Here is a 141,645-nt window from a genome sequence, read left to right as displayed (position 1 = left end):
TCGGACAGGCCAGCTTCAGCCGGCTCCAGCACCGGACCCATCACCTGCACTCCCCTCTCCAGTCCTCGCCCCGCCGGTTCGGGAGTCCCCCGTGCCACCTCCAGGTCCCTATGATGGAACACTGGGGAAGTGTCAGGGCTTCCTGTTGCTATGCCAACGGGTGTTTGACCGACAGCCCCTGACTTTCGCCTCAGACAGGTCCAAGGTGTCTTACGTGGTCTGCTTACTGCGGGGAAGGGCTTTGGACTGGGCCATGTACACAGTGAGCAGCGACCAGCCTAATACTGTGGGGTATGTGGACTTTGTGACTGCTCTGATGAGAGTTTTTGACCCTCTGGGGATCTCTGAGTATATGGTCAAGCGCCTTCTCAGCCGGAGACTGAGCCATGCAAGGGTAGCGGAACACTCAGTGGCCCGGTCGACTCCGGCTCCCCGTAGTCAGACTGCATTGCAGCCGGCTCCTGTTCCTGTCACCTCTTTGCCGCAGCTAGCTCCGGTTCCTACCGCCTCTGCGGCACAGCTTTCGCCAGTCCCGGCCGCCGCCGTCTCCGTACCGCGGCGACCTCCAGTCCCGGCCGCCGCTGTCTCCATACCGTGGCGACCTCCAGTCCCGGCCGCCGCAGTCGCAGTGCAGCAGCGACCTCCAGTTCCCGCCGCTGCCGTCCCGGAGCAGCAGCAACCTCCAGGTCCCGCCGCTGCCGTCGCAGTGCAGCAGCGACCTCCAGCTCCCGCGGCTGCCGTCCCAGAGCAGCAGCGACCTCCAGTTCCCGCCGCTGCCGTCCCAGATCAGCAGCGACCTCCAGCTCCCGCCGCTGCCGTCCCAGAGCAGCGACCGCCAGTTCCCGCCGCTGCCGTCCCGGAGCAGCAGCGACCTCCAGTTCCCGCCGCTGTCATCCCGGAGCAGCAGCGAGCTCCAGTTCCTGCCGCCGCAGGGCCAGCTCCAGTTCCTGCCGCCGCAGGGCCAGCTCCAGGTCCTGCCGCCGCAGCTCCAGGTCCTGCCGCCGCAGCTCCAGTTCCTGCCGCCGCAGGGCCAGCTCCAGTTCCTGCCGCCGCAGCTCCAGTTCCTGCCGCCGCAGGGCCAGCGCCAGTTCCTGCCGCCGCAGCTCCAGTTCCTGCCGCCGCAGCTCCAGTTCCTGCCGCCGCAGGGCCAGCTCCAGTTCCTGCCGCCGCAGCTCCAGTTCCTGCCGCCGCAGTCCCAGTTCCCGCCGCAGCGCCAGCTCCAGTTCCTGCCGCGGCCGCCTCTACGCCAGTTCCTGCCGCCGCAGCGCCAGCTCCAGTTGCTGCCGCCTCTACGCCGCAGCCCGCTCCAGTGCCTGCCGCCGCAGCGCCAGCTCCAGTTCCTGCCGCTGCCACCTCTACGCCAGTTCCTGCCGCTGCCGCCTCTACGCCGCAGCCCGCTTCAGTTCCTGCCGCCTCAGCGCCACAGCCCGCTCCAGTTCCTGCCGCCTCAGCGCCGCAGTCCGCTCCAGTTCCTGTCGCCGCCTCCGTGCCGCAGCCTCTCCCACACCCGGCCGCCGTCCCAGAGGCGCAACGACCTCCAGTTGCCGTCTCTGAGCGGCAGCCACCTCCAGTGCCCGCTGCCGTCTCTGAGCAGCAGCGACCTCCAGGGCCCGCTGCCGTCTCTGAGCAGCAGCGACCTCCAGTGCCCGCTGCCGTCGCGGAGCAGCAGAGACCTCCAGTACCTGCCACTGCGGCACCAGCATCCTATTCTCCAGAGCCGTTCCGCCCGCCCGGCCGTCCGCCGGAGCACCCGTGTCCGGAGCCCTTCCGCCCGCCCGGCCGTCCGCCGGAGCACCCGTGTCCGGAGCCCTTCTGCCCTCCCGGCCGTCCGCCGGAGCACCGGTGGCCGACGCTCTTCGGCGGCCCCGTGGCGGGTCAGATCCTGTCACCCCTCCTCCGGACCCCCGCCGCCCACCCTAGTCGGCCTTGTAGCTGTGGGGACATCCCTCCTCCGGACCCCCTCCACCCGCCCTGTGTTGTGTCTTGTGTTACGTGTGGAATCCGTTCCTTAAGGGGGGGGTACTGTCAGGATCCAGGATCCCTGTCTGACCCGGTGTGTGTGTCCCCTGATCTCCTCTCCTCATGTGCTCTGTCATTCCCCTGTCTGTTATTGTGTGCCATGTGCTCTGTGTTTGTCCTCTGCCTCCAGACACCTCCCATGGCCGCACCCTTAATCGTGCACGGCTGAGGACACTCAAGCTGATCACCTCCTGCAGCCTGACACACCAGACTCAGGGCCCCTTAATGAGTATCCTGCCACTATATAAGCTCTGGCCCTGCAGTCTGGGAGTGTCAGGTCGTACCGTCTTTAACCGGCTGAAACCCCGTGGCATCCTCTGCCCTCCTTGTGTCTGTGGATTACACTCCGCCGCTCTGCCCTCCTTGTGTCTGTGGATTACACTCCGCCGCTCTGCCCTCCTTGTGTTTGTGGATGCGCTCCGCCGCTCTGCTCTCGTTGTGGTCTGCGGATTACACTCTGTCGACTCCAGTATCGAGCCACGGGACTTCACGCCGTCAACTCACCAGCCCTCCAGTGTCGAGCCACGGGACTCACACCGTCGATCTGCCACTCGGGTGTCGGACCACGGGCTCCACACCTGCACCCACCTGTCTATAAATAAAACCTGTTGAACATTCACTTCTGTCTCCTGTGGTCTTGCTTTTGGGTCCTATCTGTGAACTCCCGTGACAGTAAATGAGTTTCTATTTAAAATAAATTAAAGTGCACTGTACCTGTAATGTAAGTTTGTATTTCATACCAACCAGACAGCAGTCTTTTACTAATTTCTGTACACATCTTTGGAGAACTGAGAGTGCAGGCTGTTACTCTGACATCAGTGATAAATCAATAGGAAAGCTACTGAAGGATGGCTGTTAACTAACCACTGAAATCAAATGCAACCAACATCCAACAAATGCAATCAAATCACATTGTTTTAGCAGTGGGGAAAAAAACTGGAAATAAATATGTTATTATTTCTCACTCCTCCTGTAATTACAACGTACTTTTAGCATAATTATTGTTTGACAGCTTGTTCTTTAAAGATCACAGAATCGTCATTTATAATGTTGAGATAACTCCTGATGCCTTCTTGTGATAAGAAACAAGATTATGACAAGTTCATGGAATAGATTTCTTGTGATCATAGGCAAACATTTGTCCACTAATTTCCTCTCTGGACAGGAACACAAATTTGATCTCTCTGATCTCATTTTGCTCAAATATTTGTTTCCCTTCTCAGTGCCACTCTTCCATCCCATCTGTCAGTTGAAATATACATCTAATTTCCTCTTCTCTGTGGTCTTAATCAGTCAATGATGTGAGCTTAGTAAAAGTGTGATAACCTTATCACTGAAAATAATTTGCATCAATGATTAATAGTAATCAAGTTATGCGAGGAAGCGGTTCAGGTGCTGATGAGTTGTGGCCCAGTGGCAGTTCATTTCTGATGTGGACTGAACCGGTGACCCTTCGTCACCTCCCAAAACAAAGAAGCTTAAATTGGACAGCAGTGGAGGACAGAAAGGAGCTCCCTCAATCTTCTCGCTTCTTGTTACAAGCACTAACAGTTTCAGCACACTCAGAACTCAACCTGAGAGAAACCCTGGCATCACTGACATCAAGGGGTTTCTTCTTCAAAACTAGGATTCTATAATGATACTCAGCTGCTTGATCACCTGTCAACCTGTCAAAGCACAGGCTTGTATCTTCACACGTAATCATGTGAATCAAAAAGCGTATACTTTGTGAGCATTTTGTCATTACTTAAGATTCATTCGAAATCTCTCAAATTCTATCACATTCATACACCTGTCCCTGAGGAAACTCTGCGTCAGTTAAAACATTCCGATAAATGCCATCAAGGGAAAAACTAAACGAATGTAACGATAATCCTCGAATTACGTCTCTTGCTCTGTTGTTTTTCTTACACAGCCAAATGACCTATTTATTTGGGATCACATTATTTTAGCACAGGCCCTTAATCATCACTTGACCTCATATAAAGGCTTTTAAGTCCAGAGTTATATTTGTTGCTGGAAAATACTTCACTGAGTCACAGGAAAACAGTTAGAAGAGTAGAGTAGAAAAGTGTAGGAAGCTGAAACGTTTGATCCAAGGGGGGAAATTACATGTCGTTTACCAGATCCAGGTGCACTGAAATAGAACATTATATTCACAGTCCTTGAAACCCAAAAATGGCTACTGTCACCTGCTTTCCAAAGTTTTTCTCCCCAGAATTTGAAATAAGGTTTCCAGTTCACAGAAGCTCACATACAGTACAGTACATATTGACTGTGACAATGATTAGATTCATTCATATCTCAATTAGCTTTCAACAATTGTGTGTAAAGATTATCATGATTGTTACATTCAACCTAATGGACGTATTATGATGTTCATTTGCTACAGAGCTTATTTTCTTTATGTAAAAACCTAAAGCAGAAAATATACAAGTGAAAACTCTGAGCAGATGCCAAATTCTGTGTCACGACATGACACGGTATCACTGGACAACTCTGTCACAGCTCTGCGCCTTCTCTCCTGTCACTCTCACTCACCTCATCAGCTCATTCAGTGCACCTATAGGCACCCACCTCATCAGCTCAATCACTCTCACCTGCTCACGCTGCTGCACCTACTATTTAAACCCCACACTCACTGCAAGTTCGCTCTACGCATTATGCCAGACTTCCACGCGTTTACCCGCCGACTGGTTTCCCGGTGCCGGCCCTGTCTGTTTGGACTTCTACGCCTTGCCTCTGCAATATCAAAAACAATATCCCCATAAGAGAAACAATAAATGCTCTATTTTCATTTTTACAAATGGTTGGCATGTTAAACTAAAAGTACAGACTCTGTTGGAATTTAAAGCTGCATTACCTTAAAGCTTTAAACACAATGTATCATAAATCTATAAACGTGTTGTTGCTAACATACTAATCCAGCACACAAAGCAAAAAAGGCATTCATGTGGAGTCATGTTTCGGTCTATATCTGACTTAAATGCAGATATCTGCAGTTTGAACTGTATCTCCTGACTCAAAGCTTTTTTCCCAGTCAACACCAACATACATCGTACATTTGTTCCAAACACAGTCCTCACTAATTTTAAAAATTTGAATCGATTGTTCAGTTTCATAAGGATGAGTGGAAGCTTCCAGAAGCCCCGATGGTCCAAAGTGTGTGTCTGGTTTTGTGCTTGACCTCACACTCAGTCTTCAATATTTCCATTGAAGACACATTTTCTCATCGTGCTGTTTTGATATCCCATGAAACGTCTGGCCATTCCATTAGCAAAGCCTTGGTCCAGTCGACATCATCCTCCCAATTTAAAGTCCTGCGTTATTGTTGAGGGGAGAGTAAATATCTTCCTATTGTGAACATGGCACATAAAGGGAACAGCCATTAGGTCCATCGATTTCTCTCATGAGCTATTTCTAACTTTTTTTCAGGTCAACCACAAGCCTTTGAGATCAGACACTTATTTTATGTCAACAGTTCCATAAAAACATATTTAGGGCTCAGGAAACGTTGGCGAGTACGATTCTCAGTTTTTGAAACACATATCGTCATATCTGACTTATTTACTGATCTCATCATCTGATACTGTTTTGCAGTGTGATTGAAGGCCTACTTGTCTTCTGCTGTGTTTCGGAAGTTGAAGTTGTTTAAATTGCTTGGGTTCACTTAAAGATAGAAAATAAGATTCATTTTCAATCAACTTTCAGTATATAATGCAAGCAAGCACTTCAAATCGAATTAATGCTCAGCAGCCAAACACTATCAGCCTCACTCTGTGAATTCCTGAAGATAAGCATCGTATTAAATGTAATAAACTGGTGACTGGTGGGCAATTCTTTCTGCAACTGCTGCTTTATTGAAATGCTGCCCATTAAGCGGACCTTTGAAATACAGTGATAATATTAAAAGACACACAATTGACTTCTATATGAAACACTGACAAATCAGGAATATTCACTTAAATAATGAGGCACAAACTAAGTTGTAATTACAATTCTACACTGATTCAGAGTCAGACAAATGCATGTAGGTCAGTGTGTGGGTCCGTTAGCCTAATGGGAGAGAAAAACACTGTTCATCTCCTGCGCCAGTACACACCATCTGTACAGCTGCTGATTGCAGCAGCCTACAAAACAGGTTAATGTGGAACTGAGCCACATTTTTCCATCCAGGTCCACAAATAAACTGGCTGATGTCACTCCACTGATGTCAGTCACTGGGAGTCTTTTACTTACACTCTGTAATCTCCAAATGCTTTCTTATCATTAACCTCTGCATATGTGCTTGTGCAGAGTTTAATCTTGATACTGTGTGGAAGGATTTCCTCTGTGTTAAAGTATATTTGAGCAACAATGATCGTAAATTGTCCAGTGCGATAACATCTTGATTTAAAGGCCTCTTATTAGATGAGCATTATTCTCCTGCTGGAGCACTATCTGACTGGGCGCTCTCACAGTAATTACACTGGATTAGCCTTTGTCTACATGTTTAATCTCTTCTGTATGTGCCGTGACAAAAATTACAATTATTTGGTTGAATATTCCGTGCACTAAATGAAAATTCACTCAGTAGCCGGATTTGTACAGCCCTCTGAACACTACATAATTGATATCATTGTAAAAAGATAAATTTACACATCATTTTATCACAATGTATGAAATGACAATGTGACAATTTAAATGGAAGAACTCGTAATGAACCTACAGGAAGATCACCTCCTGAATCTGCAGCTCCTCTCAGCTTTACAGAGCTTCATAATGAGTTTTAGCTCATTGTTGAGCTGTCAGGCCTGCAACTTTACTGTTTTGCTTCACTTGCAATGCTCTCATGGTGTCCTTTTTATCCAAAGCTGTTTTCAGTGAAAAACCTCTAAAGACCCAGCGTGCACTACCTGCTCAACAGTTAGAAACAAGCTTTAACACACTGTGTGGAGGACGGCTAAAGAGACAGATGTGTCCCTCAGGAGTTGGTAGAGACCAAACTGTTTGAATAAGGAAAACTACTGGGCATTGGTAAGCTTTTAAACAACATGTTAGTGATAATTGCGAGTGAGAAATAATTGTCTTATGATTTTTAGACCCTCACCCCCCCCCCCCCCCCCCCCCCACCGAGCCCTATGAATTGGGGCTCCCAGTGTGAGTCCACATTTTTAATCGGCATAAAATATCTCTGTGTTGCAAATTATTATCAAGAGAAAAATTTAAATCCACATTTTAAGTGTAAATCTTGCGTAACCATTATTCCTTTTGATATTCCTGCAATAATACAATGTTGTTTAGGATTTAATGCGCAGGACTTTAAAACAGTGACTGACAGCTCAACAGGTATCAACAATGAGAAACTGATGATGTGAAAATGTGCCTGGAAGAGGGGGAATTACCATGAATACATGAATTATCAAGAGAATTGCAGCAGTGTGTTGTAATGCGGCAGCAACTATAAAGGAAATTCGAAAACAAGCACAGTATGCCTTTTCATTTGGACTTGGTCAACAGAGAACCATGATGACAACATATGACCTATTTTCATCTAAGACAAAAACAATTACAGAAAGTCACATGACTTGAAAACAAACTTTTTTTACCCGAGCAATTATAGTGAAGTAGTCTACTGCTCATCCTTCAGAATCTTCGGAAAAAGAAGAAAGAAAAACCCTTAAACCCAAATTCCAAGTTTGTTCGAGACATGGCACAATAAGAATGCAGATCGATAATGACCTTATAGACATTTACAGTTTCCCTGGTAGAAAGAATGACTATGAGAGCTTTACAGCCATTCTAACAGTATTTTATAGCACTAAGTCAATATAACACCACTGATATTAAGCTGCAAGGCATATACATACTGCATAGTGAGCTGCTCCAACAGATCCAATATTTTTATCTGAGTTGCTTCTCCCTGTACCGCCTTCTGCTACCCAGCAGGATGCTCCCTGCCATCTGCATTGCTTTCAAGGGTTTCCTATTACCGTATGTATAGTATCTCAAGAAGGATGACTAAGAACCATGTTGCAGTACTCTAACCTGTAACGTCAAGAGGTTGGTTCGCTTGGCTGATTTTAACAGATACGATCAACAGAACAGATCAACAGAAAATCAGTATCTTATCGTATATTGGATTACAGTATAGTAGAACAACTTAATTACAGTATTTTACTGTATATTCCAGTATGTTACCGTTTATTTACAACGGGTAATAAAATCTGCTAGCTAACATTACTACAGCTACTTGAGCTCCAGCGAGCTTGTTTTGCCAATTTTAGCAACCTGATGTAATGTAACAGAGCAAATGAAACATTGTCAGAGATGTTAACAGTTCAATAATCATTAAGGCAAAACAATACTGGACACTTTCAATTTCTGGTGGTAAACGTAACGTTACCTTAACTCAATAAAAGTTTCTATTCATATGATTTGAGTATTTTAGTGATAAGTGTCAATAAAATGGAATTTCTCAGAAAAAAATAAAGGTTCGGTACACACCGTGATTTTCTTTTTGTGTGACCAATTAACACTTTGATATATATTTTCTGAACTGCTGCTTTTTTCAGGAATACTTGAACGAAATATTACAAAATCTATTTTTTCCTGAGCTTCTGCACCTCAAATAAGGGCATACAACAATCAAATTGTGAGGAAGGGGTTGAGTTGCACTTATAAAGATCTGGGTGCCTGTCTCAGATCCCACGAGGGCACTTAAGTGCTTAAGATCTTAGTTGGTTAGTTGTATTTTTACCGCTCTGTGTAAGCTTTACACATCTTCAGAAAAATAGCAAAAGACATATTACACATAATGTGTTTGTATTGCTCAGCTGTTGTGCCAGGACCATGGACAGCGCTGTTTGTTGTAGGGGATGCCAACGTTACAGCGGCGCTATCCAGAGTACAGAAATAAAGAGAGCGGTGGAGATCGATTGACAGACAGACATGGTTCAGCCCAACACAATGCCATGGCTAGAAAAAAAAATGGAAGACTTGGATGACGGGGAGGAGCTCCTGTACATGCAATCAATAAGGTGTTTGTAACAGGATGTGAAGTTTTTGTCAGGAACCATATACCATTATTCTAATACGGCTATGGGTACAAATTAGAACTGCTGGTATAAACTTCATTGAGTAAAGAGGTCAAAGTAAAGAGGTCACTGTCCTGTTAATTCAAATGCAAGTCATTTATTTGTGAGTCATGTTATCTGTGGTAGTGTCATATCCAATTATGAAGTGGTCTTTACCAAAACAACCTTGAGTATCTATTGAGCATTAGTACTGCAGTGGCCTTTGCAGGCGGTCCCTTCTCAAATATGACCTTTCTGACAGATTAATGTAAAACAGTTTTCATTTTCCAAACACTCAATGCTGCACTGCTACATGAAGCAATTGACAAGTGGAAAAATTCATTTTGACATGAGATAAGGCGCCTCCAGAGAGATCATTACAGGCGCTGCACACCTCATCAACATTACTAGCACCTTTATGGATCTCGGCTGTAAAAACGCAATTGTATTAAATGTTGTATTGTGTTGGGCATTCAATGGTGATGGCCAAACTAAATGGCAGATTTGAAGACTTGCTGGCAGTTAATTCTGCCCCACTGGTCCCTGCACAGCTATAATGAGAAATGTCTTTTCTCTTAACCCCAGAGAAATGCTGACGCAAGCAGCTGGGATTGTGTTGCCTGTAAAATTAGTGTTCTTTAAAACCTGGCAAAACCTGCTCGAAACTTTACTGACATTGATATAACGTGTCATTGTAAACAGCCTGTTTAAGTAAGAATACAGCAGTAAAAGAGAAACAAAAGTCGTCATACTCTCTTTGCTGGAGCTCTCAAGGTGCACAATGTTGTTTTTTTAAGTACAAGAGGAAATCTTTTTTTCTGGAAGGTGTCATGAGAGTTTATTGCGGTGATGAATAATTCATGGCCTGTCTTGCTTTGTTCCAAAAGAAAGAGAAGTAATTACACATTTCTTTGCAGTGAACTGCAGAAAATAATCAAACCTAATATCAAACCTAACATCAGCTCAAGAGGAAGACAGTGTGTAATCATAAAAGTTACCTTTCCCTCAATTATAAAGACTCCAATCCAAATTGCCTCCGCTCCATCGTGCATTTTCCAACTTTTTGGACCTGATGATTTAGATAAGGGCTATTTAAGTGTTCAGACTGGGAAGTTGGTTCACTTCAAAAAATGATCTGCGGACATTACAGATGCCTCTTTCCGAATATAAGTCTATTGGGGAAAAGGGCCCAACGGCATCACATGACGGACCCGGAATTGTAATTCCACCGTTGGGCCCGTGGCTCCTTCTGGGGGCTTGATTGTATCCAGTCTGTGATTGTAAAGCATTTGCCAAGGTTGTACTGAACAATCCATATATAGTCACTCATGTGTTTTTACACATTTTATTTGGCTTCTTTTTTATTTAACAAATTTGTCATACCATTTCACTTCACAAAGAAACAAAAAATGCTACGGTCTATCCCCTGAAGTGTAGGGACTCTGATGTGGCCCTCAGTGTCATTGCAGACAGGAACCCAGAAGCCCAGTTTGTCTTTAGAGTTCTACATTTACTCTTCATACAAATGAGGACGCAGTGAGAAAAGGATGGAACTTCTTTAACAGAAATACGAAATTGAGCCTTGCTGAACCTGCTGGGTCCGATACTCCCTGAGCTTAAACTGCTTGAGGTACGCATGATTCATATTTGGCAAAGGATGACTGACAGCGAATTAGAGTTCTGCAGTTAACAATGTGGGAGAGAATGGAAAGAAGGATGTCATCCTCTGACCTTCTTCAGAAGGGAATGATGCATTAAAGTGTACAAATCCTATCGATCCCATTGGAAAAAGGGAAATAAAAGAGGAGTTCAGCTGTGATGAGATTCAGAGAGAAGAGTCTGACTAACGAAGCATCTGATTCCACCTCATAAGTCGTATAAGCCGTATAAGTCATCTTGATGAAATAATCCCCAAATAAGGCAGCAGCATTTTAACTTTGTACCTTGTGAGAATTTTTTTAAAGTCTACTTAAAATGTATTCAGCATAAAGGGCTGATTAAATAAGTGAATTCCATCCTGCATCCAACAATAATTAATGTCCATTCAGAACTGCCTCAGCAACATGCGATGTTTGTTTTTGGCTATTCTAAGAATAAATAGGACATCTGTAAATAGGCAGGAACACTACAGTAGGTTGAAGATAAAGACAGGTTGAACACAGGTCTGCCTGCCACAGGGAGTCCTGCAGCCCACTTTCTTACCCCCGTCTCCCTCTGTCTCATCAAGAGCTCTATATCAGTCCCATGGCACAGTCAGACCAGAGATGGAAGATGTTTGAAGATGGGGAAAGATTGGTTTGCAGTGCTCGGAGGCTTTGAGTTGGAAGACAGGAAAGATATCTGTTGCTGAAAGGCATGCAAAATAACAGCTGCCAGGAGTTTGGTGTTCAATCTGGATGAACAAAAAAACAAGCAATAACTTTAAGGGATTTTTGTAAAGGAAGAAATTATTCCTAAAAGGGAGATCGGGTGAAATTAAGCTTTATTCAACAATGACAGAGTATATTTACTTCAAAATAATACTTACTTTTTTATTTGCCGACAGTTGAAAGCATGAAAAGATTGATTGATACGAGTCCCTTTTAGTGGAGTGGTATCGATCTTCTCATCTAACTCGAGCCGCTAACGTTACCCTAAACGTGGATGGTCCAGTCCTAAATGGAGTTATCTCACGCACTTCAACATGTAAGTTCATAAAATAATTAGCTCCTTAATGGCTCTTTGGCTTTGGAGGTAGCATCCTTTTCCTCTTGTTTTTTTGGAAAAGCTAAAAGGGGGCACCCCCAATTACTCTTTGGATATTGAGTATCGGTCAAACAAAAAATCCAAGCTTGACAGGTCTGTCAATAGGGTTGCTAAGCTTTGATTCAGGCGGGGTTTCGTGAATGCTAAAATGAACACCGATGAGAGAGTTTGTAGAGACGTGAGACTGAGTGCTCTCCGCCACCATCTTTAAAACACTAAATGAGGGAATATCTTTCGGCAGGATCAGAGTCAGGGAACACTGAAGCTGTTCTCAAGCCGTACGTGTTTACTTTTGTGTTGTCCATTCTGTTCATTGTCTGATGTTTTCAGCCTCAACCTACAGTCATTTTCAATTGTCTTCTTCTCCAAATACGTGGAGATCAGAGCCAGGTTAGGAGAGCGCAGACCCACAAAATGACCACAAGCACGCCTGAAAGTGTATCTTTTAGCATATCTATACCATTCTGAATGGTGGTTGGAAATGAATTCATAAGGGGCCAAATCTGTCAGGTGTTACACAAAAGATCAGGATCCCCATGAATGATTTAATGGCTCTTCTGCAGTGTAAAAAAAAATATGGATTTTGTTAGTTTGACTGACAGAGCATACAGGGAGTTGTTCAGAACAAACAGGAAACAACGAATATTAAAAGACGTTCAACTACACCGGGCCGAGGGCTTACAGTGAATAGACACAAACTAGCCTCCAGCATCCCAAGGAGCTGTCACATTGATGCAGTACATTGAGACAAAATGTTCAGAGCACATAATTCCCTGGTCTCTCCAGTTTCCTTGCGCTGGAGTGAGAAAAAAATGTAAAGGGTCCCCTTATAGAGCAAGCGATAACCAGAGAGGTCTTTGTTATGTCGAAACTTGCACCAGAGGCATCATATACGGCCCTTTTCATCGTGTGTGTGTGTGTGTGTGTGTGTGTGTGTGTGTGTGTGCGTGCACGTGCGTGTGCATGAGTCTCTGGAGGATGATAAGCCAGGGATTTAGGCCATGGTTTTCTAGGTTATACCTAAAAGCCACCTGTCCGTCTAAAACACAGTCGGATGATTTAAAACATTATTACAGAAATAAGTGCTCATGTGACTGGAGAGGAAATCTCTCTCTCTCTCTCTCTCTCTCTCTGTCTCTCTCTCTCTCTCTGTCCCAAAAATTAAGCCAGAGCTTTCTGCTGACTGTTTTTCTGGAATAATTCTTTAAGTTGTTCAGAAATGCAGGATTAACACCCACCAGGCGCTTTTGGAAGAACGTGCTGACAAACTGCAACTATTAGCGTACCAAAGAATCCAGCCATTAAAATCCTCTGGGCCTGTAAAGAGACGGAGCTAAATGTGGAGGATTTGCTTCACTATAGGACCGCTGCCAGTCTCTGTGCTGGCACACAATGCAAATTTAAACTCATTAACAATGAACTCCATCTTTTCATTTTAAATAAAAGAAGTTTTACTTTTTAGACTTACGCTAATAACAGTTTTGAGTTTGGCATTGATTATATATTTATGACAAGGATCTCAATGGAAATGTACGACCGATGCAGAACAATTTGATGAAAGCAAAGCTAAACTCAGTGCTACTTTCTCTCACTCAAGCTGCCTGATTATCCCGCAACTTTGGAGAATTCACATCAGTAGTCAAAGCCTTAAAACACGACAGAGGGAACTTAAAAGGGAGGAATTCCATTGGTGTTTTTTTTTTTTTAAATGGGATGTGATTGATGAATTTTTAATGTGGTGGCCATCTTACTGAAAACAAACCAGACAATTACGTTTCAGTCGAAAAAAATCAGTTGTCGTATCTTAAAACAGTCTAAGGTTTTTCATGTCAACAAAATAACGAGATGACTCATAGTGGGAGGTTTACTTCGAACATATTCATTTCTTTGTGCTATTGGTTTATTACAGTCTCATTTTGTTTATTCATGAGTTTATGCGGGCACAATGCAGTCTGGTATATTGGCACATTAAACCTGAACAAAGGCCAGCAACATACACAATGCCCTCTGCTGCTTTACACAGGATTTACACACACATGCACACTCACACACACACACACTGTCACACAATGATCGAACAGAATCCACAATCAAACAGTGAACACAAGGGAACAATTCTCAATGTGCAAATGACTTGCTGGTGAAAGAATGGCAAAAAACAAGTCTTTCATATTCTTATTAACAACAGGAACACACACACACACACACACACACACACACACACACACACACACACACACACACACACACACACACACAGACACTGCTATTTATTAAAAGATGGACTGATGCTCGGGGCTAAATTCTTCCTGAAAATATATCTTTCTTTTTCATCATCATGCGCCTGGGTGCCCAAGAGCTGTTTTGACCCTGCACCGTAAGCATGAGATTGCACTAGACATCCAGATTTGCAATGCAGATTTTCCGCCACAGGATCCAGCGGCGCGGCTGTGAAGGACACCCACAATCAATGTAAACTGATTCAAATTGTTTTCACACTTCTCTCATTTATTTTGCCTTGGCTTGGTTTTTCACAGCACCGTGGTCAATTTCTGCCTGTCGCTTCAGCCACCCTCAGCGCTGTAACAGCCAGATGTGACATGAATTCAACTGCAGTGATAAAATTCCAATTTGTTTGCAAAATGAATAGAAACTCCAGCATACCAAGCTTCACCACTGAAAAATCCACTGACATCCTAAACCTTTCAGTGCGCAGAAATAAATCTGCTTTTCCCACCATTCAGTTGCTCGGAAATTCCACAGGATGGGAGGATTATTAATATTCCATTACAGGCCATCGCATGAATGTCAAGGTGAGTACACGGGCATTTCACATTCACACACAATGTTGGGGATTTTGAACTAGAGGGACAGGTGTGATTTGCACAGCTCAGTCTCAGCTCTGCATGAAGTGCAGCAGAGAGGATCTCTGAGAGCACAAAGAGCAAAAAGTGCATCTGAGCTGCCAAGAAGGCTGTAATTGAAGTTCTCTCTCTCACATTCTCGAAGACAACTCCTGAAAAGAGGCATCCGAAACAACAGTCAATCAAATTCTGCAGTTTTCCTCTCCAAGTTTCCTCTCCAATGTTTTTTTAATTTTAGTTCTGCTCTGTTGATGTGTGTACGGTACTTATTTTGGCAGTAGTACCGGCCCAAAGAGACATCATTAATGTTTGGCAAACATCAATGTAGCACCAGGAGTGATTGACTCTTTGGGAAACCTTTCTACACACCTTGCACTTCTGTCATTGTTGTTTCTGCATAAAGTAAAGGAACATAATTATAATGTGTGGGAACTATGTGACTATATTTGGCGTTTTAAAGAGCAGCAATTATGCACTGCAAATATTTGCCTGAACAGCAGAACAGAGACTCTCATAATTTGATCTGACTTTAACAGCTGTTTTCCTGATAGTTTACCGCAGAGAAGCCCACCGACCAGGTGTTGACTAAAGTTAAGTTCAGATAAGCAGAAGGGATTCTGAAAGAAAACAGTGTCAGCAGAAAGAATCTGATGTTCTGTGAAGTAAAGCTCATAATTCCTCAGAACTACCCGATGCCCACACACTGAAAAGATGCTGTGATTAGTGTTTGAAAAAGTTAAACTCTTAAAACTGTCTTGTAGAGACAATCATTTAAAAATGTATTGAATTACAGAGTATGGCATTGGAAATAAATACTTTTTGTTTTTTTCCAAAACGCTCATTTTACTCCGGAAATTTGTAAACCTACAATGAACTACAATAAAAAAAAAAACTGAAAAGATGAAAAATAAATGACAGAGTGAAACGACATCTGTTAAAAGGTGCAAACAGAGGAACAGATTATTTCTTAGGACATAAATGACTTGTTTGTGAGCCTCTGTGTTGCCTGGTGCCTCTGATATATTTGAATCTGATGTTCTGGAGACGTCCTCTGACTGATGTGGCACTTCCCTGACCCTCACACAGAGGGACCACCAACATCAACAGAAAATGTAAGTTCCTTGTTGTAGCTTTAAGTAATACTAGAGTGTAGAAATACTCTGTTACAAATAAAGGTCATGCATTAACTCATGTAAAAGTACGAAATGATTAGTATTAACATATACTTAAAGTAGGCTACCATAAGTAAAACTACCGGTACTCATTTTGTGCTTTTCAGAATAATATAGCCAAAATGACATTGTTAGATTATAATTCTTATAAGGCATTTCATACACTTTTGTTCTTGTGCATTTTGTTTTAGGAAGGCGGAAAAAAGTTGCCACACTCCAAACTCTGTAAATGCCAAATATCATTGTCTTTCACTTACATATGGCGTACATCTGTTTATGTACTGTATGGATGTTTTGATTTGTCTGATGTCTGTCAGCAGTTTGTGTGTTATCTTTGTAAGCAAGACAGTCATCACCCAAAGCTGGTTTGGCATGCAGCAGTTCCTGAAACCTGAGACCGTCGGGTATGATTCACTGGAAGAAGGTGAAGGAGCGCTGAGAATTTTAATACGACACCATCCCGACACATGCACTTCTATTTCTGATTACATTTTTGCTGCTGGAATATTGAGACCAGTACACTGACTGGAATTTCCAAACTACTTCGTCTCAGTTCAAAATTTAATTGTGAGATTATGTTTCTTTGTGAAACATAATCTCACACAAGTGTCAACCCTGAACTCACTCTCATTTATTACGTGCCCATCAAGTTTGCTTGGCCATTAGTCGTTTTTCTATCTGTCTCTGAATGAAAGTCATGGCCTACAAGAAAGAACAAAGTACTCATCAGTTGGATCTCTTTGAGAAGTGGATGTGTGCGTTTGTTTCTGGTGTTCTTGGAGTGGATTTGCATTTTACATTTTCCGTTGTCGCATTTACATCGTTAACATAAAATTCACTTGACAGCTTGATGGAAACACTGCACTGTGGCAAAAGTAATATCAAGCTCCACTTTCCAAAGAAATGCTCTGCTCTGCTGTGCATGCTATCTGTATAGTGGCACAGATGAGAAACATGGAGCTTATCGAAGCAGTGGAACTTTTTTTTAAATCTAATTTCCATCTTATATCTTTCAATTTTTCCGTTGCTGTTGCGTTTAACTTATTCTTCTGTTATGTTACTCTGAAGCTGATTGCGTTTCCTGCGCTTGTTGTGAGAAAAATGACAAATAGAAGAGCTCTCAGCGCCTAAAGATTTATTTAAATCTCTCTAATAATTTAAATCCCTACAATAAGTGGGTCGACTGTGGCTCAGTGAGAAAAGTGAGTAAAAATACCTCCACAACATCAAGTACATGTTACCCCAGTAAAGGGACACATTTTCTGGGTAAAGTACCTCCAGAACACCTCCCTGGACCTCCCGGCAGCAGGGTCGGCCTTCAATCAGAGGATCAGAGGATCGATCCCCGGATCCTGTAGTCCGTGTCGTTGTGTCTTTGGGACACAAGACACTTAACCCCAGATTGCTCCTGCAGGCTGTTCCTGCGGTATATGAATGGTTAGAGAGTCCTGATGGGCTATTTGGGGCCCTGTGAGTGATCTATCTTTATATAAAATATTATTAGATTGTTTAAATACTGATGTATCAAGCAGAATTTTACTGTTGTCGCTGCTTGAGGTGGAGCTAGTTTTACCTTATTTGTATACAGTTAAGTAGTTTTGTCCAGTGGTTTCCATCCTAGGGGTCCCACTCCCTTCAAAGGACACACCATGAATCTGATGATGATTAATGGGGCACGAAGGAGGGAAGTATTGCACCTCTTTGACCTTCAAACTGTTCTTCAAATCAAAACACTGTTATTTAAATCAGTTTTTCCACTGAGAAGAGTGCTGTGAAAGCGTTGCGAGTGAACCAAAACACTCAAGTTTGTTACTGATGGCAACGGCAGAGTCTGTGATAATTCTCTGCGGCTTCATGCAATTACACATTATTATTTGATCCATTTGTTGTCAAAATAATATTGACAATATCCTTGACAAATTGACAAATTCCTTTCCTCATATTTGTATGCTACTCTGACTTCTACAAATATAATAACAGTTACAATTGTATTTGAGATATCTGAAATACAATTCTAGGTATCTTTAATTACATTCTTTGGAGTTATGATTCAAAGATGACATATCAATCATTTAATTGTGACTGGTCAGAATTGAATTTAAAAAATCGAGAAGTCCCCTTCTGATATCTTTAGCTCTCGGTCTTGCTCAACCTGTCGGTGTTCATTTTTTAATAATGACCGACTCCCTGTAACTTACTTAGAGTTCCAACTAGTGACATTATGGATACGTCGAATTGGAAATAGAATATGTCAGAATTGAATTATACATTTGTGAAATCGACTTTGAATAGAAGTCAATGGTAAAGTTCAATAGTTGTAATGAAGTCACAAATATCTACAATGAACATTTCCACTAAATGAATTGTGGATATCAAGAATTAACATTTTGACTGACTAGTCAGAATTACATCAGCTTGGAATTCTAACTAGTCAAAAAGCAATTGTTGATATCTACAATTGCTTTTTCCTCTACTGATTAAATGTTAAAAGGGTTGCCATAGCACCACAGAATCAGTTACACACCGCCTCTACTCTCCGTCCGCTCCTCCACCCCCCTGCTCCTGCTTCAAATGATGACACGGTTTGAGAAAGAGGCCCCTGCTTACTTTGAGAGAGGATTCTCCAGGAATTATTCCACATTTAATTTGCTCCCTATAGCTGCAGGACCAAATTAATTATTTATATTGTAAAAATATATAGTATGCTCTTTCTACCTGGTATTTTTGCCATATTCTTGGAGGGGTCACAAGGTCTCTCATCACTTTCTCTGACATTGAGGTTGGTTGAATAAGTGCACCTTCGTCCTCCAGAGACCAGTTTATTAACTTAATAGACCAGCAGGGTATTTGTTTTTCAACGGTAGATGGTAATTAGTTTTTTATTGAATTCCCCAAAGACTACCCTCCATCAGGGAATGTTGAGCTGTTTGTCAGTAGATTAAAAAATTACTCGATCACTATGGGGACCGGGGGAGACAGGATACAATGTGATTGTCAACCTCCCGCATCTGCAAACTGCATGCTCGGTTGGGTTGGTACCCGATACAACAATGACACCTTCAAAAGTGATCCTGTAGGACTGAATCAACTGGCAGGAAATTGTCTCTGATTATAATTGCATGCATGCAGACTAATCAGCCTTTTAATTAGAAGACTTCGATCTAAACAATCAGTGCCTGAATGGAGTTTGGAGAACATGATAAAGTGAGCTTTTTGACATGATGGCTGTTCTCGCAACCTCGTTATACATCTCCGGAGGAAGAGCGTAGAAGTGTGCTTGTTGTTTTGATTCTTTCTAATTGTTCCGGAGACGCCGTAAAGCTGAGGTCCACCACAAAAACTGCTGGCTCAGTTATGAGTGCGAGACACTCTTGCAGATGCACAGAATGAGGAGAACATGTAAAGCAGCATGTATTCACCTCGTCTCAAGGGTCACGCATTGAAGCAGACAGTGTTCCTGAAGATTCCAGAGACATGCTCGCACAGATGTGTGAAAAGCAGGGTTGAAAACCATTATCCAGGAAAATAACCTGTTCTCTTTTCTAGTCTTTCCGACCACTCACAGCGCTTTCACACTACTTGTCATCATTCACCCACTGATGGCAGGGGCTAAGTGCCACATACATATCAGACTAACTCATTTATAGGAACAGCTACGGGAGCAATTTTGGGGTTAAGTGTCTTGCTCAAGTACACATCGACATGCGACGAGCGGAGCCGGGGATTGAACCACCGATCCTCTGATTGAAGGATCTCCTGCTCTCCACAGTCGCCCGTAGAACTCATACAGTATGAAAGAATAATGAGATTAATAAGATTAGTATTCAGTCTGTCCCAGTTTCTGGTATAGCCTAATAAGCCACACATGAATAATAACTCGTCTCAGTAGTGAGATGAAGTCCTATGTTGTGATAAAGAATTAGGCTATAATGCAATGTAATCATTTCCAATTTACTTGTGTTAGAAAAAAAGTACATTGACAATTTCAGGTAATCTCAAACAAAAAGTTATTTCATCAGAACAATTACGTACACGAGTTGAACTTTTCACCCGAATGTGCAACATCATCCTTCAAGTATAGGCTGTTATTTTAACTTTAATGACTGATCAGGTGAAAGGTCCCTTAAAATGTATCATTTTTCAGCAAGGAAAAGACAGAGGAAAAGACAGGTGGTCTTTGAAGGCAGTGAACAGCATCTTTGAAGGCAGTGAACAGCATAATAAGCAGGAGGACGGACTGTTATGGGAGGAAATAATTCAATTTAGCTGGATAACTTTGGTAAAGGCAGGGCTAAGCTTATTAAGAGCACCAGCGGGATTAGACTTTCTCTTGTGTCACTGAAAATATCTATGCATTGATCTGCAGAGGGGAACCTTAAAGCAGCAGCAGAATCAATAATTACAGATCCCTTTCAGTTCCCTTCAGCCGTGAAATAAAATGAGCATTGCCACAACTAAAGCTGTATGATGTCAGTGGCAAAAAAATAGAAAGCACAATAGGCGACAGAGCACAGGACTTTATTTCAGAAACCCAAACCAAACTGTCCAAACTGTCTTATCATTGGGTTGTTTGGCACAAAGCTATTTTCATGCTTTCTTGACATGTTAAACATCTGAAAGTCACTAACATGTTTGGTGAGGGTAAGATTTTTTTTATTATACAGTATTGAAAGTAAAAAAAGTGTCTATCGATTAGAACCTATAAAATTGTGTTAGATACAAGCTATTATGCGACAGTTGTTGAGACTATTGAACTGTCTGAACAACTGCTAAATGGATTGTCGTAATTTGGTGCAGACATTCATGTCCCCCTGAGGATGAATTACAGTAACTCAAGTGATCCCTTAATGCAGCGACATTGTTTGGATAATTGAGACGAATCTTCTGTTGCATTTTGTGTAAACAGATCGTAGCACGGAAGATGAGTTTGGTCGTTTCAAAGCAGCTGTAACAAAGTCTCAATCCTCTCTGCTCATAAGTCAACTCTGTCCATCATCACAGGGTGAAATTGGACCAATGAGAGACCACCACGCATACAGTTCCAGAATAATGGCGTTCATGATAATGAATACGTTTGCTTCATGGCAGTAATTGCTGTCAAATGTATTATTGTCTCATTTCAGGAAAGCACCATCATGTTTGCCTGCTGTCAACCCGAAGAGGACGACCGGACCTGGTCCAAGTCATAACCTTGGACAAGATGGCAGCTGACCTCACACCTCTTCAGGATACAGACATAGTGATAACCTTTTTGAGGGGTTTTATGTTTCTGCAGTCTCACAAACCGGCTACAACTGGAGAAGAAAATACACCAAGATGACCAATAAAAGATACATTCAGTGGGGGAAAAAAACGAGGAGACATTTAATTATGCTGTGTGGTTACTTTTCATTGACAAGAAGCATTTTTAAATGACATTGTGATATGAGGGACTGATTTAATAGATAAATAACCAGTTCAAACTAATGACAATAACTGAGTACATAATTAGCAATCAGTCTGGGTTGAGAGATCTGTTCAACCCCTAAGTGCCACAAATGTGCACATTAGCCCATCATATGAACCTTTCTGCAGAGCAAGCGATCCTTTATCACTGTATGACCGATGATAGGGAGGAAATGTCGAGGGGTGCTGAGTCATCATTCCCAGATGATTGATTTACAACCACAGGAAGTGTTAAAGTTGGTGGGCAGCAGCTCTTTGTACGACAGGTATTCAGTATTCAGGCCCTCTTTCTCTTCTATATCTCTTATTGGTCAGCGGGGAGCATTTTATACCTCATACAGTAAATGTCTTCATCCTTCCCATAAAACTATACAACTCTTGCCTCATTGCCTTCGCTCTTATATAGAGTCTGTGTGGGTCATTTTCACAGTGGTGCTCATGATGTCGCATGTCGATGTGTCCTTGAGCAAGACACTTAACCCCAAAAGTGTTCCCGTAGTTGTGCCTACGGTGTAGAACTGTGATAGACTCTGAATTGTAAGTCGTTTTAGATGAAAGCGTCTGCTAGATGACTGTAATGTAATGTAATGATGGAACAATTCGCTGACAGCATACTAAGGCCTGGCCACAGAATTTTCAGCCTTGGCTGTGTTTAATATTGTCTTTGTGAACACTTTTGTATCTGATAGAATGTAATAGAATGCCCTACAGAAGCTCATTGCATTCATCAAAGAAAAAGACAATGTTTTAGAAAAACTTTCTTGCAATTTTAACTTCAGTACATCAAGTAACGATGACTTGGTATCACATTATTTCTTGCTGAGCATCTCATGATTACGACATGGCATCTCATAATTACATAAAACCTATCCCACTACATTATCTCATATACAAAAATGATATATTGTAATTATGAGACGATGATCTGTCAGTTTTCAGTGTTATCTGAATAGTTACAACTCAAAGAGCATCTTCACACAGATCACAATATATTGACCTGAACGATCCCGATGATGAAAGATCCTTAAACGTCAATATCGACGGAAAAAGATTAGCGTGTCAAGAAACAAAAGGCAGAATTATAAGGACATGAATCCAAAAAGCGAAATGCTGTTGACTGCTGTCATGACAGGTTTTTCTATCTTTTCAGTTTTTTCCGAATAATTTGCGTATATCAATTCAATATGATTTTAATTTTAAAATTGTGTTTTTATGGACTTTATGATCATGAGATATAAAAATGTTGAGAAAACCAATCTGGATCTTTAAACTGTTTGCTTAAAGAAACATTCTATTATATTTGTTGATAATGCATTTTAGCCTGGATTACTAATTCATTCCAGCCAAATGTGCAACAATATTGCAATATTGCATTTTCACCCATAAAACTGTCCATATATATTATAATATATTTCATTATGATGAAGCTCACAGGAAAAAGAAGCAGAGTCGATGTGAGAAAAGAGGATGTAGCAAAGCAACAAATCCTCCAAACATTGTCTTTGAATATTTGCACCTCCTACATAAGCAGAACAGAGCAGAAGGTTTTATTCTGACCACATGAGAGAATGTGCATGCCACTGGCCTAACATACGGACTGGACCAGTGCCCGTCCAGTCTTCCTCTCCATTCTAGCTCACTGAAAGTAACTCACCACCACAGACTGCGTCAGGGATAGGAAGCAAGTGGGATGGCACAGAGAGGTGAAAGAAGTTTCAAAAGCAAAACGTCTGATCTTCAAAGCTGAACTGTTCTTATACAGATATACAACAATGTCTTGGTGACCTAAATGAAGTCTCTGCTTTAACGATGCAGGTCGAAGGACTGAGCCTCACTCAGACAGTTTCTTTTATCACGAGAATAAAACATGGAATCATTCAAATGAAGACAGAGTTGAAATAGTCCCTGTGTAAAGTGAAACATGGAGGTGTAGGTTGTGAGGTGGTGGCGGGACAGGTTACTTCCAGGTCTGTCATGGGCTGTCTGATAATACAGGTCAAGCCTGATTTACAGTAAGTAAGGGCTTCATTTACTCAGCATTCATGCAGCTTGTGAGCTCACAGCTGTGTCCCTCATGTTCACTCCGCTCCTTTGAAAGGCAAATGAAAGAGGAAGCTAAACTGCCTTTCTGCTTTTCCTTAGATGATGAAAACCATTTGAAGATGAAAAAAAAGAAAAGAAGGAAGCGTGCAGAGAATTGAGAAGAGATAGTTTGTTTGTGTGTGAGTGGGGGACATAAATCTGTTTACACAGTCACACAAATCAAATCATTGCATTTTAGGGTGAAGACTTGGTGAAGGTTATAGGTTAGGGCAGGGGTCAGCAAGCTTTACTGTCCAAAGAGCCATTTTGCTCTATTTTCCACCAAATAAAATGTGTCTGGAGCCGCAAAAGCTATTCGATATCACAGCTTATATACGTTTTATATATAGTTATATTACATATACAAAAACTATAGTTTGTTGTATTTATGAAATAATAGAACAAGAATAAAGACAATTACTGACATTTTATTTATTGTTCTAAGCAGCTTATAATAAGCAATTAAATGGCAAGAATATTTTCATCACTAAAAAATATAATCAAAAACAAATCTAAACTTCTTCTCATTTGAATTGTTGTTTTAATGCAAATCTCCACCATAGATGACTTAAACAAAATAAAAAGGACGATATTGAGATGAACCAAGTGAAAACTTTATCTTATTTGATGAAAAAGACGTTTGAAAAATTGCATAATATGCAGATAAAAAAGGTAATAAATAGCAGTATATCACAAAATGTTTAAAATTGCAATAAGATCGTATCACGACTTAAGTATCGTGATAATATTGTATTGTGGGGCCTCTGCTTCCCACTCTACTGGTAACGGTTAGCTAAGTCTCCAGGAAATGAGTGTGTGTGCGCAGTGATTCTGATGAATGTGTCCTGACCGATGGTGTAACCCCCCCTAAGCCTGCCTCCACTTCCTCTGCTGCTCTCCTGTCACGGCTGAATATCGAGGTCAAACCACCTTTCATATCTCTGCTAGGACCAAACGCAGAAGACAAGTCAACACCTCATCCCCTGGGAATGCTGCATTCTTTCTTACTCTCATTTAGTCAATGAATGCTCAGAAAATGCCTTGATGTGCATGATGACATATTTAAAAAATAATGATATTTCGTATCACCTCTTCGGTTTCAGTTAAATGAGGTCAGCAGCAGCCACATGCACATGTTCCGGTATTAGAAATTTATAATGCTGACCTTCGATTAAACCCTCCATATTAGGCCAACTTTTTAAAATGCAGTGTCAAAGTGGATCCATCCATCTTCAAGATTTGGTTAAAATTGCGCCAGTGTCATCTTCAGTCTTGAGTTTAATCACAGTTCAAAGAGTTGTCGCTGAGATATCACTAGATTTCAGGTCTGACTGACAACTAGATCTACAGATCCTTCCCTCCTTCTGGAGAGACTTCAATTTACTCCATACAGTATATACTGCAGTCCTGTGGCCTATTCTTGAGTATTCCCATTTGATTCTACTTCAAGCTTCACTCCACTGCATTTCAGAGGGACATAATGCTACCTCTTGCTTCACTGCATTTATTTTCATGTATGTCCCAAGTGAGTTCAATCAACTGACATCACTCCATGAAAAGCCTCCAACACAGTGCCTGTGGCATCCCAATCAAGTCATTAAAATGTGTCATTAATTCACCTTGAGCTACATCAGTAAAATGCTGATTATGCATTGATGCTTCATTGTGAAGAATCTATGAATATAATATGTAATATTCACTCACAGGGAGCATTTTCTGCAGGACAAGTATTTTTGCCTTGCTTGTAATACTTCTTCACATTGCTGTGTTGGTACTTTTACATAAAAGAATACTTCACATATTCAACAGTAACCTTTTAAAAAAAGTAAAAAAAGCGATGCCGCTTAACCAGAGATATTGTTTTTTGCATTCCATGCTGTCTTCTTCCTTGTACAAAAGTGGCATCCACATTACCCACAATGCAACTTGATCGCCGTCAATTTGATCGCCATTTGGAGTGTGTTATGCTCGTGGCAGATGCAGCCATGTGCTGTAAGTTTTGTATTTTTAATTTGCAAACGTGTAGTCCCTGACTGACTTCACTTGAGTCTCCACAGCCCAGCATAAGGTGATGTGTGGGTTAACGCAAACGCGTTGGCTCAGAGAAAGTACACACATAGTTAAAACAAATAACTTGGCGCCCACGATTGAAATAGCCAGCATCCAGAATAAAAGTACATTTCAGGCAAATGGTAGCATATAGGTTGAGATACATTTATTTAGATATTTGAATATTTTTATTCACAAAAAGCTGCATTTCATCTTTCAACCTATACTAAGACCTGACGCAGTGAAGGCATTTTCACAAGGTTGGTTTTATCTTTTGCTGGCAGAAAGACTGAACTGACTGATGCTTTTGGCAGGTCAACAACATGTTTTCATTGAAGCTATTTCACTGGGTTTCCATATGAAACTTAAAGACAACTAAGCCACTGTGCGTATAAGTGCTGGTAAATAAGGAGACTCTGAAGAACACTGCTGCTTCTTCAGGGTGTTCCATTTTTATTACACATACGAGCACAACTGTCTCTTATCAGCTGGATTCAAGCCTCTCTCCCCCTGCCAGAGGAAATATATCAGCTGTCTGAACCTGTGGAAGACAGGTCATTCTGAGGAAGTGTCCTGGAGGAGCAACAGCCTATACAACACCACATACACATAATGTCCCTATCTGAGTCCACCGGGGAAAGTTTGTCCCTTTGTGAAACCCCATTAACTCTAATGTGACCTTCAAGAAGATACCAGAGCACTCTGTTCCTGTCAGCATGATAGCATTTTATTAGACAAATGATGACACACTTCACTGTTTAAAGGACAGTCGCATACATTCAGAACAGGTCATCTGTACAGTACAAAGATAGAGAGAGGTGTTGGAGAGGTGATGTTGACCCAATAGCCTTGTGTGTGTGTGTGTGTGTGTGTGTGTGTGTGTGTGTGTGTGTGTGTGTGTGTGTGTGTGTGTGTGTGTGTGTGTGTGTGTGTGTGTGTGTGTGTGTGTGTGTGTGTGTGTGTAGGCTTTGTATAGTAACAATTCCTCCAGTTGATGAGACGCTGCAGCCTTATTATGTCGCAGTTATTGATTCACACCTTGAAATCACCTCGACAGCCTGGATTCTTTCTTTTCTGTTGCACAGTTAGGTTAGAGCTGACTGTGGTTGATAAACAACCATTCAGTAGTGTTGGCCTCAATGACAAATGAAAGGTCACAGAAAAGAATCACAGTTTTAGAAAAACCTCTGGTTCTGTTCAAAATTCTTTGATTTGTGTTCATGATTCCTGTAAACAGGTTTACTTATTCACGTTCATATACCATTACGTTTTGTACATTTTACATTAGCTACATCAAAGCCATCTGAGCCTTCATCATATATGGTGCAGAGAGGGTGCTGAGGGAGTCGTTGCGGGGGGGGGGCTGCAGTGGGTAGATGCATTTTGGCATCATATCATGTAACTTCATACAACACATTCCTTTCACGTCTCAAAACTCTTCCTTAAATAAGATAAGGCGCTGAAATGACTGCATTTGAGTAGAACTATCTTCTGTAAGGCTCCCCTCAGTTTATTAAGCAGCAAAAAGTTTCCATTTTTACAAACATTATTTTTTCCTTCCAAGTGGATGGACATGAGAAGCGGACGCTCCGACTAAAGCCTTCCGGCAAACAACAGCTTCAACGACACCGAACCTATAGACAAATGAACACAGACTTCACTTGTCATGTAAATAAACACCAACACTTCACTTTGTTTTTTTCACAACAGGACGACAACATCACATGTCATACATGACGCAATGCGGGGGCAGGGTGCCTTAGGTGGCAACAGGGACGTATGCGCCCTGCTGAAGTGTCCATGAGCAAATCACTTCATCCCTCATCAGCTGCTCGGCTCAGTGGACCCTGAGCTGGGGGCTTCTTGTGTTGAACAGCTTCCGGGACAAATGCGGTGAATGAGCGATGACTTATTATCAATACATCCAAATACGCACGGGGAGACAGAGTTGGAGTCAGCGTAATCCGTTGGGTGTGAACGGTGACATCCTGTCAAGACTGATATCTGCCTCACAGTCCTCCAAGTCACAAACCGAGTCGGTGGCGTTTTCGTTGTTGTGAGAAAACTGTGAAATCCTGTCGAAAGTCTCTTCATGCTCAATACATTCAACCACGTTGGGGATCATGTTGACATATGCATTCGCAATTTCCTGGTGGATGAGGGTGTCATGATTGTATGAGACCAGCTCGTTGCTGATGTTAACAGTTTCCACTGGTGTGTTGGAGCAGAAATTGCGACAGCCCAAGAGGCTGGCGAATGCCTTCCTGAACTCTGCGTTGAAGGCGTAAATGATGGGGTTCAGGGAGGAGTTGGTCCAGCCGAACCACACGAAGACATCGAAGGTCGTCTCGCTGACGCAGGGCAGACCCGCGTCCCGGTCAGTGGCCGGTCTGTCGCAGAACGGGACCATACAGTTTAGGATGAAGAAAGGTAACCAGCAACACACAAAGACACCCATAATCACCGACAGAGTTTTGAACACTTTGGTTTCCCGTTTAATCGACGTTTTCAAGGTGTTGTGGTGTTGGCACTCAATTCTGTTTGTCCTGCAACTTTGCGCGTGCTCTGCTGCTCTCTCCAGGGAGGCTATTCGTTTTATTTGTATTTGTGCAATCCGGTATATTCTGGTGTAAGTCACAATCATAATTGCCACGGGAATATAGAAACTTATGAAAGAGGAGGATATAGCATACTCTCTGCTCAAGCTGGAGTCACAGTTTTCCTCTATATGCGGACTCGTGGAAGAGTTGTGCGTCCCAGCCACGTCGTCACTGCTGGCTTTGTGCCAGTTTAGCTGGACCGGTATGAATGAAATGAGCACAGACAACGTCCAAGTGATGCTTATCATAACAAAGGCAACTCGCTGGGTCATTTTCCTCTCGTAGCGGAAGGGGCTGGAGATGGCCCAGTATCTATCCACGCTGATGATGCAGAGGTTGAGGATGGAGGCGGTAGAGCACATAATATCGAAAGCTACCCAGACGTTACAGAACGTGCCAAATGGCCAGTACCCCGTCACCTCTGCCACAGCTTTCCAGGGCATCACCAGGACGGCCACGAATAAATCCGATAGAGCCAGGGAGACGATGAAAATGTTGGTCACTTTGGTCCGCAGGTGTCGAAAGCGCAACACCGCGGAGCAGACCAGGATGTTCCCCAGCAGGGTCGATAGGATGAGCAGGGACAGCAGGCAGCCCGTCAGCGTACGCACCGCTATATCCTTCCCCCCGTCTTTTGTTGCCTCCGTTTCGGTGCTGTTCAACATAATCTCTCCGAGGGGTGCCGGCACGGAGTCAATCCCATGCACCGATGAGAGATACTTCGCTGGGTTCTCCATGTGAGTGGCTCTTCAAGTAAAACTGCAGTCCATTGCTCCGTGCGCGGACACGGGTGCAGTCATCAGCCATTCACCATATTCTCCCCATTGACTTGCTCGGCTGCCAGCCTGGTGTGGAGTGCAAAATAAACGGAAAGATATAATTGATCGCCTTAAAACTGTGCCGAGCGACGTGCCAGGTGCGCTGAGGGGCTGGAACGCAGCACGCAGTGGCGAGCACATGTTGCAGCCCTGCGAGTCCGGTCGTCTCACCTGGCTCTGCGAATCTCTCAGTCCACGGTATCCTGAGCGCAGCGTGGGTGCATTGGGAGTCCCTACAGCCTAACGCACACTAACCATACACGAGCTGGGCGCACACATCACGCCTCCCTTGGGGGGGGGGGGGGCTCTTAGTCTCACATGCAGCCTAGAGGAACTGCACTGACAGAGCTGTCCATGGTGCTGTCTGCCTGATTATTGATTTTAGATAGATAAATATAGATAGAGGGGAAACGACTTGACATGTTGACCAGTCTTCTTGCATAAACACGTTTCTTCGTCCTTTGACTTTCCCTCTCTTCGGAGGGAAATTTGGTGAAGTCAGTCTCTAATACAGCGTATGTTTAATCTTCAACTCATCAGTGTTTTGTCTATCTATCTATCTATCTATCTATCTATCTATCTATCTATCTATCTATCTATCTATCTATCTATCTATCTATCTATCTATCTATCTATCTATCTATCTATCTATCTATCTATCTATCTATCTATCTATCTATCTATCTATCTGTCTGTCTGTCTGTCTGTCTGTCTGTCTGTCTGTCTGTCTGTCTGTCTGTCTGTCTGTCTGTCTGTCTGTCTGTCTGTCTGTCTGTCTGTCTGTCTGTCTGTCTGTCTGTCTGTCTGTCTGTCTGTCTGTCTGTCTGTCTGTCTGTCTGTCATGGATAAATCCATATTTTTTATCACTGAATACAGGTGGTTGTTTGCCCTCTGACGACCGCCGACTGGAGGTCATAGTTCACCCACTTGTCAGAGTAACCCTCAACAGGCGAGACACATTCACACTCTAAGCGGGCACGTTGAGCCAGGAGCTCCCAGCGCTGCGCTTTGTCTGCGTAACAGCAGCAGCGCCGTTTCCGGCTTTCAAACGTCACGGATATTTTTAGATGTGTCTGCGTGCCTGTCAAATCGTTGTGACACTACTTGAAAATAATCTCCCGACTCCCGATGCCAAATTCTCTGGAGTAACCTATAATATCGGGATGCCAGCAGGAAACGTGTGCCCGGGACAGCGTTTCATTATTTACACATTACTTCAGATGTTACCACAATCAATGAATTGTTATTATCACTAGGCTGAACGATTAAACATGTGATATGGACCTGTTTGTCTGGCCAAATACGATAATGCTCTGTAGAACAATTTAAGTAGAAAAATTCAACGAACAACATAAAAAATGATTGTTTGTCACAATGTTTATGTTTCCCTCTTGCATCCATTACGATTTTTGTAAGAAGCGGGCATTAATTAAGAGGTGATTGCGCAATAATCCAAGCTGTTGTTGCCCATATCGTACATGGTCATTTGGACTGTCCCATCGAACTGCTTTAAAAAAGAAAAATATAAATACGTGGCGCCATCCTGTGGTGTAAATGTGTACTACAGCTGCCTATTCCGCTGTTCAATGACGATGTAGCGGAAGTCAGCAAAGACATCCTCAGTGTGAAGGAGAGCAGATGTGACACATCTCTTGTATGAAAAAAAGAAAAAAAGAAAAAAAATCTTTATTTCAATAAGCAAAGGACATACATCCATCACTATTGTACACATCATTTCATAAGAGCACCATTTCATTGGAATTTTACAAAATCGTGTCACAGTGTCTGAACGATGATTTTGATCAGCATGACGGTATTTACAAAGATTATATAACATTGTAGTTTGCACCTAAAAAACAAGGATTTTACCACAAGTTGGCACATCGTGAGAGCACATACGGCAGATAGCACCAGGTTGAGAACTGACTGAAATGATACATTGATTCGATACAAAATTGTACAGTACAAGTATACATCACACATCCGTATCTCAAAAAGAAACAAGTAATGTCACAGACTGGGATGGTTTTTATTGCTGATCTTTCAGGTGTAAACATACAATCTCCGGTCTGGTGTAAGTTGTCATCACAACAACATTTATTTGGTATAATAATTCTGCAACTATTTTGATACAAGATTTTTTTAACAATGTAGATGCACCTGATTTGAACACTTTTCATATTACGCAGACATTAATTCATTGTTATCAGGATATAAAAAGAACCATTTTTGAACCGTAGATTTGCTATCTCAGCATATACTTCTCAATGTAATGTGGATACAGATACCTTGTAACATCATTTTGAACATAACTTACCATTCAACTTGACAGAACAGAGAATCATCATACAAAAGGACATTGATGAACCTTAAATTACTGAGCGAGGCAGAGAACTATAGTCCAACTCAAAAATATGATTTAAAATATCGTGCTAAGATTGTCACTGTCTTTGTAGCTCGAGTGTTGCATACTGTTCCATTAGACTTCTACCACTAAGATAATTAACTGAGAACCATATCCATATACAGCATGAACATTTCACATGCAGAGAAAATATGGGTCAAGTTGTACACCAATGCACTTGTGGCTCTGTTGAATACAGTACTATTAGTTGTAAGAGACTAACAGGTGTTTCAGTGGCTTAGCTGTAGTATTTTGTTAGTCGTCTATTATACACTTTCAACTACTAATATGAAACAGTACAACATATGTGTGTCAGGTTCATCGTGTACATTTTACAATGCTAAACCAGTAAAATCTACTGAAATGTGACTACCGAACAAAAGTACAAAGGGCCCTTTTGAAATGTTTAAAACCAATGCTCCCTTTCATCACCCTTTTTAATAAGTCTCCCATTATACAAGATAACTCCTCAAGGAACGCAGGCTAATAGGTTCCGTCCTCCTCAGTGATGCCCACACTCGGGGCTCTTCGTTCCGTTTGTCTCCGCAGCTTGTCTTTAAGGCTGTTGGAGTTTGACCCAGACTGCCTCCTGAACGGCTGACCTGCGCTGTGAGACACTCTCGGGAGCCGGTGGTGACAAGTGTTCTTGTGCATGTTATCTGGCATTGTCAGTCATCTGCTTTTCTGTCAGACCCGGCGGAACACCTCAAACAGAGAGGCAACCGAGTGCATGCGGTAGAAAAGGTTCAAAGGAATGGCGAAATTGAGAACTGTGGTCCATATGCTGAAACCAAATGTCTCTTGTTCCAAGCCGTTGTCGTACTGTGGGCGGCAGCCAAAGGCAGGAAGGATCCACAGCTGAAAGAAAGACAGAAGTTAAACTAGAAAGGTGTACTCAGTGGAGTGCAGATCTCTGCCAGGTGTGTCTGCGACAACTACTGCTGTATTGTGTGATTAAATGAATACAACCCACAATTGGCCATCCCCGATATCGACACAAACGAGCTGCGAGACCTCGTCAAAAAAACACTTCATTCAAACTCAAAAACAAGCGGCAATGTATGCAGGCAATTGGCTCAAAGTCGTGGTTTTAGACACTTCATACAATCTTGCCAGAAACAAGAGTACTGGTAAGTTTATTAGCTGTTTGGCAAACAAACAGTCCATTCTGTTAGCGTTAGCCATACACATCGCAAACTGTTGTCCTCTCACTGGGGGTGCAGATTAGCAGATGGGGGGGGGGGGGGGGGGGGGGGGGTCGGAGAGGCACTCAGCCGTGTTATTAGTAGTGGCCCCAACAGGCCAGAGGCCGGTTAAGAATTGTGTGTGAGGATTCAGCAGGAAGTCAATGGCAGTATAAAACAAGCAATAAAAGGTGTTTTGAGAAAGTGTGAGTCACATTCACAACTGTTTTATCACCGTATGTAGTTGTTAGCAGTTGAATATATCTGAAGGATATAAATGCCCAAATCTGACCTTTTCAGTTCAGATACCGATACCTGGGCTTTGGGTATCGTCCCATACCGGGTGTCAATCCAATATGAGTGTTTAGTTATTAGGCTGCCTCACTGTGTGGAAGTGACTGGGATCATTCTTCTATGTGTAAGGCAGCATCAGGCTTGACAGTATATAATGTATACAGTGTTCAAACATAGAATTAATCTGCCCCATTGTTACCGATACCCAATCCAGCTGTTTAAAGTCAGAATCGGCCCAATATCGGTGTCGGTGCATCCCTGTTAGCAGACATGGAGCAACATTAGCACTCAAGTCAAGAGTTTCTGGCAACCTCTCATCTCCCTTAGCTCTGCTCTTGAAAGAAACATCTGTCTCTTTAACTGCTGGATGTATGATCACCAGTTAACATACAATAGTTTCTCTGACATGTTTGCTAAAAACAGCTGCCAGCCATGTCTGGAAACAAGGTTGATGAGAGCTACCAAGAGCTGAGGGTCTCTACGAGTGATCTCTGTCACATCACACATCGTTAAATTAGGTAATTTAGGTTCTAATTTTAAGTACAAATGTGGTTAATTTAATGATAGAATGTTTCAGATAGAACCGGTAGATTGCTATTATTTAGAGTTTTTACACAACAAAGTCCCCTTCAAATAAATTTCATCTCACCTACATTCAATTATCAAGTTGACAAGTACAAATGCCTACCGAAATGTTGCACATTATCAGGAAGACTGCGATGTTCTTCAGGATTTGCCTCTTTATATTGGTGGGCTCCTTTACTTTGTTTCCCACAGGCAGCGGCACCTCGGACGGTTTCCTCGGACATCTGTACACCTGTCCGCTTTCCTCCTGGTCGTTCTCCATGGCGACACAGGTTCTGTCTGGCGTCTGGTAGGCTCGGTTGATGATGCCGTCGTACGGTGGGGCCAAAGCGGACGTCACCGAGAAGATTTCTGGAGCAGCTGGTAACTCAGGGTCCTCCCTCTCTCCATCCTCTTGCTGGCGATACAGGGACTCTACAACAAAGAGGTTCTGGATGTACTTCTCCAGCACAATGAGCAGAGAGTAGATGAGGTTGGTCCAGCGGTAAGGAGGACTGCTGTTGGTGCCAAACACAGCCACTATGCTGCACCAGGACATGAGCCAGGAGCCAATAGAGGACCCAAACAGCAGCTCTGTGTCCAACTGTCTGGACGGGTTCTTGGAGGTGTCCAGTGGCATGTGGTCCGCGCGATATATGAGCAGACCTGAAGCACCGGCAGAGCACATGAACACCAGCATGACAATGCCGTAAATATAGAACATGGAAATGGCTGACTGACGAGTTTGGAGGGATTCTTCTACATGGGTGACGTAGACCACCAGGATCCCGATAGTGCTGGCCAGTGCAAGTAGACCCAGAATGGGGCCTACGGTGAGGCCTTGGGTTTTAGTAGCCAGCCTCTTACGGTTTGCAGAAAGGTCAATGGTCCTTCCAATGTTCTTCCACATGACGAAGAGCATGGCAGAGACAAAGATGTGGTATTCGACGTTGAAGGGATAGAGATAGAAGAGGCTGCTGGAGAACATGGAGCAAGTGCTGGTGGTGCAGTTACAGTGGGGCTCTGAGTGCACTGCAAAACAAATAAAAACAGATGCAAATTCGTGAGAAATACATTTATTTGTTGTGCTGCCCGAACATAACAAAATCACATCCATCTATCAGGACATAATACAATACTACATTTGCAGGAAACCAGACACATTCATATTTAAATAAACATGATTAAAAAGTGATTAAAAAATATTGAATAATCATGCATAGGATCTCACAAAATGAAAATAGACTAAATGTAGAACATAGTAATACTTCATTGTGTACAGTTCAGTAATATACGTCACTTTCCAAAAACACTCAATGAATGAAAACATATTATATCTGGACCGTACCTCTGTACCTCACTTCATTTTAGCGATTCAATATGATCAATTATTTCATATCGGAATGCTTTGAAAGCCTTCAGACAAAAGTATTACTGAACCTTTATTAGGTTAGATTAGGTTCGTTGACATCCTTTTGCTCCGGTGCAATCTTATTTGAACAGGAACTGCCTTAGAGACAGCATACCAGGTGTGACCACGTCAACCACAAACACTTGTTTTATTGCAGTCGTTTTTAGAGGTCTGAAAGTGTCAAATTAGCAGTAACGCACAGGAAAAAAGACCAAAGATTAGATGATAGTCTGAAAAAATAAACACTAAAACTGTGTAGCAGAAATATCGCAAGAATAGTCTTGTGACCCCTCCATTTATTTTTCAATCTATTATCTGCCACTGCCCTACATTCATGCCCCCCCCCCCCCCAATAATTTGGATCAACAATGAAGCCTGAATGCAAGATATCTCCAAGCAAAAGAGGCCCTTTAAGTAACTTATTTTAAGATTATTTATGGTATTTATGTTTTATCTCACAATCATCGGCAACCAGGACGGACACTTCTTTATTGACATTGTTTTTAATACTTTTAGATTTGTTATGAAACTTAAATTTGAAGTAACTGTAAAGGCCAGTATTTTTATTCGTTTTTACTAAAGTGTGACTATAAATTATTTTGACAGCAGCCTATAAAATCAAGTTTATTAATATAAATTTTTCCTGTTCTACTGATTTTAACTGGACATTTCACTCATTCGCTAAATGTCTGAGCATCTTAGATGGTGATGACTTTGCAGTTTTTATACTTACTCCCTGTCAAGGCCAGCACAACACGATATGGTAATGCTGATCTCAACAAAACCTTACCGTGTCCATAGGCCCCCACTATGGTACTGCAGCCTTTAATTAAAAAGGGAACAACAGTCACGGTGCAGCCAGCCTCACAGTCAGCCGGATATGAGGCGGAGCAGCCGAACCCCCCAACCCTGAGCTTAGATGTATCAGTTACTGTAATTGCAGCACCCTCGGGAGTTAGCAGCCTGGGGACAAAGCCGTCTGAGGTCAAGCGGGGGGTTGCCAAGGAGGGTGGTGGTGGCTGAAGTGTGGGGAAAGGGCTGGGGAGAGGGCCTCAGCACTAGCAACACTGTGTGTCTCCTGAAACCTAATAGTGAGACGTCCGACACAAACAAGACCCACTGGGCTGCCAAGCTAACCTCCCTTCCCCTCGCAAAACCCTCCTCTCCTTCCTTTTTCTTTCATCCATTGAAGTGAGCTCTCAAGTGGACTATTGTACTTGTCTTCTAGGTACAAGCCAGCAATCAACCCCTTGGCCCTTACCTATAGTGAGGTTTCCGTAGCCCAGGGCAGAGAGTCTTCTCTTATGGTTGTTTAAGAAGTGCTCGGCTTCTGACATCACACCGTTGCACCAGAGGAGGAGGTTGGTAAAGACTGCATGTATTACACCAAATCTGAAGAGACAAACGGTTGAAAACAACGTTGATGAGCAGTTAACTACCGTAATAGCATACGGCAGTGTTATGATACAATATGTTGGTGTCGCTGGTGAGATGTTGGTATGAAAACTTGCTTTTTGACAACAATTTAAGTTTTGTAACATCACACATACTTCACATACCTCTCAAATGTTTCAAAGCTCTTGATGACATCCTTGATGTGAAACCAGAGAAAATGCACCTGAACAAAACACCAAGACACAAAACCTTCATGTAAAAAGCCAGACAAAACATAATCCAAAATATCACTTGATAAAACATATTTCATAGACAGCAAAATCGACTTAAGAATCGTTTAAATCCATTCATCAGAAGGATTTTGTCAGTTCCACTCAAATAGCACGGACAATGACAGGATTATATTGTTGCAGTAACTCTGTGCTCGCCTCAACAACAAAGAGCACATTCTTCAAAGACCTACCTGGTTATGTGGTGCACAGAAAGAAAAGAAAAAAGCACTGAAAGATTAGCACTTTATTGAAATGAAAGTTGGGTTGTAAACGTACCTGTGCTATGGTGTGAGTTGCATGGATGACAGGATATACCCCGAGCACCGCCGAGACACAAGACTGATAGCCAACATAATACCCGATTCGGAACGCGTCCATAATCAGTGAAAGGAGTGCAAGGAGAGTCAAACCACCTAGAAAAAATAAATACAGATCAAGTTGTTACTGCCACACTTTGACTTTAGCCAACACATCTTTTCAGGTTTTCTTAATCAAACATGAACCCTTGTAAATATTGTGGTTTTCGGATGCTGAAAGAAATACCCTCTGTCATCTCCAAACGCATGGAAAAGAACATCAGTTTGCTATTTTACGCATTTACTGCTGTAATCTGGCGCGTAATCTTCCAAACTCACCTCTTATCCAGCATGTGGTGGCGTGGACGTCTTTCTCGGTCCGCGTGTCCTTCTGTCTCTCCCGAACCAGGATGTACCACATCATCCAGATCAGCTGGAGGATCATGAGGCAGGTGACAAAGGACAGCAGGTGCTCTTCCTTGACAGAGGGACCATGGTGCGCAACAGCCAGCATCAACGCCGCCCCGATCAGCAGCAGATTGGTCCCGTACTGGCCGCTGAGGATCTCTGCGTTCTTCCTCGGATAATCCCCTGACAAACTGAGTTTTAGTTTCGTGAAAATCTTCTTGTCAGGCTCGGAGCTGGACGACGAGGAAGAACTGTGACAGTAATTGTTCAGACACATAATATCCAGGCCGCTGTGTTCCACCATGGTGGGAGACATGCAGAAGAATCGCAATGCCGGGAGAGGAGTAAAGTCAAAGCCGCGCGCTATAAGAGCATTTGGGGGAGGCCAGGTGCCTAACCTGTTGCTACAAGGTGGGGATTCAGGCGAATAGGTACCGTGCCAAACATGCTAATTCAATGTTCAATGTCCGGCTCAGTGGTCACGCATAGTTTCAATGTCCAGCCCCACTGAGGACGGATTTGATAGATGCCATTGTCATCTTGTAACCATGAAACTGAAATGTCTGGTCGCGTAACAGGCTCGCTAGGAAAATGGTAGATTGCGTTTCACTCTTTGGTGATCCCAGAGCCCTGTCCTCTTGGAACTCCCATATGTTTCAGAGAAATCACTGGGCTTGCTGTGCCAACCATTCACTGCCTAAAGAAGCAAAAACACTAAGCACGGAATTATCCACAACAACAGAAAAAAACGAGCTTCCCTCAAATCCACCTCTTCTGAGCAGCTGCCAGGCAGTCTTTCCAAGTCTGCTGAAATCCTATCCGGGTGGCTATCGGGTGTTAAGCACACAGTCCTGGATGAGATAAAAGGGAGGATGACATTTCACAAACCTGTGATTTTAACAGGCGGAGGCAAGTGACCTGCCCTGACAGCGCTTCAAATCCAAGTGCCACCTCCTCAAATGCTTTTGTCCACTTGTGGAGCTAAAACTTTGCTGTCAAGGTGAAAAAGTAGGATCAGATTTCAATGTTCGAATCAACAATGGCTTTTTGTACGTGGATGTCAACAAGGAGAACACTGAGATCATCAGCACTGAGAGCTCTTATGGACATGACCCAACTCTAGTTCAATAGAGTGGGCGGATGCGCGCAATCAGCATAACAACAGAAGGACTGCTCACACAGATTGAGAGGTGATTGGTGTGAATTTAGGATAATATGGTAATCAGGGTCTTTGAATAATTACCTTATTTAAAAAAAACAAATATGGCTCCATTTTTGAAAACCAACCTACTTAAAAAAAAGTGAAACAGAATTAGTGAAATGGATACACGTAACACAGTGGCTTCTCAATCGCTCCTATTCAACTTTAGGAGTCTTCTCAGTCCCTCCGGGTAGCGAGTCAACCTAGTCCAGCAGCATGACTCAGAAAACAGAAAAAACAAGTGGTGGTTGGTGGTTGAAATAGAAGACATGGATATTTGGGGGTCAATTGGTGCAAAAAAAAATAAACGGTCACTCGTTAAAGTGTTTTGGTGAACACCAGCAATCCTGATTTATTACTATTATTTTCAAAATAAAAGTTTCTAGACTCATTTTAGTATCCATTGATTTCCATTTGTCTTAATAATTTCCATTTTATGTTTGTAAACTGTTCATTAGGTATGTACCACAAAACTTAATGTACAAGTCCAATCTAGGCGTCATAAACATAACCTGATGGGTTCATGCAGCACCACACCTGGCATTAAATACATGCTCATCAAACTGCAATTATGTTTATTTTCCGTCGGTGGCATATCGGAGATCTGCGCACGGCACGTGGAGAAACCAACGCGTGCAGCTGTTGTGTTGTTGATAGGCGTAAAAAGTGAGGAGAAATTGGCTTTGATTAAACAGTTTTGCTCATCTTTGGGACCTCATTAATATAGCGAGGGACACTCCACAGTGGCGTCACGAGGGTTGGAGAGATGATTAAACCCCTTAACAGCACATCAGCTGATGTCTGAGTATTGATTTGTTAATCACTGAGAATCAGCCCAACAAAGGAAAAGAGTAAGATCTATTCATTATCTGGGAACTTTCATGGGCGATTGACTAAATCTAAACATTTTTTGATTTAATCTGGAAGTGTTTAAATTAGCTCTCTGTCGTTTGCACTCCAACGCCCCCAAAACAACATAATTTAATCTGAGTGCAGTTTAAGGACAAATCAATCAGTGATTGAGAAAAAAATTAGTTTTTTCTCATCATCTTTAAAAACAAATGCTTATTTTTCAAAGCTGCAGAGACATTTGAGGTACTTACGTCCAATAGAGAATAGGTGACGTCATCTTTTAAAATGTGCCATATTGTAGATTTAAGAGCCCACCAAACATTTAAACATAGCTGTAAACATGTATTATAATAATAAGACACTGAAAGGAAATTTAAAATGCTGCCTGATATGTTTACGTGTATCATAACCCTTTCAAGTCAATAGCTGAACACTTCTTCCACCACCGGCATGTATGTTGACCATCAGTAATGAACACACTGGAGAAACAAGTCAAACTGAAAAAAACTAAGAAGTGATGATTACATAAAAAAAATCTTAGTGACAAACGAGCCTTTAAAATCCAGTACATGGGGTCCAAAGTTCAGATAAAAATGTTACAGGCAAAAGCTTTGCTACATCAGAATGATTTTCTAAATATTATTTTATACACATACTTTATATACATTTTGAGGCGTCATCTTGGTCCAAGTTAAGCTTTGCCAATATTTTGGATTTAGATGTTTTAGATGCACTGATGCAGTCTCAGATGGACCTGAGACTGCATCAGTGCAGCTTCTATATATGTGTGGATGTTTTTAAATTATTGATTTGTTCAAGGTTATGCTTAGTCAAGCAATAACATTTACAGCAAGTAGTGAAATTCGTTATAAACTTTATTTCAGAAAAAAACATTTTACAGAATATGAGCAGTCAACATTGTGAACCACAAACTGCTTATGAAAAAGCAGTTTGTTATTTTTTTATTAAGAGTTATGAATGGTGGAACATCTTTATTCCATTGCTTACACACATTTTACATAATTTAAATAGAAAAGGCCATTTTCACAGCACATGTTAACGGGTCACTGTAGGAAAAGCAAAGAAATAAATAGCACACTATAAACAACAACAAAAACAGCCAGTTGTTTGCTCGAGTGTCAGGGTCCTGGGGCCGTATTCATAAAGCTTTCAAAGAGTTTCTTAAGCAGAGGAGGAAATGGTGGAAAGAGAAACAGACGCTGAATGACAGTAAGTGAATGAATCACTAGATTGTATTACTGTAATGTTTGAGGTTGATCTCATCAGAGATACGCTCACATCTCCCACTCAACGCTAAAACACCAGAAATGAAAGTGATCACAACACAAAGATATTTGGCAACTGGAAAAATGCAACAATGTCTGCTGGTTTATAGACTTGCATGCCGAATAACACCGCTACTTACAGTATATAAACTGGATGAAAGCTGAGCCCTTTTCTCCTGTAAAAATCAAATAGATTTAAGTACTAAAAATTAAACACTAAAACTAAAAAAAAAGGCTAAATGGAGCCTGAATTCTATAATAGGCCTATTGATGTCACTATCCATTCTGCATGGTCACAGAGTGCATTTTTCTTTGGGATCCACCGATCACACGTCTTTAAAAGAATGTGTCGTACAGCAACAGGGTCAACCACACCTCCTCACTAAGGTAAACGTTGCCGTCCCTTCCTTGAGTTGCTCCGAGAAGTTTTCTAAATCACTCCTAGCTAAAACTCCTTGAAACGCTGAGGCTAAGTTCTCAGAACGTTTGTGAATACGGCCCCTGGTGTTGTGAACGGTGGCTCAATATCATAGCTTCCTGAAACACATTTAAAACAGAGCCGACCCATCGTTAATGTTATCAGTAACCACTGTCATTCAGGAACACCTTTTCCTACAACACAATGCATCATAGTCTATTGACACAGTCATCATTGTTTCTTTGGGGAAACACATCAGTGACAAATCATAAACGGTTAAACTCTCACCGACACCACAGTGATCCTACCATGCTATATATATATATATATATATATATATATATATATATATATATATATATATATATATATATGCAATCTTAAGTTTCAAAAGACATGTTGCTGATTAAGTTTTAAATGTTTGGTGCTTTGTTGAGTGCATGTGTTGTTTCAAAATGTGGCCGTATAACATTATGGTCAGTGTGTGTGTTTCATTTTGGTGCTGGAATGTTTTTGGCATAAATTGTCTTACAGTGCAATGCAGTATGTTGATTCAGTTGTAAACTTAACATTGCTTCAGAAACATGTGCAGGTAATGGAGGAAAACTATCGACATGACAAACTCAACATTGTGGATAACAAGATGACGTAAAGTACAGATTATTCAGCGTTGGTATTAAAATATTTCACTTTCACAATGTAAGGCCAAATAAAAGTTATTTATTCAATTACGACATTTTGTGAAACTCAAAATGACAGCTTTAAAAAAAGAAAAAAAAAGCATTATCCTCACCTGTCACATTCATCCAAGCAAAGAGATGAACATGACCACACCCATGAACTGTGTGAAGAGGATGAATGGAGTGAAGAAGGACCACACTGGCCACAGGGCCATGTTTAGGCTGCAAGGAAAGTACAACAACGCTTACAAAGATGCACAATATGAATTAGTATCAGTGTTGATGAGTCATACATTATTGATGAACTAGTTTTGCATTTGACAGCTTCTCACTGTCTTCTAATCAGTGACTCCAATCAACCATTTAAGCGACACAACTTTTTATGAAATTGTGTCTCATTTGAATCTATGCAGGTGTCTGCACACAGCTCGACAATAAGCGTGGAAAAATCAGGTTGATGCCCAATTAAAAAAGGCATGGAAAACCATCCAAATCAATAAAAGTGAGCAAACTGTGTCTCCGTGCGCAGAGTAGCGCTCGGCGATGTACTCAGCTGTGTTATCACTTGCGACCCCAACCGGCCGGGGGCCAGTTAAGAGCAGTGAGTGAGGAGTCAGCCGGCAGTCAATGTAAAACAGGCAATTAAGAGGCAAAGTCCCGCCCCTTTCAGTAGACCACCATGGGACCTTATTTGGAAAAACTATGTCCGGTAGTCGAATTCTTTGCATGTCAAGGAAGCCATTCATAGTTATTATTGCCATACTCAGCCCCTCATCAACCACAGACAATTCCATAGTGTGTTAATGAATGGGTGCTGAATGAAAATATGCAACGGTAAAGGTCCCACCTCACACTGCGTTAAGATGCATTAAAATATTCCAAGCCATGCTCACCCACACAGGTGTGTTCAATAATGTAATTTCTTGTTCCTAATTGGACGACATATATGTTCAGTAAACTGATATAATTTCACTTCTAATCATGCGCGCAGATCATTTTCAATTGCAGATTTAAATAGGAGAGGTACAGGAAGTCAAATGTTCTGTAGAAAAAAAAAATCTAATGCTGTTCTACTTTCTTTGGTCTCAAAGAGTTAGTTGTTGCCGTTTTACCTGCAAGATGCAGCGATAAAGGCTGCGGTGGTGATCGGAGGAATGGCAGGATACTCTTGTTCATAGTGCTGGATGCCTTTGAACCACTCCAGGTACACAATGCAAAACATGGCCAGAGACAGGCAGATCCCGAGGAGTATCAGACCCACATTGAACCACCAACTGAAAAAACAGGGGTTGAAAGGAGGAAGACTCATTTAAGACCTGAAGTGTTATCAGACACCAGGGGTTTCATTGATAACATGTACCATGATGATGATTTTTATCTATGATGATGTGTACAAGCAATTCACAGCAAATATATTCTTTCTCTTGACTCAATCACCTTTTGATGTCATCATTCTCCATGATGTTGTGGAGGAAATCCACATAGTAGGTCACACCTATAGATGCCACGAGCCAGAAAACGGAGTGTCTGTTAATGCGAGGGAGAGGTTTAGCATCTTTTTCCTCCCGACCTGAATGGCAATAGAAAAGAACGTGTTTCAATTCATGAGTCTACATTTAGAGATCGAACTACAGAACAAAACAACTTGATTCATAGCAAATTGCACTTAATTATTACCCACCGAAGTGTGGCTACAGTCTGAAAGAATTGTTCAACACTAACACTTTATGAGTCAGTAAAATGAAATACTAAGAGATAGTAAAAGTGTTACAGTATGGTACAGAATTTACAACTAAATATGAGTTTTTTTCTTGCTATAACAGAATGTGCCAAGTCCCCAACCTTGAAAAAGGAGCATTTGAGGTGAAACTGATAGCTATCTTTGAGATAATCTTACATCTCAGAGAGGTATTAATCTCTATAATTTACTGGTTGATTAAACGTATCAGAGCCCATTGTTGGCTGCTGAACTGCTTCAGCATGCAGGTCTACTCTGTGCAGAGTTCACAATGAACTTCATGCCCGAGACAAGTAGCTGACCTACACATACGTTATTCCTGGTGGTCCATCTTGGATACAAGATAATATTAGACCAAGTCGTCTTGCCAGAAGGATCACTGACGGTATGTAAACTGGGGGGAAAAGCAGCCATTAATAATAAAAAGGGTTAACCACTTGATACATCTTTTGCCTGTTACTTATATTACAGCTATTAATTTACACTGTCAAGGAGACAGCCCTTAGATTGAAGACAGTGTAGGAGTGATTTCCCTGTATTATGTTGCTGGCACAGCATTTGCTGCTCACAGTCAAAACAATCAAGAATTGTTGCGTTTCTGCCAGTGAAGGCCTCAGAGTTTGTCCACCATACAGCCAATAGCATAGTTGTGTGAAGGCAAAATGGCAAGCGGTCTACAGATTGTCTAGCAAGTGGTCTAACGTTACAAACTGGCCATTGAATAGATTGAACCTATAAAAGATAGCTACTTTCCTACAAATACTGTTAGCTCAAGTTAGCTGTCAGGCTATCCTTATATGACACGCAGCTAACGTTACAATGTGTCAAGTGTCTAAACAAGAGCTATATATATATATATATATTATATACCACTTAACGGTTGTTAGCTCTGACAGAAAACTAGTCAGTGTTGGCCAACACAATCATTTTGGGGCTTACTCTTTTCATCTTCGTCCCCGTTTGTCGTGGTTTGCATAAGAAACTCCGCATCTCTCTTAAATCTATTCCGCAAAGTTGCAAACTCAGTGTCGTTAAGCATTGTGTTGATGCTATCTTTAACTTGCACTAGCGCTGAAGGCTGACTAGTGATTAGAAGGCACTTCCTGTTAGACAGAGTCGCTTTTATATGACGCACATGTAAACGACAGCTGTAGTTCTTTTTGGTATAAGGAATAAAAACAGTTTAACAAATGTCAAGGCACAGCTAAAGAAAAACAACGAAAGCGTATCAGTTTAACAAACAAAAAAGTAATGTTCTTTATTAGAAATATATAAGAAGTATATATATAAGTATGCCAAGTACATAGGGAGGTCTTCAAAATGTTTTACATTTGAGTGCATTTTAGGACATTGCATATTTCCATCCTTTAAATTTGATTTTATTTAATTGATCAGTGTATTATCTATGTATTCTATTTTCTGGTCTTTGTTTGTGGAAATTAATAAACCGACATCCACAAGGTCCCTTTGTGTTATATATATATATATATATATATATATATATATATATATATATATATATATATATATATATATATATATATATATATATATATATTGTGAGTTTATAAAACAATGTTTAATTTCCCCCCATTTACATGTATAAATACAAAACTTGGCTAAGAGAAGCAGGTTATTCAATAGCAAACTCTATGGGACCAACAATATAGGACTTGTGATGCATACACTAATCTCTACATTTATAGTATGATTGCAGTGAATGTTTGTTACATCTAGCACTTGCCAAAAGGTAAATATTATTTCATTATCTGTACCCTACTACAGAACACGACGACAATCCTTTGAATAAAGAACAACCATGTGTTTGAGAACATTTTCCACGAAGACTATCTTGACACGAACCAGAACACCCTCAAAGGGGTAACTGAGGATATTTGAATGAACAGGACACACTTGTTCCCATCCGACAAAAACTTTGCAAAATGCTGGCTGTGTTTCAACGTTTATCTTGAATGTATACTTTTACATCGCACGGGCAAGAATCTGACACGACTGATACCGTTGTCCTATTTCACTCTCAATTTCAATCTGGCACAGACTGGACACCTGCAGAGAAGAAACACTGAGTGAGTAACACTTGCTGCTACCACTTATTCTATAGCAAACAGTCACAATATACATTCTGATGCCAGCTTATAAAAGGTACATCTAAAACAAATACATTTTTAGTAACAGTCCTGAATCATTTTTTGGCATCTGTAATTTGTTGTACCATTGGATAGTATTGTTATACTGAAAGAGGTGTAACTAATAATAAACCACCCGTGTTTATATTAATGTGGTAAAAGCCTTTTGGGAAAACATGTTGAGTTTTGTTCACAAACAGGTAACGGTGACACGGTCATGAGCTCCTTTGCACTCATTATTCTCGTGCAGATGCACCAGATAAGAGTGTTACCTCATACTTTGGTTTTTACACTGGGGATTAGTAAAAGGAGAAATACCTGGCCATGTTTACCACCTCCTTACGATAGTACAAGGTGTACTCACCGCTGTACAGTGCTTTATGTGAAACAAGAGAGAGAAAATGATGAATGCTAAAATGAACTGCAACTATGAGACGAGTAGAGAAGAGTCTTAGGATCATAAAGGCTTTAGTGGAAAAACTTCTGACTGTATTGAAACGAGCAGTGTTTTATTACTTAGGACATCAAGGACTTCAACATTTCATCTTGAAGAGAAAACAGTTTCTTCTTTCAGAAATGGCACTCACTTCAATACCCAAGGGAAACAAATAAAAATGGCATTGTTCAGATAGTTATGACTGCCACCAAGAGAACAAATTTTAGTGAAACTGCCCCATAAAAACACATGGCCACACAGTTAATCCTGCAATATCAAATGGCACACATAAAATGTCGATCAGATATCTGTTCTGCCACAGCAAAGACAGGCTTAGTTTCAGTTCTGGAGTATCCTGTGGGGTCTGGATTCAAACAAAAGCATTGAGCAATATTGAGTCACACTGGACAAGAAAACACTATTTTAATACCGGAAAACTTGAGTAACAGCTTGACTAATACCCAAAGTATGTAATATACAATTACAAGTAAGCAGTGTGATGAATGAGCATCAGTGTTAAACCTGCTGGGATTAGCAGAGCTTCATAAAGGTGGGCAGATTTCCTCCTCTGTCTCTGTGTGTGTGTGTGTGTGTACACAGGGTAAAGGGGCTGCTCATTCTAGCGGTGGAAAATCAGACAGCATAAAAACTTCACCCGAGGCTGACACCAAGCGTCTTGGTTCTATGGAGCTTCTGTGTACCTGGCCAAGTGAACCCCGTTCGGGGTGCCGAGGAATGTGCATTAGCTTCGTCCCGTGTGAGAGTCAAATTCACCTGAGGTGCACCTCTCCTATTTCCCTTCCCCCACTCCAACATCCAATCCCACAGATAAAGTGCCATTTCCCAGCCTTACCGTGGGCTTGAAATGTGGAACAGAGCAGCCGTCTATCACAATTATCATTTCATACATAAAACAATACGGACACGTTGTGAGGCGATGTGTAAAAAAAAAAAAAAGTCTTCCTTCTGCTGACGAGGCCACTGCAATCAGTGAAGCTACTGAACGGGAACAGGACATGTAATTCAGTTATAAAATTATTTAATCTTCGAGATCAGGTCATCTGTACAAAAACATCCAAGGGAGGACGGCAGACAACTACATGGGGCATTTAAATTTCAAAAGTCTATGAATAACATACGTTTCATGCCAGACGGGGGCGATAAACACGTCTACTTTACAAGTCTAACTCTTTCTTTCAAGACTCGAAATTTGGGATTGCTGTTGATCTTCTTGTTGAAAAGTGCAAGCACCTCCTCCTCTTTTTTGAAATTACTATCACCAGTGAAAGAGTAGTACGCTGCCACAACCTGTAAAAGAGAAGAAAAAAAAGCTTTTTAACATCTTCAGAAACAACATATGAAAATTCAGTATTTTAGAGGTACTTTTATTTTTAAACTCTGCTACCAGGTCGGCATTTATAGCCTACAGTTTATATTCAGGCCTATTCAATTTTTTGAAATGCACTGAAACCAGCGCCAAGCTGTGGCTTGGAAGCCTATTTGCACTACTGACGTTACCATTTTTAGACTATAGCCTAATTAGAATTTGTACTACATTATGCTTTATTTCAAATACTGTAAACACAATTAAACACAGTACAGTCATTTGATTTGTGCGTTTGAAACAGCTATACTACAGACAGAAGATCAGGAAGGCACCAGGCCCAGACGGTGTGTCTCCCTCCTGCCTGAAAGTCTGTGCTGACCAGCTGGCCCCCATCTTCACAAAGATCTTCAACCGATCACTGGAGCTGTGTAAAGTCCCCTCCTGCTTCAAACGCTGCACGATCATCCCGGTCCCCAAGAACTCCTCCATCACAGGATTAAATGACTACAGGCCCGTCGCCCTGACGTCTGTGGTCATGAAATCCTTTGAAAGACTGGTATTGACCCATCTGAAGAACATCACAGGACCCCTGCTGGATCCCCTGCAGTTTGCCTACCGTGCAAACAGGTCGGTGGATGATGCAGTCAACATGGGACTGCATTACATGCTGCAACACCTCGACTCCCCAGGGACATATGCAAGGGTCCTGTTCGTGGACTTCAGCTCCGCGTTCAACACCATCATCCCAGCAATACTCAAATCCAAACTCTCCCAGCTCACTGTGCCAGCCTCCACCTGTCAGTGGATCACAAACTTCCTGACTGATAGGACGCAGCAGGTGAGGCTGGGAAAAATCACATCCAGCACCCGGACCATCAGCACTGGCGCCCCCCAGGGATGTGTGCTCTCCCCACTGCTCTTCTCCCTCTACACCAACGACTGCACCTCAGAGGACCCTACGGTCAAACTCCTGAAGTTCGCAGACGACACAACGGTCATCGGCCTCATCAGGGACGGTGATGAGTCTGCGTACAGACGGGAGGCTGAACGGCTGGTCCTCTGGTGTGGTCAGAACAACCTGGAGCTGAACAAGCTCAAGACTGTGGAGATGACAGTGGACTTCAGGAGGCTCCCCCCATCACTGCCCCCCCTCACCATACTCAACAACACTGTGTCTGCTGTGGAGACCTTCAAGTTTCTGGGATCCACAATCTCCCGGGACCTGAAGTGGGCTCCCAACATCGACTCCATCAGGACAAAGGCCCAGCAGAGGTTGTACTTTCTGCGCCAGCTCAGGAAGTTCAACCTGCCTCAGGAACTGCTGATTCTTTTCTACTCAGCCATCATCCAGTCTGTTCTCTGTTCTTCCATCACTGTGTGGTTTGGATCGGCCACCAAACAGGACAGAAACAGACTGCAACGGATTGTTAGGTCTGCAGAGAGGATCATTGGTTCCAGCCTGCCCTCCATCCTGGACATGTTCACCTCCAGAGTCAGGAAACGTGCAGGAAAGATCACTGCAGACCCCTCACACCCTGGACACAAGCTGTTCCAACTCCTCCCCTCTGGTAGGCGCTACAGGGCTCTGTACGCCAAGACCACCAGACACAGGAACAGCTTCTTTCCACTGGCCGTCATGCTCATGAACAATAAATAGGTTATACTACACTATTACCACCACTTACAACTCATGCCATTGTCTGTAGGTTGATGTTCATATACATACATACATACATACATACATACATACATACATACATACATACATACATACATACACTTTTTCTTCTCTTGGATATATATTTATACTTGTATTATAGCTAAATGTTTATACCTACACCCGTTCTACTTATTTTTGCTGCCCTTTTTGATTCTTTACACATATATTTTTCTTGTTTATTGTAAATTTGTGTTTGTACATTGTGTTTGTACATTGAGAGCGGAGTGGAAACCGGAGACAAATTCCATGTATGCGTAAGCACACATGGCCAATAAAGCTGATTCTGATTCTATATTGTTAAATGGTTTCACTACTTTTTATTAGTGTAATAAACACACAAATGATAATTACATGATAATCTGCATGAGAAATAAAGAGAACGGAAAATAATGGTATAATCATTTGCCTATCGTGATCCATGTGTATAAGTACTACTGTAATACTTAGAAGAACACGATGCTGCTGGGATTAGAAGTCAATTGTATTAAAACACTCCATGACTCACCTTCTTCCTAAGTCTCTTTACTGGCAGTTCCTGGTCAGCTGCATCTCTCAGTACTGCTTTGATATTTCCTTTCCAGTTGAATTTGCCTGCAAGTTAATCAGAGATTTATTATTACTTAAATTAGCTTTGGTTCTTCCCCGTTATCAAAAGAAGCAACACTGACCCCTGGTGGCCTTTTCTATTTTACATCATTTAATTTCTGAAAGAAGTCAGTCAAAGTCATGTCGGGAACCACATTACCTTTGGGAACTTCTAGATCCTCTGAAGTGAAATCAGCCTCTTGGTCAACTGAAAGACAGAAAGAAAAAACTAAATAGTTAAATATACTTTCAAACACAAGAGCACACAGCAATAAAACAGACGTTCTAATATATCAGGATTCATTCAAATATGCTAAAAAAACGGATCATATAACACTGGAAGAATAAAAAAAAATGATTTTTATAAAACACCGTACCCGTCTTTGACTTCTTGCTGGATGTCTCTTCATCGGCACCGTTCTGCTCTTCATCGTCGTCTTCCTCAGAGCCGTGCTTCCTCTTTCTGTCCTTTTTCTTCTTCTTGCCTTCTCCTGGCTCTTGTGCAACCGCCTTATCTGCACCTTTCGCAACCTTCCCATTCTTCTGCTGACGGGCCTCTTTGCGCTGGCGTTTGTTCAGTTTCTTCTTCTTCTCACCGTCTTCATTTTCATTTCCATTAGAATCCGCTTTGACTTCAGCGACTGTGTGCTCGGCTTCTTTAGTCCCCTGGGGGGCCTCGGGAGGCTGTCGGAATATAGGTGAGTAATGAAAGTCAGTTGGGATATTGAAGGAACTTCCCATTTTCTTTCCATGACTAAATGTATTACAACCAGATAGTATAAGGAAAACCACATACATGATAACCTAAATGTTATATCATCTATGTGAGATAAAGTAAATCCCTGTAGCATGTTTCTAATGACACTTCAGGGCCACTGGAAAACTCTAACTATTGCATTTCATCACTTTGGATTTGAACTTAAAACTAAAAACTCGTTCACTTTGATGTATGCTGACAGACAGTGACAATGTGCATAAGGGAACAGCCAAACAAACAACAAAAGTAACCTTTAAGCAGCGTAGCTTACACTGTCAGCTACAGCGAAGATGTCCCACACTTCATCATGAAGGCTGGTGTTGGCTATTTTAAGACTGTTTCTCATCCAGTTCTGAGGAAGAGACCAAAAATAGATATGGATTAGTAAACGCAGGCAAGCCACAGTGTGGTTAATAAAACAACATTATTGGTAAGTATTACTAACCTGGAACTTAGCCTTCTTTCTTGGGACATTACCATATGAACTGACTTGTTGGAGCACACCCTTTAGCTTTGCACTGACTCCAGGTTTGTTCATGGCGTCTTGGACTCTCTTCAGGAGAGGATTCATCAAGTTAGAAGCAAAATAAAAAAACACCAATACAGACAGTAGACAGTGATGGTTATAGTTTCCCTCCATTTTACCTGGAGCCACTGCTGCTGTTTCACATCTCCTTTGTTTGACTTAGCCTCGTAGCCTTTGCCTCCATACTTCTGGTCTTCACTGATACATTTAACGTGGTTCTTGTAGTCATCACCCCTGTTCAACACGTACAGAGAGACACCATTTAACACACTGAGATTGGGGGAATGACGCTACGTGGGCTTTAAAAGACAACATTAGCGAGAGTAAACCGAAAATGAGACCACATTAGACGCTCGGACATTACCAGAAATCTTTTCCACAATCGATGCAGGAGAGGACCTGGCATCCCCGGCACATGCCCACGTGTTTATCAACCTGGGCTTTTTTCAGGGATTCGCCACAGCCGTTGCAAGTGAAGAACACCATTTTAACGAACACGTTTTGCTTGACTACACTGTATTGATTATTTTTTTATTTAACCGAATGTGCTAACACAGATAATGCTAACGGTACCAACGTATACGTCAAACCGAAACCGGTGCAATCCTCACGCGAAAGCGAGACCCGACTGTCCACAGCGCTGGTACGAGCTAACGTTAGCCAACGAAAGGTAGAGACGCTCTTCTAAGAACTAGAAGCTGATGTTTATCAAAGCGTACAGATGTTGTGAGCCTCGAGCTGAATGCTACAAACCGCCTGTTCTGTTCCCGTTCGTGGGAAGTTTTCAAAACACACGTGATCACACCATGAACAACATTAATAGTCTTCCGTGTAAAATACAAGGTGAGAGATGTTCCGACCAGTGTGAAATTAATATTGTCCAACGTTTATTTCTATAATTAAGAGCTACATTGCAGCTAGTTAAACACATTTGACACGTGTTAGTATATTAAATCATAGACTGAAAGTCTCAAAATAATCCTTCTATGTCATCTGCTTCATTTTTAGGCGGAACGAAATACGGGTTGCATCAGGAAGTGAGGTGACGTGTTGATGCTGGATAAAGTGACCTATCATCCACATAAAAGGTGGACTTATCAAACGTAGGTTTGGATTCATGTTTCTAGCAAACTTTACTCCGCAAACGACATTTAAGGCTTTTATTCTCGTTTGTAAATGTAATTATTTGGGGATCTGGTGCTGCACCGGCTCACACTGCTCAATGTCGTACGTGGTTAGCATAGCATTGCAGTTAGCTTGTTAGCCGTTTTCGTCCAAATTTTTGCATGGGTGGTCTCGTAGGAGAGACACGCCGGAGGCTGCGCGGTTGTTGGATTATCTATTTTTGAATGTTATCATTTCAAAAAGAAAAAGGCATCGCTTGCGTCACTTTTTATTTGGTGACATTTCAAGGACACGCTAACCAGAGAAATTATGATTTTGATGGAGAAGTTGGAGCTGGGTGATTCAGCAGCTGATTGACCATGGACACCCTGTCCAGCCACAGCTCGTACCTCCTGCAGCAGCTCCAGGAGCAGAGGATTCAGGGTCTGCTCTGTGACTGCATGCTGGTGGTCAAAGGTGTCTGCTTCAAAGCCCACAAGAATGTCCTGGCTGCTTTCAGCTCCTATTTCAGGTGCTTTTATGCAATTATTTTTTATAATGGAGTGACATGTCAGTGAATCTGTGGCATATTTCCATCCTTATCACGTAGCATACACCGCTGTTAATGCTAAAAATGCTGCTTTGATCTTTCCAGGTCATTATTCCAAAATTCCCCCAGTCAGAAGAATGAGGTGTTCAACTTGGTCATCCAGGATGTCAGTGGCATCGGCCAAATATTGGACTACATGTACACCTCCCATCTTGACATCAACCAAGATAATGTGCAAGCACTCCTGGACATTGCTCAGTGTTTGCAGGTTCCAAATGTTCAGAGCATGTGTAATGCTTTCCTCAAGCCTTGTCCTCCACCAGTGGAAATCACATCGTTTTCTCTTCCGGGCATGCTGAGTTCTGAGCATGACTGCCTCTTGGGGAGCAGTAGTCTTCCTCATGATGTTGACCTCCACTGTCCCTCTGAAACCCAGAAGCCTGGCTTCAGTAGTGATGTGGACCACACCAAAAGGTTGCCTTTTTCTGTGCCTAATAGCACCTCGAACTGTGACACAGCTAGCAGCGCTCCAGCACCTGTAGAAAAACAGCTTGTCCATGGCTACAAGCTCCGTAACTTCTATAGTAAGCAGTACTTCAAACAAAGTGCACTTGAGACCAATAGTGCAGCCTTAAATCAAGGCCCGTGCCCGTTGGTGCTGGTGGAAGAGCAGCCGTGTCAGCTCGGGGTCAGCCCCACTCCTGTATGCTCAGGAAACACAGTTCAGCCCAATCCTCCCTGCACATCTGTGGCAGTCGTAAAGAACCCCGTCTCTTCTTTAACACCCTCAGATAATTTAAACACCCCCAACGCTAACTCAGCAGACTCCATGCTCAACAAGCCAGTGCGCCCAAAGAAGGCTGTATACCTGAAGAAATACAACTACCTCCGATCGCAGAAGGAATTGGAGGAGATGTTTGCTGAATCAGTGAGTGAACCCGTCCTCAGCTGTCCCAAAGAGAGTCATCAAGCAGAGTCTGTGGTCCAGACTGAAGCTTCAGAAGCTCCCGTTGAGGGCCTTAACTCAGACAGAGAGCAGGTTACAGAGATGGTGACAGACACGCAACTTCCCAGTCCAACACCTGTGAACCAAGAAGAGCAAAATCTGAAAACTTTGCCAGAGCCACCGCAGCAGATAGGAAACAAGCAGTATTGTTGTGAGGTGTGTGGGAAGATCTTCAAACACCCGAGCAATCTGGAGCTGCACAAGCGCTCACATACCGGTATTTACTGATTCAATTGACCTTATAATCACACATGGTATACAGTGACATGTTTCCGTAATAATTGTAAAAATAGTCAGAAGCAAACCTACATATATTCTTTTCTGCAGGTGAGAAGCCCTTCCAGTGTAATATTTGTGGGAGATACTTCTCACAGGTAACGTCTGGTGTATTATTCTGATTTTCCAGAGTTATTCTTAGATGAGAATAATAAATTGAGATGTCTAACAGATTCTTTTTTTTTTTTTTTTTTACAGGCTGGAAATTTACAGACACATTTGCGGCGACATTCTGGAGAGAAACCGTACATCTGTGAGTTATGTGGTAAAAGGTATGGTACCTTCTATGTGTGCACTTTCCTCATTTACATTTTTGGTCATTCACCTCCTCCCTGTATACGTTGTTTTTGTCACTTTGTTGTGTATTGTATGTCTGTGTGTCTTCCTTTACTTATTGCAAATTACTACTTACTCATGACTAGTTTACAAAAGCTTGACTTGATTTCAGGCATACCAATAACATTTGGGCAATAATTAAGAAATTGGGGCTATACTGGACTAATTAACCAATTACAATAGATTATAGTTTAGGCCCCAGTGATATGATAGTGTCCCTGTATGACACATCCCTGTAATATAATATATAATAGTCTCTACAGTTGCCTATGATCATCTGTGTTTTCCAGCTTTACTGCATCAGGGGATGTCCATCGTCACAAAGTGGTCCACACAGGAGAGAAGCCACATCTGTGTGATATATGTGGTCGAGGTAAATTACTGCTCTCGACTGAAGCAATTATCTTCATTATTTCCTTTATCCATCTATATGTAGACCTAATGTCCTCTTTCTTAAGTTGAACCTTTATCAAGTATTGACAGTAGTGTGAGCTTCTTAGTTCACAGACTCAGTTGGAGAATTGTGACATATTTTGTGTAGACTGGTGATTTATTTATTTTGATTTTTTATTTTTTCATTGTGCTTGTCTTGTACCTCCAGGATTTAACAACTTGAGCAATCTCAAGGAACACAAGAGGACTCACACCACAGACAAGACATTCACATGTGACCAGTGCGGAAAATCCTTCAACACGCACAGGAAGCTTCTGAAGCACAAGGCCCGTCACGCTGGCGAAAAACCACACAGCTGTGCCACATGTGGTAAAGATCAGCGGCTATAGTGTTGAAAGTCTTATTCACATTGATTACACTGTAGACATAGTTGTATAAAACACTATTCTAGGAAATAATTAGTCAGTTCACTGGAAATTGATCTGCAAATATTTAGCTCTAGTCTCTAAATGTTCTGCTCCTCTTTATCTCATGTGACTGCAATCTGCATATTTTCGGGTGCTGGACTATTGGTTGGCCATAACAAGCATTTTGATGACATCACTTAGGGCTTTATTAAATTATAATGATTTTTTCCCAAAACATGAACATGCTTGAGTCATGTTGTGAACACACCCTGTAAAAGTTAATCAGTTTTAAAAAATATAGATTTCTTTTTTTAAAATTCAGTATAGACTCATGTCTGCACCGTGTTTCACACTCAATATGTGTTCTTAATTATTTTAGGGAAATGCTTCATTGGCTCAGGGGACCTGCAGCGTCACATACGGTCGCACACTGGTGAGAAACCCTACATCTGCAACGCCTGTGGAAAGAGCTTTACCCGCTCTGCCATGTTGAGGAGACACAGCAACATGCACTGCAAGGGGGCTCCAGCAGACAGCCCCGCTACAGACACCTCTGACCCACCTTGTAGCTCAGATGGAGTGGCCGCGTTCCCCAAACCCGCCAGCCACAGTAAACCTCCTGCCGCAACCAGTGAGCAGCATTACCCCGGCATGATGCCCCATGCAGGGTTAGAGAAACCCTCACTGACTACTACTTCACCACCACGTATAGAGACTCCACCTCCCAGCATGCACCTCAGCCCGGCTTCTACCCCCACCCCCCTTCCTGACGTGCGCTTGCTGGTACCCCATCACCTCCTCTCCTCCAACCACCAGGAGAGAGGTGCAGCCCCGACAGCCACAGACCACATGAAGCTTTCCAAACCCCACATGTCTCCGGAGGTTGTGTACGGTCCGTATGTGGAGAATGGGAATATGTCGATGGAGATGGGCAGAGGAGGGGTGGGGAGGCCCTACCTCCCTCCCACAGACAATCACTGCAGTTCCCTCACTTCTTCTAGCAGGCCCAACAGTGGCTCCTACAGGTCCACTGAAGGCCCGTTTATCTCCAGTGTAACTCTGTGGGGCCTTGCAATGAAATCACTGCAGAATGATAATGACATGGAGCAGTAACATGTTGCATCTTACGAGATATTAGATAAGAACAGCATAGCCAGTTCAGAGGTTGTGTACTTTTCACTGATATTGAATTTGTTTTGATTGATATCACCTGGCTCTTGATTGGTTAAACTGACCTGTAACACACAAACGGCAGCTCCTATGTGATAAAGCAAACATGAAATAGTAATGTGATTTATTCATAACTGGAAATGTTTCATTTACGTGTTCAGAGTTTTCACCATGACTCCTAATCAAAGTAAGCGCTTCCTAGTTGTTTCTTAAAATAAAGAAAGAAGCTTTGCACTGCTCTTAAAACTTCCAATGCTGTTGCTGTTCAGGCCCCAGTCAGTGACATCACAGCAGGTGTGCTCCTTCAGATGTCACCAAGTGTATCGACCTTAAATATAGAGATGCAGCGCTGCGGCAGTAGTTTGCCTTCTGGGATTCCGTGTGGATTTACCTCTTTCGGTTTCAACTGTAAACATCCCAGGATGCATCTCAGCTAATTGAGGTTATATATACTTTGTATATACTGCACTGCACTTTAACATGTAAAAAATGCATATCTATTTGCAACTAGCAGTGTCCAATGTGGCTGTATTATATTCATATGAGAATAAAAGATGTACATTATATTTAATGTTCACAGTTGCCCCTTTAATGTTTCAGACAACAGTAATACCTCAGCGAACAAACAAGTGTAATGTTTTAAATTTCTTTGAAATCAAACCAAAATCCAGCACTCATCACTGTTATGGTGACATGAGGAGAAACAATGCTCACATCCATATATCTGTTACACATGCAATGCAAAGTAGGACATATTAACTATACACCATGAATGTGGAAACTACTATTTGAAAGCTTATCACACAAAATCTTTGATACATATTATATAGTGATCAGATATCTGTGTTTAGAGGGAAACCGAGAAGGAACAATACTGTGGCTGTTAGACATGGATGTACAATAAATGTGTAGTAAGAATAATCTGAATTATTGCAATCATATTGTGATATTTAATTATAGCCTATTTCTGTAAATTTTGTAACTGTACAGTATTTGCTGTCAAGAGGGAAGTAGTTTCGTATGAAAGAAAGAAGAATAAGTTACTCCAATATTTAGGCAAGAGTCAAGACAGGCATAAGCAAATGCAAGAAGTTATGAATGCTGATGCAGATTCACACAGGTCAGAAAACACACTGTTCTAAAGAATGTGGCAAAAGATCTGCACCAAGTTGGATGTCTGAGAATAAACATGAGGATTGTGGTGGAAATAGTTTGAACTGAAATATAGAATATCATCAAACAGAAGTAAAATAAGTGCTTTATCTGTGTAACAACAGACACACACATACGTTGTATCCAGAGCATGTACATGTACAATAGGTACTTGTTATCCAACACAGAGAAGAAGAGGATATGTGTGTGCAGGCAGTCAGCTGCATGGATCACAAGTTACATGATGCAAGCTTATGATGGTTTGTTTCACAACAAGTTGTAAAACAGTTCTATCTTATAAGAATATAAAATACTCATGAGAATATATTTCCATTACCCAACAGCAAGATACATTTGAGCACGTATGTTAACACAAAGGGTGGAGGTCTACTGAGTTCAGAGCAAAAGTACAAGTAAGCATTTACACAATACACGAAATAGAAATGTAAATAGAAGTGTATTTAGTTTACATGTCAACACGTCGTTTTTACACATACTGACAAGGTAACTCATTGAGGGCCTGTTATCGAAATGTATATAATGCACGTCTGAAAACCTAAATAAAGTTTAGGCTGGTTTACCATGACATTCCTGTACAGGTTTACACGTTTACAACTATTTCATACATAAAGGACAACTGTGTCCTGCAACAAAAAAAGGGATGTAGGATGAATGTAATGTGTGAACATGGCAATGCAGTCTTTAGACTTGTGTTATACGACAGTTATACACAGTCCAGCCCAGTAGATGGCGGTATGACACCTTGTTGCATGTCGTATCTCTGGCTGAAGGCTGCTCCCCTCGAAGCACAGTGTGTACCTCGAAGCACAGTACACACCGTGCAACACATCGCTCGCAGAAAAGGGAGCTAACAGAGGCTGCACGATGGCCAACTCTACGCTTCAGTCGTTCAACGTCTTTCTCACGGAAAGATTAACCGCCGCCGCGGTAGACATCTATGGATTCGTTGAGAAGACAATAATAGACTACCAGGAGGAGGTGTACCACACGAAGCTGGAGAACCAGAGGTTGCAGCGGCTGCTGGATTTGGTCTACAAACCAGAGATACGGCTGCACAGGACAGGTACGTTTCTCTGCACCGCTCCGTCCGTCCCTGAGCTGACATTACGCTTCACGTTGGTAATTATCCAAAGCACGTCAGATAACACCGCGTGCAGTTCGTTTAAGGGCTTGGTATTCGCCACATTCAGCTACGTTGGGTTAGCAAGCCATGTTAGCTAATGTTACTGTTTCCTGGCTAATGACAGGGAGCGGACATGGTGAATGGAAGCCAACGTTACCTGTGGAGAGGACAGCAAACATTCAGAAAATAAAACCATTTAAACCATGATTTATTCATTATGCAGTTCTGTACGATGCCAATAATAATGTGTGTCGTCCTAACAACATGAAAACAAATCAATGTTTTCTTTTTAAGTGCAGTTTATTCTACACAAAGAAACGTGTTGGGTTAATATACACTCCATACTTTATTGTATGTGGAGGGAACAGACGCCAAACAATAATATGTATTTCCGAATCACAAGCACTAACTTGACCTTTTCACATTTATAAAAGTGCATGTGTGTAGATTTAGAAAAACGTACACAAAGTGTGACTCATTGAGTGCAAATAAGGGTTTATTGTATCTTTGTTCAAATGCATGCCATGCTGGAACATATGGATTTTTCAAATGACATAGGCAGGAGTAACAATGAAAGAACCTCGGGACAGGCCCAGTAATGTGGTCGTGCTTCACCAAAATGACCTTGTGTCACCAATGGCAAAACTAAAACTTCTATCTTGCAACTGAGACAACTGGTTTGACCATTTTCAATCACAGTTTGTGTTTTTCTTGACTGAATAAACCACTGCCTACTATGACTCCATTCATGTCAACATAAAGTCCAAGGTTGCATGCAAAGCAAGTGGAGGAGCTGCTTGAATTCATTTTTAAAAAGGCTTTAAAGTGGTGTGACTATTTTGTTAAACGTGAGCATTAATGAATTCGTTGTTGATGTGATGTCACATACTGCAAACTGTTTTGAATGTCTTGTGTGATATCCTGTTTGTCACTGTAACCTGTGGGCGTGTATCTTTTTGGTGTTGTTATAGTACAGCCAGACTGAATGTGGAGGTAGGCCCCTCATCGCCCAGTCATTGTTTTATGAGGAGTGGCTCGCAAAAAAAACACATTTGGGTTGTGAGCGAAAGTCATTGACCTGACAGCTGCACAAAATCAAATCTATTCACACCTGAGATCCATTGTATATTATTTAAATACAGCTTAATTTAGCCAGCCTATTTCACTACAAAAAAACGAGTAAAAAGCATGGAAGCAGCATTGGTGATTACATGAGGCTTATTCCAGGCTCATGTTGTATCCGAGTAATTTCTGACTGGTGTTCACGTCAACATCCGAGTCCTAACACTGTAACCCTTCAAGTCGCTAACATGGAGATCTTTCTCACCTCTACCGTCCAACCCATTTGACGAGTGTGAGCCGTGCTGAATTGTACTTATTTTCCTACGGTGTTATTGTGCGACGCCTTGAAGGAGAAGCAAAATTCTGCCTGACAACAAGGGGGAATGAAATTCAGCCAATAATGTGACAGCAGTATTGCATACAGACTATAGTAGGGCTCAGCAACCTTTTTTATATGAAGTGCCATTTTTAAAGTTGGTGTTGCGTGTTGGTGTTGTGTTGCATTTTGAGCCGTTTTACTCAATCACAATTAGGAGCCATTTGCTCAGGTGCCCTGCTACGTGATTACTACTTCCCTGTGAAGTACTTCCATTTCTTTCATAAAATAAATTTACATCCACCATTTGAGTCATGTTTTTTTTATCACCTTATGCTCACTATCTGTGCATATTTTGGGATATGTCTCAGATAGAAAAAGGTATATAGTGCAGCATATTGACATGATTGCACATGTATTGGCTCCCATTCTCCACACAATTATGTTTCTCACACCAGTTGTTCTGTTTATGATATTTTGAATATCTATTGTGTTTTTCTAATGTTTGGTGTGCAAGTTCATTTTAATGAAAGTTTATAGTCACTGTTTTCAAACCATAGCTTTCATTTGATTTCTCTGCTGCTGTTAGGACGAGCGCCGCTGCTGGGGACCGTTCAAGTTCCCCAACATCTCGTTCTTGTGTGATCAGAGGAGTGATTTTTCTAGCTGCTACCAAAAACATTTTCCTATCCACTGTTACAGATTCAAGGCAGATCGCTTTGCCCACGCTTTGTGCTCAGGAGCAGCAGATACAGAAGGAATGTATTCCCAGTGAGGCCGACAAGGAGCAGGTCATCCTGACCATTAAAGAGGAATTGACTGAACTTTGTACCAGGTCTGTGGAGACACCTATACATCCTGCATACAGCAACGTTACAGACACACTAACTCAGAATGTCACAGTTGGAGCGCATGAAGAAAATGAGATGCCAGACAGCCTGACTCAAGTTGTGACAGTTGGAGAGCACATGAAATATGAGATACCATCACCGCTCCCATCCTCTGGAGTATCTCCAGCATCTACAAAGAAGAAAAACTTGTTTTTTTGTAAGATTTGCTGTCAGCCTTTTTTGAGAAAAATCGAGTTACAATTGCACCTCGGCGTTCATGAAGCAAAACATTTACCGAAGCCTACCAACCAAGCGTTCACCTGCCCTGCCTGTGGTAGAAAAACAGACACCAGGAGTCAAATGATCTGCCACATGAGAACACACACCGGCGAGAAACCCTTTGCCTGTCCCGTTTGTGGCCACAGATACAGACTGAAATGTCATATCAAAGAACATTTGAGGACTCACACTGGAGAAAGACCTTACACCTGCTACATCTGTGGGAAAAGCTTCAACAGGTCTTCCACCATGGCGAACCACGCCAGGATCAAACACAGGGAGAACATGCCGTTCAAGTGCATGCAGTGCAGCCAGCGCTTTCCTCTGCTCGTCGTGTTCAAACAGCACATGAAGACGGTCCACGATGTCACCTTCTCCATATGAAATACTGTTGCTGTAGCAATGCCGATGCTTGCTGCTGTTTAAAGTTACAGTGAGTCTGAGGATTAGCACTTGTGCTCCACCGCACGGATACAACTTCTCATATTGTTCAGATGCTCCTGATGAGTTGCTGTAATTGTAATCTGCTTCACATCTAACATGTAACACGCTCGGAAGAAATGTACTGAAAACACTTCATGTTCCAAGCAAATAGTTCAACAACTGCTGGACTTTGACAAGTGCATATATCTATCTATCTGTAAAAATGCACCGTAAGGGCTATTTGTATTATGATACAAAATTAGCTTTTCGCACCGTGTTTTGAAACTTTGTTATTGACAGCTGCACTTCCTTTAATTCTGCCTTTAATTCATGTGTGGCTTTCTTCTTATTGACTTGCAAAACGTTGCTTGTGATGTATTGTTTTGTAAAGTGCAATGCCAATAAAGCTACAGTACATGTAATTCCTGCTGCAGTTTTTTTTATTGCGTGTCTGTTTCTATCAAATCATGACTTGAAAAGAGGTTAGACCCCCATATTGGCAGATGTGTGTTTGTGATTAGGGTGTGGAAGTACATTGACATCACAGTTGGGTGTGGTTACAGGTGCGACAGAGCAAACGTCTGATTACACCAAACAGGGATGTTGATTGTAATCAGATGTGCAACCGTATAGTTTCATTGTTTGAATTGCACTAACCTGTATGACAGTGCAGTACAAGTTTGGTTGATCAATTGAACCTACTTCAATATAGACGACTGACTATAGGAGGCCAATGGAAAGACGCGAGTTGTTGGAACAGATGCAAAATTTGCTCTAGATCTCCCGGATGTATTTTATAAATGTTTCAATTTGAGCAAAGCGTTTGCTCACACAAACAGTGTGTATGATGCTAGCTAACGACAGGTAATATATGTACAATCAGTGGCTGTTTGGACAGAATAAACACCCACAAAAACACTCAAGCAATCAACTTTGAGCCAGTTTGAGCCAATGACGAGTCGGTGAAAATCTGCATGCAATCTTAAGAAGTCTAATGCCTCTGAGACTCAGGAAAGATTCCCTGTATACTGTGCCTGTTAGAAGGTGGATATAGGCAACACACTTTTAAGTATTCAGATTCAACACTTCAAAGTTGATTCCTTAAAAATGCAATGGTAATATATTGGCATTGTTGTACTGTAACACTCATACACAAGAAAATAGTTACTAGCGTGAGGCTCCACTGAGTCCTCAGCTCTTGACTGGTTTGTCCCTTCATGAAGTTGGCTCTGAGGCAGCTGATCTCAAAGGTAAAACACCTGATGGCCGTAGATTGATGGGAGCAATATTTTGCCACTTACAACTCAGTTGGTGTAATGCATTTCTGTTTCCGTCTTTGCAGATGCCAAACTGTCAACTTCACCGATATCGGTGGAGGAGATTGCCCCTAAACAGCAGGAGTGGAGCCCGGCTGTGTGCCAGGACCAGCCAGGACCCTCCCGGATTGAAGAGGAGCACGCGGAGCAGAAGGAGGAACTGTGGATCAACGGGCTAGAGGAGCAACCCTCAGCAGAGGACAGCGATGACGGGGATGCCTTGACGAAGGAACTCATCAAAACAGTGCAGCAGTTAGAAGACTGCAGAGCAGCAGAGGAGAGCAGAGAGCCAACGCAAACCCCTGCAGAAGATCCGGAGCACTCTCAAGAGAAGACCAGTACCACCTTATACCGATGCCACATATGCAACTACATATTTACCAAAAAAACGGTGCTGACATGGCACCTCAAGACGCACGAAAGCAAGTCACATGACGGCAAGGGAAACTTTGACTGTCACATATGTGGCAAACACATACCCTGTCAGAGCAATCTGCAGAACCACATGAGAGTGCACACAGGAGAGAGACCCTACAGCTGCCATTTCTGTGGCAAGTGTTTCAAACTGAAAGGACACATGACGGAACATATAAGAACTCACACAGGAGAGAAGCCTTTCAGCTGTCACATCTGTGGCAAATCTTTCAACAGAGGCTCAACTCTGAGGAAACACGTTTTGGCCAAACATAAAGAGGAGAGGCCGTACAAATGTGGGGATTGTGACGAGTTATTTACCGAAAGGCTGCTGATGAAGAGGCACATGCGAAAAGTTCACGGAGTAAAATTGTCCACAAGTCAAAGTCCTGCCTAGAACTTCAGTACAGAATAAAGAATAGAGCTCGGGTATCTTTTTAAATGTTTTGATACTAGCGCCAGTGAGTTTTGGTACCAAAACCAGAACTTTTTTCAAAATGTTGCTTTGATTATTCTAATGATATTATGCTACACATTCCTTTTTTTTTCACAAGAAGACACATTTCTCAAATGTTAAATGTTGTCTGACATAAATAGCCATACTTTGCTGAAGTAAATAAATACCATCTCGAACTGGCAAATTTATAGTTCTGACATCGTGGGAGATGCACGCTCATTTGCTTTCTTGCCGAGAGTTACGCCGCAAAAACACCATGAGCAGCGGTGAAGCGCGGCCTTCTGTGAGCCGCCATGCAATGCCTATGGAAAACCGTAGGCGGCCGCTCCAAAACTGCGGCTGTTTTGATTCTGCTGCGAAGTGCGGCCAAACTAAAGTTGGGGATGGTTTCACTGTTAATGGTGAAGTGCAGCCAAAGAGTACCCGCAGCCAATCAATAAACAGAGTTCTGTGACTCCTGTGACACGTTGACCTATGTTACAAATATTTGATTCCCTCCTGAAACACAGGAACACGCCTCCCGGCGAAGGCAAATGTAATTGTTGTCCTACAGAATACTGAAGGAGCAGCTGCGTACTTGAGTACTGCCTCTCTGAAATTGTTGACTACGATCTAAACTCCAGATGTGCTGGACATTTTGGTTCCATACCATTGTTGTATACACATTGTTCATAACCTGTGTTGATCATCAATATCACCCACCAGAATTTCATTCTGCAGCATAAAAGACACGAATTTAAAAAAAAGATAAAACAGATGCCTATGGTCCCTTTTAATTCAATCTGCTTTAAACATCTTTGTAACTGTTGTTAATGTGGACCATAATAACATATACAGCTGTGGTACATCGTCTGTCAACAGTGATACCTATGTTGTACTGTAAAGGTGTTTGGTATTTATTTTTATATATTGTACATAGTTGTATTTTTTATGTTTTGCTAAAGTTCAGTCATGTTATGGACCTGTTGTAAAACAGCTATGTGAACACACAAATATAAAGTCAGGTGTGACAATTTATGGGAAAAATGCATCACTGTCAACTTTTTTTTCTGTAGCACATACAGCAGTACAGGAGTAACCACAAGGATTACAATTAGAAATGCAGAACTGATGTGGAAAATGTGGTTCAGACTTGAATTGAAGAGTGTCTCCTGTACTTACATGTGAGGAACTTTTAAGGGGGTTGGAAAAGGTCTCAATTGAATAGTGATGCCTCGATATGACCAACATAAGTAAACGAGACCATCAGCGAGAAGATTGTCTATTTCTATTTCGTTCTTCTTAATGCTTGTCATTGGTGCCAGCGAGTCAGATAACCCACAACCACACAATAGGGTGGAAATCGTTCCCAAAATTGGGGAATCAAACACATATCAAAACATCAGAGGCACAGAGAAGCTTTCGTATCAAGACAGAAAATGTGTTCTTTTTGTTTCTTCTAAAAACGGAATATTTGAATATGTCTGCATGCTGGGGTCCCTAAAGAGTCTTGGAAGTGCACAAATTGGGTATGATGGAAAGCTGAGACTCTTGTGGATTCAATGAGCCCAATTGTATTCTTTTTCTGTGGTGTTCCTTAAGGTTTTGGTTTCTGAATGAGGTATTTTGGAGTGATCTTTTGATACTGAAAAAAGAGGGGTAGAACGGTAAGAGGTTTTAAATTGGCCATTTGGGGACATTTGGGCTCCATCTGTGCCATTTATAATGTTCTCAGATAACTCTAAAACTCACTCAATTTAATTTACACAACACTATAGGTATTCACTGTGTCTAAATAGAACTGTTTTGGGCTTTACTTCCAAACAAAACCATAACCCATACGGCTATACGACTGCAGGGGGCAGCATTTCAGCTGCTATCGTCTTTGGGTGAAACCAATAACACAGAAACTGAGAAATCACAAGCACATTACATGATGTGTTTTTCCTGCAATATGCTGGCTGAATTTAGGTTTTTAGTGATGAAAACGTATTCTGTCAATGACAAAGGAAAGTATGAAATAAATCAAGTTCCACTGCTTAAGAGTTAGCTAGTGGACCTGAGAACTTGTGTTTAAAGGAATAGATTGACGATAAGGAGAAATTCTTATTTATTTTAAGGAATCAGATAACAAGATTGAATCCACCCTCACATATCTGACGGTAAAAAACAGCCATCTCTGGCAAGTTAAAAAATAGGACTGTTACACTTCTTAAAGCTCACTAAGATATTGTCTCATTTAATCCACACACAAGCAGAAAAAGTAAAATCATATTCAAAAGAGCAGCCCCAGCGCTACGTTTGACCTACACATATGAAGTTTGGCAGGCACATGTATCACATGGAAACTTAAAAATAAGTCTCTTGGCGCTATGCTCTAAACCCAACAGGAAGTCAGTCATTTTGAATTTTGTGTGAATTTTCCCTTCATTTTAGCCATTGCTGCACTCCTCCAAGGTAATTTATCACATCCACTTCAAATTTGGTCAGTACAATCCAAAGACCTTTGTGATTAAAAGTTATCAAAAGCTTTACGTTTGATGGAATGGCGTCACCGTGGCGTGGCAGCAAATTTAAGTGACTCCCCATTAAAGAACAAGCTGATGTAACTCCACTGGACTTGCTCAAATCCATCCCAAATGTGCCATGCTTGATAAAAGTCATGATCTGAGGACGTCAAGTTAATTTTCACTCATAGTCAAAGCGTCACCTACTGGTGAAAGAGAAACAGTATCTGATTTACATGGCATGTACGTAATGTGGTTTACACTTGATATAGAGCAACATAATGCATGTTTGCGCGTGTTCTCTAGCACCACACAGTGGATACAGGAACTGGTGAAGTATTTACAACACAAAATTTCAAATGTTACACACTCCACACGGGAAGAAAAGCCTAAGCCGGCGTCCCACCAGTACCCCCAACATGCGCAAAGGTGCGAGGGCCCATTCATCGCTGCTTGCAGCTTTACTTAATTGTACTTATAATAATGCAAATATATTGACATTGCTGCCCTCTAGCTGCAGCTATAGCAGCCATCGCGTAAATATAACAAATCAAATAATTGCCTTCAACCACATTTTAATTGTTATCATTTAAGCCTTAAAATCCAAACAAATATGTGAGTGTGGAAATATTACAATGTATTGCAAGTAACAGCCATTATTAACCCAAATTGAGAACAATTGAGAACAACAAATCCCTCCAATGACAGAAAATGTAGGCGTCACTCCTCTTTGGAAAGACGAATCCCAGCTTGCCCCCCCCCTTCCGCCAAAAAAAAAAGATTAAACGAAGAGGACTCGGGTTCCTCCGGTTGGAGTCGGAATCTGAGCCGAGAGCCCCGAGCCCCTTACTATTACGCGCGACAGAACAGCAATCGGGTCTTGGCTTGCGGTTTGAGATTGTTTGCATCCAATCAAACAAGTAAGAAAGAATTATCGTGCTGTTGAAATGGACACCGCCGATCAGGTGAGAATCGGCGAGATCATCTGGACTCAGAGATGTGTGATGTTTTGCTAAATTGGCCAAATGTGTCGTTAATTGGTGATAGGAAATGTGTTATCCTCTGTGTCCTTCTGCAGCTTGCATCTGTGGGGACGTTTCAAGTGCTAAAATTACCTCTGGGATTCATCCGTGTTTTGGAATGGGTGAGTTGAAACTTTGACTGTTTCTTGCATGCAATAACTTAACTATGCAGCGTAAATACATCAGCGCATTCTATAATGAACTACAGGGTGCAATGAGAGTCTGCATGTGGGGATGCTATTGCTACGGTGACTGCTTTTGACTTGATAATGCCCTGCTTCTCTCTGTTACAATTTAAACTGCATCAGATCTGTTGGGTTTTGGTGCCTGAATAGTGATGTTTGTGTTACATCCACACGGCGAGGGACCTTACCCGAAATCACCTCGGCTACGATCCGTTTCAGCGTGACTAAATGGCTCAAGTTCATGTCAGGATGTATAGCTCCGTGAGAACTACACGCCAGGGGAAACCGCTGTGTAGCTTTTCAATTAGGCTATGCGTATTTTGGATGCCTTGTGCCAACACCGTGCGTTTTGCGCCAGTCCACAAAAAAAATGCCCCATTTTACTCCAAGTGAAATGATATAACGGGAATCAACAATGAGAACGGGATCCCCTAGCGCTGACTGATTCAATGCTGGGTGCTGTTCTCTCGTGTTTATTGTACAGTGCAGAGAAGCCCAAAGGCAAAAAAAGAGATAAGTGACTGACTTTGATGTCAGTTTAGAGAAACGACTGTAGCCATGAGGGAAGTGTGTGTGTGTGTGTGTGTGTGTGTGTGTGTGTGTGTGTGTGTGTGTGTGTGTGTGTGTGTGTGTGTGTGTGTGTGTGTGTGTGTGTGTGTGTGTCCCACTTTAATTAATGACATCAACTGTGCAGAGAATCCTGAAGTAGCAGAGAATGTCCATAAAAATATATTAAAGATAGATTTTTTTTTTATTGTGAAGGGTGACTCTCGCTCACACTCACTTTCATCAGACACGTGGCACTTTAGCTGAGATAAAGCAGATGTCTGTCAGTGAGGTGAGTTCCCCAGTGTGTCCCCTTTCGGCTGTTTGCCGAATACACATACATACACACCTGAGGAGGCAGGCTACCACCCCACCTTCATGCCACCATTATGAAATTGACCTTTTGTCAAGCCAGTGGGCTTATCAGAAGTGCAAACTATTCAAATCATGAATAAGGTCGGATTCATTCTGCAACCATGTTGTTCGACTGTTCTTCTAGAACCAGAGAGGAAAGGGATCTCCACAAAGCCTCTGCTGGTCTTAGAATGATCTCTCTTTTTCAGCGTCCATCTGTAGTGTAAGTGATGTAACTGGGCTACTTTCCCTCATTTGGCCCGTGATTACTCTCTGACTCATGACAACTATACGGTTGTGGACAGGGGAAGACTTATGGCAGCTAAACAATGGTTATGGTATGGTTACTGTTAGGCAACTAAACAAAACTTGGTTACAGTTCAGGAAAGATGGTGGTCGAGATTAATAAAATAGAAAGTTTTAATTGCAGGTCTGTGACAGGATGCAAACTCTGGTCTCCCACATGAAATGTTACACCTTGTTACATAAAGGCCACATCACTTCCTGGTTTGCACATAAATTGTGAGATGCAGAATCATCCAATACAGATGTGATCTCTCGGGATACTGGACCAGGCTTTTGAGAGCGTCGTTGAAACAGCCTTAAAATACATTTAGCTGAGGTAAATCCCACTTCACAATCATCTTTATTTGCCCAGCACGTGTGCACATACATGGAATTTGACTGTTGTTTGTTGCCTCCCTCTTGATTTACTGACACAGAAAAAGAGAAAACAGCAATCGTGCTTCATTTTCAAAAGGCTTGCAGCAAATGTCTTCCCACATATGACACCAGTAGAAACACATATCTGTCAGTTTGTTTTGTTGACATGCCCTCATGACATTTACCTTGCTAATGATAATGAACCCTTGACTGTATGGCTGACATGTGGACAAACAGAAGCTTGTTTAAAGGTTACGATAACGTCAGTCAAGACAGTTGCAGCAGTTTAGTAGGTTTCCTACATTCTCAGTCAGTACTGGGTCTGCACAAGGAGAAGGCAAATTAATAATCAGCCATGTCTGCAGGAAATTCGCGTGTGTGCATGTGTGTGTGTGTGTGTGTGTGTGTATACGTAGTCCATGGCCTGTTTGGCAGCCTGTCAGTGACTGGCATATTCCGCTCCAAACAGCTGTAAGGCCCCCTCCTCTCCACCAATAACCAACTCATGCAGAAGCTGTCCTTTGAGATGTGCCCAAACTCTTCAGTGTGTGGGTGGGTGGGTGTGTGTGTGTGTGTGGGATGGAAGGCGAAAGGGAACAAAATTGTTCAGTTGATTAAGCACATGATGCAAATGATATACCGTACATGCTTTTTTTATGCACTGGTGCATCATCATGGCTGTTGTATCATCTCACACGGGGTGATTTCACAAGTACTGTCTCAACACAGTGGCTACTACAGCACAACTCAGACTGATGATTCACAAAGGATGAGTCGAATTTATGAGTAAGGGTCGTCCTCTTACCCAAATCTCAGGACTGACCCACTGGGCTATGATGTCATCCTCAGTAGTTCACTGTACACCAATTAACTTTGCCTTCAAGTGTATGTTTGTGTGTCTGTGCAAGATCAAGCTGTGCAACAATAGAATACTTGTCACAGGGGTGGCTTCATATACATAACAATGTGCTAAAAGACTGAGGCTATTGATACAAATCCCAGGCAAAAAGTCAACATGACACATGATGGTCCATGGAAGACATGGAAATAAAGGAGCAGCATTTTGTGTCCTGCAGGGCAGAGTTAGTTTGCATGTTATTACAGTACATTATTTCATAAAAATGGTTGGTTTGGTTTCACAACATATTAACCAATTAGAGGAGAATGGGAAGCGTGAAATCATAATTCCTCTCTGAACACGTTAAACTGTGGTGATCGGGAGCCTTAATACAGTTGAATTGGATATAAGAAAAACGAATGAAACTCAATGAAGTGTAACAAACGTAACGCAAGGCTGTTTGGTTCACCTTACAAACACTATCAGCAAAAGTGACATGTAGTTCCGAATGCCAATTTACTGTCGTTAATTCATCGATTACCGGTAGTTAAGCGACAGAAAATATCTGGTCAACAATTTTGATAATTGATTGTTTATCATTCATCAAATAAAATGCCAAATATATGCTCGTTTCCAGCTTGTCAAATGTGAGGACTTGCTGCTTTTCTCAGTTTTGTATCACAGTAAAAACGAAAACACACGAGAACAAAACAAGCAATTTTAAGGCGTCACATTGGGACCTGGGGTATTGTGATGGTATTTCTTTCACCATCTTCTGACATTTTATAGATTCAATGATTAATGTCTTCCTCCGGCTAAAATGTGTGTGTGTTTCCTGCTGTTTTTGTAAGCCTGGAAATAAAAGAGTCAAACTGGTACATGTGTAGTTTGCATATTACAGCCCAAAACTACACATCCTTGGCAAATGATCTGGGAGTCAAAGCTGGCATGCATATGTTGGCCATTGTAAAAGTAGATATGTGCTACCTGTTATTAGTTTTGCCTTAAGAAGGCATGTCATATAATTCTTACTCTGATTAGTGCAGACATGTTTTGTATTGTAAATTAATTAAATATTTGGAGTGGAACCCTAATCTCCAAACACTACCGGATGAACATTATTTATTTGCAGTGGGAACTTGAGTGAGCTGGGCCATAAATAGTCTGTAGTTATGCAAATACAGCAAAGCCTCCCGTGAATAAAATGCACCACAGGATTAACCGATTTTGACAGCAGGATTGGCAAAGTTCAATTTCAGTTCAAGTTTGTGTTACTACTTCATTGGACTATCATCTTTTTAATGTGTTATTGTTTTTGACAGATTGCTGCACAATTTTCAGTTGGTGCAGGAGCATAAGCACACACACACACATACTAACACCAAAGGGAAACTGGGAGATGCCGATTGGTTGGCCACAGCTGCTGACAGATATCACTAGAGACTTGTCAGGTCAAAGATCTGTTTTTCAGCACTGAAATCACTCAATTCCTTGTGACAAGGGGACACGGGGCTGAGGAATAAAATCACAATTCTTTTAAACGCTTCTAGAGATGGCGCCGGCTGGTGTGTAGTATCGACTTAAACAAAGATCTCAGTGTCATGATGTCTATTTGGTTTGGGGGTGAATCAGAGCACCAATTAAACATTTGAAAAACAATGACATGTTTCATAATAACTATCACAAATTGCTCTACAACTGGTGCATCTGTCAACCCTGAATCTGTCATTCTGATCATCTCAAATATCTCATATGGATAACTTTTTTTACAAAGTAACTAAAAAGTAACTTTAAAAATAAAGTAACTAAAAGAACATGCTATAAATATATTTTTTCACATAGTTATCTGACTTTTTATGATGTCTTTTCGACATACAAACTCTTCAACTGTTATTTGGCTGTTATTTATAGATTCTTTGTCATTAAAGGAATTTGAGGTCAAGCATTTCACTACATATTCTTGTACAACCAGTATTTGACCAATAAGCTTTGAACTTTGGTGAAAGGTAACTTTTGGTAAAACAATATGTTTTTCGACATGCTGTACTATGACTTGTTTAAATTAAGTTGAGTATCTTCAAAAATAAAGTAACTAAAAAAAGCAACTTTCAGCTTCAGGTCATTTTGGGGTTTTTTCCACTTGAATCTGAGTAACATTTCAGCAACAATGTGATCCTATGCTCGGGTTGAGGGTTGTGGGAGCTGGTCTCCTGGATGTATCATGGCCTTTATTGACCATCAGGTCAGAGCTGGACCTCTGTGTCCCTGAGACGACAGTCCGCCATCTGTGACTCAGTCAGGGTCGTCAGGGTCCTGTAGGAGGATATGTCTACTCGAACAAGACATCCCACACGCACAGCGCATGGAGGAGCACAGGTGTCCAGACAGTATGTTCATGCACAAGAGCACGAAGGAATAGAAATGCCACAAAGACACACTGTATTTATATTACAATACACCAACATCATTATAAATGAGATTAAACCAAAGGTAGGAAAAAACTAAGGACAATGAAAAAACAAGCCATCCTAAACTGTCTCGTCTACTTGTTGCATTTAAATGAAATTATAATGCCGAAATGTTTCATTTGGCAAATTATCACTTGATCCAACTAGTGACAGCTCTGTTTACCTAAGTGTCAAAGACATAGAGCAGCACATCTGACAATAAGACTACAAAGTCAGAATACAGGTACATTTGACATTGTTTCTATGGACAGTCTATGACATAAAACACCACCAAAGCCACGCCCCAACGTGTCTGATATTCACACTTCACATTCAACACTCAATAATTTGGACCTCAATCCAAACCTGGTCCTTAACCTGAACAAGTCTAGTATTCATTTTACAAGTGAGACACAGGGTCTGACATGAGTTTGGATCATCTTCAGATTCTTGTGAAGACATATATGAACCCAGCACCACACACACACACACGCACACACACACGCACGCACACACACACACGCACACACACAGTGTGGTTGTATTACATTTCCGTTGGGTGCCCCCAGCTTAATAAGTGCAGTGACTTTCGCCGCAGGCCGCAGGGGCCGTGTTCCAGCTAGGTCACCTAACTAAGTAGCTATATAGAAACCCCATGGGGAGAAGAGGAGATCCAAGAAGGGGCACTGTCACAAAAATGAATAGAGATTTTCTGGCTGCTTGTGGTCAGTCAAGCTTACTGAGGGAGAGATAGTGGGAGAGATGAATCTGGGCTATGCAGGGCACAAAGCTCCCCCAGCGCAGGAAGGGATTAGCCGCCGCTAAATGTGCTACTGATGTTGTTCTGCGGTGCTGCTAGTACTGAAGCAAAGATCAGAACGCTTTCACATAAAGGCTCAGTGAAGTAGCTGGCTTTTTCACACTGATGCAGCAGTCAAGATCAATATCCTCTGATCATTTGATGAGCAGGGAAAAACCTTTTGTCTCAGGTGTGAAAGTAAGGCCGTAACAGGATTTGTTTCTTTGTTTTCCCCATTTTTAAGTGAATTAAAAACAATATAATCACAACAATTTGAGCGAATTATTTTCCATATCTCAACAACTGTATGTCAATTGGGGTGATATCCCTTCTTCATCACTCTAATGTAAAGGTTAACTTAACTGTGCATCTGTCTGCTTACCGCGCTTTATAGTAGAGGACAAGCCGTTTGAAAGAGATATATCTCTCTTTCTCAATCGCTGTCTCTGTTTCATCTTTCTCCTTCTTTATGCCTTCATAAAGATTGTCCTCGATTTTTTTCCCCTCCCAGTCGGTTATGGAGAGGGGCTGAACATCTGAGGCGTCTCCTCCTGAGACAGCCACTTGACAACGCAAACTATTCCTGTTGACTTGAATAGAGCAGGTGGACGGTGTGTGTGTGTGTGTGTGTGTGTGTGTGTGTGTGTGTGTGTTTATGGCATCTTTGTCTGGCTTGTGAAAATCTCAAGTGCCGCTCATCAGCTAATACACCTTATAGCTCGTCTGCCACTTAACGTGATCCTCACCTTGTCGCTACCGCCGTCGCTTCCTCTGCCACTCTTATCACCTTCTCTTGTTCAAGCAGCTCCTCCGTTTTCTCTTGTCAGCCCTTTTATATGATCTATTTTACAGTCAAATGTTCTTCATATACCAAGACGCCATTCCTTAAACACTCTCTGTCTTTCTGCCTACTTCACGCATGTTGCTTCTCTGCCTGGCTCATCTTTTTCGTAAACCCTATTTGTCTTCCTGTTTTTCACAATGGAGGGCTGTTTGTGTTGACACTATAGGTCTGATTGCTGGTGGTTAAGCCCTGAAGCCTGTGCATCAGTTTCCTAATCCTCAGCCAGCCTTCGCTCTTCCACAGTGTTCATTCATGTCTTCATTGCAGCCTCCAACCCTGCTCGAGCTACATTTAAGTCTCAGAGAGAGTCATTGCACTCTTACCCACTCACCTAAATCTGTAGATTATATCACCAGTTGTATTTTTTTAATCTTTGATTGAAGTGCAAATGTACCTCACATTGGTTTGAAAGCAAATAATGGTCTTCAGATAAGTACTGTCATCGTCAAAGCCATGTAGGTCAGTGGAGAAGAGGGCAAACGGCAAAATTCAGAGCAGTTTTCATTCCTGTACCCTGGCTTCTCTCTCTCTCTCTCTCTCTCTCTCTCTCTCTCTCTCTCTCTCTCTCTCTCTCTCTCTCTCTCTCTCTCTCTCTCTCTCTCTCTCTCTCTCTTTCTCTCTCTCTCTCTCTCGTTCCCTGAGCCCAGCTGGGAGAGGCAGATAAACACATGGCGGCGCAGGGCTTAGCAGCCACCCTCTTTCCACAATGTCACGCTCGCCTGTTCAAAAGCCCCAGCCAGCTGCGAGAGAGAGAGGGAGGTTTATCTGGGGGTGATAATTAGGAGAGCGTATTTATTCTCTCGCTCTTCTGGTCACTTTTCTTCTACCATTTGTTTGTTCAAATAAGCACATGCCACAGTCTGCACGTACAGTATTTATCCTTTCAGCTGCATATGATTTAGCTGCATATGTGAATTTGTTAAGCATGTGTGCTGGGAACATTTCTGCGTGTTTGTTTGTGGCCTCTTCTTGCCTCAAAACCAACCAAAATACAGAGAGTGCATCACATAAAAACACTCCAGTAGAGGAATTCCCTGCAGAGGTTCCAGCTGTGCACCATGATGGCCAGGTAAAGCAGCATTCAGCCTGAAGCTGCAGTGAACAAGTGGAAAGTCTAGTCCTCGGTTTATCATATAGCACCTTTGATCTAACTACCTCCTTGAAAAATATGCCATGATGCAACCATAAGCATGCTCCAGAAGAAGACACGATTTCTCAGTGATACATCATATCTTACCAGAAATACGCACCCATATATTTCCCATTGCAGTTATTTAAATCCTGAAGCCAGAGGAAGTGAGCATGTCATTTTTGTACGCCTGTAAAACTTTTAGCAGCGTGGAATTAAAACCTATGTGGGTTTAAGCTGGGGACACGTCTCCACGGCACTGTGGTGGTTACGGTGACTAATTTGTGTAAATGTTGATCTTCACACAAATCTTGATTTGTTATCTGTTGAAGCTTCAAAGTGCATAAAGATTTTGCCAGCTAGACATATATTTAAGAAGAATGGAACACTAAAATTATATATATATATATATATATATATATATATATATATATATATATATTAATAGTGAGAAAAATGTGCTTTATATGAAACAGTAATAAAATACCATACAGTTAACAGGTATTAATATTTGTATTACAGTAAAGGTATAACGTAGTTAAATATACCCCTGTGATATTGATAGTATTTCCTGCGAATCAACACCTCAGTCTGTTAACTATGACAGTAACCAAACTGTAAAGTACTGATAAATGACTGCGGTGACATGTTGGCTGTGTGTGTATATTGACATCTGCCAGATTCCTCACATGTATTTCTCACATATTTAGGAAACACCGATCTGGTTTATAAATTGTGAGTGCAAACACATGCTTGAGACAAACATGCACACAACCTCCATGTACTTCAATAACATGCTCACAGCTCTTGCCAGGATGAGAGTGGGAAGAGTGGCTGAATGATCTAATCACGCTGACACTTTATGAAATAGCGCCCTCAAGAGGCCGAGGGGCATTCAAACTAAAGAGATGTCTCCTCCCCAGCTGCTGGCAAGCTGCACGTCCAGCTGCCTGTAACATGGGAGAGGGGAGGCTCGTGCTAACTAGGCGTCAGGTCTGATTATGGTGATCACGGTTGTGAGAAGTCTTGAGGCTATAGGAGCTTTATATGGGAAACTGGGCTGAGAGGGAGCATATTAAGGGCAGAGGGTGTGTCTGTTAGATGGTTGGATGTGAGCGTCTGACTGTGATCATGTGTTTGCTGCATGTTCGTGTTTGTTGATTATAACCAGAAGCCTGTTTATCTGTCTAATCCTGACTTTGGTTTCAGTCCTTCAGTTTTAACTCATAAAACATCAAACTGTCAGCTGCTGTATTCCCATCAGTCCATTGGCTCCTTCTTCAGTCTCACATCTCTTACCAGTCATGATTATTTCTACCTTAAAACGTGTTGTAACAGATATTCACTTGAGTTGTACCCATTAGCTTCTTACAATTGCATGCAGCCGTTTAAAGGAATATTGTACATCTCATTGCACCGCAGGGTGTGTAGTAGCTCAAATTGAGTCACTTAATCCATTGCATTTTCATTAAACGAGTAAGAATTGTTGCATGTTTTCTAAAAAAGGTACATTGGCTCACATCTTTAGCAGCACTCTCCAGCAAATGTTCACAATGCATTTGCACGTTTCCTCTCCAGCTTCAAGGTTGACTCATTAAACCGACGAAGGTTGTAACCAGCTGGAAATGTCTTGCCTCTTGTTTCAGTTTTACCAATCACTACGTACGAGATGTCATTAAAACGACTCATCACTTTGAGAGCAAAGTGGTGAGAGAAGAGCTAATTATCTCTATCCTTTGTCAAATGAGGCAGGCAAAGTCCAGGCAAATGTCTCTTTGGGCCACTGTATTGTTGGAGTGTTCAGCAGAGGCAACAGCTTTATTTAATCACAGCAGTGGTCGTGGACAGGATGTGTAGGGAGTGCGAGAATGAATGAAATGCATTTTCTCAACTGTAGTGGTTAGAAAAGAGTGCACTGATTTGACACAGTAAAAAGGCAAGGCTCGTCATAACCTTCTTACTGGAAACCAAGAGTTCGGAGCTGATCGTCTTCTGAGCGTCTACAGTCACAACAAAAGCAGAAACAGTGATCTCTTCCTCAAGACCCAGAGGACAGAGGAGGAGACTCTGTCTCTGTCCTAATTCAGCTCGGCCTAAGCACTCACTGCAGCTATTGTAGTCCATGTGCTGATGTAGCCAAATTGCTATCAGCTGGTGTTAAATTGGCTTCACGGTGGAGAAATTGTTGAGATGTCCGTAAGCACAATGTTTAAAAGGTGGGACTGATGACGCTCACTATTCGCTTCTTGGGCTCGTTATAGGAACCTGTGGGAGAAAAATGTATTTTTGTCTTGAAATATATTTGTGTAAAATCATATCTATAATTTGAAATGTATATTCACATTCATACGGTGATCTTGGCCTGTGTCATTGTCATATGTTATTCACATCACTGAGGCAGGGCGTTTGTGTTCTTTTGTCCGCCTCAACCTTGCAACCTTTTTGACACGCAGGTAAAGCAAAGTTCAATGAAGCAACTACTTCACAATTGTGTGCATACGAAACAGGATGCTCTGTCAGGAGCTGAAAGAACAACCAAAGGATTAGGAAGAGACAGGGAGTCTAGGTTTCACTGTACGGAAATATGCGAAACTCAGCTAAATGTAAATATGCACGAACCAAAGTCATCAGTGGGAGGATTTGCTTGTTAACCGTCTCTCTGGTTCAGACGCATCGAGTAGGGGAGTAAGCACAGAGGCCTTGGAGTCTGGGTGAAGATAGAAGGGGGGTGAAGCAGATATACAAGTAAAGCAGGTTTTCCAACGGAGGGGAAAACAAGATCCGGTCACTATGGCCTGCTGCCAGATGCAAACTCAAAAGAAGACGAGTGGGGAAGGAGACTGCGATTAATCAAAAACCCTCTGTTTTGGCATGTCCGTGGTACACATTGTAACTTCTCTATGTGGAAGTTTAGGGACCAAGAGCGAATCAGGAACCTGGGGAGGGAGGGAGACCCCGACTTAGGGCAGAATGGAGGTATAAACCCTTCTTATCTGGCTCTGACCCCAGGCTCATGGCCAAAAAGAAGAAAAAGAAATCGAATCCACAGTAGTCTGTAGGTCTCGTATCCTTGTGCCTTATGTGCGCATCTGATTTTTTTCTTTCTTTGTGCAGCTCTTTGCCATTTTTGCATTTGCGACATGTGGGGGCTACTCTGGGCAGCTGCAGGTTAGTGTCGACTGCATGGAGAAGGCCAGAAGCAACCTCGGTATTGGCATCGACTTTGCTTATCCTTTCAGGTGAGTAAGTGATAAGGTGCGTGAGGAAGCCAGTCACAATGGTACTTGAATGAATATTACTTGAGTGTTATCTGTCAACGTTCAGTGTCTTTTCACATACACAACGGTCTTTTCTTCTGCCTTTCTTAACACACATACATCAGTGCAATCTGTACAGAGTATGAGTAGATTTTACAGCTCAGTGCAGTACAGTGCGATCCCTCCTCTGAGGTATATGGAACCACATTTCAGTTTTCCACATGGAGAACTAATAGTTTTATGGGAATTCACCAGCAAAAACCATGACTGTTTCATGTAATTTGAAGAATACTGGAGAATGAAATGTTCTCATAGCCTTAATGGGCAATGCAATGTTAGTGGGAAATCTGCTGAATGATTTTTCTGATGTAAAAATCATGATTTAGCCAACATAGTCAATATATTTGGAAGCAATGTGGTTACTTTAAGAAACAACACTGTGGCCTGACATCTGCAAGTCTCTGTGAAATAATGTAGGAGGTTAGTCAATTCAAAAATAACATGTGTAGGTGGACACAGGTAGGATTATTTCATTAAAAGCAGCAGATAAAACTGAAACTATCTGTATTGCAACACTCTTATTCACTCAAGACTGGGTGAATAAGAGAGTATGTTTTTTTCTGACTTGTGTGAACTCACTTTTAAACTTAACATACGACATTACGAGGCATTCAGTTCCCGCAAGTTGATCGTTTCAATGGTTTTAATTCCTTTCAGCTTCAATCTGCAAAGAAACATAAAATGATTAACTTCCTGGTGTCATACTGTATAAGGATTGTTTCCACTCATAAAATGTTGTTAGAGGTATTATGCTAAAAGTCAGAAAATATCAGACAGGCAATCGTTAAAGACAGGGATTTTAAGCACTGTATCATCATTTAAAAAGACCTCCTTTGGTGAAACGTATCCTGGCAAAACAATGCTCGATACACCATTTTTTTAAATGGGTTTGACCCCTGTACCTCCCTCTGTGTGTATCAGGTTGCACCAGGTGTCCTTTGAAGCGCCCGCGTGTGAGGGCATTAGGATGGAACGCGTGTTCCTCATTGGAGACTATTCATCCTCTGCAGAGTTCTTCGTCACCATTGCGGTCTTCGCCTTCCTGTATTCCCTCATGGCCACCATTGTCTACATCTTCTTTCAGAACAAGTACCGTGAAAACAACCGAGGACCACTCGTTGTGAGTACAGCGGACTCCGACTGAGGACATTTTCAGTCTTTATTGGGTTGTTACTCAACGTCATACAATGTTACCCTGTGATTCTCAATTAGCTCTATTCCTCTGTTTCCATGTTATACTGACTCTGCCACAGGAATCATGATGCTAGGCATAGCTATACAAAGCAAACCCCATCATGCAACCACTATTTTCACAAAGTAGTAAGAAAGTATTGTTCTGGTTTCTTGCGCTTCATTTTTCCCATATTCTGCCTCTTCTCTCTCATGCCATCAGGACTTCATCGTGACAGTGGTGTTCTCCTTCATGTGGCTCGTCAGTTCCTCTGCGTGGGCCAAGGCTCTGTCTGATGTGAAAATGGCCACTGATCCAGATGAGGTGCAGCTCCTCATCTCTGCCTGCAAAGTCCAGACCAACAAGTGTGGCTCTGTTTATGGGCCACGCTGGTCCGGACTCAACACCTCAGTGGTAGGTTCAACGGATGTGTGTCCCAAAGTATGGTGTTGAAAAAGCAGTTATAACGGAAGCGCTGAAAGAACTTGATGCACTGAGTGAATTTGATGTAGCAGCTAAAGTACTGGAATGACTTGAAATGCCAGCTGAAGTGTAAGTGGTGAGTTGAGTTGAGCTGGAAAACCTGAAAGATATTAGCGCCGGTTCAAGTGTATGAACTGAAAAAAGATGCCACTTGAAGTGTAAGTGCTGAGAGCAGTTGGTGTAAATTGTGTTTGAACTGTCGATGAATGGATTTTGAGAGCGGGAGATGTTTTTATCTTTTGTTCAAAGATGAACACTTGAGACCCGAAATGGTTTGAAGTGATCAGTTGAAGTATGAGCATTGAAAGGAGTTGAAATGTAGAACAGAAAGAGTTGAATGTAGTTAAAATGGCGTGGGGTATGTGTAAGCGGTGAAAGTCGTTGAATTTGTCAGGTGACGTTGAAGTTGAGGGATGCTGAAGAGAAGTTGAAAAGAGCCACAGATTCTTTTGAATTAAGAACAAATAATAATTTTGAATCTTTAAAAAAATGATGAATGATATGAACAACTTGAAAAAAGGGGCCCACCATTCCTACAGAAGCTGAACATTTTTTTCAAGTTTGAATACAATTTCGATGTGAGTATATGAAGTAGTTGAAGAAGAATGATAGCACACAGAGGAATACAATTAAAGATGTAAGAATACAAGAATTTGAGTGTGCATAGCTGTCAAGAATTTCAAATTTGTGCTGAACTTTGCTTTGTTTCATTCTCTTTCCCTTCAGGTTTTTGGGTTTCTCAACTTTGTTCTGTGGGCTGGGAACATCTGGTTTGTCTTTAAGGAGACCGGTTGGCACAAGGGTGCTTCGAGGTCAGCAGGCGGGGCATCTGAGAAACAGACCGGCACCTTTAACCAGCAGCCTTTCAACCAGGGAAGCTTTGACCAGTCAGGGAGCTACAACACCCAGGGAAACCTCAGCCAGCCGTCCGAGTACAGCCAGGTGGGAGGGCCCACCTCCTACTCCAATCAAATGTAGCCGTGCCTTTTTGATTCGTGACTTCTGCATTTTAAACCAGAGCAATGGGGGGGGGGGGGGGGGGCAGATGGTCATAAAAAGGTGTCAGAATACACCCTTTTGGAGATACAAGTATTGTTGGGTATTGTACAAAATGATTAGATTTAGCCTTTTACTCCTTCTCTGTCAGAGGTGTTGTTTGCTGAATGTTGTATTTCTTGTAGTTTGACACTCATAAGTGATGGTCTCTATCTCTGTGCTTGGTAATTGACATTCACTGTTTTGATTGGATTTGCACTGTTGGGGATGGAATAATGGGTTTGTATAATTCTTGTATAATTCTTCAAGTTCCAAAAATGGTGTCGACTCAGTGCACGGTGTCGTATCTGTGCTTTTTCTTAAAACACATTTTAACCTCTAAAAGTTTACAAAAATCATACTGCCCTGACTCATTACTGACTATTACATGTCCAGTATATTATTTTTTTCGAATCTAACTGGAACTATATTTTGATGAGTATTTCTAATTCAGACACAGATTCAGAATATAATTTAGTGAAATGTATGTGTTATATTTGCCATGACAAATACATTCAACTCATGTCTGACATTGATCATGTCAGAAATGTGAAACACTTCAAGCAATAACTGTACTCTGCAAAATACACTACGCAAGGGTTGTTCAGGACAAAAGTACAGTTTGCAACCATTGCAGCATGTTTCTTTCCAGAGTTTTCACTTCTTTATCACACTGTCCTATTTATTTATTTGAATAATGTAAAGAGGGAGATTTTCCCCCTCATTATATATGCTGTACCTCAGCATCCATTGACACTGCTAAAGCCCAGCAAAAAAGCACATCAGCACCACAGTGATAGTAGATGAATAGTGAATGGTGGGCTCATCTACATAACTAATATTGAGCTTTAAAATCACTTCAGTTTTCTACACATTTTAATTAATCTGTGCAATTCATGTATCGTACTATTTAATGGATAATGTCCGGTTGCTGTTTGTTTACATTAATATGACTTGTTCAACCCTGTTTCTTGACTTCCTCAGCATGTTACTTGCATCAGTGTAATAAAGCACATTGAACATCCATGTATGTATAACAGTCTGATATCCATGATACATGTGTAAAGGTCCATTTACTGGCACTTGCAATTAGTTCATTAATGTGGATATTTTACAGGCATTCGTGTTAATAAATTGGCCCATGTAGAACCTGCTCTGCACGTGTCATCTTAAGTACACACTGCACTCTTCACTCAGACAAACTACTGCACACCGAAAAGCATATATTATCATTCTTATTCGTGGTAATGGTGGTTTACTGTACAAAATATCAGCCTAGAGAACACAAACTGTGATAACGAGGCCATCTTGTGGCGGCAGTGCATTTATACCAATGCTCCCTTTAGAGCAAGACAGCATCCAAATACAATAACAGCGGGAAGAAGGAGACCCTTTCTACATTTGGACGTTACTAATTTCATAAATTGCCATGTAGCCTAATCCGTATTCAGTAACTGACTACATCTCAAAGTACTCTGACCCAGCCCTCTTTATTAACATGGCTACATTTCCTGAATAGAACCCAGACCAAGAACTCGACCAAATATGATATAGGCTATACATGGCGGATTTTTCAAAATAAATGTGGGCTTAATTGAGTTACTAAACCCAAGTAGAGATCCAAAGCTCATTCAGCCCCAGGGCCTTGTAGGAAGGGTCATCCAGCCCTGGTTCGCGCAAACAAATGACAATGCAGTTACATGCAATCCACCTGCCAGTGGGCGTTTCATTTCCGTGTTTCCGCTGCACAGCTAAAGTGTCCACAGTCGCACTTGAGCTTTAATTGCCACCCGAGCAGCTGACTCGTTACGGGAAAAAATAGTTTTACTTAAATGGTGAATACGTTAGCGGTAGTGATGGCGAGATGAAGCCTCATGAGGCATCGCAACACTTCAGCCAATTGGTTCGAGAAAGGGTTCATTACTCGAAGCTTCATGTGCACACGATACCACCTACTGGCCAAGTGTATAATCACAGGCAGCTGTATCTGAACCACATAATGTGATGCATTGAATTTTTGTGTCTGTTATGGCTGTTGGGAATGACTGAATTACAAAAATGTATGACCAAATCATTTCTGTACATAAATTATGACATATGTGCATAATAAAATATTTTTTTAATGTATTCTGTGTGTGTACATTTTCCCAAAATGGTAGTATCATATGATATGGCAGGTTGTGTAATGTTATTATGTCACTTTAGGAAAATGGCATGGGCTTAAGCAGGCAGAGGACAGTGAAAGTGCTTGTGGAACTAGGAAGAGGGGACTGAATATGCTTGTGGAACTTGGACAGTGATGTACAGGACACGGGACATTTTATTCATTTTTATTCAGAAATAACAGTTTCTCAACAGTGTTTGGTTTTAAACGATTCCTTTTTTTTTACACAACCTCTCCGGCCTTTGAAAACACCCTTTCACAGGGTACAGAAGATGCTGGCGTGCACAAAAACGCAAGAGCAAGTCTATATAAATTTGCATACAGGAATTTTTGCCTCTCCCAGTAGTCCAGAGGCTTTTCCAGCCTGCTTATATTTGGCTCGGAAAGGTAGCGCTGGACCTCCACAGTGGCATCTGCTGTTACATTTTGAGTCTTCCGTGCCTCCATGACGCTGGTGTCTAAACGATGCCACAGTTTGCTACCTAAGAGGAAACCACAGATCACGTTACTAAGTGTTCTCATCGGAATAATTGATCTCAAAATGTAAAATAATAGATTACCTCCTGTGACATCATGAGAGGTGGAAGCCTGGGGGATTTCCTCTCTGCTTTGTTTTGCCCGTATAATGGTGGCACACTCGGAGGTCAGTCGTTTTATTGCTTCGGTGGCTTTTGTTTGGCTGAAAAATCCTATTACTTTAAATCGGGATCCAGTTTGGACACAAACGCCCTGAATCCAACATCATCCACAATACTGAAGGGCTGTGTGTCCGTCACTATCATGGAGACGAGGGCTTCATCCAGCTCTTGTTTTCTGGTGGCTGGTTAAAAGAGAATAAATACAGTGTCTGTTACCTGTCTTTATTTGCACAATAAACAAAAGTGAACAGAGAAAAATTGTGATGGTGCATTTGTAATATTGTAATGACTTACAATGGCTAGGTGAAGCTCCAGTTTCCTCCTTATTCTCATGCAAGGCACGGTAAAGCCTTAGCATGGATGAGGTGTTGTTATTGTACCCCAACTCCTTGGAGCACAATAAACACCTCACCTTTGAATAAAATAAGAAACTGTGAAAAATACAGCTCTTGATAAGCAAACCTAATGTGTCTGAAATAGAGTTAGATTTAGCTTACCTTATTAGGAGTTATCAAATCAAAGTGTTCCCACACAGGGGAAATCCTCCTCTTCCGAGCTGGCTCCATCTTATCACCTATCCTTCTCTCCTCACTCTCCTCACTCTCCAAACTATCTCTCTCTAAACTCTCCAAACTATATAAACGCTATCCAAACTATCTCTCTCTAAACTCTCCAAACTATATAAACGCAATCCAAACTATCCAAACTCACAACTCTCCACCAACAACCCACATTTTGAATGGAGCCTGAGTGGTTTATATTGCTGTCAAACCTCTCGGCAAAATCTGAACCACTTCCCGAAGCAGTCACGTGGTACAGCCGGGCAGCGAGGCTTCGGACGTCATCATTTTTGGCTCCTCCCCTAAATGAAGCAAGCCTCGATACGCGCTTCGAGGAAACGCCCCCTCCATTACTCGACACACGCTTCGAAGCGTCGGCACATCTCGTAACATCACTAGTTAGCGGTTTATACATTTTTTTTAAACACCGTTTCTTTCCAGGATTCAAGCAGTGATCACCCCGGGAACAGAAATGAAAGTCAAGGAAACGAAACCCAGCATAACTTAAGTTTCGTTTTCCTGCTGCATCTCTTAAGCATTCACGGTGGGCGTCTGTCGCACTCAAGTGTTGGCATCCGAGCAGCTCTGCTACTTTATTCCATTTTTAAACACCGTTTCTTTCCAGGATTCAAGCCGTGATCACCATGAACACTCTGAACCAACAGTATGAGGAGAAGGTGCGTCCCTGCATTGACCTCATCGACTCTCTTCGCTCTCTGGGTGTAGAGAAGGACTTGGCGCTGCCTGCTATCGCCGTGATCGGAGACCAAAGCTCGGGGAAGAGCTCCGTGTTGGAGGCGCTGTCAGGGGTGGCTCTGCCGAGAGGAAGTGGTAAGTAAACTCACAGAAAAACTATAATATTATTTGCATTATTCAATATTTTGATTCCAAAATTAACATAACTGAATATATCTGTCTTGCTTCGTTATCACTGATCTAAACGAACTATTTTACAGCTAAATAAAGCATCAACCTTGAGCAGGTGTCTGGTTTTGCCCCTTTGTTTGGGGAGTGATGTAATGACTCAAAATGATTGATGTTCAACCTTAAATCTAGGTTGTGTGTTGCCTTACGATACACAGTGCAATTGGTCAAATAAAATAAAGAAAATAAACTTTAGAAAGGTAAACAGTAAGACCATCAGGATAATATCCTTTAAAAGCTGCAGTCATTGACTTTCGCCGTGAACCACAACAAGCTGAAAAAGCCAGCGGTATATATACGATCCCTGCAGTGGTATGCGACTACTTATTCAACGGCATATACCGTTTCCTGAAGGCAGGAGCTTCTTGAAAGTGGAAGTCTATTGTCAGACAGACACAGCAGTGCCGCCTCCTGATGAATATGCAAAAAATTGGTTTGATTCACGACCAGTTTCTGAGGTTATTGACAAAGTAGCGCAACACAGTGTTTTAATTGCTATTGTGTTGCTATTGTTAGTATATTGAAACAAGGATGGCGTTTGATAGATTGGCTTAAAAATGGTAGGTCAGAAATCTGAATGTCCTTACAAACTGTCTGTTCTATATCTAACCATGTGTTGTCTGATTGGCTGGGGTGGATCCATTTAAGAATGTACTGAAGTTTATTTGCTAGAGAGTAGTGAAAGAAATGTGGAGCTTCAAGTCCTCCTCGTGTTTTTGGTTTTTGTAGAGTGGCCAGTTTAATTCTTGGTGTTTTATTTTTCCAGTAGAATTGAGTAATGATTGAGTCAAGCGACTTGAACCAGGAGTGGGTGGGTTGAGATGGTATCATTGTGTGAATAGGTCATTTATTTTAGGAAGTATTGTCATTTTAACTCTAGCTATTCTGCCCATGAGTGATAATGGTAGTTGCACTCTTGAACAACAGTGGCAAGCCATCGGCCACTTTTCGATCTCGGCACTACTAGAGCCTGTTGTGCTGTATCCGAGTGCCTCCTCGATCGCTGACACAGTGACTCTGTCATTGCATGTCTTTAATATCTTCATGAAACAAATCATACAAATCGGATTAACGTTTTACATTTTCAGTCAGTCTCTTTTCAAAGGCATTCATCGCGTTGCACTTGTTTTAAACACGACTACAGAAATGTCCCTGTTTACATTGGGGTCAAGGACTATGCCAACAAAATGTTGACATTGAAGTTAGCCTTCTCTAGCATATGTGTTATGTCTGGAACATATTTTGAAGATGTAATATTCCCTCTTTTATGAAGACAATATCAGTGTTAAAATTTCACCAAGAACACTGGATTTCATTTTCCCCCTCATCATTCACTCTTCATTAATTCAGGCATTGTGACAAGATGTCCTCTCGAACTGAAGATGAAGAGAAGGAAAGAAGGAGAGAAGTGGTACGGGAAGATAAGCTACAAGGGTTATGAAGAAGAGATAGAAGACCCTGCAGATGTGGATGTCATGATTAGAGAAGGTACAGTATACACAGTTCTTTAATGCTACGATCAAAAGACAAGTATTTGTGGAGCTACTGATTGTTTTTTAGGTTTCAGTGACCAGCACTTCCATCCTGTACTCATCAAATATTGTGTCCTCTCTCCAGCTCAGGAAAAATTGGCCGGGAAAGGGGTGGGGATCAGTGATGACCTCATCAGTCTAGAGATTGCCTCTCCTGATGTTCCAGACCTGACGCTCATTGACCTGCCCGGCATCACCAGGGTGGCTGTAAAGGGACAATCTGAGAACATTGGAGACCAGGTATGCTAATCCAGTGTCCCCAAAACACAGTTTTCATGGGACAATTTATTTGTTAGAAAAGTAATTACAGTAAGATTTATACTTTATAACAACTGCAATTAATACTTTCAGATAAAGAGACTGATCCAGAAGTTTATAACAAAACAAGAGACCATCAGCTTGGTGGTTGTTCCATCCAACGTGGACATAGCAACCACAGAGGCTTTGAAGATGGCACAGGAGGTGGATCCTGATGGAGACAGGACTTTGGGTAAATGTGGCTGATTCTAGAAAAGGACTCCTTGGACAAATTACTTGACTTTTAGATTGTTCACTGTCTGTTTGCCCTTCTCTCTCTCAGGTATCCTGACCAAGCCTGACCTGGTGGACAAAGGCACAGAAGAGTCTGTGGTTAAAATTGTCCATAATGATGTCATCTACCTGAAGAAGGGCTACATGATCGTCAAGTGCAGGGGTCAGAAGGAGATCACAGAGAGGGTGTCTCTTACTGAAGCAACAGAAAGAGAAAAAGCATTCTTCAGCGAGCATCTGTATTTCCAGTGAGTTCATTATTTTTGGGTAATAATGCAATGAATGATTTGCAGTTTGACTGGTTGGGCACTTTCTACTCAGTAATGTTTTATCTTTTCTGTAGGACTCTCTACGATGAAGGCCATGCCACAGTTCCTAAACTGGCAGAAAAACTCACCCTTGAGCTGGTGCAACATATCAAAGTAAACACTTCTCAGTGCTTCACTATAGCGGTTCACTTCAGATTACTTTGCCATTTCAAGTGCACAATGGTGGTAAAGGTTTGACACATGTGATTTGCAGAGATCGCTGCCTCAACTGGAAGAGCAGATAAAGAAGAAACTAACAGAGACTCAGGCAAAGCTGGACAAATGTGGCAGTGGACCCCCAGCTGACGCAGCTGAGAGACTGGGTTTCCTCATTGACGTGAGTTTACTAGCTGTCACTTACAAAACACTGCACCTCCTCGTTTTGATTTAATTCTCATTCTTCTTTTATCTGAACCTGTTTCATTGTAGAGAGTGGCAGCGTTTACACAGGATGCTATCCGCCTCACCACAGGGGAGGATATCAAATGTGGAGGCAAGCTGAATATCTTTGCCATACTCAGAGAACAGTTTGCGGATTGGAAAGATACCATAGAGGACTCTGGCATAATATGTAAGTACATCAACAACCTGGTCATTATGTAATGTCTTTGCTGTGGTTTCCATACTACAAAATTGTAACCTAAAATGTAAACTATTGAGTAAGATATTTAAATACTGTTTATTTTTATGCCATTTTCCTCCTCAGTGTGAAAACACTGCTCCAGACTGCTGTAGCTATAGATCACTGCTAACCGAGTGTTATTCTTGTTTGTGTTCACTTTTTCTTTCACAAATTCAAACCCATTGCAGTCAACCAGAATATTGAGAGAGAGGTGACTCAGTATGAACGAAAGTACCGTGGAAGAGAACTGCCGGGGTTCATAAACTACAAGACCTTTGAGGACATGGTCAAGGAGCAGATCAAAGAGCTGGAAGGGCCTGCTCTCCTGAAACTCAAGGACGTGGCAGGCATGTCATATTATGATGCTACAATGATTGCAAGTCAGCTGAATATGTAACACCTTGAAGTTATTAGTAGATCTTGTATTGTTTGATATGTGTTTTCTTTTTTAGACATTGTGACGAAAGAGCTGGTTAAGTTGGCACAGAGCAGCCTTGTTGGATTTCCTAACCTCATCAGAACAGCACAGGTATAGTTTTCATTGCCCATATGTAGAACTGAACATTGTTGAATATTTACTGATCATTGTGTATGTCCTGTAGATGAAGATTGAAGCCATCAGAAAGGAGAAGGAGACGGCAGCAGAGTCCATGCTGAGGACTCAGTTTAAAATGGAAATGATTGTTTACACTCAGGACAGCACATACAGCAAGAAGTTAGGGAAGCGGAAGATAGAAGAGGTTTGGGTGGCTGCCGCCTTTTCTCCACCAGTAAAGACAAGCACCAGCATCCCCCTGAAGAGTGACAGTGGGGCCACCCTGAGAGAGATGATTAAACACCTGAAGTCCTATTACAAAGTAAGTGTAATCTACATGCTGTATATTTTATTTCTGTGCCTCACAGCATTTAATACATCACACATTTTATTTACCGTAAAAAGGTCGTAAATAAAACGCTTCTTTTAATCTGCACCTCCTCCCATTGCATTCTTGTTTAGAATGTGGCATTTAAATATATTTTATTACCAGACTAAGTTAGGTACATGGTTAAAATATGATTTTGTTGGCAGCTAAATGTAGTAATATACTGTATTGATGGGGGCTATGAATGTCAGTATAAAACAATTTTATATAGATGCAGCAGAGTAGATCATTTCTAACAACATCCAGTACAAACCATGTACACTAACGGTAAAAACCAAATACCAATAATTTTCTTATATTGACAGATACAGCGTGACACCCCAACTTTCTCCTTTCTCAACCACAGATTGCTGGTCAGCGTCTGGCTGACCAGATTCCGCTGGTAATCCGCTACCAGGTGTTGCAGGAGTCTGCCGTCCAGCTGCAGAGGGAGATGCTGCAGATGTTTCAAGACAAGGCGAAAACAGAGTCGCTCCTTGAAGAGGACCCTGGCATAGGAAACGAGAGAACCCACCTTCAGAATCGCCTTAAGCGGTTGTCATTGGCACGCATTCTGTTGACTGACTTCAGTATGAACACATACAACTTCAACCAACGGCATCGGTTTGGTCTCAACAATGGAAAGGACACAACCACCCCTGTGGGTGCGACCGCTGTAAAAAGCAAACAAACAAAAAAACATAGGACTGATAACTTCTGACCGCCAAATGGTTTATTACCATACTAGCTTAGATCTGTATTAACATTTAAATAAAGTATACACAGTAACAGATCAAAGACTAAAATAACGTACAAATTTGGAAATTACTTTCTAATAGAAAGGAGAAAAAACACACGCAAAATATTTCTGTTTTTTTTGCATCCAACATCAACATTCAGTAGGTTTAACCCGATTCAGTACATGACCTTATTTCCTTTTCTGTTCTGTAGTTTTCCTTATTTTCTTTGGCAGCAAGAGGGCAGTAAAGCCTTAGTGAAGGCCTGCACATACCTGGTAGAGTTCTCGAGGTGGTTTAGGCCTGACAGCATGATTTAGTTTTTCAGCTTGGCACATACCTTCATGGTTGTGGAGTGGGTTTATTATTTGTTACATTGGGGTTTGAGTTTAAAATGAATATGTACAAGTTATATATTTGATACAATCAGAATATGTGAAAATGTCTTTGTAACAGAAAATCCTCTTAAAACCAGAAGTTAACATCAAAACATAGTTAAAGCCCATAAACCACATAAGTCATCATAACAAGAATGCATCAGAAACATTGCACCAACATGGTGATGGTAGTGAGAAGCAGACTTGGACTATTTGACAGTCATTCAGGAGTTTTGACAGTTTCTTAATGTATATGCATCATTGCATATTCAACATACATTTAAACAGACGTTGCAAATACTATTTTAACACGCAGTGTTTCAGAAGAGCCCCATTGTCTTGATGAAGAAATGCACTAAATAATGTCATAGTACTTCCCTATTTACTGTTATCTTGCAAAAGAATAATAAAGAAATAAATCCTATTTCCTATTGTCATCAATTCGTTTACCAGTGTATTACAGTAGGCATGAATTAAAATGAACATTGTGATTTTCATCATGTTTCATATGTTTTTATTACAGCATTAAATGGAAGAATTCAACATCGTTTTGAGTTCCTCCAAGGACACAGAACAGGTGTTACCAGCAGGACTTTGATGAACAGTAAACTAGCATCATAGTGTACTTTGTAAATCCCCTCGTGTCCGAGAATGTGATACATTCTATGAACATACTGCATCAGAGCTTAATATACACAGGTGGTGAGAGCACTTGTCACCCTATGTTGTATGAATATGTTCCTTGGTACATGTCTCCACGTGCCCCGGGAACAGAAATGAAAGTCAAGGAAACGAAACCCAGCATAACTTAAGTTTCGTTTTCCTGCTGCATCTCTTAAGCATTCACGGTGGGCGTCTCTCGCACTCAAGTTTCGGCATCCGAGCAGCTCTGCCACTTTATTCCATTTTTAAACACCGTTTCTTTCCAGGATTCAAGCCGTGATCACCATGAACACTCTGAACCAACAGTATGAGGAGAAGGTGCGTCCCTGCATTGACCTCATCGACTCTCTTCGCTCTCTGGGTGTAGAGAAGGACTTGGCGCTGCCTGCTATCGCCGTGATCGGAGACCAAAGCTCGGGGAAGAGCTCCGTGTTGGAGGCGCTGTCAGGGGTGGCTCTGCCGAGAGGAAGTGGTAAGTAAACTCACGGAAAAACAATAATATTATTTGCATTATTTAACATTTTGATTCCAAAATGAACAGAACTGAATATATAGGTCTGTCTCGCTTCGTCATCATAAACGAACCCCTTTTCAGCTGAATAAAGCATCAACCTTGAGCGGTTGTCTGGTTTTGCCCCTTTGTTTGGGGAGTGATGTAATGATGCAAAATGATGGATGTTCAACCTTAAATCGACATGAACCACAACAAGCCGGAAAAGCTGGAAAGATAATTTCTGTTTTTATGGTGTCATTGTTTTCGTATGTCTCCGTTGGCACCTTTGATATGTAAATCTCAAAACCTGCATGTCTGGTACAGCAGGTATGAAGGTATGAAGGCATGAAGGCATCATGGTAACACTACAGCAAACAAATGCATGGCAGCAAGAACACCACAAAACAAATTGATCTTTACAAAGAGATCTGTGTTATTTACATCAGAAATGAAAGAGAGCAGGGTTTGGCCAGGGCTGACCTTAGACCACATCCCTGGTTTGAGTCCAGCTGGGACACCTCTCTCTCCCTTGTTTCCTGAAGGGAGTGTTCAGTTCAGGGCTCAGTATGCTTGACAAGAACCAACTTTTAGGAAATGTCCCCCAACCACATCATTCGGAATTGCCACATTTACAGGCGGAATGAAAATCCCTTTGTCATAGCCCCTCCTAGCTGCTGTAATTTGACTCTGTAATTTGCATGTCTTTAAATTATATATTAAACAAATTACTCAAATTGAAGATGCAATATTCCCTCTTTTATAACGACAATATCCGTGTTATAATTTCACCAAGAACACTGGATTTCATTTTTCCCCTCATCATCATTCACTCTTCATTAATTCAGGCATTGTGACAAGATGTCCTCTCGAACTGAAGATGAAGAGAAGGAAAGAAGGAGAGCAGTGGTACGGGAAGATAAGCTACCAGGGTTATGAAGAAGAGATAGAAGACCCTGCAGATGTGGAGAAAATGATTAGAGAAGGTACAGTATACACAGTTCTTTAATGCTACGATCAAAAGACAAGTATTTGTGGAGCTACTGATTGTTTTTTAGGTTTCAGTGATCAGCACTTCCATCCTGTACTCATCAAATATTGTGTCCTCTCTCTCCAGCTCAGGAAAAATTGGCCGGGATCGGGGTGGGGATCAGTGATGACCTCATCAGTCTAGAGATTGCCTCTCCTGATGTTCCAGACCTGACGCTCATTGACCTGCCCGGCATCACCAGGGTGGCTGTAAAGGGACAACCTGAGAACATTGGAGACCAGGTATGCTAATCCAGTGTCCCCAAAACACAGTTTTCATGGGGACAATTTATTTGGTAGAAAGTTTAAAAGTAATGATCGTGAGATCTGTAGTCGTGATTTGGTAATTATATGATCTATAACTTTATAACCACTGGAATTAATACTTTCAGATAAAGAGACTGATCCAGAAGTTCATAACAAAACAAGAGACCATCAGCTTGGTGGTTGTTCCATCCAACGTGGACATAGCAACCACAGAGGCTTTGAAGATGGCACAGGAAGTGGATCCTGATGGAGACAGGACTTTGGGTACATGTGGCTGATTCTAGAAAAGATACTTTTTCTTGAGATAGTTCACTGTCTGTTTGCTGTAGCGTTGCTGCTGATTGTCAGATCTAATGAATACAAATTAATTATTATCAAGACATGTAACGATTATTAATATTTAAATTATGATTTATAAACCCATAAATTATCATAAAAGAATGTTGGCACTCAGCTTTTGACGAAAGACACCATTAGTTTAGAAACAGAATTTAACATCAGATTCAATTTAGGATGCAACCCAATCTCTCTCTCTCTCTCTCTCTCTCTCTCTCTCAGGTATCCTGACCAAGCCTGACCTGGTGGACAAAGGCACAGAAGAGTCGGTGGTTGAAATTGTCCGTAATGAGGTCATCCACCTGAAGAAGGGCTACATGATCGTCAAGTGCAGGGGTCAGAAGGAGATCACAGAGAGGGTGTCTCTTACTGAAGCAATAGAAAGAGAAAAAGCATTCTTCAGCGACCATGTGCATTTCAAGTAAGTTCGTTATTTTTGCGTGATCGTAACACGTTTTTTCATGCTGCATTATTGGTGCTGTGATTTGCATTATACATATAATATAAAATGCTCAATAGCTTTTTCTTCTTCTTGCTGAAGCACTCTCTACAATGACGGCCAAGCTTGTATTCCTAAACTGGCTGAGAAACTCACACTTGAGCTGGTGCATCACATTGAGGTAAATACTTAGGCCGATAAATTAACAGTCTGTTAAACGTTAACTTGGTGACTTTAGTTGTTAAAGTTTTGAGTCCCGTTTGATTTGCAGAGATCTCTGCCTCGACTGGAAGAGCAGATAGAGGAGAAACTTGCACAGACTCAAGCAGAGCTGGAGAGATATGGCAGTGGACCCCCAGCTGACGCAGCTGAACGACTCGTCTTCCTCATTGATGTGAGCTCCCTCACTCTTCATAACGTTCACCTGGCTACGAAGGCAAATGCTCACCAGCATGTATGAATTTGTCTTTGTCATGTGTGTGCTGCAGAAAGTGACAGCATTCACACAGGATGCCATCAATCTGACTACAGGAGAGGAGCTCAAGTGTGGAGACGAGCTCAATGTCTTTTCTACACTCAGAAGAGAGTTTGGGAAGTGGAATGCCCACCTGGACCAATCAGGCGATAAGTGTATGTATCAGTTTGATCTGGTCTACAGCTGTTCACCAGCAGGTCTCTGAAATATTTTTTTTTTGTGTTGCAGTTAACAAGAGGATTGAGAAAGAGGTGGAGAGATATGAAGAGAGGTACCGTGGAAGGGAACTGCCAGGCTTCATCAACTACAAGACCTTTGAGGTTATGGTCAAGCAGCAGGTCAAACTGCTGGAAGAACCGGCTGTCAAGAAACTGAAGGATATAGCAGGTGAGGATAGGAGTATGATTGAATATATGACAGGTTTATCCAGTATTATGTTTTTCTTTAATATTCAGGTTTTCTCTTGACACTGTACAGCCACCAGTGAAGTGCTCGGTGGAGATCAAGCTGCTTTATCTTCTTGTATCTCCATTTCTTCCAGACGCTGTTAAGAAGGTGTTCATTCAGCTGGCCCAGAGTAGCTTCATTGGATTTCCTAACCTCATTAAAACAGCCAAGGTATCCATCTTCTATGAGTGGCTCGAAATTTTATTTGCATAATTTTTCTGCCGGTGTTCAGACTGACCAGAATCTTATTTCCTAGACAAAGATCGAAGCCATCAAGCAAGACAAAGAGTCCACAGCTGAATCCATGCTGAGAACCCAGTTCAAGATGGAGCTGCTCGTTTACTCTCAGGACAGGACCTACAGCAACAGTTTGAGTGACAGGAAGAAGGAAGAGGATGAAGAGTTAGACGCACCGAAAAGCTCCAAATTTCCAGAAAGGAGTATTGTGTACTGCATGGATAATCATGCAACAATTCAGGAGCTGATGTTGCACCTTCAATCATATTACAAAGTATGTTTCAATCTAGACCAATGATTCTTGAACAAAAACAATGACAGAAATGTTCAGACCCTTGTTCTTCTGTCGTCTGTCAAAGTTTCTCTTCTTTTTACTCTTTCAGATTGCCAGCCAGCGTCTGGCTGACCAGATCCCGCTGGTGATCCGCTACCAGATGTTGCAGGAGTCTGCTGTCCAGCTGCAGAGGGAGATGCTGCAGATGCTTCAGGACAAGGAGAACTTTGAGTTCTTGCTGAAGGAGGATTGTGACATTGGCACCAAGAGGGCTGGTTTGCAGAGTCGCCTTAAACGCCTCATGAAGGCCCGCACATTCCTGGGGGAGTTCTAGCAGAGATCAGGCATATAGGCGCAGTTTGAACTGTGACGTTGGGGGTTCACAAAATTAGAGTTTATTTGTGTACTTCCGGTTCTCTCGCGTCAAAGTCTATGGGTGTTTTAAATGGGTTTTTAGGTGCCTAAAATAAGGTCTGTGGCTAACACAAGCTTATGAGATTTGAATTTGTTCTACAATATAAAATAGGCCAGTAGTATCATAAACTTGTGTTCCTGCAATAATCCAAAATCAAATGGAAAAATCCCATCTGCTTTTTTTTTAGAGGGAACCAGTGCGATGCTAACTTCCAGGGTTGGCCTACTAAAATATGTCATCCCTGCAGCACTTTATTGCTTCCAGGCGATTTGCAGATTCTTTCTCTTGTGTGAACCCTCCTCTCTAAATTTGGCTGTCATGGGTGTGCATGCAAGAGTGCCCATGCAGGCTACCATAGACCATAACCAATGCTTAATGAAAATATTCAGTCACAGTTAGTTAAACCTTTGTATTTTTTTTTATAGAGCAAGGCATTACAATAAATGATTAGTTCTGTGTTATGTTATATGAAAAGAGATCGATAATATTGAAATCTCTACATGTATAATGTAATGGGTTCATTGAGCTCCTGAACCAACACAAACTGCGCCTGCAGGGTCAAAGCCTGACAGCATGAGTCTGCTGTACCTCTTGTATTTGTCAAATACAGTACAAATGTAGTTTAAGTATTGCTACGCTTCCAGGGTTGGCCTACTAAAATATGTCATCCCTGCAGCACTTTATTGCTTCCAGGCGATTCTTCCTCTTGTGTGAACCCTCCGCTCCATGGGTGTGCATGCAAGAGTGCCCATGCAGGCTACCATACCATAGACCATAACCAATGCTTAATGACAATAATCAGTCACACAATTAGTTAACCCTTTGTAATGTTTTATTAAATCTCTACATGTATAATGTAATGGGTTCAATGATCTCCTGAGCCAACACAAACTGCGCCTGCAGGGTCAAAGCCTGACAGCATGAGTCTGCTGTACCTCTTGTATTTGTCAAATACAGTACAAATGTAGTTTAAGTATTGCTACGCTGTTATTTTTTATTCTGTCCAGTGTAGAATGGACACATTTGCTTTCGATGTTACAGCTATGTCAGAACAGTGAAAGTGGGGAGTTGTTTTAAATGTACTGTAATATGTACTTCTGCTGTCATTCCAAGAGAAAGAAAAATCAAATGCCTATTATTTTATACGGGGAAAAGGGATCATAGGAGCACATCGTTTTAGTAACATACCGTGTTTCTAAGATATACCCAGTTCAATTACTGAGTTGCCCGAGTTCAGATGCTTTGTAGTGCTTTCCCATTAATGGCTGGACCACTTTGATTAAACAGATAGTTTGTTTCTTCAAGTGCATCTTTTTCATGCTGTGCAAATATATTTGTTTCAATAAAGAAACAATTTTGCCTGGTACTGACTTTTGGTTCTTGATGGATGTGGTAAACTCTGTTGATCTATTGTTAAATAATTCTAGAAATGTATAACAGATATGCTAACCAAGTCATCAAGCATATGCAATTAACTGTCTGCCTCAGTGATGTAAATATAATATATTAAATATATTCCTGATGGACAGGTGGCACCTTGCGTGGTAGCCCCTGCCATCAGAGTATGAATGGGTGAATGTCATGAAGTGTTACAGCGCTTTGAGTGGTCGGAAGACTAGAAAAGCACTATTCAACTACAAGTCCATTTAGGGACAGACATATCTCTGAAAGGCCACCATTTTGTTAAATACTTGAACAAGACATGTGGACAAGTCTACTTTATTCAAAAATACATACAAAAAGGATTCAAAGACTGAAACAAAAATGTTTCAAAGTGGTTCACTCAGTCAGGACAACAAGTTCATTCACCATTCTGTGCTGGGCTCTCGTGACTGTTCTCGTCATTGTCCGATTTATCATCATCTAGGAAAAAAAATATATATATAAATACGTATCTCTACTTTTACTAAACTGGACAGAAGAGGAAACGGATCAACATTCTGTTTTTCTTTAACAATGGAGAGATCAACAGCTATTGAGAATATAGAAAATGACACAGGGGCATTGAAAAACACAAACAATTGCAAGTACGGCGCCCACCATGTCCATGTTTACTCACTCTCAAGTGTCTGCTGTAGTTCCTGTATGGTACTGAGTAGCACATGGAACTGCTTCTTCCTTAACTCCAGCTGTGTGGGACCAAAGGGAGAGAAAAATTCAAATATTATAAATGATTGAAGCTATTAGAGGTTAGAATAGAAGAGCTGATGTAATTGGCCGTACCTTTGCATCTACGTTCTCTTTGATGCGAGACAATTGCTGGAGTTCTTTGTCAAGCGCCTCCAACTGCCTGTAAGTGATTAAACCAACATTAAGCACATCATCTACCACAGAAAGCAAAATAACTCAATATAAGAATGAAACGAATGAGAGGTTGCCTCACTTTAGTGTTTCATGTCGGTCTGGGTGTTGCTGGATAACCTTAGCTAAAGCATCGTACTCTGGAACGAAAAAGAAAAGGAAAAAAATGTGACTGTGAGAGAAGCAGAAATACAAACTAGCTCAATTAACCGTAAATATTTACATATTCTATATTATTTTGACAGCCTGTATTGCCACAATTCATTTTTTTGCTGATTGATTGACTAATCGATTGATCTCCCAACCGTTTCAGCACTATGTTAAACTGTTAAATGTATTGGTTTCACTTCAACACTGAATTTGGTCTTTCTCAGTCGCTATACAACAACACAAGTCGTACATCTCTCCTGTATTTTGGAGCCCTGAAAACATTCTTACCTTGGCGATTTTTACGTATTCTCTTTGCCCTCTGGATTTCTTTTTTGCATTCTGCTATCTTGTCGTGTGCAGACGTGATGTTTTGTTCTACAATGTAGACATGGTGGTGATAAGGTTATCATAACACATTTGTAACACACAAAAAAACAGACATTGTTTTGTGGTGACTGGAGGCCCATTTCTGCTAGATATCTCAAAGATATAATTTATGAAATACAGGAACATGAGTATGGTATACAAAATAATATGCATTTTCTACCTATATTAGTGTAGATTTTCTCATAATTCTCCATTTCGCGAAGATTCATGTCATACACCATCAATGTCTTCCCCATGGAGAATTCACACTGGGCTAGTATGCCCATCATCCTCTGATACTGCGTGAACCTGAACATAATTACAAAACGGTTTATGACTCAAAGCAAAGTGCTTCAACAGACTTTTATTTAAATGATTGGTGACAAAGTCCAAGGAGCTCACTTACTCTTCCTCCGGGGTCCCAGGCGAGTTGCACCATTTGGTGAAACCCTTTAGCAACACGTTGATTCGGCGGTCATCTCCAGCTCCGTCCCCGTCGATGAGAAGACGTTTCCGAATAACTTCATCTGGAATATGTTCGAAAAGCAGGAATCAAACAACCTTTCGGATACATACGGAAAATTCAAACGCTGCTGAGCTAACCGTTAGCTAACATGGCTGCTGAATATTTAACGTTAGTCGTTTTAAAAGCAAGCTGTCTCGACATGTTTAATCGGTTTGTTTGAGTACATATGAGTACTTTATAAGCGTCGGTACACACCCGTGGCTTTGACCTGGGAGCTGAAATTGAGTTATTAAAGCTTTACTTACCATCTGTAACAGCTCCCATGTCTGGAGCGAGATAAACTTTATTGAACAACAGGAAGTGAACAAAGAAGCTCGCCCCGTCTCCGAGAACAGACGGCAGTGATTGGCCACAGAAGAGAGCACTAAAAATCGACCAAAATGCTTTCTTCTTCTTCGTTTTGTTTAATGGCAGGAGGAAACTATCGTTAAAGGTACAGTACCGCCAAACTACAATGCTGGAGTAAGCTGGAGACGCCGACACTGCCTCGTGCCGCCATGGGAGGGGGAAAAAAAGCAAAACAGAAACAAAATGAGTACTGAATAACCTTCATCAATCCAATTTCTTTTCACAAACTCAAACAAAGCTGTATGTTGTCCTTCATCAATACCTAACTGATTCTTAAAACTCATTACAGTGACAGATAACATGTAGCCCTGCCATTATACATACTTTCATTCAAAAACAAAGGATATTGTCTTAATCAAGATACAACCCAAAGGTGCATATGAGAGGACATGATGAATAAAAAAAAGGGCAGCATCAAAATTGACACAAAATGTCAATGGAGGGTCAATGTGAAACCTTTTGGTCAACAAATCAGCAAAAGGGTCTGTATTTATGGTCATCTTCATTTGAGCCTCTTTCGCAGAACAGCATCAGATATGTAAAGTGAAAGCCTGAAGCACTACTTCACCTCGCCTAGTTTTAGAATCTGCATTTAACCTAAAACCTCACATATATATAACGTCATGCCAATGACATGATGAAAGCATTTACAATCACGATTATTCATTCTTTTTTGTTTTCTGAAGTTTTCCAGAGCTGTTTAACCCACAATTAGTTTCAATTATTGTAGTTGTGAACAGCTCATCCATTCCCTTTATTTTACATAAATGTACAGTATACAATTAATCTGCAGATATAAATTGATATGGACACATTTAGTGACATTTAAGGCCATGGCATCATAATTAACTAGTTACATTGTAAGGTGTATTGAATGGCAATCATACAGTCAGCTGAAATGTTAAGTTGTTCTCAAAATAAAACAACACATGGAGATAGTTCAGTTACAACTTGATGTCCCTGTCAAAAAGTTTAAATTTAGGTATAAATGCGTACAAAAAATAAATCAAACCTCTAATCCACAGCAATTTAAACTCTCTGAAGAACATCTGTCACATAATGTACTATGTGTAGTAATGTATATGACACCTCCGCTATTTTCCATTGAAAATAAAAGACCAAAAGTACTTTGATGGTGGAGAACCTGCTTTAACTCATCAGCGTGCGTGCGTGCTAGCGCAGTGACGTCGCTGTCCCAGAATGCAGTCTGGTAAACAGACATGGAAGCACCAGGTGAAGACCTCCACAGAGGCTGAGCACTGCACTCACTCTTTCCCACCGTCTTCTGTCTCCTTCGCCCAGTTCATCCAGCTGATATATATCTGCCTGGTGTCACGTTTACGCCTACAGCATCCAGAGCCTTGGTAAGAGTGAACTTGTTGTCGATCCGTGACGACTGCTAATGACTTCTGCTGTGCTGTCAGGCTTCTGCCAGCTTCTTAGCTAACGCTAGTCATGGCTGGCTACAGGCTTCAGCTAGCAGGCTAATGTAGCCACCACTGCTCCCTAGTAACGTTTGTACCAGTCACAGACCCACACTGGATGGAGCCTGTTTTCATGACACAACTCATAATGGACCTTGTGTCTTTTTTTTCACATGTTGAATTTACGATTAACGTGTGCCTCGTCTTTTATATTCATTGACAACGATGTTAATGTACGTTAGTGTGGTAATGTGTAGAGGTGGGAGCAACGCTAGCCAGTAGAACTGTCTGCTCTTGTTGGTCTCTAATAACTAATGTCAGCTAGCTAACATAGTTGTAAACGATAACGACAAGTTCTTAGATACTAAAGAAATGATTACTTAATGTTCTATTGCCAATCATGGCCTTTGATAAACTTTATTTTTGGAGCCCAAACGTAGATTGGATTCAGCCTAAGCTGCGCGTGCTGACATGTTTATGTTGACATAGCGGGCTATTCAAAAGAACAATGCTACACTTTATACTACTTTCACTCTGATGCCATAGTAATAGCCAGTGTATGTATAAATGTGTAATGGCTGGGTGCCAGTTCAATATGATATATGATACAGCAGACCAGAGGTTCATTGCAAGGAATCTCAGTTGATTATATTATGTGATTTTGCATATGTTAGACATATTATAAAATGCATTATACTCATTTTTGGGATGATTTAAGGACATGCAGGACACAACCCAGCCATTGTCTTCATCAGTAGCATTTGAAGTGTCATACAAATTTAAACAAATGTAAAGTAAGTGGTTGTTATTGATACACACCAGTTACCATTGTATGGCTTTGTGATTTGCTTTAGCAAGTCATTTGCTACCTCTATGAATACATTACAATGTGTCTTTTATCAGTTAAGACAACAAAAACAATCAGAATCTATTTATTCTATCTGTGTTTAAAAATGATTATTGTGGGGCTGGAGAGGATGGTTAGAGCTTGTGCCTACAGGATTTGTTTACTGCATAGCGGTGAAGAACTCTACGACGAGGATAGTGTTACCTTTCTTATGATTCCAAATTCACTGATTTACTCTTATCAAGGAACAGGAAAAAACAAAGAACGTGATACTGACTCGTCTTCTCTCTCTCTGTGTGTCTGTGTGTCTCCAGACTTCCTCTCCAGTGTGTGTGGCGGCCAACGATTACCAAAACTTTCCTTTTTTCTTATTTTGCCAAGGTAAGATATCACAGCTACTTATGACTCTACATTCTATTGACAGCTACTGTATTATTTAGCTATACAATAATATTAAGTAATTATATAGTGCTTACAGATGTTAACAGTTGTTGCTGAATTAGAAACGTATTGGAGTTCAACAATTTTATCGTAATTGTTTTCCAGAGAACCCACTTTTGATTTCTTTAGGTTAATTTATTAAACACAAACAAGCCAAACATTGTTTGCGTGTTTGTGGATATCACAAACTAAAACTTAAAGAAACAAAACACCTATACATGTGGTCATGATAGAAATGTGTCCCTAGGAAAGGTAGCTAGTATCTAGCAAAAGGAAAAGACCTCTCTCTGCTGCTCTTTCATGATTATACATTTACTTACTTGAAAGATAAAGCATCAGATGAAATGCATCAGTCCTGAGATGAATACTATTTCTACTTTAATGAAATATTCATTAGTATTCTGTTTTTGTTGGGACTTTTTTGTGGATATGTGCGATAGGAGTTGCTCAGTGACATCCCCTGGCCTCTGATTAAAGATTAAAATTATTTGTTAATATAAATTTCATGACACAGATGAGTCCCAGCCGGGTGACTCCATGTCAGCATTAGCCTTGTGAGGGGCAGGGCTGGTTTGAAACAGTAGATGGCGTGTTGAGACATTTTTTAACCCAAGAAATGCGTATTTTTATAAGTTTGGTGGACATTTCAACATTAACACCAGCAGGGTTTCATCACAATACAGTCATATCATTTAGTTTACAGCTCAAAAACACATTTTAGTGTGCAGTACCTCTTTAATATAATATTATCAGTATGTATTGGTTGGTTCGTACATGAAAACCAGTGTGTGAGATTACAGTGCTTGTCTAAAAGGGGCTATAGTGGAAAACTTGATCATTTTACATGTTAAAGATTAACAATTTGCAATGCTTTTTTAAAAAGCAGATGCGCTGCTGGTCCAATCCCAGACGTAGTCACTGCTACTCATCGAGATGGATTAGTACGAAGGCATCGGTATGTCATAACTTAAGTGTTGGTCATTAATAGATTGGTAATGAATGAAGGCAAAATTAATAGTCAAAAAAGCCATACCAAAAGTTTCATTCACTGGGTTTCCTAATTTGTTGCTGTGTCTAAACGGGTAAGTTTCACATTACAGCAAAAAGATGTTCAATGCATGCCTCTTAAAAATAGTGTTAATGTTTTGTGTCATTGCGGGAAATCTACTTGAGATGTACTTGAGCCCTTTCACATGTAGAGTATCATCTGTTGACACTGTTTGCTCACGTAATGCTTTCTGTATAGTATTTTAGAAAATGAAAATAACTATGCACTAAAAGTTGAAATCTGTATTTGAATGTGTTGTCACCCTCAAACTACAGCAACAGCACTTAGCATCATGCTTGTTATGCCGGCTCACCCGGTTGTTGTAGGTATCCATATCAATGTTAAAGTAGCACAGTCAAATGTCATTGAACAACCAGGTAACCTGAACGTAATATACTGTATTCTACTCAGGTTTAACCCCGCAAGCCAGTGTCGGAGTTGTAGATCCATCCCTTTAGAAACCTATGAGTGATATCGAAGGCCCTGTTCACACCTGGCATTAACATGTGTCGTGGTTGATCCAGTCACAAGTGGACAGCTCCCACCTGGCAGTAGAATGTGTCTCCACACGCGTTGAAGATATCAAAACATACAGACTGGGTCTATTCCTTGGGGTGTTCCAGACAGACTAACTCGCCCAAGATGTTTGACGCACTCGTAATGTATCTCCATGGGCGTTTCAAAATATTCAGACTGCGTGAAATATAATACGAGTGTGCTCAATTACCTATACTGCCATATTATTTAGTATCCCAGGAAAATATTTAGTATGTCCCAATACACAGTATGCCAAAAATACCAGGAAATTCTACTGCATCCGGTTTCATTTTGTAGTATGCAAGTCAGCATGCTTTCCTGCCTATTCTGACCCACAAGCTCATGTGCAGCAGAGGATACGTCACATCGACTGAGCTGCAGAGAGATCGCAGACATAGCACCTTTTTCTAAATGGGCATACCTTTTTGTTTTACTTCAAATTTTGAGTTACAAACTATGACGAATATAGCAAGGTACAGGGCGAAATGTCATGACAAAATAGTATGCTCACTGCATGCAATACTTTGTAAGCGCTTCAGTACGTACTAATAGTAAAGAGAAAAAGTATGCGATTTGGAACCTCTGGCGCTGTTGCCGAATGAGTTCTTACTTCCGCAGAGGACGTCGGCTGAGTAGGCCGGTCCTTCAATGTTTCCCAGGACACATTCACGTACATACTGCTGAAAGAATGTGGCCACCTCTGACTGGTCTGACTGATTGGATCTCAATGCGCTCTCAATGCGTCTTGGGTGCATTCACACATGTACTTTGAGCTGTCCGCATGTGATCAGGTCCCCCAGGATGAATGTCATTGCCAGGTGCAAACACGGCCAAATATGCTGGATCCATTTTATTTTTGCAGTCTATGGTTCGACCATTTAAACAGCTCCTACAGTAGCCAGTTTTCTTTAGAAAGGCTGCTTTCTGAAACTCAACATCCTCATAGTATGAACATATTCGGCTAGATTTTCTGAGTGGAATGGAATTAGCTTGAGACTGGTGTATGCATAGGCAATGGATAAAGACTTAACAAAATAAAACGTAACTTTTCCTGTGAGACTGTACTCTTGAAATTAGCAACTGGGCAAGGTCATTGTTCCTCAAGAATTCATTTATTTTGAAGATTTTTCAAACTGGCCTTCTTTTTTGTGTCAAATTGGTGGTTGTGTCTTAAGAATTTTTGATGACTTGAGATGGAAAACAAGTAGTTGCATAGAATCAACCACTTTGTCATTCATATGAAATGGGAAGGACATCGGCAGATGAAGACGAGAAATGTTTGTGCCTTTTGTAAGTCAAGTAACTGTCTTACTTTGTGTCTGTCGCTATAGTAAATGTTGTCTGTGGCAAAGAAATTGCCTCCATTACTTGTTTTCTTGCTTGTCGGCTTTTGTCCGTTGTCTATATGCATCGTTGGGATAGGTCACAAGCATTTCATTTTGAAAGTGAAAGTCAAGACTACTTGGCTGTGGGTAACTCTGCCTTTACACTTCTTTAAAGTAAACAGCCACAGGGGGATCCGTTCAACCAGCCCTTTCATAGACATTTGACATGGCACTGATATGTTTTAGATTTCTAAATGCTTTCTTTTTCTGAACAGAAAGTGAGCCTTTTTTATTTTTGTCATTGCAAGAAGTGATATTAAGAATATGCATAATCGTGGTGTAGACTGTAAACAGGCATCCACTAGTGTCCCATCAAAACGGGCTTAATAAATATTCAAATATGTTGGCTACTGGGCTGTATGCTGCTGTATGGTATACTGTATCATACTTATTTCTATTTTCATATAAATCATGTAATAATACTGTATAATATTGTGTAGCTCCCCCTAATTATGTGCATGTCGTATTTAATCACGATTGAGCTTTAACCAGGCGAAGTAGTTAAGCATTGCATGTACAATGAATTAAAGCCAACAAGTCAGGAAACTCCTTTAGATAAACTGCCAGTTAATTCAGTATATTGTATGTCATATGTTGTATAAGCGTTGTACTTATTGCCACACGCAGGTTTTTTTTTTTGTGAGGGGCGGGTTTGGTGAAACAGCACGCGTTTGCCCGCGTCAATCAGTGAAAAAGTCCTCCTATCCCGAGCGCTACCAATGCTGACTCTCGTGTTGTTACATTGTAGCGGAAAGAATGTCGGAAAGGGCCGAGGATGACGTCAGGGGGGAGCAGCGCCGAGCGGCCAGGCAGCAGCTGAAGCAGCAGCAGCAGATCCAGCGGGGAGAAGGCTCCACAGCAATGGCGACTGTTGCGGAGCGGAGATCCTTGCCTAGTCCAGAAATAATGCTGGGACAGCCTTGGAGCAACTGGGTCGACGCCGCCAAACTCAACGGCAACGACGGTGAGTTCCCCAGCGTCCCGAATGTGCGCCAGGAAGCGAGGTAGAGCGCGACAGTTGCCTTGCCAGTCCTGTCCTGTCCTCTCTTTTTTTTTTTTTTTTTTTTTTTTTTTTTTTGGCCGATTGCATGCAGTTTTCTGGTGGAATACGAAGAAACGCTGCTGGTAGTAACAGCACGAACAGGCAAGCAAGTGCAACTATTTATTTGTCTATCTGATCGCCTCGTTTTCAGGTGCCGAATCGGAGGAAAGTTTCAAAGACTCCGGGAAAAATCGGGAAGCCATGCGTTTGTGCAGAGAAGGTGAGTGTTTTTTTTTCGTATCTAGGGCCAAAGGTGTATTTTGGTTGTGGAGGTTTGCACATGGATTTAAACACTTAACACGCGTCGTTCGGACAGTATGTAAAACTACTGTAAATCATGCGCATCATGAAGTGACTGGACAACCGGAAACACTAAGTGAAACGTGTCTCTTATTATTCGTATGGTAGTTGACATTTACATCTGTCCCTAAACTAACTTATCGGTTAACAACTTAAACTCGCTGTACTTTGGTATAGGCCCAAACATAGTGATAACAAATTCATATTCCGATTGGAGGTTGCATTTAATATACTTTGTTGTTCCATCATCTACATTTCTTCTATTTTACATACGAAATCATCCACACTTCACCTGTCATAGAAAACAACAGCAAGGTTTGTGTCGTTAAAAACTTGAAGGTACTAATCATTTTGAAAGTTAATAACTAGTCAAATTCGTATGGTTTCTCAAAGCAAGAACCCCAAGCCCCCTCTTAGCCATAGCTGTATTTGAACATTATGAAGTTGCGATATGACTTGCTCATATTTCACAAGCTGATTCAGCACATGTGTTTGTTACCACATATTTAGAGAAATATTGTAAGCAAACTGAACAAAATGCTCAATTTTACATAACTTCTTAATGACTTTTGAAGCACTTGCCCACCAACCAGCATGTCATGTAAATGTCTGATTTATTCATGCTGGATAAATGTAAACTTTGAAAGTCTGCCATCATGGTGGATTAAAGAAAAACAGCAACAACCAGACTGCTTTGAAATCTAAGTGACTGGATGAATTTGATCATTCTAGTTACTATAATCTGAGGTTATGCCAGGAATTTTCTCTTTAGCTGATTTTATATATAACAGTTGGGTTACATTACCGGAAAAGATCCATGACAGAATTAAGAGAAAGGACATCATTTGACAAAGGTGATTTAAAACCCACAATATCATAAACACGCATCATCTGGCTTCTGAGCCACAGAGTGATGTTTCAGAGCAGTTTGAACTGCAATTTTATTTTTGGAAACACCGTGTTTAGCTATATTTTAATTATAAATCAGGAATCATGCACTATTTTCCAGGCTCACCAAGCTCTCAGACTGACAGAATGAGTTAAAAACCGATTCTCTTAATGAGTGAATGAATGATGAACAAACGTTGGTGCTAGAGTGATTGTAGATTGAAGCCTAGCTCAATAAAGTTAAATGAAAGATTTCATGCTTCGCTGATGTCGATACTATTGCTCAAGGACACACGGCATATCTAATGTCACCTTGTTGTTATGGGACGTTCATAGCAGCTACTCGGACACCAAGATTAACATACATCCATTTCTTTGAGCTGTTTTTCAGAACTAAGTGTAGAGTGAAAATAGATTCGTCATCCGTTGTTTTCTGTTTTGAAAATCTATTTGCGTGTACAATTTTGGCAGGGAAAAATGACGTTCAACACCATCATTAATTCCACAGCCAACAACAAAGCGATCACTGTGGTGTGGTGATTAATTCTCACTTAATTTGACAGTTTTTCGGACTTTGGCGACTCCTACTATAGAACACCTTTGGACACTGATTTGTCCAACACTTTGGAGGAACACATTCCTGCCGTCTAAATGCATTAGCAGAACTGGTCTGTCTGAAGTTATATCTTAACGAGGAATGACCATAAGGAAAGATGCTACTTCATTTGGTAACATGATTCTGGCCCAAGCTTATGTCATCCGTGTGTCTAGAGTCAGTCTTTTTCCTCCATGTGCTGCTGTATAGGAAAGGGTTAATGGCAGACTACTTGACAGGGCACTTGTCTAAGGTTGCGTGTGAACAATGTCAATGACATATGTCCTAGACTACAGGCTCCCAATGTCAAGAAAAGTAGAGCTTTCATATTTCATACAAAACAGTGAGGTGCATTACACTACGGTGGCGGTTCACCTAAATACATGTTGTCTGCTTGGTGGATGAGATTATTATATCTTCAGAAGAAAGCAGAGAGACTTAATGGTCTTATAAAATGTGACACTGTCTCCATCATGTAACTGCGTCTGTTGGTGTCTCTTGTTTGTGTCATGCGTGATCGGCACATGCTGCCTGAGATTCATAGAATGTTATTGTGTGTGTGTGTCTTGTCGGGGTATTACAAGTGGATGACTACACCTCTCCGCCATGACTCACCACCAGATTCCTCCTGTGGCGTAACCGCCATTCTAACACACACAGATTATTAACGCATTGTAAAAACAATGTATGGGAATTAATGAATGATGAATCCACTCGTCTTCCCTTTTTTGATACATTTTACAGTGGCACTGTCACAGTCTGGGAAGCTGGGAAATGTAGTGCCGGTGTCAGCCACAGGTCAGATTCAGCCAGCGTGTGTTCAGCTCAAAGGCAGCCAGAGCTAGATCATTCATCACTGCCATGGATGAGGATGCTGAGATTAACTGGACTCTCATTCTCTTCCTCTGCCTCGTGCTCACTGGCTCTCTTCCTCTTCCTCGGCTCACTCTCGCTTTGTCTTACCGACGCCTCGGCCTGCTTCTCTGCTCTCTTTCTCTCTGTGTTTTTTCTCCACGCTCCTTTCTTGGCTTTGCGCTGCTTTTCTACTCCACCATGACTTCCTTTCTGTCTTTCTCTCTCTCGCTTTCTCCCTTTCTCTCTGTCTTTCTCTCTCTCTCTCTCTCTCCTTTTCATCTCCGACTTGCACAAGGAGAAAATGGAGATTGAGAATGGGGCAGACACCGTGGCGTTAGACCACTTTTCAAGTCGAGCCATTGCAGCGGTACAGTTCAGTCGGTGCGAGTGCGTTGAATGCAGAGTGGGGAGGCCATCTAGCTCGGCTGCTTTTTATAGTCGAGCAAACCGTTTAGAGAACGCTCCAAGTGAACAACTGCAGCAGTTTGGGAATGAGATTTGTTTGACCTTGCTGTTGATTCAGCGAGGAAATGTGGTCAGCCTGTTGGGACGCCATAGTTCCTGGCCTGTTTCAATAAAGGATCCGAGAGAAGTTTTAATGGAGAATACATGGCAGGTTATTGATTGAGCAAGTATGTGTGCTCTCTCATAACTTAAATGTGCTGCTGGTACAGGAGACTGGCTCGTGGTTGCATTAGTACAGACGTGTAGAACCAAGGAGTTACACAGAACTCAGGCAAGCTTCCAACTTCTGCTTTAATGGCTTGCGCAAGTGGCAACCAGTGAGTGCTGCCACTCCGCATCACATTTCTGCACTTGTTCTCTTTTGAATAGTAGTCCGACCCTCGCTTGTGCACATCAGCAGTGTGCTTCCCAACTCGAGCTGTGTATAATTTACATGCCTTTGTCCATTAAGTAAAGACGTTTGCCTTTTTTTCCCTTGGCAGTCGCCAGCCGCTGTGAGAATCAGTCTTTTCGCTCCACGGCTGTTGAAGGAGACACTTAGCAGAGTGGCTTCAGACAATTGACATGCATCAAGTAGCATCAGGCTTGTCAATTCATCCACACAAGACTGCCACTAACCTCACTGAGAGGGAATCCCGCCTGGTCGGCCCCTTGTAAAATGGGCTTTGCTTAATGGCCCTCATCCCGTCCAGACTCTTCTAGCGACGTTTGGAGAACCCTTGACGGCCCTGGTGGAGTACATATTGAGTAGGGGCTCCACTTCTCTCCTCTTGTGTGCTGTCTTCTGCTCATCTCATCATAACGCCCCAGGAAAATCTCTTAATTGGCCTCCTTAATTAGGTGGTTTCTGGTTCCGTGCGCCGGGGTAAATTTTGATCACATTCTGGTGAGTAGCGGCACTTCCCTCCGTTTGCCCTGGAGTGGCTTGCGAAGTGCGAAGTGCGAGGCTCGGTTCGGTTCAATTTGTGGGCATGAGATGCTGGAGCTGCAGACATGCCATGTCGTGGAAGTCATGCTTCTTATGTTTTTGTTTGTGATCGTGCGCCTGAAAGCTGCACCGCCTTAGTGGCACCACGGGGAAATTCTCCTGTTGTGACCCGTTTGTGTGCCTCCACATTTAAATCGTTACTCCATAATGCTGTCTTGTGTTAAGCATGGGCCGGTTTTAGGGGAGGAGGTTTCAGATGAGTCCTGACTCGTGAGAATAGGATCTCATTCGTGGATTGGAATATTTTATTGTTATGGATTTTAAACATGCAACTTTTATAACTTGACAGACTTTGATGAAAGCCAACATCTCTCTGTTTTGATTGTAGGACTGCAACTAATGATTCATTTTCTTACTTAATCAGTTTAACGTTTGGTCTCTAAACTTTAAGATTTTTGGGGGGGATGTGTATTGTATTTTCCTGAAACCCGAGGTGATGACTTCAAATTCCTTGTTTAATCTGACGGGTAGTCCAAAACCCAAAGATACTCTGTTTACTGTCACATAAAACGAAATGACTCCACCAATTCATTTCTTGATCAGTATCTGCATGTAAAGACTTCACTCGACAGTTTACATTGAGTGAGCGCTTCAGTTTTTTTAAGATTCTTTATATGGTTATGCGTTTTCATGTGTGTGTTGTGCAACACGAGGATGTGTACATTTATTATAACCGGGTTTCCTTCTTGATGTTAAGCTAATAAACTGAAGTTACCCTATCTCGAGCTATTGCAGCAGTGTTATGACAACAAATAATTGATGTTTCAGTGAAGAGTCCGAGTCTGTTGCCAACTGGAGCACCAGGTGAATGTAGGTCTATGTTATTTGCCTCTCCTTGACTTGTCGCCTCTCTGGTTGATTCTTCCCCTGTGTACAGACATGCCCATATTCGGCCAATGCCCCGCACAGGACGACTTCTACCTGGTGATGTGCAACCACTGCGGCCAGGTGGTCAAGCCCCAGGCCTTCCAAGCACACTACGGTAAGTGTCATGCACATGCACACACTTACACGAGCGAGTGAATGTAGACTGTGCTGCCAGTAGATCAGTGAAGAATGTAAATGTGACAAAGTAGTCTTCATCTGTAGGGACCATATACCACTTCATGGCTGGTGGTGATATTTCACACATCGACACACTCCGTGGTATCACTTCCCCCTCCGCCTTTGTGTTCCCCCTCCACCTTTCCTTCTCTGCACATTAACCCGAGATCAGATGCCACAGACTTTGATTTATTTATTTATTTAACTCACTGTCTCACTTATGCGTGCTTACAATTCCCCTGTTAATATTTGATGCGACTGTCTCGGTCTTCGCACGAATGTACTTTTTAAAAATATGTACAGCTCGGATAGGATTTCTAGTTCTGTTAATACTTTGTGTGTGTGTGTGTGTGTGCGCGCTTAGTAGTTGAGCTGGATCTTTGAATATAGTGCCAGAGTAAATGGATGAATTATAGAGTGACTGCATCACTGCGGGTCTCTTTAAACTTGACAGTGTTAACGGCAAGTTCACAAACGCCCACAGTCGCTGAAATAAATAAGCTGTCTGTTCACTCGCAATCTCATTTTCCTGAAGTTGCTTAGAGTGACATCTACCATGTCCTGCCATGTAAGACTCTTTGTTTACCGTAAGAACGTATATTAATCTTTGTAAATTATGTCAATTTAAGAAGACATGATTTGATAAAGTCTGTTCATGTGAGAAATCTGATAACCCTTATTAGCACCAGTTTTTGTCCCGTCACTACATTCTCACTCCCAGCATCTGAATCACACATCGGATAACATCCTCTTCTTATAGTTTGTGTCTCTTTTTTGTCTTAAATTGTTGTTGGGTTTTTGTTCCTGTCAGTGGTGTGGATTCTCCATGAAGTCTGTCAGCAGTTACAGTTGTCACGGTCAGCCACAAGAGGGGGGTATAATGGCACACGGCTCCCATTGGAACTGTCCATTACAATATTCAAAGAGACGGTTCCTCCCACACTGCTAAACAATATAGACTGATGCAAGCCTGTCTAGACCAGACTATTACTTATGACTATTACAGTTTAGTTGTCATACCTGCATGGGGATTTGTCATTGGAGGGCATTACAGCGCCTATTAGGTAAAACAGTACTGACAAAATCCCAGCAGGTGGCTGCCGTACATCTTTAACAGGGTGGTGTTGTGAATGCAGACTGTGCAGAATGCACTGCACTAGTTATACAAAGCAAGCAGCTAATGGTGCCTCCTTTAATTTCCATTAAGTAGGAGTTGTAAGCACCGCAATAGAGCTGCAGCTCATGATTAGTTTTGAATGTGACAATTCATTTAGATGCATCGCCAAATCCATTAGTCTAGAAAATGTTGTTCACAGTATCCGATAATGTTTGCTATTTTTTGTTTGATATATTAGTTAAACAATTAATAGAATAGTTGGTGAGTCATTTTCTTTGGATTGACTAATTGTTTCAGCCCCATACAGGAACGGCTTTAATAAGTAAAACTCTGTGGCAATGCTACTATACATGGCCATACAGAGTAGGAGTGCCCTTGCTGGGATTTTCCTCCTGTCGTCCTCCCTCTGATGTCATTATAAGACGACCTCATGTGGCGTTAACGCGGGGCAAAGACACTGATCTCAGCACCATTGAGATGGTATCAATATGATTTCAGCACTCTTCTTTGAGCCCATCTGTCTCCCGTTAGGTGTTTGTGCTTCTCGGCTGAGGCTGATCCCAGCAGGGGTGACGCTCACCGCAGAACGGGAAGCTTCCCGTCTCCTAACGGCTCTGCTCACACACGTTGCCTTGGCTGAGCAAACACACACAAACGCACATTATGGGATCATGCGCCTTGAGCTTAGATGGCAAGTAAACTAACCATGGTGTTTGTTATTTTGCCGGGAAGACAGAGGCCAGCTCATGCAACGGCTTGAACATGGCGCTTGTTGAGATTGCAGTAAGGCCATCAAACAGCCTGGGATTCCCCTTAGCACTGAGCCACCTGACCGTGTGAAAGAGGACATTAAGGCTCCTCTTATTCCTTATGTCTACTGTTTCTATTTCCTCCACGCCAAACTCTTCTTTTTCTCTGCCGCTGGTGTTGTCTCTCTGTTCTCAGTGCAGTGCTCTGTGGACAGATCACTGAGCGTCACGCTGTGGTTTCCTGGTACCAGTGAGTTTGTGTGCTGTTGACTATGACCGGGACAGGACAAGACAGCAGGGAGAAGGAGGTTAGGCAGGAGGGAGTGAAATAAAGGGAGGGAAGGTATCTGGAGTGTGTCGTGAATGGGTGTGTAGAGACAGTTCCTTAGATAAGAAGAGGGCGTTCTAAGAGGTTTTTCCTGCCAGAAAAGGGTAATTGGAAGAAGGCTATACAGTTTGAAGGTGTGTGTGTGTGTGTGTGTTGGGGGCTGAGGGAAATAGGGAGTGCTAGCTCCGTGCCCATGCATGTGTGTTTGTGTGTTTGCATCTCCTACACTGTTTCTGCAGCAACAAGCTCGTTTGCAGATAACCTGCTGAGCTTTAGCCTACGGCCCGGTTTCCTGCTACTCCATGGAGTTAGCCCAGTAAAAGCTTAGCTAACCGGGCCCACAACACTACCACGTCAGCTAGCTGCTGCCACAGATTATTATTTTGCAAACCTGTTTGTGCTCCTGAAGCTGTATCCTCTTTCATTCACTGTATGTTTGCAATGGAAGGCGAAAGCAGCTCATTGCTCTTCATTGACTTTGAATAGTGTGAAGGTGCGTCCTTGTCACTTTCGCCTGCTAGCAAACAAAACATTGCTTTGTGGTGGAAAGTTCTCTACCAACAGGCTAAAGAACCCAAAACTAAGTTTTTATAAGCTGCTGAACCGAAAAACCATCTTCTGAGTTTTTCAACTTAGCCGGCTATTGGTAGCATTTCTAAACTCCTTCGTCTTCGGTGCGCTAAAACTCTGGAGTAGTGTGGACGCTCAGTGCAAACGTAGCAAAAGATATGCGTTTTAAAATGGAAACGTAGTAGTGTGGCTGTAGCCTATGAAGACAAAAGTGGATACAGGCAATGAGATGTGAGGCATCAGCAGAAAGAATAGAATAACTGGGTGATCAGCTTGCTAACAGCTAACTTGTCCCTAACTTTGCTAGCTACGGGCATAGCAAGCAATGCATATTGTGATGCTGTTTGTTTTCTCCTCCGGTCGCTATAGTTTCTAGAGTACGACATGTTGTGCTCTGTCTCTATGTCTGTCGGTCTCTCTCTCCACTTATGGTCAGAGCAGCAGGTCGGTCTGTCTGTCTGACCCCAGGGGTCCAGTATATCTGTTAGGGAGCCGCTGCCTGGCCAAGATTTAATACTTTGATGCAAGTTACAGTAACTTCTGAATATAATAAAATGCCATCATACGGTTGCTGTCTTGCCTTTTCCCTGGGTTGTTTCAGCTGTGACAGTAAAGAAAGTCTAGTCTGTGTGTCTTTGTTGTGGAGCTGTAGTGATCATTTCAATGAAGTTATTTTGAGTGTTCTATTTCATTGTTGTATGCGGTTACTAAAAATAGCGAGAGCTTCCTTTGAAAACCCCAAACCCCTTCTGTAATTATTGTGGGCGCACTCGCAACAGACCAATGTTCGCTGATGTTTGGAAACCATGGTGCACCATGGGAAAAAAAAAAATATTTAGCTTTGGATGCAAGCACTTAGCGATGAAAATGTTGTTCCTTTCATCTATTTTTGGCTTTTCATCCACATCTCAGTACAACCCTAACCGTTTCTGCTGTCAAACTGCCTTTTATCAGTTTGCACAGTTAGAGGTTGTTAGAAGCTCAGACAGGAAATGAAGTTCTTGACCTGTTGGCTGCTTCTATTTCAGACGGAGTTGGCATGAATCACAAATGCTGCTTATTTGTTGCTGAGGTAACCTGCTCACTACTGTCAAAGGAAGATCTCTATGTTCCCACGTGTCTTACCTTTTCTTATAGTGCTGGGTCAAAGCTTTGTGATGCCTCACCCTCATCATCTAATCGAGTTCATTGTTATGTTTTAATGCCAACCTGGTTTGTACTGTCGCTCCAGAGAGAAGACACAGTTCGGCCTGCAAGCCAGCCTCCACCTCCCCCTTCCCCGTGTCGGGCAGGAACAGGACCAGCGGGCCCGGGCTGGGCTCGGGGCCTGTAGCTGGACTGGCAAGTGGAGTCATCCTTAGCCGACCTTCCACCGCTGGATCTTCAGCGTCGTCCTCCTCCAATCCCAAACTCGTCAAACCAGCCAAAGAGAAGCTGCCAGGCTTTCAGCGAAGAACCCCCTTTGCACCCTTCAGGACACCCCAGCTGGACAAGATGTAAGTTCCTCTGTAACATTTGCAGTAAAGTGTGTTGCCAGGGTTGTGCAATTTGCCGGTGTAGACCAAGAACAGGGCTGAACAGTTAATCGGGTTTATAGCAATATAAAAGTTTCAGCGATTCTTCATTTTCCTGCTGTTATAACTGTTGCCTGTAATATTTACTCAGCTGTAATTGATTACGGTTAATTTGGTGGCTGTTGCCTACTTAATATACCACTTGGTGTTTGTACATTTACACTCGGCCGAAGATGAGTGTGTGCACAGAGAAATGCCACTCTGCATCATTATGGTCATAGCCTTTGAGAAGTCAACTTGTGTTTGAAATGTTCCTCCTCATTAAACAGGCTGGAGTCTAATTGAAGAAGAGTTGTAAGTGCATTACGGTGCCATTATTATCAAAATCTCTTATTTCGTCCAGGATCTGTGCTCTGGATCGGTCCAGAGAAAAGTCATATATTCTGACACCTGTTTTTTTCTTATTACCAGAGTCTTTGATAACTGATGGATCATATAGATTTATGTTTTGTCCTCCCAGCCCCCTCCATACGTACACATCTGTCTCTTACCATGCATTTCTCACTGGCTCCGTGTTTCTAACTCTCAGCTTCCTCCTTGCCGCGCTCTTCATCTCTGTAACCTTCTCTTCCAGCCTCACCCCGGCTGTCAAGGTGGAGAAGATTCATCTGAGGGTGGACTCGTCCGCTAAGCTGGTGCAGGCCCCATCTGCCCCAGCCACCACCTCATCCTCCTCCACATCCTCCTCTAGCACCACTGTGAGCTCCAACACTACCACCATCACCACCTCCGCTTCCTCATCATCAGCCCTTAAACCAGGCCTTAACTGTCCCTCCATACCAAAGCCTCCATTACTGGCCCCGGGGCCGATTCCCAACGGCAAGGGCCACCTCTCAGTCCTCTCAGACAAGAAGCAGGACAGCAGCAGCAGCAGTGCCAGTAGCAGACGCCACCTTAACAGGAGAGTGACAGGTCAGTTGGAGAGGAAATTAAGTGAAACTGCTCCTCAGGTTTTGTGCTGTCAACATAGGTATTGTCAGGTCTGATTATGACAGTGGTTTTATACTGTTTCATACAACATATTTCTGTTTTTGCCGAAAATGTTTTGTTTTCTCTGATCTTAAATCTTACACGACGTCCCATTGTGTAAAGACCTGACATCAGTAATCTATTCCGTTGATCACAAAAGAACACAACAAACATCGATAGAGTATATTACTCGTTTTACCCACAATTTATCAGTATATTAACCACAGGTACCAAAAACTCTGGAAGTTACCAACTAGAACAGCTACCTGTATTCACGTCGTCACATCCATCAGCTTTAAAGACCATGACTCATCTAAGACATTTTACGTAACACAACTTACAGTGAAGCAAGTTGTCAGAACAGTTGATTTGTCGCAATGTATGCAAGTAACAATTCCTCCCTCACTTCTCTCCTGTGCCTTCAGAACGCGAGTTCAATGCCGATGCCCACTGTGGCGTTGTGGATATGACCGCTCGGAAACCATGCACAAGATCCCTAACATGCAAGGTAAGCAGTGTGTCTGCTTTGTCACAGCAAAGTCGCTTCATAAAGTCATTAATATCTCGCTGGAAACAAATCTAAAAGATGAATAAAATAAATAACATTTCTGAGTGACGTTTATTGAGAATGAAGGACACAGACGTCAGATAATATCAGTCATTCTGGCTGCTTTCTCTTAGTCAGCAGAAACGTTTACAAGAACAAACTAAGCTAAACAGTTAACTCCAGCTTTTCTTTTAGCTTGTGTGTGTGTGTGTGTGTAGTTGGAGGAGCTTAGCACTAAAAAGCACCAGTAACATCGGTGCTTATCAATACTCCGATCTTTAATAGTTTAGCGCTGGGGCCTGATTCTTCAGCATACACTGATTAAAACATAGTTCTGGCAGATAATATTCCACTTAATCATCCTAAATGTTACACACTGTTCCTTTAAAAGCTAACAAGGGCCCTATGATTTCTGCGTAAAACTCTGACAATCACAGAATTTGATGATAAGAATGGAATCAATTGTGAAAAGCTGAATATCTCGGGAATTTTCCAAAATGTGAATGAAATCTTTGGAAAATCTGGGTTTTCCCTACAGCGCCTATGAAGTGAATTAACAGAAAAAAAATCTCTGCTCTCTGTGTTTCTAAATACACTATAGTGTCTGTGTTCAATGTACTGTAATGAAGGAACATGTCAGCCAGTGCAACAGTGTGGCACTTCAATAGTAATAGTTTTATGACTGATAGAGTTCCATGGCATTGTTGGTGTTGGCCTTTATGTGGAATTTGTTGACAATAATTAACACGTAAAATATGACCAGTTTTTTAAAGGATGGTTATGATTAGTTTCAGGAAAGCCACACATGCCATATTCTCAAAACATTTCAGAGATGTATCACTCATGTACACATTGGAGTTAAAATAACATCCCATCACCTCCCAAACAATAATTCTGATTCTGACCTTTCTATTGTCCCGCCAGACACATTCCTTAAGCCAGCGGAGGGCGGTGCCAGGGCGGAGGAAGCGCTTTGACACATTGCTGGCAGAGCACAAGAACAGAACAAGGGAGAAGGAGAAGGAGAGAGAGCTCCACCAACCCCATTCCCAGCAAAATACCTCTCTCAGGGACCCACACCCCTCCGCCCACCTCGCTGCTGCCCATGACGCCCACCAGGTTGCTCATGGGAACGGCCCTGCCCCAGACGCCACCAAGCCTTTGCCACTCTGCAAGTCCAAATTTCACAGCCCTGGTCTTCCACGGTATGTTCTGCCCCAGATCTGTTCTTTGTATGTATTGTGTTTAGTGACACCCGGCAAACTAGTCTTCATCACTGAGAGGTGAAACACACGGTTACAATTGCGCATTTGATACATTTTGTATGATTATCTTCAACAGTCTTTAACGATTTAAAGTTGAAAATGATCGGCCACACTATCTGTCCATCAGACTAAACAGCAGTCATGGAGGTGGTACCCCCGGAGACCCTGCAGTAGTCCACGAGTCGCCGCACCTTGCTCATACTACCCCTGGTGGGTTTTCTCGACCCTCCAGTGACGAGGGAGAGAACGAGGAGCGGGAGGACAGCGCTGACAAACTGGACTGTCACTATTCAGGTTATCACCCCCGACCGGCAGCTGTAAGTGCACCCTACCATCACTGGTCTCTGATTAGCAATGCAACTACTTTTGTTTTTTAGGAAGCGCTGTAGATAAAAAACAAAAACAAATCCCTTATACGTTTCAGATTTCACAGAAATTGTAGGTACTTTTTTGCTTGTTATGATTGATTTATGATGTACTGATGCTTGGTACCCGCTCTCTGTTCCCAGTACTGTACATTTGGAAGTCGACTGTTAGGGAGAGGTTGCTACTCCTTTGACATGCGATGGGACAAAGTGCGATGTGCCCTAACCACGATGATGGACAAACACGTCAACTCTCAGATGTGGAAGTAAGTCTGTCCAGATTTAATTATGTCTGAAGCACGTAATATTTGGCCGCCTCGTCTTTTACGGTCAGTATTCTTGAACTATTGAAAGTTGGAGCGAATGAATGATATTGTTCCTTGTTGCAGGAAAATCCCCTTGGCCTTGGAGAACTCCTCCGTTGCACCTTCCCATAGGACAAGCACAAATTCCCACGGTAGCACCCCCTCTTCAGGCTTCCTGGGCCCCCCTGCCACCTTGCCCCAGACTCCTTATAGCCAATCGTACGAGGGCAAGTCTGTGCTCTCGTATGGGACCACCTTAAATGCCCGCAGCTCCCCTCAGGGCGGGGCTGAGCACCCGGCCTACGGCATTACGCAGGCCCGACAAGTGTCTTCGTCGCCGCAGATGCCTTCAGCCCACTTGTCCTCCTCTTCTTCAGCTCCTTCCCTAGCCTCAGGCCGGGCACTTAAGTCCCGTTCCTCCAGCAGCAGCACTACCAAGTCGTCGTCGTCCTTCAGGCCCAAGGAGATCTCTAGCTCCTCGATACCCTTCATCTCCAACTCCATTGGTGGGGGCAGCAGTGGAGCCAACAGTAACAGTAGCAACACAAGCTTCAGCTCGGGGAAGAAGAGGAAGAACAGCTCTATACTCTCGTCATCCCATGGCCCCTCTGAATCCTCCTCTTCGAATGCCATCTACTCTTCCGCCTCCTCCCCTTTCAAGAAGAACTGTACGAATGTTTGCAGCTCAGGGAGCACCTACCACCACGGCTCATTAGGTCCTTCATCGTCATCATCATTATCTTCCTCCCACACCGGAGTCCACAGCGTGGGGCTTAACTGTGGCCCCACTGTGCGGACTAACTCACTCAGCCTCAAGGCTGAGCCTTCTGGAGGTTCAGCAGGCGGCTCCTCGGGGCCGCCAGCCCGAGGTCCTCCCTCGGGCAGCCCTGCAGAATCCATCAAGCGCATGAGCGTAGTGATGAACAGCAGTGACTCCACCCTTTCCCTGGGACCTTTTGTCCACCACCAGTCCTTATCCTCAGCTGACCACCACACCAACTTCACCCACCACTCCACAGATGGGCGCCTGGAGGGCAAGAAGCGCAAAGGCTCTCCTGCCTCCAGCGGCATTAATAGTGGTGGTGGTGGGGGGGTAGGAGGAGGGGGAGTGGGACCTGGACCAGGTAGACCCAAAGTGGCCAAGTCACCTGCCATTAACAACATCCATGGGAAGCATGGGCGAAGTATTCCAGGGACGCCGGGTTTACCAAACAACTCCCATTTACATCAGGTGGGTTTGTACATTTATACATTTATTTCATTGTTCTCTCTAAGAATCCAAGGTTGGTCTCGGGGTTTACGTCCCATATTCTAAGACAGATCTGCATCCACTGCAGAACATTATCTCACAAACATCTAGGGCTAGTGGGAAATTATCTTTACGGGTGCTTAAAAACAAAGTATTAATGACATTAGATTGTTTTGTTTTTTAACTATCTTTATAATCAAATGTAAAAAAGAAACACAGACATTCCGTAGCCTACAGGCTTCATTTTCATACTGATTTTGTCTTTCTCCCTTCTCTCCTCCAGCCAAAGGCTCGTCCCTGACAGCGGTGTCCGGCTTCTGTGAATGGAACCGGCAGGCGGACGGGGAAAAGTCCAGAGCAGTCCGCATATTGCTCCGGACTTCACAAGGCCTTCTAAAATCAAACCCACATTACTCTCAGCTTCCCACAATCCTCAGGTGGAGATGATCTGGACTGCCCAGTGAAGTCAATGTGGTCCTTACTATTTCTCCCAAAGCCATGTGTATTTGTGTGTGTGTGTGTTGGGAGGAAGGGTGCAATGGCACTGTATGTATAGCGTGGATTGCCAGGGGTCTGATGAGCGAGCCAAGGACCCCCCACGCTTGTGTTGTCCCAGTATTCTAAGAGGTCTTCCTGTCTTGAAGTAGGAGGATCAATAGCAACAGCCAGAGGTCTCTTGAACTGCGGTTCAAAGCCCATTGGGTTCAGGTTAAGGGTTGCCGCAACAAGCCGCCATGACACTGAGCAACTGGGGAAGACAACAAGCCGATCTCTTCCGTGTTTGTTAACGAATGCGTGTGAGCGAATGTGCGTGCGTGTAAGAGAATTTTCCTCATGTCAGATTCTGCTGGACTACTGGAATTTCCAACTTAATTACACCCCCAGCGCCTGATCTCAGAAGCCTTGGAAGGAGAGCAGCAGCAAGAGGAGGAGCAGCAAACTGTTACTTGCAACACCTTAAACAACACACAATCACCTTGTTGTTTCACTTTTCATTAGTTTGACTCTCTGGCGACGCGTTTGATTAGCTTGGAGTTCCACGCAGTAGCCTGAGAGGAGCCCGTAGAGACGATCTGGTCAATTCTTTTATTACCCAGAATAATTATGCAAGTGTTACCTTTTTATGATTTCTTATGATCTTTTTACACTGAACTACAAAGAGTCTTTGTAGATGTGCTGAAGACGGTTGCGCTTTCAAATGTGAAAAGGACGCCTGATGTGCCCATTTGATTGAATCTTGTGGCAGAGCGATAACTTTGTCTTGAGGGACGCCTGTTTAATTTTCTGAATCTTTTCATTGTTCACAAATGATTGCCACAGTAGACCTACCCCCAACTGTGAACAGAACTGAAACTACTTCCTCCACAGGCACTGCTTAGTTGTCACAAAGCGAGCCAAAAGCTGATATCAGCTTTGCCAACTACTCTTCTTTTTCTTTTTTTTTTATGAAAAGGGTGGGCAGTCTTGCTCATAAAGCAGTCATGGTGCATTGCCTGTGTGGATATGAAGAAAATCTGTGCAAACCTTAATATTATTGCCATAACTTACCTACTTTTTACCCATTCAGCTGCGGGAAATCCACAGCTGTTGTGGGCAGATGTGAATTATAATGTTTATTTTTCCTACATAGGGAATCAGGTATGGTACGTCTTAACTGGAGCAAACTTTATGCACGTCACCTGTCTTCTGTGGGTTTGATTGTCCCTCCTGTGTGTGTGTGTCTGTGTGTGTGTGCGTGTGTGTGTGTAACCACTACCCAAGCACTGGGTGTTACAGTTCCGATGCCTCGCCGTAACACGATGTTGGTGTGTGTTGAGAAAAGATTTGTCACAGTAGAATGGATAACCAGGCATTATACTCTATTCCTTTGTCAAAATGGAGTCTTAAATCAGGCAATACTTGTCGGGATGTTTGCTTATTTCTCGTGGTCTTGAGTGGGTTTTATGGTGCGAGATTCATGGAGATGGCTTCACCGGACATATTAAAACTTTTGGCAACACCTGTTGATTTATGGAACCTCCAGTGATGTCTGTGTGGGAAAAGTAGGACAATTTTTTTTTTTTTTTAAGATTCTTAATTTTGCTTTTTATTTCCCGTAGCCTACTGTATCAACAAGTATTGGAGTTTCCCTATTTGAGAATACGTATTTTGTTAAATTGTACATAGTGAAATATGTATTTTTGCACAGGCAATTTTTGTACATGCTGAGTTTTTGGTACAATCTTCTTTTAAATTAAAAAAGAATTATTTATTTAATAAAAAAAGATAAGTCCGAGAACTTGATTATTTGAAGTGGTTCACTGCCAAGTCTATAGAATGCAATATGCCTCTATGTAGACGCTGAAGCATCTCATGAATCATGTACTGAGATCCTTATCGTATCAAAGGTGAAGTATTGCCACTGTAGCATGTATGACAGGATACCTTTATTCACGTTTCAAGGTCTCAATCACATGTGCTTTTACAAGATATTTTATGTTGCCTATGAATCAACACAACAAAAAGTTACCATATGACCCAATTAGCCTGTGATTTTGAAGCGTCCTGCAGGCTTGAAGCTGTGCTCATTGTCGAACCAGTTTCCATTCACTTTTCAGTCAAACACTTTGTAGACCTTAAAACACATTTCACGATTGAAACACTGCGTTCTTTTATAACGGCTGGAGGGACTTAAAGCAATCATTGCAAGGAAGAGGAACAAACAAACAGTCCAACTGCTAGCGTCGTCGTTGCCAAACAAGTCATTTCAATCACAGCTTTTAAAGAAATAGTTTGCAGCTTTTAAAAGAAGTATGAAATTAAGAAAGTGCCTGAATTAGTTTCGCCCTGACTGTTTGAGGACGGTGTTCTTTGGGTTGTTTTACCTTACTTGAATGCTGGAAGCATTTAGGCGTTTGCTTTTAAATCTGCCTATGAACCCTAAATATGGTAAAACCTGAGATTGTCAGCCGCTCAGTATGAAAAACTTAAGTGTTTGTTGATGGGGGGGGGGGGGGGGGTCAAAGGTTTTCCAGACAAGACGTGAGTTCGACAGCCTCTGTGTGTGTGCGGCTTAAGTCCTCTCTGGTTTACTGGGATTTTTAACGTAAAAACCTTCAATCAAGTGTTTTTGTTTACCCTCAAACTCCACTGACATCTTGACATTGTTTCCAGTAGATGGAAACGTTGCGAGGAAGTTTTTTTTTTTAATAGCACCATAGACTTGGAATGTGAAAGTGAGAGAGACTACAGCTCGTGTTTGGGCGGAAACAATAAATCCACCATTCATACTATGTAAAAGCGTGTATAATTTTTTTTGTATACATTATCAAAATCATTTTCAGCTGGACTTATGTATTGGCTGCTATGTAATTCATGAACAAAACATAGGTTAGAATTAATATTTAAAGAAAAGATTGTATAGTATATTTGTTTTGTAACAAGTTTCTGTAAATAAAATAATTTATACTGCTATTTATATGAAATGTCTCTGCCTCTTTCATAAAGTACATTACAATTACCACCTCGCGGTTGTATGCCTGTCAACCAGTCAAGTTGCAGTTGACATCCATGTACAAAATGTCATCGCTTCATCATTTTTATCCTATTAGAGATTGTTGTGAAATTGTCCTAATTAGCATATGAATTATTGAGTTATGGCCAAAAGCATGTTGGTGAGGTCAGTGACTTTGGCCTTTGACATCTGACCACCCAATTGTTCGTTCATCCTTTGGTCCAAGTGGATGTGCACGAGGTAATGAAATACCCATAAGGCATTCTTGATACATCTCATTCAGAAGAATGAGTTTCATCTAAAAGTCAAGAGTAGTATGTTATACAATATGTTGTAAAAGCTCCAAACTAGTCTTTGATAAAATGTCATAAAGTTCTACTCTTGTATACCATGAAAGTTGCCAAAGTAGATGTCAAAAAAGTCAGTCAATTCGTTGCCTGCTATACAATTATTTAATGACATTTTTATGACTTTGACACTTTACTATGACTTCGATATTCTATACACTGTTTACGACTTTTTAAGCATGGACTGTCACTTTTGAAAAAGTAGATTTTTTACGGCATACTAAAGGGTTCGTTTTTTTGACAGCACAGTAAAATATTAAGTTATATAACAAAGCAATAGTATAATTTGTAGGAGTAACAATACGCGTATTCGTATTGAACCGTTCAGTACGAGGCTCACGGTTCGGTACGCATGACTAATAAAAATAAAAAAATTTAAATTTTTAAACTTTATTGATGAAGAGCCACGTTCACTCAGGTTTAGTTCCATCATTGTTCATACTAAAATGATGATGAAAATGTAAGTAACAATACTACATAACATTCAGGAGCAGTTTTTGTTTTTTATGCTTATGTGTTGCTAAGAAGACACCCCAGAAGATGGGTCACTCAGGTATCGTTCCATCATTGTTCAAAGTCAAAGAATAACTTTATGATGTAAGTTGTAATGAATGAATACATTTTAAGATCAAGTACATTTCTCTGGCATTTATAGTTTTCTACTGTACCGAGCTGTGGCTCCACTGTATCGTATCGAACCATGAATTTTGTGAACCGTTACACCCCTAGTAATTAGTCATTAAATCCTCTACTCAGTCACAGTAGAGTCTACTGTGACTCTTTTGAACCTGCTATACAAAAAGTCATAGTACAGCTATACTATGACATTTTTTCCCCGGGCATTTCTTAGTACGTACAGATAGACGGACAAACAACCCGAAAAACATGCCCCTGCCCCTGACCGTGGCTCTCGTCAACTTGGGAGGCATAAAAAAAAAAACAGCCTAGAGAAATGTAATGTCAACAGTTAAACAAATTTTTATTATATACACAATATAAGAGTGACTTTGTCAGACAAATTACTGGTTATGGTATACCAAGAAGAATGATGCAAGTCCCCCTTGCATAGAAATCTGACGACCACGGTTACATGTTGATGACCCTCGACAACTTCTGGACTCTGTTCAGCAGCAGGTCGCCCTTCTTGATGGTTTCTTGGTACTGCCAGTTTTTGCTGTCAGGTCTGAAAAGAAGAAACGGATGAGACTTTGAGTTCTGCCTTTACTCGTAGAGTTATTTGGATAAGTATTGAGGTTTTGAAGAATGCGAACATTTACCTATTGGTTTCCACAATCTCATTCACTTTATCAATTTTGCAGTGAAGACGTCCAGCAGCTATGAATCGGGAGAGTTCCCTGAGGAAGAAAAAAGAGAAACATCTGTGACTGAGGCTGTGGTTACACTTGTCTTTTAGTCCAATCATGCCAGGACGCACGAACAGTCAAGTCTGTACGCTCAGTTTGAATATTGCTCGCATTGATAATCCGATAAGCCAGACTACATGCTGAGGTGAAATCAGATCTCGGTGAAGTGTGGACAGCATGTGGGCACATTCTGGACATTTTATCAAAAGCAGGTCTCGCATTGTCATGCTTTTCAACCAGTAGCCTTATGTTGCAGTTCTTTCTATCGCAGAGATGCGTCTCTGATGGTCCCACTAATTTGGATAGTGGAATAAAGTCTCAGGTGATTTATTCATACACATGAAGGAGATTGATTGAAAGCACAGAAGTTATTGTCAATAATGTTAAAAATATCACACCAAAACGGGCTTCATAAACCAATCATTTTCTGGAGAAATTAAGCAATTCTATGTCAAAATAGACATTCACCCCCCTCATAAAACCTCGAGGAGAGAACTTAAGTCCTGACATTTTAGAATGTCTCCCGAGGATGAGGCGTATGAACACGGTGTAAAAGCACTCACTGGTCAATGAACTCTGTGCTGACACCGAAGGCCTCAGCCATGTAGCCCAGGGTGAGGGAGCGGTAGGACTCTAGCAGCTGGCTGTAGGCCTGGATCCTCATCTCCCTCACATAGTAACGGTAGTGTGGCGCGAAGAGCCAGTCCTTCTTCATCTCCTGCTCCACCATGGCTGTGGCACAAAGAGAACAAAGTTTTACAGTCATTATTGAAGAGTCACGATGTGACGGCGCAGGAAAAACATACAACATGCAGCAGACACATAATGAAACATTGGAACACATTAAATAACACTACAAGTGACCAGATAATGTTTGTTTCTTAGGTCAAAAGAAAATGCTTCCTCACCCAGAGACTGGAAGAAGACAGAGTAACGGCACTCGTAGAGGGAGAAAAGATACTGGCGAATATTAGGTAGACTGTGCAGCACCTCCAAGATCTCTGCTCCCTTTATTACCTAAAGAGGAACACATTTCATTGCAGTCATACTGCCAACTTAAACATGCATCTGAAAACTTGCAACACTCGCACCATAACCTCAGCCTCCTACCTTTTCACGGAGGTCGGGCCTTTTGAGGGCGATCATGCACACGTAGACCGTGTAGGTGACGAATGTCTTGTAGTCCATGAGCTCGTAGGAGGTGAAGGTGGAGACGGTGTCGAGGAAGAGCTCAGCGGCTTGCTTGAAGTCCCTGATGGCCACACAGTACAGGCCCTGGTAGACCTTCAGACGATTCCTCCTGTCCCAGTCTCCCCCCTCCTCAATAAGGCTGTGTGGGAAATAGGTGCACAGAGCGATGAGTACATAAAAGATTACAGAGACTGGGTGGTGGAGATGTTTGAGAACAAAGATATCAGAGCATTTGCCTCTTGGCTTTCTCCGAGTTGCGTGTGATGAGGTCGCTGTCCATGTAGAAGAGTCCAATCCTCAGCAGATAGAATACGATATCTAGTCTGTGTCCCAAAGCCACCGTCTTGTCATAGGTCTTCCTGAAGGCTGTTAGGGCACCCTCCTGTGGACACACATCATCAATGTATCTGCTACTCTTCAAATCTGTGTACACACATTATCTGTGAACATTACATGTAAATACATATATATTACCGAAGATTAAAACAAACAAACTAATAAAGACGTTATATACTATTTCAGAGGGAAAATGCAAACCACCGTGCTATAACGCCTGGTCATGTTAAGAGGGATGTACAGCATAGGTATTGAGAAACTAGCCAATAAGTCAACAACTCAGTATCAGTGAGTGATATGCGTCTTGTGTCCTGAGGCATAAAAACAAAAAGGTAAACAATGAGGACACCACAAAGCTGTTCAGTCTGGCAGATAAATTTACACAGAAACATTAATATTAAGGATTTAAGAAGGTACATAAAAACATGAAATCAAAGAATGCACACTATGTTACACAACTGGTTTGTTCAACCACTTTTTTTGATTTTGCTTATTGAAGCCATTTTGAAAAAAACCCGGTAAATTGATTCTTTGAGAACCTCTCATATGGTAAGGCAAGAGCCTGGAAGTCTTCAAAATAGGAATTAAAAAACTTGAAGTACTCACAACTGTATATAACATGGTTTAGGTTTATTTACCTAGCATGCAAACACATGCACAGCAAAGTGTGCTGAAAACATAAATAAAGACAAAAAAAATGACACCATGTAGAAACGATTCATATAGTAGGACCACCATTACTCCCATGAATATGGCCATGACATGTATCCTGGATGTGGAGTATCAATGGTGCCAGGTGTAAAAACTGCATCTCTTTCATAAGTCAGTCCAAGTATTGCTTCAGTAGTGCATATTGACAAATCGTAAAGCTGATGAGAAAGATGCTTGTATCAAGTGACTTCATGCAAGTGTTATGTGCCTACTGAGGAGGAAGTTACCTTGTCTCCAATTCTGATGAGATACTCAGCTCTGGCCATCATGGCATCTCGTATCTCGCTCTCGCCCAGGCTCTTCTCGGCATCCTCCAGCACATCATCCAGGCGCTTCAGCTCCTCCTCGTTAGCCTTTTTCATTTTACTCAGCAGATCCCCGTCCAGCTGCCACTTCAGATCCTTACACAGACCTTCATAATACGGTGCCATGTCTGAAACAAGACACAAACCAGGATAGTTTAACCTGTGGACTATATGACAGCTTACATCTTATGCATCTCATATATTTACGACTACGTGAGGCTTCATGTTGACGTTTACTCAAAACAAAACATTTAATGTAGAAAAAATAAGCAGCCCATTTTATATAATGTACTGTACTTTCTAGTGGAAGACTAACTACACTACACAGAATTTTAAAATGTGAGAGAATTAAAAATAACGGTGGTGGCGCAAAGTTTGACAAACAACCCTTCGTCAGGTTGTCTGCTAACGTTAGCAGACGTCTGCTCGTAGCGTTAGCTAGCATGCTAATGTAGTTGAGATGATAGTTATACATTTTAGTAATTTGTCAGCGTCTACGAGACAATAACGCACCTACTACAACACGTGTGTGTAAACATTCATTGCAGCACCATGTTTATCGTGACCACGCTACTATAAAGCTACCGTTACACGTCGCATAACGCAGTGTGATATGCTAACTCACTGTTAGCTGTGATAGCGTCCATGAGCTCGGTCTTCACTTTGACGTCCTGTCGGTGACCGTCCATAGTGAGCAGAAACTTGAGCTGTGCTATCCTCAGGTCGGGGTTCTTGGGCAGACCCTCTTCCTCCAGGTTTTCTTGCGGCATTTCTGGTTCGGACGGTTAGATACAAAGACACAAACGGAAGGCTTTCTTTGTGCAGAGAGATGGTTCACTACTCGCCGTTGTCAGCTAGCCTTAGTTAACGATGACTACGGAAAACACTGGACTGAGTTAGTTTCCGCCACAGTGTCAGTCAACGAGTGAAGGAAAGAGCGGAGAACATGCTTACGTTTAATAACCACGCTATCGTTTACTGCCCCCTGCTGGACATGAGTGTGAGCACACCCACACGAATGTTATGTACAGTAGGCATGTACTCCTAGGCTATACACTATACAAAAAATCGAATTACTTAATATTTATAATAGATATACGACAATTATCCTGTCTGTATATATGATATTTTAGTTATTGTTTTTAACTTTTTTGTATTTAATATTCTTTACTGTTTTATTATTATTACTTATTCATAATACTTGTTTTGATACATTGGTTTTCGCTATGTCTCTTGTTTGCACTATGCACTATGCTGCTGTAATCCTGTAAATTTCCCCACTGCGGGACTAATAAAGGATTCACCTATCTTATCTTATCTTATCTTACGAACAGGACTTGATACAATACGTGCTCCAAAGGACGCCAATAAAATTATAAATTTAAATTCCACTGCCAAAAAAATTCACAAAGAAAAAGCAAAATGTTTTTCCAAAAATGTATTTGACCTGTTCGTACTTGCAAAAATGCAAATATCAAATGCACAATATATACAAGAAGAATAACAGAGCGAAAATAGTAGATATAAAATTGCACAATTTATACAATGAAATAGAATAATATTAAATAAATTAAATAAACTAAACAGTCGTGCAAAGATTTAACCAAACAACAACAACAGTGTAACGGTGTGATAGTTTTGTGAATGATTTGGCCAGAGGGGATTTATTGTACAGTGGTCTTGCAGTGGACAGGACTGATCTCCTGAATCTGTCCTTGTGACCACAGAGCTGGATGACTCTGTTGGAGGAAGTGCTCCGCTGTCCCTGCAGTAGGTGGTGGAGAGGGTGGTCCGGGTAATGATTACCATATAATTCCCCTGGTACCATCATTTACATGTTTGTATTCTAAGGTTGGCATTTCAACATCTTGTATGCAATGGTAATCATCATTAATGGATAGCACTGTTTCTTTCAAGTTATTTTTCTCTGGAGTTTGTTTCCGCTCCACTGTGGAAGCATGCATACCATGGGTATGCATGCTTCCACAGTCCAAAGACAGAAAGGCCAGGTCTAACTAAACTCTAAATGAGAAATATGCCAAAGCACTAAGTTTGACATATATGACCAGATACCAAACCCAAAAATTCTAGCATCAACCCAATATGCAGTAATGGTTCGTAACCAAAGCAAACTTGATCAGATCAATTGTCTTGCACGGTAACATCTGTCCACTCCACCGGGCAGATGAGTTTCTCACAAAAGCAGAGTCACTGTTTGGTGTACAGCATGATCGGTTACATTATTTCTAGTCAGAGAGTCTGAAAAGTTAATGATAACCTGCCGGAACAACTTAAAAGAGTCCGTTCAGTCTGTACTTTAAGGTCCACTCCAGTAAAGACAGGATGGAAACTCTGCTACAACAGCTGGTAGGCTTTTACTGAATTCTACTGAATCATTTTTATACTGTATTTATCGAACATTATGCTTCATCCCTATAACAAACTTGTATTAACGAAGTACATGGAAGGAAACAAAATGTTGTTTGAGGCAAGCAGGTTGTTTTTGAGTTTGTCAAAGTTCAGTGACTCAGTTTTAGCTGAGTCATTGCGCTCTGTCAGTTTCTGAATTATTCTTTATTCTTCATTCATTACAAAAAAAAAACGACACTCAACACATTTAGAGCTAAGCTAAGACAAAATGAATGATGTTTTATTGGATATAGAAGCGGGGTGAGAAAGATCCTGATCTGGGATCAGAGTTTCTCACCCAAGAGTTACAGTTTTAGTTTCAGTAAGTGTGGAAACACAGGGCCACATTGACTTTAAATGCGAATCGATATAGGTTAAAATGGCATTTACCAAGTATAATAAAATCAAATCATTTCTAAATATCCAATCCCTTAATGTGCTTTTAATTGAGATCATGAAAGCGGTTGTTATTTCATATTGGTACCACAGATCATCAGTCGTTCTGATGATCAGATTAGTCCTTATTTCAAAGGTGATGATTAGGATAAGAGCATATTTTGAAAGCTGCTTATCAATTTAGTGTGCAATTTTACACAAATATATTTGCCTTATAAAGATGCCACCTGCTTTTTTTCAGACAATGTGGTTTTGGATATATACTTTACTTCCTTCCACCATTTATGTGAAAAACGAAAAGGTTTTGTGATCTGGTGTACAACTAAAATCGCTCTTATAGACTAAGTTCCATTGAAGGAGGTGATGAAAGAACACCATTTCATTTAGTTGATTCAGCATCACACCTCAGGTTGAGTTTCCAGTATCCTAAACAGGAAGCCACACATCTGTGGACTTTCCCCCATCATTCAGGATTCAGGATTGAAGTGTGAAGTTACATCTTGCCTTTCTCTAAAAGAGTAATATCTCGAAGTCACATAATAACAAGCCCAGACAGTTACACAAATCCAGGATGCTAAAATGACTTCTATCAGACCCATCTGCTTACTGACTCACTCTGCTTTGTAGACCCGTGGTAATGCTCTGTTCCTCATCTTCATTTTGGGAATTGGAGGAAGCTTTCAAACTGGCTACCACAGCACTGAATTGAGTTCTCCATCACCGGTGAGTTACATCACTTGCAGCATTTCTGGTCATTCTGTTGTTCACCTGCAGTTACCGGTGGTCTCTGAGAATGTGTGTTTAAAAGGGAAAAGTATAAAGGAGCATACTTTTTTTCCCCCAATCAAGCTACGAAATGTCCTCTTTTCACTGCAGTACATTCAGCGCTTCATCAACAGCAGCTGGTACCACAGATATGCAGAGCCTCCACCTCCACAGACGATCACGGTCATCTGGTCCCTCATTGTTTCCATGTATGCTGTCGGGGGATTCTTTGGTGCCTTCAGCGTCAAATTGATCACCGGCACCCTGGGAAGGTGAGTAGTGAGCGACTCAATGTGTAGCATTCTGCCGTAGTCCTGTAGCCTAAACAGACTTGAAGTGATGTGTTCCTCTATCAGAAAAAAGGCGATGATCTGCACCAGCTTTATTGCAATTGTTGCAGCAGGGATCGTGCTGGCAAGTAAAGCTGCCAAATCGTATGAAATGATTATTGTGGCGAGGATTCTGTATGGCTACTCCTCAGGTAAGGCACCAGGACACGTTTTAAACAGCCGATCATGTTTTTACCTGACTGATTTACACCCGCTCGTGACCTGCAGGTTTGGGGGACGGCTCCCATGCAATGTACCTGGCGGAGATTTCACCCACGAAGATAAGAGGGACTGTGACTCTGACCTCAGTGATCTTTCTGTCACTTGGTAGACTGTTTGGACAGTTTGTTGGACTGAGGTATGAACTTCTTGTCAATACGTAAGCGAAGGCATCTTTTGATTGTTTTGGAAGACAAGAGAGCATGTGCAAAATATGAATCACATCCTCATGAGGAGAATTTAAAAGCCATGGTCTCCTATTCGTTTTTATGGAAAGGAGATTTCGATAAAGAGAGGCAGACAAATAAGAAATGAATTATCAAGCTTTGACAGCTGTGCTCAAAAGAGCTATAGTGCCATATTAGGAAGTGTAAATAAAGATGCAATTTTCTTAAGTAAAACAAAAATAACCCTTTTGTTTTATTCAGTGAGGTCCTTGGTCGCGAGGAGCTGTGGAACTTTGTCCTCTGTGCCCCTGCATGTTTCTCAGTGGTTGAGGTTATCGTGTTGCCTTTTCTCCCCGAGGCTCCCAGATACTTATTCATAGAGAAAGGTTCTGATAAGGCGTGCAAAAAAGGTTGGTATATTTATTGAAATTCGCCAAGAATGAATTGACGATGAGCTAATTGTCCACAAAAACGATTAAATGCGAACGAGCTTTTGTTTTGTTTGAAGTAAAGGCATCTAAGGGACAATTAAAAGTATATTAAGTTTTAAAATGTTAATAATTCTATGTGTAGTGAGTTTTAGTTCTCAACACATTTTGGATTATAGAGCCTTTGTCAGACTGTTACCTTCTCACTCAACACTATTACAACTTTTTTTTTTTATCACTCTGCATAAGAAACACTCATTCCACCGCACAATACATCTGTTGTGTTTTTCATGTGAGCAGAGGAGCACACTTCTCAGTTTTTGTGTCTCTTGTCTCTGCATCCAAGCTCTCCAGAGTTTGTGGGGCCAAGGTGACTACAAACAGGAGATGGACGAGATGTTGACTGAGCAGGCTGCCATGGAGGCAGCCCCGCGAAAAAGCACTCTGCAACTCCTGAGGGACCGGAGTGTTCGATGGCAGCTTCTCACCATGTCCATCATCTCCTACTGCAACCAGCTGTCGGGCATTTCTGCAGTGAGGACGCAACTTAAATGTCTTCTCTCGTGCTAATTTCAGCATCAAACGATGATTGTTATAACCTCTCAGAATCAAATCTGATGAATGTTCTTGTCTTTCCCAGATCAATACCTTCTCTTTTGACATCTTCCTGAAGGCAGGCATACCAACAGACAAGATCCGCTATGTTACTCTTGGTCTTGGAGTATCTCAAATCATCACCTCCATCTACTGTGTGAGTTACTGCCTCAGCTCTTTCGGACATCTTTTCTTTGCATCTTCTCGATTTGCACAGACATGTTGCTTTCCTTCCTGGGCTGTCAATCGAGATGCTGTGGGGAACTTTTTGGTTGTTTCGCTCAGACTCTGGTTTGAGTGGCTGCCACTGCTACCATTTTTCTGTATAGCACTCTTACCGCCAGAAACACACACAGGTATGGGGAAAAAACAAATCTTAAGCATTCGTCATGGCTATTTGGCAAATGCATAGCATACAAGATAATGCATGTGAGATGGCTGACTGCATACATTGTGGATGTAAAATTGTTGTTGGGTTTAAGAGTTTAAGTGTAAACAGACAAAGCAGCAGCAGAAAAGCTAGTTGACATTGTGTTCAGCACATTCAAAGGCCGTAACGTATCTCCTTGTACCTTTCCCGCTCCCAGGGGCTGCTGATTGAACGCATAGGGAGGAGGCCGTTGTTCTGGGGGGGTTATGGGCTCATGTCTGCCAGCTTGGTGTTGGTCACTGTCACGCTCAATTTGAAGGTAAACCTGTTACCTTTAAATACTGACACATGTAGCCATGTGAGAGGTTAAAGGATATTCAATGTACTTACTACCCTCATCCTACAGACCCCAGAGGTTTTGTCAAGCATCTCACAGGCGCTTTAGTCTATTATTCCAATTTGTCATGACTTTGTCAATCAATTTGTTCCCAATGACTTCATATCATTGTTTCTCTTTTTAATTGGTGTTATTTTTTTACTGTATGATTAAATATCAATGTATTGGGGTTGTGGGAAATGATTTTTCTTTCATTCAAATTTAAGTAAAAGTGAAAATATACTGCAAAGTTGAAGCTGACCTTTTCACATGAGCCAAATGCACGAAATGTGAGCTGTGAAAATATGTTTTTATAAAGAGCGCTGTATGCAAAAGCTTTGATTGCTACGTACAAAGGCTGCAAATATATAATTGATCTTTTGTCTAGAAGTATGTATTAATATTCGCATAATACAAATTTGCCTTCATGCAGGATTCCAGCTACTGGGTTCCATACATTTCTGCTGGTTTGATCTGCCTCTTCGTCATCTTCTTTTGCGGAGGACCTGGTTTGTGTCTTACAGCAGTTTGGTTCACATAGAAAAGATGTTTGCGTGCACAAATAATGAACCGAATCACCTTAATCGTCTCTCCGGTTCACCCAGGTGGAGCCTCAAATACTCTCCAGAGTGAGATCTTCATCCAGTCCGATCGACCGACAGCATACGTAGTCTTGGGGATGCAACGCTGGTTGCTCTTCGCTGTACTGGGCCTCGTATTTCCATTCCTTATTGTGAGTACAACAAACATGAAGACAAGCAATCCAATAGTTTACACTGTAAAAGCAACTGCAACTCTTGCTTTTGAAGGTGAACAGGATCCATTCATTGACAGTATGGATTATTTGTTGTGATATATTGTGACATTTAGTTGATTTTAACGATAAATTACAGCAAAACATTGTACCGAAAGACAAAAACCACCTCAGCACCTTCATGAAACATTCAAACATGAAGCTCTTTCTGATGCTTTACGCGGCGATTCGTCTGTCCCAGGATGGCCTGGACTCGTACTGCTTTGTGCTGTTCACCTGTATGAGCCTGCTGGCTTGTCTTTACACCTTCTTCCTCCTGCCTGAGACGAAAGGGAAGACCATGATGGAGATCTCCAAGGAGTTTAAAGCCATCACCATCTTTGGGAAATCCTTCGTAGAGGAAAAGAGAGTGGAGACCAAGTTATAAGGCAGATATACCGTAGACTGCGGTTTCAAACGGACAGAGGAATGATGAATGGCTGTGTGTGAAAAGAAACCATTTTTATGCTTTGTCGAGTATTTGAATCAATTGCCAAAGCATCAGTCAATGAACGAAGGGGAATCCCTGTAGCACTGCAGCCAAATGACCGAGACAAAGCTGTAAACGATGCTGAACTTTAATGTTTTATTCCCTGTCATTGTCCATAAACAGGTGTCACTACTAATGCCAATGTATTGTTGTTTTGTTATTTCTTTGTTCAGGTCACTCATGATATCCACGACATGTACGGGTGCAAAGCAAGATCATTATTTCAGAAGTATTGGAAAACACAAGATATTTCAGGGAAAAAAGACTTAATATTCTTGGTATGACTATTGTTTGTGAAACATAAAATGCTCATGTTTTTAAATACAATGTTGACTGAAGACACAAAATAATGAAACAACAATTGACTTCAATGGAATAACAGGAAGCTCGATTTACTTTGCCGCTGAAATGTCAGATTGAAGTTGTGACGTTGATGAATGAATTGTGTCCCAACAACCTTGACTGATCTCGATTTGGATTTTAATGTGTGAAAGACTTCATTGTCAGTTTTCAAAGATTTTTGAAACAAGCAGCTGGAACCCATCACAGATGTCTGTTCTTTGTACTTTCCTAATTCCTACTCCTCCATATGATGTAAGTCACAGAAGGAACTCAACAGGTTCATCATACAATTTTAACAGTACTCCAATTGTTTTACCTCAAGCTGAGTTAAAAACGAATTATACTCAATCTTATTGATACTTATTGATATTTTTTAAATGTTGTATTTCAACTTGCAAAAAGAGAGCGACCAGTTTTAGATCATTGCAACTCTGCTGTTGTGTGGGCTACCCACACCTGATAAAACTGCACCTGCAGCTGCAAAATCACTAAAAGGTCAAACGTTTCCTTCCTCCAGGTCTCCAGCTATAAATCATCCCCTGTTCCCTTTGGACCCTTTGGTTCTGCTGTCTGTTGTGTGACCACAGCAGGGAATGGAATTATTGGAAACTGTCCCACAAAGTCCCAAAACATTGTGAAATCCATTCTTTTTCATATCTTTTGTCTGTCTCAGGGCCATTGGACTGAGCTCAAAGTGAGTGGTTGTATTCCAGAGGCATGATGTTGGCGACCTTTGTGTTAATCACTTTCATGCTCACACTGAAGTTCAACTGGTTTCTTTTACTCTCATACCATATTCTTAAAAGTGAGACTATGAAACCTTTGCTGAACAGCGGCCACTGTGGCTACAGGTGACCGTTACGGGATAATAATGCTAAACTACTGCTGCAGTTTATTATTTAGCTAAAATGCCAAAGTAGCAGAAGTGGAGAAGAGTCATTATGTAAGCAAACTCACTTAGTAATGTCCAGTATACAGTAACTTTGACCTAAAGTGTTCTATTCCTAGCCACCATGGTCATACCAGACCAAGTAAGGCTGGAGCAGCAACACCTTTGAGTGTATTAAATTGAGCAATGATACGTTTCATGGGTAATTAATTCAACTTTTTATTTGAAAGAAGAATGTATAATTCATCCTCTCAAGAGTTATAGGCTCATTCTAAAGGAGACAGTGTCTGTGTGTATATTGTGGTACTTCCTAACTGTTAAATGAATTTATCTGACTCAGACTGAAGTATTATAAACGTTTTTCCTCTTTTAAAGGACATCAGGTATTGTGCTACATGTATAATGCTGACTTAAGTATGCATTGTGCTAAGGTACAGCATTGTGTCAGCATTTTCTACACTAAAACAAGAACACACTAGAAGCAGAAATGCTTACCGGACAGTTTCTTCTTCGGGGCAGTTTTCTCCAATATCCTTGGGCCTTTAATATCGTTAAGTCTTTAAAGGTCTCCCCTTCCTTATCACTCGCCAGCAGCCAAGCACAGTCTGTCCACTGTTCTGCCCACTGGGGAATGGAGCTGTGATTGGTCGTGTCTTGGCTTCGCTGATCAGCTTGTATGATGTCCTGCTCTGTTTTGTTACAATGTAGGAGAAATAACTGGAGGATTAATTGGAGAAACAGCCGAAAAGCCGAAAAATAAAAAATAAATGTATTTTGGTCCAATTTAAAGAATGCCCAAGACAATCACATGTGTCTACTATTTAACAATCTTGAGAAACACTGTGGAATTACTCCACAGCTGTAATGTCTCCTTTACATCAACAGGTGGCAATGTTAATCTTCTGCTGAGATGCACTGCACTAAGCCAGGCCAAGGCCACATGCAATAACAATAATAACTGTAACCCATAACAATCAGGACAAATTCAATTGGACAGATTTCAGAAGTGATGTTACGTCATTGTATACTGATCCAACGGTGGTGAATGAAGCTGACAGAAAGTAAATCGTTGCATTTACTGGTAGTATCTTTAATAACTTTGTGTAGCCTAAATTGTAGACGGTTACAGAATTATTATGTCTTTCTATCATATTGTTTCAGATTCTGTGTCGAGTTTTTCTTTCTTTTTTGACATCATTAAAGCAATCTGATTAAAATCTGACATTTCGTCTTTCAACCATTACAGGGGAATGATGCTTTAGCCACATATGTACCGGTATCATCAGAGTTCAAGAGGTCTCTCAGTAACTTTGAACACATGTTACGTGTAATACTTCTGAGGTTTATGTAAATACAGTTTTTATTGTCTTTATGTTATTTGAAATGATGTATCTAATGGATGAATACAAAAAGGGGCCAATGTCAGAAGACACTGCTCTGTCACACTTTAAAAGCATCATTTTTAAAGTGCCAATTGGTATTTTTAGGCGTTTTCTATCTTTCACAGAGACTCCAAAATAAAGTCATATCCTCCTCCAGTGGTAAACCCATGCATTGCAAAGAAAAGTTTAAACGCGAGCCATCCTTCTTCTGTCTCTTCACCTGGCAACACTGAGCTCACTAGCAGCACTGCAAATCAGAGAAGAGTGAACAGAGTCGTATTACAGATTAAATGAGTCACTGTTTGTTAAAAGTCTCAAGTTTGTTCATCGGTCTACTTGCACATGCTGCTCTGTGTAAGCCAAGTGAATATGATTATTAAATGAAACAATGCCAGTTAGTGCACAAGAAGCACAAAAAAATCCACCTGATTAAATCTTCCATTGTGTCTGACGATGCTCTACTTTGCTGCAGTGGAAGAGTAGTGAAAGAGTAGCAGATGTCGTAGGAATTAGCAAGCGACACTGATGCCATTCAGTGACCTCAGTGAAGGACAATTTAAATCTCTGCACATGAAGATGTAAAATGCATTTCACAGTGCTCACATGTACTGTATTTGTCTATTTGGCCACGGTAGAATCATGGAAAATTTGAAAATACCTCGTGTCGAGCCTCTGTGGACAGACTTCTCTTCAATGGTCTCACGCTGCAGGAGTCCAGAGGGTGGAGTCAGGTTGTCAGGTAGAATTCGGCTCACCTGGTCTGACTGCTAGTGGCCAGTATTTACATGTAGATAACGTCAGCCATGTTTCAAAATCCTTGCCTGACAAGGGATTTTCTCTCTCTACACTGGCCTCCACTATTTGTTTGGGTTTGGATTGTGACAAATACCCACACACAAGCTGTTAAAAGGTGACCCCTACTCTGGTAAAATGGCTGCTGGCATTGGAATAAGACTTATAACAGGAGGTAGCACAGTAAGAATACTTAAGATTCCTGTGTGTCTATATTACATACAGTTAAGATACATTGTACAAGTTACAGAAAGCTTTTCAAAACACCTTCAGCAGCTTCCCTGGCAGAGATGCAAATGTAAACCTGTTAATAGTAGTAATTAAAGAAAATGCTGAGAAGATTCATCTTGTTACATTGTTTAAAAAAAAAGACTAAAAAAGACATCAACAACATCGAGAACTGAACTTATGACTGAACATCAGCGCTACATTACATGCACACACACACACACACACACACACACACACACACACACACACACACACAGACACACACTTGTTGAGAAAACTAGGCTACTGTATAGGGCGGCCATTACAGAGTGCAAATATCTTAATAGAAAATTTGAGCCAAAAAAAGCATCAGATGGGGTCTAACGTAATAAAGGTCTTAAGAGTTAGAACTTTAGAAGCTTTCTTTCACATATAAAACCAATGTAGAGGATATGATAATCCTCAAATATTGAATACAAGTTAGTTAAATAACCATTAAACCTTTTTATCCACAACAACTTTCCTCAGGCACTAATCTATTGTAGCTACAACTGCTAATGTCACAAAAAAAAAGGCCCCTTTGCCTTCATTTAAAGTGTGATGATAAGTTGCAGGTCTTGGAAAGATGTGTAGCTGTAAAGTCAACATCACAGAACTTATTTGCCTCATTTGCAACTGTCTGACTGTTTGGTCTAACCATCCATCATTCTGCAAAACAGACGGACAGAGAGAGAGAGAGGTGAGGGACGAGAAAGAGAAGGAAGAAAAGACATAAAATAAGGGAACATTTAAGTGATATGATTGAGGGAAACTTTGGAAGAAATGGGAATGGTGTCCTGCATTATATGTTGCTATCGGTGGGGATTTCGTACAGGTGGCACACAGATGGGACCCCCCCTGGGACCTGAGCTTGTTAATGAGCCACAGAGAGGAGGGGTGAAGCGGGCTGAAATCATGAACCAGACGGAGCCCTCTGGCAACGCAACATTGAGGGACCCAGCATGCCATTCTCCATTATGGCGAGGTGCCCCTCGAGCCGTTGGAGCTGCGGATTAACCCAAACCTGGCAGCATTTCGCCACGCAACGTGTCAGACTCAGCAAACACTGGAAATGAATTGTTACTATTTTTTTCTCAGTGTGGCTGAAAGACAATAATCAGGCCTAATGAGGGCCCCACAGAGACTTATTATAAGCTCTAATTAATGGTGCAGAGTGTGTTTTCTGATTGTTATTTACAGTATTTAACTGCCTTTCAAAAAAGTTTGAAAAAACTTGAAGTCAAGTCTATCGAAACACGATTAGTCTGAGGGGTGAAGCTGAGTGGGATACAAAGTGTTGACCGGTCACAGTTTAGGGCAGTGGAAGGGCAAAGGTCACGCTTAAACGGGTGAGAATGTATTGCGAGATTAGCGGGTTTAGTCAAGGTCTACAAGTCTAATACTGCTTGACTACTTAACTGTCTGTCATTCACTATCCTTTTTTTTTGCAGACAATTGGAAGCTGCTCGAATGTAAAGGGAACTTGTTGGAGATTACTACATTTTGGGTCTGCTGTGCAGGTTTGCAGAAAGAATGTAGGAAGTTAAGACCGCATGGATGATAGAGAACAGAAGAGAAGAGAACAGAAGAGAACAGCAGAAAGAGAAGAGGAGAGGAGAGGAACATTGAGTCTCCTATAGACATATTCAGATAAAGCTTCAGAATATGGGGATTTTACACCGAAGGGGGGAAAAAAGGCTCCCAAACTATTTTAAAAAAGCAATCTAAGTAGTAGTATACTGTGATATCTTTATTTGTGGACATACTGACATTGTTGTGGTGCATTCTTGCCACAGTAATTGAACACACATGATTAGACAGAAGGAGGGGAGACTGCTGGTAAGACCTCAGTCAGTCCTGTCACGCATCTCTTATTCACCAGCCTAGTGCATGTGTGTGTGTGTGTGTGTGTGTGTGTGTGTGTGTGTGAGTGTGTGGGTGCGATAACACACCATTGGCATTCTTCATTTGTAAATAATTGAATCAGGCTATTTTAGTTTGCTCAGAGCGCAGCTGTAATTTGCAGCCGTTCTGCTCTTAAGGACCAGTAATTATGGCTTTTAGAGTCTCCCAAAACAACTCCAATGGCTTCAAGTCATGACAGCTGTGCATCTGGACCGCAACACACACACATGTACACACACCTAACATATGTGTGGCTGTTAATTAAACTGCTACACACAACTGAATTGGATTTCAACATATAGGTGCTTTATGGTTGAAAGCAGGTTTTTAAAATATATTTTCTAACTAATATTAATTAGGATTTTTAAAACTATAATACCTTAATACACAGTGAATAGGATATAGGTCACACACCTTTACAAAAAAGTAAAATATGATTTTTTCTTTCCCCCTCATGTCTTCAGTGAAATTATTTCGGATTTCTTCATAAATGTCAGATTTTACAAAATGAAAACAAGCTGAACAACCCTTTTAATGACTAACTCAGTCTTCTTCAACATTATGGCAATCTCACAGAATCTATATAAAGAGATAAAATGCGGAGCTTGGTCAACAGATATATAGGTCGATCGTTATGTAGGTTATTGCACCGGTGAACAAGGCTTAGTCTGAACCTTAAAGAGGACCTCTTTCTATTTCTACTGCGTCACCTGATTTGCTAGTTGTTTATCCAGTGCAGACACATACCTCGGGGTTAATGAAAGGATGGTTGTCTGTCCTGCAGACACTGCATACTCTGTCAGGCCTTAATAAACCGGAGTGCAGTCAATGTGATTCAATGGACCATGACCATTAACAGGAAAACAACAGACAAAAGTAAAATTAGCTTCCTCAACTGCTTTATGTGTTACAACCCCATGCAGTGAAGCGTGGTCACATGACAACTGTGTCATCATAATCTATGAGAATAAAGCCAATTTACAAAAACTAAAGGGAATTCATTAGTAATCAAGTAAGTTATTAAAATGGACAGAATTTAGACAGCATAGGGGATGTTTTATAAAAAATATAATATTTTACAAGTTTTGTATCAGCACACTGTAAACATTACTTTTGACTGGCATGTAGAAAAGAAGAATAAAGAGTAGAGAAGGAAAAAACTGGAAATAGGCTGAGATTTGAACTCTTTCCAAAATGAGTAATCCCAGACGTTGTATGTCCTGAGTGCTACGGCATATTATGAGCCTGCACATTGTGCTTGATGATGAATATAAAACTGGCGATAGACTCTGGTGATGAAGTAAAGTACTTCAAACATCGGCAGTGTGTTGCATTTTCATCGA

At 41.7% G+C, this 141,645-nt stretch overlaps 13 protein-coding genes across 16 annotated transcripts; 7 read left to right on the top strand and 6 right to left on the bottom strand.

Moving 5' to 3' along the window:
- Nucleotides 1-27,385: 27,385 nt before the first annotated feature.
- drd5a (dopamine receptor D5a) lies at nucleotides 27,386-28,809 on the bottom strand (the record flags this gene model as incomplete). Its single annotated transcript, XM_079297264.1, has 1 exon — nucleotides 27,386-28,809. Exon 1 carries the CDS (start codon nucleotides 28,766-28,768, stop codon nucleotides 27,386-27,388), a length of 1,383 nt encoding a protein of 460 aa, XP_079153390.1. The 5' UTR covers nucleotides 28,769-28,809.
- Nucleotides 28,810-31,940: 3,131 nt separating this feature from the next.
- otop1 (otopetrin 1) lies at nucleotides 31,941-37,393 on the bottom strand (the record flags this gene model as incomplete). Its single annotated transcript, XM_079297233.1, has 6 exons — nucleotides 31,941-32,111; nucleotides 33,420-34,327; nucleotides 35,968-36,098; nucleotides 36,266-36,324; nucleotides 36,650-36,786; nucleotides 37,009-37,393. The coding sequence occupies 6 exons, from the start codon at nucleotides 37,391-37,393 to the stop codon at nucleotides 31,941-31,943; spliced, it is 1,791 nt and encodes a 596-aa protein (XP_079153359.1).
- A 2,594-nt stretch (nucleotides 37,394-39,987) lies between these two features.
- Nucleotides 39,988-44,322, bottom strand: tmem128 (transmembrane protein 128). The gene is made up of 5 exons (XM_079266300.1): nucleotides 44,192-44,322; nucleotides 42,952-43,084; nucleotides 42,627-42,788; nucleotides 41,628-41,736; nucleotides 39,988-40,311 (listed from the first exon to the last, which is right to left on the bottom strand). Exons 1-4 carry the CDS (start codon nucleotides 44,289-44,291, stop codon nucleotides 41,637-41,639), a joined length of 495 nt encoding a protein of 164 aa, XP_079122426.1. The 5' UTR covers nucleotides 44,292-44,322; the 3' UTR covers nucleotides 39,988-40,311; nucleotides 41,628-41,636.
- Nucleotides 44,323-46,857: 2,535 nt separating this feature from the next.
- lyar (Ly1 antibody reactive homolog (mouse)) lies at nucleotides 46,858-51,514 on the bottom strand. Its single transcript, XM_079297027.1, has 8 exons — nucleotides 51,115-51,514; nucleotides 50,870-50,984; nucleotides 50,670-50,777; nucleotides 50,496-50,576; nucleotides 49,845-50,151; nucleotides 49,628-49,675; nucleotides 49,388-49,473; nucleotides 46,858-47,143 (listed from the first exon to the last, which is right to left on the bottom strand). Exons 1-8 carry the CDS (start codon nucleotides 51,234-51,236, stop codon nucleotides 47,006-47,008), a joined length of 1,005 nt encoding a protein of 334 aa, XP_079153153.1. The 5' UTR covers nucleotides 51,237-51,514; the 3' UTR covers nucleotides 46,858-47,005.
- A 553-nt stretch (nucleotides 51,515-52,067) lies between these two features.
- Nucleotides 52,068-56,456, top strand: zbtb49 (zinc finger and BTB domain containing 49). The gene is made up of 7 exons (XM_079266214.1): nucleotides 52,068-52,386; nucleotides 52,510-53,627; nucleotides 53,738-53,784; nucleotides 53,885-53,958; nucleotides 54,313-54,395; nucleotides 54,624-54,785; nucleotides 55,203-56,456. Exons 1-7 carry the CDS (start codon nucleotides 52,235-52,237, stop codon nucleotides 55,934-55,936), a joined length of 2,370 nt encoding a protein of 789 aa, XP_079122340.1. The 5' UTR covers nucleotides 52,068-52,234; the 3' UTR covers nucleotides 55,937-56,456.
- Nucleotides 56,457-58,030: 1,574 nt separating this feature from the next.
- On the top strand, nucleotides 58,031-63,507 carry LOC306775873 (uncharacterized protein; the record flags this gene model as incomplete). The annotated part of the gene is made up of 2 exons (XM_079266422.1): nucleotides 58,031-58,229; nucleotides 62,542-63,507. The coding sequence occupies 2 exons, from the start codon at nucleotides 58,031-58,033 to the stop codon at nucleotides 63,324-63,326; spliced, it is 984 nt and encodes a 327-aa protein (XP_079122548.1). The 3' UTR covers nucleotides 63,327-63,507.
- A 3,199-nt stretch (nucleotides 63,508-66,706) lies between these two features.
- On the top strand, nucleotides 66,707-80,648 carry synpra (synaptoporin a; the record flags this gene model as incomplete). Its single annotated transcript, XM_079297216.1, has 6 exons — nucleotides 66,707-66,837; nucleotides 66,951-67,016; nucleotides 77,814-77,938; nucleotides 78,938-79,136; nucleotides 79,410-79,601; nucleotides 80,397-80,648. Exons 1-6 carry the CDS (start codon nucleotides 66,820-66,822, stop codon nucleotides 80,646-80,648), a joined length of 852 nt encoding a protein of 283 aa, XP_079153342.1. The 5' UTR covers nucleotides 66,707-66,819.
- A 3,801-nt stretch (nucleotides 80,649-84,449) lies between these two features.
- Nucleotides 84,450-90,374, top strand: LOC306775355 (interferon-induced GTP-binding protein Mx-like). Of its 3 annotated transcripts, none has more exons than XM_079265718.1 (13): nucleotides 84,450-84,611; nucleotides 84,733-84,898; nucleotides 86,342-86,479; nucleotides 86,609-86,763; nucleotides 86,875-87,013; nucleotides 87,104-87,302; nucleotides 87,398-87,476; nucleotides 87,577-87,699; nucleotides 87,792-87,933; nucleotides 88,173-88,331; nucleotides 88,437-88,513; nucleotides 88,587-88,841; nucleotides 89,254-90,374. In XM_079265718.1, the coding sequence occupies exons 3-13, from the start codon at nucleotides 86,374-86,376 to the stop codon at nucleotides 89,605-89,607; spliced, it is 1,788 nt and encodes a 595-aa protein (XP_079121844.1). In that variant the 5' UTR covers nucleotides 84,450-84,611; nucleotides 84,733-84,898; nucleotides 86,342-86,373; the 3' UTR covers nucleotides 89,608-90,374. The 3 variants fall into 3 exon arrangements, with proteins under 3 accessions (XP_079121844.1, XP_079121842.1, XP_079121843.1); XM_079265716.1 differs by having other exon boundaries at nucleotides 84,693-84,898; XM_079265717.1 differs by having other exon boundaries at nucleotides 84,450-84,898.
- Nucleotides 90,375-90,771: 397 nt separating this feature from the next.
- LOC306775356 (interferon-induced GTP-binding protein Mx) lies at nucleotides 90,772-96,510 on the top strand. Of its 2 annotated transcripts, XM_079265720.1 has the most exons (13): nucleotides 90,772-90,848; nucleotides 90,930-91,135; nucleotides 92,002-92,139; nucleotides 92,271-92,425; nucleotides 92,575-92,713; nucleotides 93,008-93,206; nucleotides 93,327-93,405; nucleotides 93,496-93,618; nucleotides 93,713-93,854; nucleotides 93,928-94,086; nucleotides 94,241-94,317; nucleotides 94,403-94,657; nucleotides 94,767-96,510. In XM_079265720.1, the coding sequence occupies exons 2-13, from the start codon at nucleotides 90,949-90,951 to the stop codon at nucleotides 94,989-94,991; spliced, it is 1,878 nt and encodes a 625-aa protein (XP_079121846.1). In that variant the 5' UTR covers nucleotides 90,772-90,848; nucleotides 90,930-90,948; the 3' UTR covers nucleotides 94,992-96,510. The 2 variants fall into 2 exon arrangements, with proteins under 2 accessions (XP_079121846.1, XP_079121845.1); XM_079265719.1 differs by having other exon boundaries at nucleotides 90,836-91,135.
- Nucleotides 96,511-96,775: 265 nt separating this feature from the next.
- Nucleotides 96,776-98,742, bottom strand: thoc7 (THO complex 7). Its single transcript, XM_079265485.1, has 8 exons — nucleotides 98,661-98,742; nucleotides 98,296-98,416; nucleotides 98,071-98,198; nucleotides 97,812-97,898; nucleotides 97,456-97,513; nucleotides 97,296-97,362; nucleotides 97,132-97,201; nucleotides 96,776-96,935 (listed from the first exon to the last, which is right to left on the bottom strand). The coding sequence occupies exons 1-8, from the start codon at nucleotides 98,677-98,679 to the stop codon at nucleotides 96,874-96,876; spliced, it is 612 nt and encodes a 203-aa protein (XP_079121611.1). The 5' UTR covers nucleotides 98,680-98,742; the 3' UTR covers nucleotides 96,776-96,873.
- Nucleotides 98,743-99,987: 1,245 nt separating this feature from the next.
- Nucleotides 99,988-123,083, top strand: atxn7 (ataxin 7). The gene is made up of 13 exons (XM_079296270.1): nucleotides 99,988-100,127; nucleotides 101,349-101,415; nucleotides 105,194-105,409; nucleotides 105,639-105,707; nucleotides 110,456-110,560; nucleotides 114,618-114,882; nucleotides 115,535-115,872; nucleotides 116,355-116,437; nucleotides 117,401-117,681; nucleotides 117,869-118,058; nucleotides 118,251-118,372; nucleotides 118,496-119,642; nucleotides 119,944-123,083. The coding sequence occupies exons 3-13, from the start codon at nucleotides 105,202-105,204 to the stop codon at nucleotides 119,959-119,961; spliced, it is 2,826 nt and encodes a 941-aa protein (XP_079152396.1). The 5' UTR covers nucleotides 99,988-100,127; nucleotides 101,349-101,415; nucleotides 105,194-105,201; the 3' UTR covers nucleotides 119,962-123,083.
- Nucleotides 123,084-124,460: 1,377 nt separating this feature from the next.
- psmd6 (proteasome 26S subunit, non-ATPase 6) lies at nucleotides 124,461-128,297 on the bottom strand. Its single transcript, XM_079296446.1, has 8 exons — nucleotides 128,033-128,297; nucleotides 127,330-127,535; nucleotides 126,292-126,437; nucleotides 125,975-126,194; nucleotides 125,773-125,881; nucleotides 125,428-125,596; nucleotides 124,778-124,855; nucleotides 124,461-124,683 (listed from the first exon to the last, which is right to left on the bottom strand). The coding sequence occupies exons 1-8, from the start codon at nucleotides 128,175-128,177 to the stop codon at nucleotides 124,587-124,589; spliced, it is 1,170 nt and encodes a 389-aa protein (XP_079152572.1). The 5' UTR covers nucleotides 128,178-128,297; the 3' UTR covers nucleotides 124,461-124,586.
- Nucleotides 128,298-129,750: 1,453 nt separating this feature from the next.
- Nucleotides 129,751-134,641, top strand: slc2a9l1 (solute carrier family 2 member 9, like 1; the record flags this gene model as incomplete). The annotated part of the gene is made up of 12 exons (XM_079266040.1): nucleotides 129,751-129,774; nucleotides 130,840-130,935; nucleotides 131,089-131,249; nucleotides 131,334-131,458; nucleotides 131,535-131,664; nucleotides 131,954-132,102; nucleotides 132,467-132,654; nucleotides 132,761-132,871; nucleotides 133,302-133,403; nucleotides 133,894-133,969; nucleotides 134,066-134,193; nucleotides 134,456-134,641. 12 exons carry the CDS (start codon nucleotides 129,751-129,753, stop codon nucleotides 134,639-134,641), a joined length of 1,476 nt encoding a protein of 491 aa, XP_079122166.1.
- Between the last annotated feature and the right edge of the window lie 7,004 nt (nucleotides 134,642-141,645).

Source organism: Melanostigma gelatinosum (assembly GCF_949748355.1).
Source record: "Melanostigma gelatinosum genome assembly, chromosome: 3".
Lineage (NCBI taxonomy): Eukaryota > Metazoa > Chordata > Actinopteri > Perciformes > Zoarcidae > Melanostigma > Melanostigma gelatinosum.
This window is presented reverse-complemented; position numbering and strand designations above follow the sequence as displayed.

Bases quoted from the DNA above. Each gene is read 5' to 3' on its own strand.
- lyar (XM_079297027.1), bottom strand. From the start codon at position 51,236: ATGGTGTTCTTCACTTGCAACGGCTGTGGCGAATCCCTGAAAAAAGCC. The intron at 50,985-51,114 runs GTAATGTCCGAG...CGTGTTGAACAG, and splicing joins GATTGTGGAAAAGATTTCTG to GGGTGATGACTACAAGAACC. The intron at 49,474-49,627 runs GTAATGTGGTTC...ATTAACTTGCAG, and splicing joins GGATCTAGAAGTTCCCAAAG to GCAAATTCAACTGGAAAGGA.
- thoc7 (XM_079265485.1), bottom strand. The intron at 97,514-97,811 runs GTAAGAATGTTT...TTTTCGTTCCAG, and splicing joins AATACGTAAAAATCGCCAAG to AGTACGATGCTTTAGCTAAG. The intron at 96,936-97,131 runs GTGAGTAAACAT...TTTTTTTCCTAG, and splicing joins ACTACAGCAGACACTTGAGA to ATGATGATAAATCGGACAAT.
- atxn7 (XM_079296270.1), top strand. From the start codon at position 105,202: ATGTCGGAAAGGGCCGAGGATGACGTCAGGGGGGAGCAGCGCCGAGCG. The intron at 115,873-116,354 runs GTCAGTTGGAGA...CTGTGCCTTCAG, and splicing joins CCTTAACAGGAGAGTGACAG to AACGCGAGTTCAATGCCGAT. The intron at 116,438-117,400 runs GTAAGCAGTGTG...TTGTCCCGCCAG, and splicing joins CAAGATCCCTAACATGCAAG to ACACATTCCTTAAGCCAGCG.
- psmd6 (XM_079296446.1), bottom strand. From the start codon at position 128,177: ATGCCGCAAGAAAACCTGGAGGAAGAGGGTCTGCCCAAGAACCCCGAC. The intron at 125,882-125,974 runs GTAGGAGGCTGA...GTTCCTCTTTAG, and splicing joins GGCCCGACCTCCGTGAAAAG to GTAATAAAGGGAGCAGAGAT. The intron at 125,597-125,772 runs GTGAGGAAGCAT...TTTGTGCCACAG, and splicing joins TGTCTTCTTCCAGTCTCTGG to CCATGGTGGAGCAGGAGATG.
- zbtb49 (XM_079266214.1), top strand. From the start codon at position 52,235: ATGGACACCCTGTCCAGCCACAGCTCGTACCTCCTGCAGCAGCTCCAG. The intron at 53,785-53,884 runs GTAACGTCTGGT...TTTTTTTTACAG, and splicing joins GTGGGAGATACTTCTCACAG to GCTGGAAATTTACAGACACA. The intron at 54,396-54,623 runs GTAAATTACTGC...TTGTACCTCCAG, and splicing joins GTGTGATATATGTGGTCGAG to GATTTAACAACTTGAGCAAT.
- LOC306775356 (XM_079265720.1), top strand. From the start codon at position 90,949: ATGAACACTCTGAACCAACAGTATGAGGAGAAGGTGCGTCCCTGCATT. The intron at 93,207-93,326 runs GTAAGTTCGTTA...TTCTTGCTGAAG, and splicing joins AGCGACCATGTGCATTTCAA to CACTCTCTACAATGACGGCC. The intron at 94,658-94,766 runs GTATGTTTCAAT...TTACTCTTTCAG, and splicing joins ACCTTCAATCATATTACAAA to ATTGCCAGCCAGCGTCTGGC.
- LOC306775355 (XM_079265716.1), top strand. From the start codon at position 84,712: ATGAACACTCTGAACCAACAGTATGAGGAGAAGGTGCGTCCCTGCATT. The intron at 87,014-87,103 runs GTAAATGTGGCT...TCTCTCTCTCAG, and splicing joins TGATGGAGACAGGACTTTGG to GTATCCTGACCAAGCCTGAC. The intron at 87,934-88,172 runs GTAAGTACATCA...AACCCATTGCAG, and splicing joins AGAGGACTCTGGCATAATAT to TCAACCAGAATATTGAGAGA.
- tmem128 (XM_079266300.1), bottom strand. From the start codon at position 44,291: ATGCTTAACGACACTGAGTTTGCAACTTTGCGGAATAGATTTAAGAGA. The intron at 43,085-44,191 runs GTAAGCCCCAAA...ATTGCCATTCAG, and splicing joins CGGGGACGAAGATGAAAAGA to GTCGGGAGGAAAAAGATGCT. The intron at 41,737-42,626 runs GTAAAACGGCAA...CTTTCCTTGCAG, and splicing joins TTTATCGCTGCATCTTGCAG to CCTAAACATGGCCCTGTGGC.